The following is a 144,179-nucleotide window of genomic DNA, read 5'->3' on the forward strand; positions in this document are numbered from 1 at the left end:
CACTCTGCTACCCCAGTGGGCTTAAGCTGACGTACTTAGTGTCTGAACTGCTGGCTGCAGACATTAACTGTGCTAATTGTTAATTGCCCTGATTGAGCATTTACCCTAATTTAGTTGTCTAAGAGAGGATCTCTTTTAATCTCGTAGACCTGCAGGCAGGCGGTCTTTCGGTATAAAATGTAATAGCGCTTCAATTGGCCTCACCTGTGCCTATGTTCAGTACTCTGTGTAAGTTTAACATTCACTCCTCCCACTTATTACATACATTTGATAGGCCGTGGTCCAGTAATTTAAAGGTGTTAAAAGTATTCTATTGAACAGTTCTATAAAAACGGCCTGGCTGTAGGTGGCTAAGTTAGTTGTTCGACATTATTATTATTATTATTATTACTGTTATTGCTTGACCTGAAGATTGGTCGCAAATTGATAACTTCATCTTGACGTGTTTCGTATTTCATTTTCGGCGCTGCCGTACTTGTACAAATTTTCCATAACTTTAAAATTTTTTAAATTGTACTCAATTGTTTTATAGTTAAATTTTTCCTTAAAGATCACGGACTCTTACACCTTAACTGTTATTCTTTTCCTGTTAAATGATTAAGAGTTAATGAATTGTTATTGATGGGTATACATCTTAATTTGCCTGGCACCTTGTCACTTACCTTACAGCTACTTAGCTCATCAACATCCTTGGGCAACAACAGCTATTGCTTCTAGTTCACTAGATGACTTTCTGTCAGTTGCTACGAACAGTGATATTTCTGATAGGAAATCATGAATTCAGTAGTGCAACTGAGACAATACTCTGTAGGCTCACTATTCGATTAGACGTCACTAGCAAGGATCTGTGTCAAAACCTTCTGGAACTTAATTGGGCATCCCCAGCCGACAGCGCTCGTTGCTCTAGGTCAATAAAAAGACGACATTTTCTGAATATGTACTTGCTATTTAGGAACGCATGGTTTTCTTCCAAGTAATTAATAATGTTCAGACACAGTAAATGTTCCGAAATCCTATTACTAATCGCCATTAGCGACAATGGTCTCTAAATCAGCGAATTACTCATGTTTCCTTTGGTGAGTATTAGTGTGACCTGTGCAATTTTGCAGTCCTATGTATGGATATTTCGACGAGTGATTGGTTTAATATGATTGCTAAGTATAGAACTTGCATCGGCATAGTCTTGCTACCGCTCTGCCATGAAATTTCGACTAGCGTCCTTGCTTTATTAAGTGATTAAAGCTATTTCTCTACAGTGACTATAATTAAATGAAACTTACTCGTTGCTGTTGTTCACAATTTCAAATTTGGAACATTTATTTTGTGTTATCTAGAGAAGGAATTTCGAGCAACGATGTTTAGTACCTCTACCAACGTTACACTTTCATCAGTAACATCAACAGTGCTGCTGGTGAACTTTGGATTTTCTGTCTGATTTCGAGACCGAGTTTCGTTGTGGAAACTATTAGGAACAGGCCACACTAAAATCCACACTATGGTTGGGGCTTTGATAAAACATCGCCAGTCTTAGAGATTTTGTGTCCTCTGAAACTCGGCAGGCATGTTTCGTTGTTGGTAGTAGGTCCCTCTCTCAGTTGTTGCCAAATTTATTCAAAATAGCGGGAACAAGATGGCGGCAATAGATATGGCAAAGTCGCAATGATGTCATAGTGGGAAATTCCAATTTTAGTGGGAAAATTGGTCGATTGGGCTACCTCCACAAACCTAACCACCTTCCATCCCCCTCCCACCCAGGCCCCTCCCAACCCACCCTAAGAAAATGGTGGAAAGTTGAAATTGAGGGGGCCAGCTGGTGTGGTCGAGCGGCTCTAGGCACTTCAGTCTGGAACGGCGCGACTGCTATGGTAGCAGGTTCGAATCCTGCCTTGGGTATGGATGTGTGTGATGTCCTTAGGTTAATTTTGTTTAAGTAGCTCTAAGTTGTAGGGCACTGATGACCTCAGATGTTAATTCCCATGGTGCTAAGATCCATTTGAACCATTTTTCAAATTGTGGTGGGGGAAATAGGGCACTAGGGGTAACTCCACCAGCCTAAGAAAATGGCGGGAAAGAGTATTACTTGGGCTACCTCCACTAACCTAAGTCATCCAGCTGCACCTCTTCCGTGGAATTAGCAGGAAAAGGACTCACCCTGTGCTGGGCTGCTGGATAGGGTGGATGTAACTCTTTGTTTTGCATGTAGAGTTTACTCAAACAATTTGAGTTTTCAGGAGGCAGTAGCTCCATCTAATGTCTTCACCAGTGAGGTCGTGATTCCAACTGACCTAGTATACATTACTGTTACCAGATGGCGCTGTCGTCCCATGGTGGTCTGGGGAAAAATGGTAGGAAAAGGACTCAGTCTGTTTCCAGCTGCTGATGAGAGGAAGTAGTGTACTTTACTTATTTTGAGCAATATATTTAGGGATGGATTTCACGCAGTTTATTTTTCACCATGATACTAAACACTCACTCTGACGCGCTTGAAGTCACAATATACAGCCTACAGAGCTGCAACCTACTCGTAAATTATCGAAGTAATGCAGTACACTGACGCACAGACACACGAACAACTCATAAATTATTGAAATAATGTATTCTACACCCTACAGACCTGCAAACTATTCGTAGATCACCGAAATAGTGCAGTACACTGATCCATAGACATGCTCACTACTTGTAAACTGTTGAAATAATGTATTGTACAGCATACGGACCTGCAAACTACTCGTAAATTACTGAAATAATGCAGTACACTGATACACATATACACAAAACCTCATAAATTACCAAAATATCGCATATCCCATGAGCTGCGGCTGTTCTTTGGCATTGTGTCACAATCGAGTGGCGTCTTATTTCTCCCAGAGTTACTACCATAACGAGTTGCTGACTTGCCTCTGTCAGTGGCAGCAGCAGCCCTTACCGATAGTAGTACTGCTGTACCATCTCCGGCATGTATGTGCGGTCGGATTGTGAGGCGCTAGCTGCGAGAGCTACAAAGATCGTAGCCCACTGAACCAGAAAACTTAAGTTGAGTGATCAGTTAACCTGTTATGAAACCTCAACTGCTGTGACACCTCTTCGTTCATTGCCGGTTGTTGCTTCCTGTGCTGTTCCAGCTAGCAGCAACGTATGGTATGTTGGAGTTGGCGATATTATGCAGACATCTTCCTGTTTCGTCTTCAACTATTAAATTGGTTGTTACTTATCAGTGGAGTGCACCTGCGGTATTTTTGCCTTGTGGCAATTAACTCCCAGTTACCTACCCTGGTCGTTAGCTTAGTTTTCTGGCAGTGTGTTTATCCTCACAGTGCTGATGCTGTCCGCCATGGCGCGTCGTTCGACAGCCTTTTAGTTGTTTGCTCATATTATTTTCTTAAGAGTGGTTATTGTGCTTTGGCTGTTTTAGACGCCGATTTTGAGGACATAGTGCTTCTGGTATCTTCGTCCTTGGCTGACATTTTCCGTTATCGTACCACTGGTTGGGCGGAAGGGAATTGATTAGAGTGTTGGTCGGTCCTTCAGCCATCTCTGGGTCGGGTTGCCATCCGATTATTTAACCTTACTCTTGGCTGCCTGTCTCACCTCACCTTACGTTTGAGCTACCTTCTCTGGCCGACCCTTGGAACACTTCTGAGCACCACTGTTCTGTTGGTTTTAGAGTGTGATATTCATATTACAGTGATGTACTGTGTGAGGCCTTCAGCCGTCTGTTAATTTAGTTTGTTTCAATTTTACAATAAGACCTTCAGCCAACATAAATTGAAATTTGAAGATGGATTTGTTTAAAAACTAAATTTTGAAAGTTCATTCTATCTGAAATTCTTGTTATTCAGGCCTTAAGCCCTGAGTTGTTCAATGTCTAGTGAGTGGCTTTCAGCCGAGTATTAAGGTGAAGGCCTTCAGCGGCATGTAGTGTTAAAGCAATTTGTACAGCTTGTGTTCAGGTCTTCAGCCATTCTTGTTTTTGGTGCGGTTTTGGGCCTTCAGCCCAGGAGGTTTCTCAAGTTTTTTTAACTAGGCCTTCAGTCATATTGTTTTAATTTGAACCTTTAAGGCAATGTGTAATTAAGTGGTTCTTAGGAAAATAAAAGTCTGTGTGTTTTGTGCAACTAACAGTAACTGATTACGACCACCCTCCACAACCATCCGTTCTATACCGCGAAACCCAGTTTTTGCACAGCCTATGAAGCAGTTCACAAAATAATGCAAGAGACACGAAAACAGCTTGTAAATTGTCAAAAATTAATGCATGTGTAACACTATGCAAACACGCTAAAATGCTTAACCAGCCGAAATAGTGCAGTGCACATACACTCATTGCACGTAAGAAAAGCTTTTGAACTATTGTCAACCGCAAAGTATCAGTGAACGCATCTCTACAAAGGTCCCAAGGCATGCATGCGTGACGCCTGTGGGCTGTGCGCTCGTGTTTTCTGTTGCTGGCGCGATGCCTCTCTATCTGCAATTCAGCGAAGTCCTAATTGCTGAGCATCTCACCAATCATAGGTGCATACGAAAGGTTCTCATTGTTGTACTGACATCAGATGTGTATGTGAATAACCGCCAAATCTCTCTCTGAACACGCTGTGGAAATCTGTTGCAATGCTTCTCAGAATAGCACAGGGTACTTTGTTCGAGCATGTGTGACACTTCCTGGATATCGTTAAGTCCTGCTTTCAACAAATATTTCACAAACACAAACGTTCTCATTGCTACATAGCAGCTCCTATGTCCCAGCACAAAGGATGACTAGGGAATGAATGGAGCATTCTGATCACCTCTTACTGAATTTACCCGCCAAATTACTGATGCTCCAGGTGTGAAAGCAATGTCCGCCGATTCTTCCTGCAGACAAGACTTTCAGCGTCAGAACTATTTGGTACAGATCGCCATATTGCACTGAGAGTCACACCCTGCAAAAGTGGTCTCCAGATTGAGACATAAGAAAAGACTTTTACTCAATTGCACTGCTCTGCCACTGAGTATAGAAGCTTGATTATTTCAGCAGGAAACTGACCTCCATGTCTCATATCGATGTAGTAAACACACAATTCATATCCTGGGCCATACATATTCACCCCTTTTGCATCATGCATATAGCTATCGACTACCAGACACTCATACATATGCTGCAAAGACAGACAGCATAAGCACATGCACCGTACATATTCCTCGCTGCACTAGATATTTCCTGCTAGGTAAGGTGATCATCCACCACAGGTGATGGTCACAAGTCAATTGTCCCCGACACATGAACAGAGCACCCTAAGTGGACTGAAGTTACTCTCCGAACTGTTGTACAAAGTCAGGCTCGTTTCTCCTCGGTACAAAGGTATTAGTGTTTCTGGCCTTCACTTGCCTGCTTGCTTGCTTTCTACACTCATCTCCAAACTCTGAGGTTACAAGAGCACATGATTTTTTACACTGTTTGACAGTATATTATACCATTTTCGCGATACTTCTCGATATCAAGCACATGCAAATATCGCTTGCATAGCACTATCACTCGCACACTATAATTCTGAAGATATACATTCGAAATTATATCACTAGGAACTCGAATCTTTAGTGAGGTGGAGGGTGCTGTAAACCACTGAGCAACTAGAAACTTATCCCATCTGTGGCTAGCTTTATGTGAAAACTAAAAAAACAAAAAAAAAAAAACAAGAAAATGAATAAATAAAAAAAAAATACCGTAGAGGATAGTGATATTTCCATTGTCGAATACCGATGTCAGTGATGTAACACATTAGAAATCATTCTTACAATTTACAAAGTCAACTGAGGAGTTTCTCTTGTCTACAGAACAACCAAATGTGTCTTCCGCCTGTTTTTCACCTGCTGATGGCACACACTGCAATCGATGTTCCCTCAACTAAATATAGGCATGAAATACGCACAAGCAGTCAACCGGACAGTTTACATGGGAGGGAATAATGACCAAGCGCAGAGACACATCCATACTGAACCTCTTGAAATTTCCACGTGATGATGAATGCATCCAACACATACTAAGTAATGGTTCGCTATTCGGTCATCTAGAGGGCGACATGGCTAAGTCAGCTTCATTCCTGCATCCCAACAAGCCTCTCCGTTCGGATGGCTCCTGCTGTTAGTGGGAAACGAGAATCATTCCCACCACAGGCCACCGCCGCCGTCACAGGCCACACACCCCTAGACAGAAATGTCCAAGGAAACTGGCCACATACATATTTGATCGCTATACTTACCATTCAATATTACGTTCTTGGTGTCAACTGGACGACATTAGATAGTGAAAGAAGTTTTGGAAATACACCGTGCTTACAGCTGTGGCTCTGGAAATAGAAATATCTGTACCGTTCTTATGACTTGACATACTTTTCCCTTTGCTATCACATTATTCCACATCAAACCCATACCTTCCTTACGACTGGACGTAGTCATTTCCTTTGCACACACACATACCTCATAAGACTGATGCTCATGGCGAAGCTATCACGCACCCCGTACTATTAAGCATAATACTTTGCCAGTAACTGATTGCCAGTAGTACAAAATAATACTGACCAAAATTCAGTGATGGGTGGACATGTCTCGTAAGGTTATCCTGCTAGTCGTATTACTGTGTCTTAGAAAGAAATGCCTAATCGTATTACAAACAGCTTAGATGATAAAAAACATGACCATATTACTATCACAACCGGTCCTGGTTCTACAAGTGCACACAAGTACACATGTTAGAAGTTATACTGGCTTTATAAATCAGGGTATGGGATTACCTCCGAATGAACTGGTTTTTCCAGACAAATACCGCTGCACTAAATATAGACGGTGATCGCTAGAGTGTGTATAATCATATGAACAGAACGGTTACACATCGCTGATGATGCAGCCTCGTGGGTGGTATGAAATTGGTACTTGCAACTCCCTCATGCCGACACTAGATGTATCTCCAGTATATACAATGCATTCTGTCTCAATTCCATGTAAGAGGTTCTGCAATATATCTGCTGGGTTATATGCAAAGGCTGAACGATGAAGATCATAAACAGTAGATCGTGTGCTGATTGATGTTATAAGAAATGTACACAGGCTTTTCAGATCTCTAGTGTTATGCTCTGTAGTAGAAATGATAACTATGATTTGGAATCAAGTGTTTCCATTCAACTACATACCTGTATTGTATCCAACTGAGAAGTCCTTCATTCATTACAGCCGCTAGAGAATCATATTTCTGGCACTCTATTATCTCGAAACGAGACATCTTTTTCGAGTCTGTTTCCTATAGTAAAATTTTAGATACAACCTATGTCTGTTGCAACTGCTGCCATTTCTGCGGCTTATAAAAGATCCACGAACTTCATCTGATAGAGGTCCCCATAAGATTGTTACCACATTTCTCTCCACTGTTTTGTCAGGATGCATCAATCGCTTGACATAGTCTGTGCTTGACTTCTATACAATCACGTGTTTTGGATGTGAGTTAGAGCCATATCTGCTTGCGATGGAAACTGCATACCTCTCGGTCATCAGACGACTTCCATATCATGTGTGATGAAATGGGAGCATCTTGTTTCGACACATTCCCCTAAACGAACAAAAATTTATGGGATATACCCCATTCACCCATCACATCTTGGGTATAGAATCGAGACTTCAGTTTCATAACTAAGATGATTCTAAGTTATTTATAGTTGTTTGTGAGACACTGCAATTCTTGTGTATACATCTGCTCGACAGGTGTGCTGTTTACAGACTTAGTGGTGGCAAGACGTGAAATTTCACATGTCTGACATGGATGTTGTGCGTTTACTTGTTTCCTTGTAAGATGTACACTCTGTTACTAACGATCATTTTATATAGGACTCATGCGGGCGTAGTATAACTTCTGATCTGTGAAAGGATCTGAAAAATGGACGCTATCGACTTCTAGAAAGCTATATTGAGCATGTATCACAGGGAGCCGATGCTTTAATTAACTAGTTTATTCATTATACAGTTTGTTACCATAGTTTATCATAGAGAAACCTGCAAGAAGCATGTATGTCATGCTCTAGAAATATATTTCTCACGTTGGGATATCAATAGCGCTGTATTCCACATGACTGGTAGGTCGGAAAATGAAGTGATCGAACATTATAGCCTGTTTTAAGTGCATAATCATGCAGCCTTAGGAGTGCGTGATTTTATTTTCTCTCTTAGCAAAACCCTCCTGGTACTAATCACAAACACTAGAATAATACTTTAAAATTGATAGCATTGTTGCCTTACGTAAAATGTTTCGAACTCCATATGTCTGGAGCTTCATCATGCATAAAAACCACCCATTTCTTGTTCTTCTTAACCATCTGCTATTACAACACTTCTACATCAGTTACTAAACACCGATAATGGGTGTTAACTTCCTCGACATGGGCGCATGTGGAGAATTGTTGTGCACTTGGATGGGTGAGGACTCGGCAAGCTCCATTCATTCACGAGAGGCGGAATGTAACGGTCTACTTCTGGTCAGCTGCAGACTAAATCGGTAATGGTGCTGCACGGCGGGTTGGTCAACGACAGTGTGAAGAGGTCTTTCAGTCTAATTTTATCCTATGATTGCGAGAATGTTCTGTGACTCCCGTGCTCATAGAGATCCATCGTAAATTATGCACTATGCTCGATGTGCTATAAATATGTAGAGCACTGTCTGGTATATTTTGATGATGTATATGTTCGAGAATTAGCAATGAATGGACATACTGCACAGTCATCTATCTACATTCGCAAAGTAGAGAAGAGGTGGTTTAGCGATGGTACTGAAATTGGGAGACATGCTGTCGCATAGCTGATCGGTTTTTAAATTACTGTAAAATTGCTAAAATTGTTCGCACTATCAATTCTGATGCTTCTTATTACAGTACATTGATGGTGTGTTTTCCATCTGAGCCATCCACTGGTATGCTGTTGGTTACCACATAATGATTGACTGACATCTCTTGTTTTTGGTGGAGAAAGAGTTTTGGTGGTGGGCCAACACCTTCTAGGCCTGGCTAGCCCTGAAGCAATGTCACCTACATGACAGGAATATGAGGAATCATTCAAGACAGAATGCAGAGCCATCACCTATTCCGTCACTATGACAGATGAGTTTAAATGTAGAGGCCATCAGTCAACTTCGGACAGTGGTCTGGAATCGCTCCACAACGCCACCAAACTCTTCCAATTTCCTTACGTTTTAACTGCCTTTGATTTAAATTAATCTAGTGTGTATGGTGTGTTATGGTAGCAGCAGTAGCAACACGATTTACACCACGTGACGTGTAGTTGTCTATGAGACACAATGGATCAGAATGTGTTACTGTCAGTTTAGAACATGACACAGACTTCGAGGTAGTGGCGGAGAAAACAAAATGTATGGCAGTGTATTGACCATGTTACAGCAGAAACAAACAATGTTTCAAACAACGCTGCAGGATCGTAGGCAGCGTCTCTTGCGACTTACAGTATAGTTTGTGGGATATGGTCATTATCCTACAATACAGGGGATGCAACTTTACACTGGTCTCTGCAATGGATCAACACCAGTATATTTAATAAAGTCGTAACATTTGCTCGATGCCGGCACACAGCTGGTATTTGTTTTCCATATATGGGAGGAGAGAGATGCAGTAAAAGTCTTATCGGATGAAGTTATTGGAGTTTTTATATTTTGTAATTTTTCTCTGTTGGATGATACAGAAAAACGATGATGGCATGTTGGGGTGATATACATGAGCGGGCCTGAGGGACACTGATTTGCCGGTCGTGGAGGCCGTGTGGTTCTAGGCGCTTCAGTCTGCAACCGAGTGGCCGCTACGGTCGCAGGTTCCAATCCTGCCTCGGGCATGGATGGGTGTGATGTCCTTAGCTTCGTTAGGTTTAAGTAGTTCTAAGTTCTAGGGGACTGATGACCGCAGCAGTTAAGTCCCATAGTGCTCAGAGCCATTTTGGACACTGATTTGCTTTTGACTGAAGTACCTGTATGCAGTTTGGGGGACGCACTACAGTGCAGTAGCAAAATCCCCATCCTTCTCTCAGTTACCATACAGTCTTTTATACTATCTCATGTTGCAGGAGGAGGCTTCGTTTGGTGCTGACCTTACACTGTTGGTGGAGCTGTGACAACTTATTCCTATTTCCACCGATTGGTCAAATACGGTCGTGTCTCAATAACTCACTTCGCTCTGTTTCTACAGTTGTTGCAGAAGGTGGTAGATAGAGCTCTCTCTGACTTCTGCTCAGTTCTGATTTAAATTGGACCAATGACACGTGCAAAGCTACAGAATTGACAGCAATTGCTAGGGGAATGGGGACTATCTAAAATGTTACTATAGCAGACAGGTTCGAAACTCGTTTCAAGATATGAGAGTGCCGTAAACATGATTCACTAGTGGCTGCAATAATTGAAGGACTTCTCCATTAGATACAACAGAGATATGTGGCTGAATGGAAAGATTTTATTCCAAATCATAGACATCATTTCTACTAGACAGTGTGACACTAGAGATCTTAAAAGCCTGTGCACATTTCTAACAACCTCTGTCAGGAGACAATTTACTGTTTGTTTTACTTCTCAATCAACCTTTGCCTATAATCCAGCAGATATATCATAGAATCTCTGACATGGTATTTAGGCAGAATGCATTGCCAATACTGAAGAAATATCTAGTGGTGGCATGAGGAACCTGCAATTACTGGTTTCATATCACTTTCCTTAGCTGAATCATTTTCTAAATTCGGCAATTTTATAACGAGGTTGGATCGTCGGCGACGTGTAACCGCACTGTTGGCGTGATAATATACACTCTGGCGATCACCGTCTATATTCAGTGTAGTGGTATTTGTCTGGAAAAATCGGTTCATTCAGAGGTAATGTTATACCTCTCTTTGTAAAGCCGGTATACCTTCTAACACGGATACTTGTGTGCATCTGTAGAACCAGAACCGATTGTGATAGTAATATGGTCGTGTTTTTTAACATCTGGCGGTTTTGTAATACGATTATGTACCTCTTTCTAAGACACAATGGTACGACTAGTAGGAAAGCCTTAAGAGACATCCTCTTTGTTGGAACGTAAGAGCTTCTACATAGCAGTGAGAGTGTTTGTGTTTCGATGATGTTTGTTTGAAGCAGGACTTAACGATTTTCAGGAAGTGTAACAAGTGATGGAACGGGGGGGGGGGGGGGGGGGCACCTTAGGACCAGTAGGAGAAATTCATTCAGCGTTATTCTGGACTACTTTAGTAAACAGGTTCTGTTAGGACTAGAATTTCATAGAGACAAGCTGAGACATCATAAAAGCTCCTACAAAAGCGACCGTTAACTATATCTGCAGAATTTTACGATTTATTTACAGGACGTCAGCATAACATTGAGAACCTTGTATCTGCAACTGCAATGGTGAGTTGCTACACGAAAATTTCGCTGTGTTGCGTCAGTCACACTGGGCAGGTAAACACGTGCATGGCTATAAACATCTCGCGTGTCCTGTTATGATTGCTATTAACAGTGCTCTCTATGCTGTTCTGTAAAGCATTGCAACACATTTCTATAGTGCGTTCACAAAAAGAGTTGGCTGTTATTTACATAGACAGGTCAGTATAACATTGAGAACCTTTTATCTGCGCCTATGATGGTCAGTCATTCAGCAATTAGTTGTTTGCTGCAGGTAGAGAGGCATTGTGCCAGCCACGGAAAACGCATGTGCACGGCCCACAAGTGTCTCGCATATGGGACAGGCGTTAGCGCACCATTTGCAGGGAAGAGTTCAGTGATATGTTGTGGTTGATGATAGTTCGAAAGTGTTTATTTATGTACAATGAGTGTTTGTGTACTGGATTATTTTCGGCTATTTAAGCGTTGTGAGTGTTTGCATAGCAGTACACATGCATTATTTTGTGACAATTTACGAGTTGTTTTCGTGTCTGTTGCATTATTTTGTGAACTGATATATAGGCTATGCTATGCATTATTTTGGTAATTTATGAGCTTTTGCGTGTCTGTGTATCAGTGTACTGCATTATTTCAGTAATTTACAAGTAGTTTCCAGGCCTGTATACTGTGAAATGCACTATTTCGACAGTTTACGAGTAGTGAGTGTGTCTACAGATGATTTCACATGCATTATTTTGACAATTTACGAGTTGTCTTCGTGTCTGTAGACTGTGCAATGCATCATTTCAGTGATATACGAGTAGCTTGCAGTTCTGTAGGGTGTGAAGTGCGATGTTTCGGTAATTTACGAGCTGTTTGGGGTTTGTACATCAGTGTACTGCTGTGCAATGTCGTTTGCAGGTTTGTAGGCTGTATTGTGACCCCAAGCACATCAGAGCGATTGTTTTTCATCATAGTAATAAATAAACTAGCTGAAATCAATCCCTAAATAAATAGTTCCAAATTAAATGAAGTACACTCCTTCCCCTCTCATTTTTCGCCAGAACACCACGGGATGACAGTGTGTCTCTGGTGGCAGTAATGTGTACTATGTCAGTTCGACATAGTACACATTACTGTACACTAGATGGAGCTTCTGCCTATGACAACTAAAGTTGTTTGAGTAAACACTACATGCAAAATAAAGACTTATGTCCATTCTATCCAGCAGCCAAGGACAGGCTGAGTCCTTTTCCTGCCAATTCCCAGGAAGAGGTGGCAGTCAGATGATTTAGGTTAGTGGACATAGCCCAAGTGACCCTCTTTCTGCCATTTTCTTAGGTCAGTGGCGGTAGCCCAAGCGCCCTTTTTTCCTCATCAAAATTGAACTTCCACAATTTCCTTGTGGTTAGGGATGGAATTGGGGAATGGATGGGGTTATGTTAGTGGAGGTAGCCCAATTAACCTTTTTTCCCAACAAAATTTTAACTTCCCACCATGATTTCCTTCTGAAATTGCCATATCTATCGCCACCATCTTGGATCCATCATCTTCAATGCATTTGGCCACAATGGAGAGTGGGACCATGTCAGCTTTGTCCTACTACTGTTGTTTCCATAATAGTGTTCTGATCTGTTTGTGTGCCATGGGGGATCAATGCTACCTCTTATTATTTTATTTGGTATCTATCTCTCAGTTGTCGTTGACAGTTTTTCCTTAAATGTAGAACCAATGTGGGAGGAGTGGAGACTGTCTATTAGGAAGGCATCAAAGGAATTTTATATGCTATTGAAAGAGAAACTTTTTGCATTGACTTTTGTTGGATTTGGATGTTATTGCATCGAGATATCTACAACGATCTTGTGTTCAATAATCCATCTATGTGTTATGATGCTCAGTATTGCTCAGGATTGTTTGTTGATAAGAGGTCAAATATACTTTTGCAACAATTTACACTCCAGATGGGCTCCTGAGCTAATTATTTAAAATAATTTTCCGAGAACTTGTTCAGCACGATTTCGGACGGTGTTTTATGCCTCCCAAATAAGTTGAACACGTAATATAGCCAACTGGTTTTCCTCGAATTATTCTGCAATCGTATCATCGCAGTCGGGGAGATCGGTAAAAGGAACCAACTATTACTGTATTCCGATTGTCAAGTATAGCCCCTACTTACACTAACGTACAAGAACACTCTCACTACAAGATAAACTGCTTCTGACAGCAATTAACGCTCCACCACCAACTGCATTTAATCTATCCTCTCTGAACTTAGTTAAATCACTTATAGAGTTTCCACTGAACTTCTCTCTTGCTGTAGCCAGCTTCCAGGACCTATAACGATTTGAGGTTGAGGAAATTGACAGGAAATTCAAAATAAGTCGCTTCTTAGTAGAAGCCGTGTCAACTCGGAAATGAAACGGTGTGCCTTGTTGCACTGCTTTAGGACCGGTAGCTGCAAGTGAACTGAAGGATCTAACAACTATAATTGATTCTTCAAACAGAAACAAATGCCTATCAAGATACAAACTATACAGTTACTAAAACGCAGAACTGTGCCTCCTAAATACACAAGCATGCAATTAATTAATAAATTTAAATGGTTAAACTAGTGAGCACAGAGCAAATTCAAATTTAGTCGCTTCTTATTAGAATCAGTGTCTTCTCACTTCATTAAAGTAAATGAAGTGATTGATTAGCATTCTCCCATACGATACAACGCCTCCTTATATTCTATTGTTCTTCTAAAGAAACTTGGCAAGCTCATTGTTGCTGGAACGATCCATCTTGCCGTAATTTTCTGTCAAATCAATATTAATTTTATTCTGATTAGTATAACACATGTTGCAAAACTTTCCCACGGACAGTCTTCAAGCTTCCATATCATTACAATTTGCTGCATCATACACTGATTGCCTCAATGTTCCTGAACGATTGACGATCTATCAGATCGGAAACCAGCCGTCAACTGTAAGGAGTAGTAAAAACCACGCTGAACACATTAGAGGTTTGCATGTCGCTTTGGTAGGTCGTGTCACCATTTTCGATGCTCAAGGAATGTTTCCTCAAGGAAAATCAGCACTTTACACACGTGTGTCTTTCACACATTGCTCGGTAGAAGCCGCACACCTCATGAAACATTATTTTCAATCATTGGTTCCCCGCCTCACAATGCTTTACCGTCTGCACACATTTGATCCTAAAACTCTGAGACACGCAATCTGTTGTTGGTGAAATGGTCTCTTCCTGTGACGAAGATTGGAAACTGTTTTGTTCTTTCAGTATAAATTCGTTGTATACATGACAGAGATTTATGTTAGTGAATTATAAACATTTGGTTAAGACTGTATACAACATGTTTTGCCATTCCTTCAGAAAGAATGCATATTTTAAATTTGTTGCAATAAAACACACCTAACATTTCATTTAATTTCGGTGCAAGGTATACCGACTGTGATATAAATAATTAGCTGTACCTATTACGTTGCATTTTGATGCACAACACAATTTCTACATATTTAACTATGTAGCCTTAATTCTCATATATTCTCACATACCAAAGCCAGATTTTTTTTACTTACAGTATAATCATACTCATATTTCACTGTAAGATTTCCAAAGGTTCTCTTACAAAAATTTAATGTCATTCTTCCTAATCTTAAAGCTGTGTGTCTGATGTTTACTGATTATCCCGCTGTGTCTACTAGTGTTATGAGTAATACACTCCTGGAAATTGAAATAAGAACACCGTGAATTCATTGTCCCAGGAAGGGGAAACTTTATTGACACATTCCTGTGGTCAGATACATCACATGATCACACTCACAGAACCACAGGCACATAGACACAGGCAACAGAGCATGCACAATGTCGGCACTAGTACAGTGTATATCCACCTTTCGCAGCAATGCAGGCTCCTATTCTCCCATGGAGACGATCGTAGAGATGGTCCTGTTGAACGGCTTGCCATGCCATTTCCACCTGGCGCCTCAGTTGGACCAGCGTTCGTGCTGGACGTGCAGACCGCGTGAGACGACGCTTCATCCAGTCCCAAACATGCTCAATGGGGGCCAGATCCGGAGATCTTGCTGGCCAGGGTAGTTGACTTACACCTTCTAGAGCACGTCGGGTGGCACGGGATACATGCGGACGTGCATTGTCCTGTTGGAACAGCAAGTTCCCTTGCCGGTCTAGAAATAGTAGAACGATGGGTTCGTTGACGGTTTGGATGTACCGTGCACTATTCAGTGTCCCCTCGACGATCACCAGTGGTGTACGGCCAGTGTAGGAGATCGCTCCCCACACCATGATGCCGGGTGTTGGCCCTATGTGCCTCGGTCGTATGCAGACCTGATTGTGGCGCTCACCTGCACGGCGCCAAACACGTATACGACCATCATTGGCACCAAGGCAGAAGCGACTCTCATCGCTGAAGACGACACGTCTCCATTCGTCCCTCCATTCACGCCTGTCGCGACACCACTGGAGGCGGGCTGCACGATGTTGGGGCGTGAGCGGAAGACGGCCTAACGGTGTGCGGGACCGTAGCCCAGCTTCATGGAGACGGTTGCGAATGGTCCTCGCCGATACCCCAGGAGCAACAGTGCCCTAATTTGCTGGGAAGTGACGGTGCGGTCCCCTACGGCACTGCGTAGGATCCTACGGTCTTAGCATGCATCCGTGCGTCGCTGCGGTCCGGTCCCAGGTCGACGGGCACGTGCACCCTCCGCCGACCACTGGCGACAACATCGATGTACTGTGGAGACCTCACGCCCCACGTGTTGAGCAATTCGGCGGTACGTCCACCCGGCCTCCCGCATGCCCACTATACGCCCTCGCTCAAAGTCCGTCAACTGCACATACGGTTCACGTCCACGCTGTCGCGGCATGCTACCAGTGTTAAAGACTGCGATGGAGCTCCGTATGCCACGGCAAACTGGCTGACACTGACGGCGGCGGTGCACAAATGCTGCGCAGCTAGCGCCATTCGACGGCCAAAACCGCGGCTCCTGGTGTGTCCGCGGTGCCGTGCGTGTGATCATTGCTTGTACAGCCCTCTCGCAGTGTCCGGAGCAAGTATGGTGGGTCTGACACACCGGTGTCAATGTGTTCTTTTTTCCATTTCCAGGAGTGTATATGTACAGATATGTAGATCGGATGTCATCCTCAGTCAAACTGTCACTGAGAAACCGATAGTTCGAATATCTCAGCGTATGGTAATTTCGCTGATTATGTATTCTGGTCTGCTGTGCGTAAATAGCTTCAGTTAGTAGCTTTAGTACAAAGTGAACACTTTCTGCTTAATATATCTTGCTGGAACGGTATATGAGAGCCTCTGTTAGTGACTTTAGGTTTTATTTGCCCCTCTTATCCTCTATGGAATCATATATGTGGATTACATCTATTTTTACCTTTTTACTATTATCAATGTACGAAGTGTAGGAGACGTAGAATTTTGTGATTCTTTTTTATACTTATAAACCTGTGACTTCACATTATTAGTGAATACATTCTGTACATCAGCTTACACAGTACCATAGGATCCTCCATTTAATCTATGTAGGTTTCTGTGTATATTAAAAAACACTTTTAGTGACGGTACTGCTTTCTTTGTTTCCTGTAACCAGTTCTATTGGATGTTGTCTCTAGACTGAAGCTGGTAGACTTTTCATGTTAATCAGCTCAGCAATTGTATTTCTTAAAGTACGACTGGGCGGTGTAGCGCACTGAGTAGCACACTGGACTCTCTTTCTGGAGGACGAGGTTTCAAATTCACGCCGGCCATCCTGATTTAGGTTTTCCATGGTTGCTTTGATAGGGTACGGCCGATTGGACTCTCCATCCTTCCCAAGTCCGAGCATGTGTTCGGTCTCTAATGACCTCGATGTCGACGGTGCGTTAAACACCCATCTCCTCTTCCTTTCTCCTACTCGATAGTACGTCATCCACCAAATAAAAACAGGTAAAGACTACACTCTGTTTGCGGTAAAGTGTTGGTCTACGTAAGTGGTGGGTGTTATATTAGGTTAGGTTAGGCAAGACTTCACAGACTGAAGAACGAGTCACCTTCTCTGGATGCAATTATTTACCAGGTAAAGGCTCAATGCTTCCGATCGGTAATAGCAAGAGAAACTGCTGCGGAATATAAAAGAATAACAAACTGTTCTTTACTCCTTGAAACAGACGCAGTGGGAGCCAATAGTCATCCTCCAAAGCACCTTCCTTTGTGAAAGTACAACCGCAAGTTTAAACATTACAACGTGAAACGACAGTGGTAGGAATGTTGTGTGGAAACCAATATTTCTGTAGAGGGGGCGATGGATAGGCTAATGATATATGGTCTTATGATAACTGACTTAAAATAGAAACTGGAGATGAGTTGCATCAGGAGAATATAGTGCTATGCCCGGGTGAATACTGCTTAACAGTGCTTCACGGCATATTCTGAGGCGAATCTCTTATTTTAATCAAATCGTTTTTACTGCTCTCTGCCACGTCAATTCCACTTTGCAGTGGCTCGAGAACTATCCTACTAAGATTACAACTGATTACCGAGGTTTCACATACGTACTTTTCCATTATCTGCGTCAATGAACATGAGACCAGGGACCACTATTTATTTTAGTCTGACTTCGCAGGAAACAATAGATACAGTATATAAACTTTCATGGTTGTATGATTGATTTGCGGGATGGGACAAAATAGCGAGGTCGTCAGTCCCATCGGATTAGGATAGGACGAGAATGGAAATCGGCCATGACCTTTCAAAGGAGCCATTCCGGCATTTTCCTGAAGTGATTTAGGGAAATCACAGAAAACCTATATCAGGATGTCCTGACGTGGGCTTGAATCGTCGTCATCCCGAATGCGAGTACAGTGTGTTAACCACTGCGCCACCCTGCTCGGTAGACTTTTATGCGGCACCCGGTTATGGTGTTGTATGTGCATAATATGTTATTTGTGATTTCCTGTAGCAGAACCAGACTCCAGAAATGTTCGAAAGCAGCACATGTTATTGAGTTAATAATACCTCTTCCGGTTGTCCCCAGCGTGAAATGACAAACTAAAGTGTTGCTCTCCTGTCCGTCAGAGTTTACGTCGCTTGAAATCTTATTCCCATTGATTTCCGAAAACTTAGTTTTCTAGTAATACGAGTTCCTTGCAAAACTCGTTTTCTTTCAGGTTTAATTGATTTATGCGTTTGGTAAGTCCTGTCATATCCAATAAATATCTACCCGAGTTATCGTTATTCTTGAGAATTTTCCTTCGTTTTAGTTAAATATTGTACTTCTGACAACTTAAGGCTAGAAAGAGCAATAGTAGAAATTCTCAGAGATTGAACAAACACCCAGGATCACTAAAGTACATCTGTAGTTTCTCCGTATCTTACCAGACATTCTCTGACAGTGATAATTAATAGGCTCATTACAACAAAAATGCTTACTACGACTTTCTCATAACAAAATGTAATGTACCTATACCATTGGGAAATCCAGGACACCAAAAAAATTACTATGTACTGAATTTAATTTTGTTTCGCAAATTAGACATTGTGGATAAACAAATGCTTAGGATTACACAACTGTACCTGACGTGATTTTGAACTTTCAGCATGGTGTGGAATTCCACATGAAGCAACTGCAGCCTCTACTAATCGTGTCACGGAATCAAAGGAACTTGTATATATGCAGAAAAACTTCCTTAACAAGTCTTGAAACCGCAGAGGAGACTACTGGATAGACTAAACGATATGTTGCCGTCTAAGAAATGACAAACACGTCTAATGGATGACGTATTTCGAAAACGTGCATGTCGCAGGAGATAATTACCCCACTACTTGGCTGACTACAACAAGACGATCACCATAGCATCGTCCAAAGCTCAAGCCTCCATCACTGTAGGTACAGATTGAATCAGAGCGTACCAGAAAGCATTACATTTAGACTTTCAGCAATCCGGCGCCTATATTTCTCGTAGCTTCTAGGATCCTGGTAAATGCCTGCTGATACCAGTAGTTTAGCTCGCAGAAGACGAAACATCGTTGGGGACGGGGACAGGTCCACACTTGTTGCAATACAGCAACGTTGAGGCCACAAAGTGCATACGAATCGGTATGGTCCCTGACGGTCATGTGGAGATAACCGTCGGCATGGTGTGTTATAATGTCTGATCTACTTCACCACTCTTCACAGAAAAGTTAATAATTTTAGTCTAGTGATTCTACTCACGATGGGTGCGGATCCATTAAGGGACGGGGCCGGACGTCATGGATAGTGAAACCGCCTGCTAAAGAAGAATTTACTAAAATAATTTATAGTTGAACATATATTAACACCCAAATCTCCAAAAAATATACTAGCAACAAAACAAAGAGTGTCAGAAATGGCAGGAATCCTAGAAAATTACAGCCCATTTTTAAAGCAGGATACGTTCCAGTTCTTTATCTGAGAGCTAGTTCATCTCGATGGGCTTGTAGCCTTACTGGCAGCAGAAAGAATCCCAAAGTTGCCTTCTATGGAACTCCGTAGAATAGAGCTTTACAGCACCACTTAACTGGAACAGGGAATAAGTTGACTCCCGAAGCATAAGGCATAATGATGTTTCCTTCGTCGGGGACAAGGGTCACGTAAAAGTTTTTGAAAAAATTTGACATAATTAAGACATTTGACTAAATTACTGATAAATTATTTCACAGAAATAAACGATTAGTAATTCACAAGCCAATACCGAGCAAGGCGGCGTAGTGGCGAGCACACTGGTCTCGCATATGGGAGGAATAAAGTTAAAACCCACGTCCGGCCATCCTGATTTAGGTTTTCCGTAATTTCACTAATTCTCTTTAGGCAAATTCCGGGATGCTTCCTTTGAAAGGGCAGGGCAGATTTCCTTCCACATCCTTCCCTAATCCGATGGGACCGGTGAGCTCTCAAATGGTGGAAGTTTCTTTCAAAAAATCAATTAACAGTTAATATGGTAATGGGCGGATGTGTGGTGACTATAAACTGTGCAGGATATCAAACCTTTATTATAGTAAGCAGGTTCAAGTTGACGAGTAATCGACAGTCAAATGAAAACGAGTGAGAAGGGAAAAAAGTGAGTAAACTTTATTTTTTCAATAGTAATCACCATAACTGTTAATACATTTAGCCCTCTGCGGAACAAAACGGTCAATACCTTAATGGAAAAATGTTTGCCAAGGAACCATGATTGATCCAGGCGTGGTGCGGCCCACGTATTGCCAAGTTTGTTTCAACCACTGTGCAGAAGTTTCGCTGAGAAACCCAAACAAGTCGTCCGTAGAGTCCAGATCCTTCCCCACGCGATTTCTACGTCTTTGGAGCCCTGAAGAAAGACATTCGAAGCCGGCCATTTGTTTCGGACGAACGAAAAGCTGCTCGCCTGAGTACGATCATGATTCAGTAGGCAACCGCAAACATTTCACCGAGAAGACATTGACTGATTTGCCTCTCAGACGGATAAATGTATTTATGGTAATGGCGATTATGTTTCAAATAGTAAACAATCTACTTCCTTTTCTCTCGTTTTCATTTGACCCCTACATATAAATGGCATTAACAACCAGGAGATGAAGAGCTTTGTACTGAACGCAATAGCGTGGACAGCTATATATCCGGCTAATCTTCTGGGTAAAATAAACAACGAATTTGGTGTCCATTTACATTCTGACACTTCATGCTTCCAACAACTAGTAAGTAACCCGACACGGTTCCCCACAGGTAGATCCCGCAAACCACAGGATGTTGAGTAAACTGAGAAAAAAGGAAAGGGATGCACTCTGTTTACAAAAGAAAGGTAAAAAAGGGTTTCCAAAGGTGAGTGGAAACGGTATTCCTTTACATTTACACACTCAGCTAATCTACTCAGTTAATCTGCAGACCTTCCTGAAAGATCGTGGCATCAAGTGAAATATAGTGACAAAGTTAAGTGACTAATTTTATAGGGTAAATTACGTCATAAAAAGAGTTATGAGAGTTTGTTGTTATTATAGTTCTTAAATTAGCTCCATGACACACATACTGTATTTGTCAAAGTTTCCGGCGAGTAAAGCATAAGTGATGTATTTCACTGAATCGCAATTTCTTCGACGTTGTGTCACAGCGATTTCAGGCGACGATGTACACATATTATTTCTATTGTTATTCTATTAACCCTTTCTTGCTTATTGGTGCTTCTAAGCACTCTTCTTTAGGTTCTTGTTTATCCTGCTTTCTCACATTATGGGCTGATATTATGTTTAAGTGCAATTTTATGTTGAGTTGTAAACGCATCACTGCCTTGAGGATCTAGTTTACTAGTCAACACCTTGTAGATCTCGCCCACTAGTCAAAGAGTATGTTTGTATAACATTTGGTAACAGCTGAAGGTTTGCTTTGGAGGTTGGGTATTTCTTTTGTTTACTATCATAGAGTTGCTAGCAATTTTTGTGTTTACTGACAGAGAGACGATGAAGGTTGGGTCATATTATCATTTCGTGCAGATCTTTTGTTAATCCTATATTTTTTATTTACGAAATAAACCGAAAACCCTGTGCGACTTTAGAGAACCGTCTGATCGCATGTGCACTGTTCGTGTACGTGTACGCAAGCGTGGCTTGTCGCCTTCTTTGATGTTGCAGATGGCAATGATATTACGAAAATAGGGGATGATGAAAATATTTATACTGATGCATATAATACTAATAATAATGCAGGACTAGGTTTTGGTAAGATTTTTCAAAAGCTTCAGATTGTGAGGCAATTTTTGAAAGAATTTAATTGAAAGTGCACCAGTGGAGCTCTAAATCGGTTTCACTGATAGTATAGGGAAATGTGATAAATGATGGATAAATGATTGCTCATATGAAAACCATCTAAACGCTAAATGATGTCTCAGACTGGATGACAAGAGGAAGAGAAAACTTAGATAACTCTATCATTCCTTCAAAGGTGGAAACTCAGTAATAAAACAATGAAATGAAGCCTGTACAACGTGGTTACAAATTGTGGGTTACTGCTGACCTGGAATGCTACATTCATGCCTATAATTTTTATAATGGGAGAAATGAAGCTTCCGAGACGAAATTTAAAAAATGTGTAAGGGTAGTTTTGGGTTTTTCAAAACTACTTTGCAGCAATTGCAGGAGAGAAGACTTTGACAACGTTTTCACTTACTTATTCCCTCCTGGAGGGCAGAAGCAGAGAAAATCATGGTTTGTGGCATAATTAGGATGAATAAGACAAATTTTCCAACAGGCCTTTCACTTCCTAGGGGTGTAAAAGAATGGTCGCTTTCATTGTAGGACTTCATCCAGTGGAACTGTGGTGTTTTGTCGAAAGACAGTTACCATGGAACTGAATTAACTCTTGCCTCCATATAGCTGGAAGATGGCAGTAAAATCAACGTTCAGCGCTTTTCTTTAGTAAAGACTGCAGTTTTGAAATGGGATTTGTGGAACATGTTTACAGACAGGTCTGCTTATTGGCTGGGTAGAAGATCGAAAGGGTATTTGTAACTGCATATGAACTGTACTGTGAGCTCTCTGGGAAGATTCTACTTCTGGAGTTTAGAAGAAATGCTGCTCAAGGACTGATGGGACAAATGAATGCAAAGAATATCAATCCAAGAGCTACAAGTCAAAGTCTGACAAAGCAATACATGCAACAAAAGGAAGAGATTACTCCCAAATGAGGTAAAATTACAAAGGAAACTTGTTGATTTTGTCACTTTTGCAATAAACAGAGCAAGATACGATCTATGTAGTAGAAGAATGTTCAGTCTGGACCACACTCAGAATGTTTGTTTTACGGAGTATTTCTCTGCTGCAATGAAAATAAGAATATTTTGAACTAAATTTCGAAACTGTGTAATTGCCATCCTAATTTTCACTGATTTGTAGCATTGGTGCATTGTAACATTTGTTTTCGTTACATAAATTGCTAAGCTGAGAACTGTTAGTAGGCAAGACGCTGGAGACCCTAATGGTACCCAGAAGTACCACCTTCGTAAAATGGTAAAAACAGTTAAAATTATGAAACATATTCGCTCTTGTTTTATTACTTTTACTGCTATTACCCAATTAAAAAACCTGGAAAATTTAAGCGTTTTTGATAGCTCTGGCAACAAATGTTCACAAAATATTTTTAATGTTACTGTTATTAAAATTAAAATTCTAGCATAGATGCGCTTTGACTTTCCCATTCCATCTGACAGCTTTTCGTATTCTGAGCTTAGCATAACACTGTCATATCTCGTCACATGAAAGAAATTATTCATGTTCATACCTTTACACACTTCTCTGCACTGTTAAGTAATTATTTCTCGATATTGTTCCATAATATTGCATTGTATACAAGCGTTAGTGTTGAAATAGGAAAGAAACGTACGGAGATGTTACTAATGGACTAATAAGTTGCATTTTTTTGCTCGTGAAATAAATAGAGTTTATTTATTTTTAACGTTCTCCGCGTCACTACTAAAAGTTACCTTATGTTAGAGAGCAATTAAAAATTGCAGTACAGAAGTTCTTATTCATGGCTGTAAGTAGAATGTCCCACAGAAAAACGGAAATTAAGTTTCCCTCTCAGTGCTGCTAAAGATCAAAGAAAGGTTATAAAAGGCCTGCAATCTAATTGAACAAACCGAAACCGGAAACAGGTACTCTGTTACACGAGCGCAATTCGATTACAATCAATTAAGCTTAAATCTCGAAGGGGAAATTGATTACCCTAAAACAAGGCTTTGAACACAGAAGAGACGAAACCAATGCTTAATCACGTATGTCGCGTAATCACTTGGGACAATTTTCTGATTACTTTCTGCGTTCATCTGAGTTTAATTTCAGAAAATACAGCGCCAGCCTACACCACCGAACAGAATTTGCTTATCGTGCTAAAACGAACGTAAGTACCGTAAGTACGTGTGCCGAGAACGAGTTTTTAATTTGTAGGAGAATATTCACTACAGTGTAACTTCCTAACACGTAAATAAGGGTTTGTTTTCCATTCGGGTCTATAATTGGTATGAGCACTGGTTAATACAGGACGTAATATTTCTTCGTCAGAAGAAACAAATGTGTCATATAATTCAGAGTGTATGTAATTAAGCACCGTTTTAAGTTAACAAATCTTTACAAGTAACCCGTAATTTCCAGTGAAGGCATCAGAAGCGCGCACATGCATTCCACACATATCAAGAGCCACTCTATATCACGAAGCTGCCTGTGGTGATTGAGAAATTACAGAATAAAGGATGGACCACCTCTCTCGATTGCAGTCAGTTGCCAGATAAAGGCTCAAGGCGTCTCCTCGGTAATAGTGGGAAAAACTGCTGTAGAACAGGCGGCCGGTGTGACCGAGTGGTTCTAGGCGCTTCAGTCTGGAATCGCGCGACCGCTACGGTCGCAGGTTCAAATCCTGCCTCGAGCATGGATGTGTGTGATGTCCTTAGGTTAGTTAGGTTCACTTAGTTCTAAGTTCTCGGGGACTGATGACCTCAGATGTTAAGTCCTATAGTGCTCAGAGCCATTTTTTGCTGTAGAACAAAAAAGAACAATAGGTAGTTATTTACTATTTGATGCGGACGCCGGTGGAACCATTTCTCTCCGTCCCATGCACTTCCTTTGTGGAAGTACAACCACAATTTTAAGCATCAAAGCGAGAAACCATATTTATAGAGAGAATGATGGATAAGCTATTGTTCTGTGTTCTGATGATAGTTTACGTAAAACAGGAAGTGATGATCATTTGCTTCAGGAAAGCATAATGCAATGCATAGGAGAAATAAATTAACAAATAAATACACTTTTTTGTCGTCTAATGGCGTAAAATAAACTGAATTTTTGAAGAACGAGGAGGTTGCGGGGAGCGAAGTGCTACAGAATAAATCCTGTAAATGCATGGGATTCCGCGACCGGACCCAGTTACATGGTTAGAAGACCCAGACAAAGATCACTGCAACCGTAACCGAAATATCGGTTTTATCCACTTAGTGGATGTTCACAACGCGACCTGCCTGCACAGGTAGAAAACGTACTGTTCCGTTTGACAAGAATCGGTTTATCTCAGTTTAATGAGATTTTACAATATAACTCGAATCTACATACAGAAAATCTTTGTGTTATTGAATAACTCGTTTCATATAGAAAATGAAACCAGCTCTAGACCCCACAGTAATTTATTCATGGTGCACGTTACCGGGTATATAAAGTAAGAAAATCGAAGGGAGACCTAGAAAATGGTAAAATGTGTTAAATCCAGTGAATCACCACCCTTCATGGGGAAACAGCACAGGACGTAATGGCAAAGTTGTAGGACTGTATGGAATAGCAGAAATTGCTGTGATACGAGCAATTTTGATGTTCTTTGATACACATTCCCGTGTTATAAGAAAACAATGTTTCAAAAACGGATTACAGTTTTCAAGGGCCCCTGCATTTTTGTAGTTCCCTACCGGTAACGAAAATACACGACCCATTTGCTTCACTCGTTCTTCCTGTTTGAAAGGGTCGGTCGTGCACAGTGGTTTTAAAGCCGAAATATGTAATATAGAAATATTCATGAAACACCTAACTAGCAAGCAGACACATTAGCGAAAAGACAAGATACAGTATCTAAATAAGTATCTGGCAAACATGTGAAATGACAGGATAAAATCCTGTGGGATAATCACTTAGTCTAAATCTGATATTAAACGTCAAACCAAATGATGTTTATAAATTAAGTTTTGCACATATATGAGAATGATGGCCTCAAATAGGTTTTCTAATCCAAGTGAAAGCGATTAAACAATAATGAGTTATGCAATGTGAACAGATCATGAAATGTGCAAGTAAAGATCGTTCAACTGCAAAGTAATTCACAAACACATCAGTAAATGTTCAAAGTTCACACTTCCGTTCATGACGTCAACTAAAGTCCGTTATTCTTAGTAATCACTATGATAAAAATTAGATAATTTCATTACACATAAACATAAATAAGAAGTGCAGTAAATAGTCGCACTTCACAGTTGCCTCAGATACCATAAACCTAAATAAAGTTTAGGAAGTTGTAACAAGAAAGGACAAAAAAGAAAAAAAGTCAATCACTAAGTAACACTGGTAATTTTTCTAAGTGCCATAGAAAGCTGGAATCTTTAATTTGCAGACAGACAATTATATTAAGGCCACACAAATTTTAATTCGTGCACTCACAAGATATCTTCGAAGTACTACAAACAATAATCCAACACATGCTGACCGTCTGCCACACAATTCACTCAGCAATACAAACCTGCAGAAAGATTTCGCACACCATTTCGCTCTTTTATGCTCTTCAAGCCGTCACAACAACTGAATACAAGTTAGTTACTGAAATAGTGACCACCATACAGTTTTAAAATAATTGGATTTACATACAACATACTGCAACACAGAGAATATTATTACTGGCCCTTTGCAACTCCTTAAAGTATCGACACGGGAATAAACAAGTTATTAATAAAGTTTATGACTTCATACCTGCATCTGGTGTTCCAACGTGTTCAGACTTCGAAATATTGCAAATAATTTTCCAACAACAAATTGTGAATAATTTTTGATAACATTTCTCTTGGACAACAGCGGTTTTATTTATTGCTTTGAAATATACGTTAACGGTCTCTAACACAAGAGCTTTTTAATCTTTTTTTTTAGGTTACAGGTTTCGGTCTGTTTTAGACCATCCACGAAGCCTGTTAGGCTTTCGGAGTCGTAACGCCTGCTCCGTTCACGGACATCGCCTATCACCATGGTAAGAGGCCTGAAAATGTTTGCAAGCAGACCAACACCGGAAACCTGTACGAAAAAAATTGTTGCTTTCGCGAATGTTAATGTTCATTTTAACAAATTTAGGATTCTCATCCACTATGAATATTGTATTTATCTGGAAAAATCATACTAACTTCGTATTAAGTGCAACTCTTAAGAATTTGTAATAACGGCACAATTTTCATATCAGATCTTATGCAATTGATTCCATACATGCCTAGAATTATATGTAACTTTCTGTGGTGATTACTTACGTTATCAGCTTTCATACGACAAATCATACGAGCATCTTGCTTAAATGGTTCACTTTTTTTTAATTTTGTGAGCTGCTGTTCTTAAGAACTATAACTTTCATAATATTAGGTCGATAATTATTCTTGAATTTGCAGTGACCCCGTCTAATCGCGAGGAATTTTCATGTTTATTCTTTTCTGTAGCATCTTCGTAGGGCGTCTTATATATTTCCGCAAAACGTATATTATCCATATTTTCATTTCAACCAGCTTTAGATGCCAATTTGCCGCCTCCCCTTGCAGACGAGCGAGCACTGTCGGACCGCCTCGAAACAAACTCATAATCCCGTGGTGAGGCACAGACAGCTTGCTTTGCCCGGCCTCCCTTCTTACATAACTTCGCACAGCCTGCTAGCTCCCATTCAATCGGCAAGCCTTCCACGAGCCTTCAGAATACTACACAGCCCGTTGCTCAACGTGCGAGCCTCATGTAATGTCACAAGTACACACATCAACATTTTGCTACACCCTTTATTTCGAAATTCATGAGTACTGAAATCCGAAGTCCCATCGTCCGATGGAATCACTACCAGATTCTTTGCCTAGTTCACAACTGAGTTAGCGCTTGTGTTAAAAATAATCTTTCATGGATCCCGAATAAAAATTGTGCCCAGTAGTTTAAAGAAAGCACAGGTCACACCTGTGGGTAGCGGAAGTACCGCCCAAAAGTCTTGACATCCGTTTGTAGTAGAAGCTTAGAACATATTCTGAGCTGGTACATAATAAAGTATCTCGAACAGAATGACCTTGTCCATGCAAAGCAGCATGGATTTCGAAAACATAAGACATATGAAATCCAAGTCACATGTTACCCATACAACATCCAGGAAGCCATGGAAGAAGGCAGTCAATTGGAGGCAGTGTTCCTCATTTTCCGAGAAGCCTTTGACTCAGTTACACACCTACGTTTGTTATCAAAAGTTTAATCATATCGGGTACCAGACGAAAAATGTGTCTTATTGAGGATTTCTTGGTAGGGAGGACTCAGAAAATTAACTTGGATGGAGAGTCATCTATAGATCTAGAATTAACTCCCGGTGTACCCAGGGATATGCGTTGAGTCCCTTTTTTTTCGTGTTGTACATTACTGATCTTGCGGATAGTATTAATAGTAACTTCATGCTTTTCGCTGATGACGCCGTTATCTACGATGAAGTATAGTGTGAAAGAAGGCGTCAGAGCTTGATAAGATTTCAAAGTGGTATCATGACTGGCAAATTCCTTTAAATGTCAAAATATTTAAAAGTCTGCACGTCGCAAAACAGAAAGTAAAACTTAGTATCCGACGAACTTAATATTAGTGAGTCACAGTTGCAATCTGTTATCTCATACAAATACTTGGTTGTAGCACTTTGTAGGGACATGAAATGGAACGAGCCCATAGGTTAAGCTATGCGTAAAGCAGGTAGCAGACTTCGGTCTGTTGTTAGAATAATACGGAAATGCAATCAGTCTATAACGGGCATTAGTTACAAATCACGCGTGGGAGCCATCCTGGAATATTACTAAAATGTGTATTAAAGAGTTGACTGTCATGATGAAAGACCTGAACTCTCAAACTCTTGGAGATAGACGGAAACTATTCCAAGAAAGCCTACTAGCAAAGTTCCGATAACCGACTTTAAACGATGACTCTAGAAATGTACTACAACTACCTCCATACCGTGAAGATAAAATGAGGTTAGTTTCCGCACGCACATAGGTATTTAAGCGATGAGTTTCCGCGCTCCATACGTGAATGAAACAGGAAAAAGCATTAACTAGCACAGTTGGACATACCCTCTACCATGCACTTCACATTGGTTCGCGAAGTATAGAAGTAGATTTAGTTGTGGATCTAGATGTGTGTATTCGTTTGAAATGTGTCCAGGCCACCAAAAAAAAAAAAAACTAATAATTGTCTTACGACAAAATCACCTCAATCGACATCCAAAGCAGCTCGTTTCATTAGATCCCACAAATGTTAGATTGAGTTCATGTCCGGGGAAGAGGGAGACAAAATGGTTCAAATGGCTCTAAGCACTATGGGACTTAACATTTGAGGTCATCAGTACCCAAGACTTACAACTACTTAAACCTAACTAACCTAAGGATATCACACACATCCGTTCCCGAGGCAGGATTCGAACCAGCGACCGTAGCAGCAGCGAAATTCCGGACTGAGGCGCCTAGAAACGCTCGGCCGCAGTGGCCAGTGAAGAGGGAAACCTCTAGGTTCTGGTAATCCCAGCTTGCTGAAGGAACCTGTTCACCATAGCAGCACGATAAGCACGCAAGCTATCATCCATCGAGATGAAATTATCACGAAAATAATGGTGCTACGATTCCGCTGTTGGGTGCAGAATCTCGTCTCTTTACCGTAGGACAGTGAGATTGCTCTCAAAAACTACAAGCCGCGTACTGTGGCCGCATATAATGCCAGTCCAGAACATCACTCCGCCTACACCATGTTGCAGATGTGGGATACCGTATTGGATGCATTCGATATGAACGGGTTGTCTCCAAAGAGGTTGCCTGTGATTATGGATACAAAAAGATCCCAGATTCGCCCATAAACAAAACCCGACGCCAATCCTAGAACGGCAGTTCTGCATCATTTCTTGCCCATCTGTAACGGAGTCTATGGTATTGGTGATGTACCACGTGGGGCTTGCCATATTAGTTAGTAAAGGAGATTCGCATCGTGCAATTGTCTCCTAACTCTGTGAATTATGACCTCCTGTAGCCTCTTCAACGGCCGAAAGCAGTTACGGAACTCTCAGCGTAGGTTCCTGTAACATAAAAGTCGTCAATAATGATTTTCTTGTGCACCTGTCGAACGCGGACGGCCTATTCGGCGTACGTCCTCAACACCCTCTGTCACCTGGAACAGATTCGATGTCGTAACCACACCACTTTGATGCCAGTGCACGCGTCGAGCAACTTACGTGTTGCATAACATTTTAGGGCCTAACTTCATCGTTCGCAATCGATCATTGGTGAGACATGATGACGCTCACTCTACTTTTCCACGGACGTTTCAAATGCATCCCTATTGATCCCTTACTTTCAACTGAATTTCTGCAGTCCATCCGAGTGCGTCGTTCTACCCGTAGGTAATGCTCTTAGTAACTGTGTAAATGTTTACAAACAATGTCGGAGGGTGACCTGCCTGATACAGGAACAGTCACAACTGCACGATACGTTGGGGTGATGTAACACATCCGTTGGTACTAGGATCCGACTCACCCATGCTACACAACTGGCCTTCGAAAATACGAGTACTGGGTGTGTTTTAGTCTTTAGCATGGAACATGGTTCACAAATATGGAAGATTCACTAACGATAATATATTATTAAGCAAACAGGAGCGCTAACTGCTTCTATAGATACGGCAAGATGTTCGTTTCCCTATTTGACGTTAAGGCTTAACCTGTGAATGGACATGAAGTATAGGCCAACATTGGAAATATTAATGGGTGCTGATCACAAAATTGTAGGAAGATTTGTTTTTAAGATAACTCACATTAGCGCGTACCTCTAAGGACAGGACAGTGACTATATCAACAACAAGGTCACTCCTTCCACTATGGACAGCCCAGAGATGCCCCCACTGGTTTGCCACGGTGATGCTTATGAAAGTATTAGATATGTTCTAACAAACTCATATAAAGTCTGCAATACCTCCAGTGGATTTAGGTCGCGGGGGTTCGGGACGGGGGCTCGTAGATAGCAGCATGACCAGCCTGAATCCTTCAGTGTCCTGAGCCACGCAATTGTAAGTATGTTTGAGAGAAAAAAAAAACAGAAACCAAGTTGGTACCAAGCACGGTTCTTCAGAATATATCGTGGGACACTCGCTTCCAGAAGGCATGAATTAAATATATTCTTAGCTATGGCATTAAGGTTGAATCCAATTTATTTCGGATAGTATTCATCCTGATTTCAATAACTTGTTCAGCTATTTAGCTATAATGTCATTGTCGTTTCCTTAAATCACTTATGGCTAATGTGAGAATCGTCAATACGGAAAGGCCCCACTGGTTTCCTGTAATCCCCTTGTCCAGTTCGAGATTATGCTGCGTTTCTAATGTCCATTTCCCCGACAGGATTTTAAATGATCAGCTCCCTTCTTATGAAGTGGGCATGAACATGATTACTCCACGTTTCTTAATGATCTAGCTGATTTACGAGGGAATTTAGTAGGAATCGTTATCGACATGGGTAAATTGTTTCTCAGATTTCGGTTTCCAACAGAGGATAGTGTGTTGTAACTTCCCAGTTGAGGTCAATACTATTTTTATGGCGCTAAGGCATACTGTATAATATACTGCACGTATGGATTAATTTGCCCCCATAAAGATAGATTATTTTTAATAGTTTTAATTTTCAGTCAAAATGGGAAAAGTAGGTGTAAGAAAAAATAAGGCAAACATGCAATGCTGAATTTCGAGAATACATCTAGAATCTGAGGGCATATTACCTTAACTCATGATCTATGACAGAGATATTGTCAATATTCATCAATCTTAAGGAATTAAAAATTTACAAAATTTCATAAGCAAATAACTTCTTAGGCGTGCATGAATTATTTTCAAATGGATGCAAAGTGTTTTACAAGAAGTGAGATAACGTTTTACGACACAGCTGGCGAAAATTTATTGAAGTGTAGACATTTCATCCTCCTACACTTTTAAACATAGCGATGAAACCTTAACTATAGGCCAACTTCTCCCTAATTTTGACGTTACAGATTACTCAAAAGTTGGAACCCTCCATGGAAAAAGTGATCGATTTATTCAGTAATCGTCACAAATAATCAGTCAGCCATAATTTCTTTCCAGCGGTGGAATACTGAGGTTCAATTAAGTACCTTCCATTTGATTTCAGTGAAATAAAATTTTATTACACTTGTAAGTAGGCTGTTTAGTTTTATATGTTGGTAACGCCATTTAGCGCTCTCTATGAAAATCACTGACTGTGCTGTGTGCAGCCTGTGGCTGGTTTGCGTTGTTGGAATTTGCTATTGTAGTGTTGGGCAGTTGGCTGTTAACAGCACGTAACGTTACGCAGTTGAAGGTGAGCCTACAGCAGTGGTGGATGTGGGGAGAGAAATGGCGGAGTTTTCAGAGCGGATGATCTGGACGTGTGTCCATCAGAGACAGTAAATTTGTACGACTGGACGTCATGAACAGCTATATATATATATATATATATATATATATATATATATATATATATATATATATATATGACTTCTGAACTCTATTAAGGTAAATACATTGTTTGTTCTCTATCAAAATCTTTCATTTGCTAACTATGCCTATCAGTAGTTAGTGCCGTCAGTAGTTTGAATCTTCTATTTAGCTGGCAGTAGTGGCGCCCGCTGTATTGCAGTAGTTCGAGTAACGAAGATTTTTGTGAGGTAAGTGATTTGTGAAATGTATAGGTTAATGTTAGTCATTGCCATTCTTTTGTAGGGATTATTGAAAGTCAGATTGCGTTGCGCTAAAAATATTGTGTGTCAGTTTAAGCACAGTCATTTATAATTTTTCTAAGGGGACGTTTCATATGTCGACCCTTAGCTGAGGATACCTCACTCGAATCTTCTGATTTTTTCTTGTAGTTTGTGTAATTAGTGTAGCTATTGTTTATTGCTAGCGCGTAATTAGAGAGAGAATTTCCTTTGTAGTTGTAGTTTTTCATTGTTGTACAGTAAAACAGTTGTGGCATGCATGTAGATTTGCACCAAGTATTTCGCAGCTGCGCTTGCAACTAACGAAATATTACTTTCAATGCTATGTTAATGTGTTTCTTATTTTGCTCTTCAAATTGTGCTTTTCTGTGTTATCTTGTGAAATATTGGGACAATAATGGCGTGTGAAAAACGTAATACTAGGCTTCAAAGTAAGCTGACAAATGCCAGTGAAGACGAAAGCAGTGCCTTAGCGCCACCGTGTAATGAATTAATTAATGTTCAAAGTAGTAATTTGGTAATTGTGCATAGGGAAATGGATCGGGCTGCAAATAATTAGTTAACAGGGAAACATTATCGATCCATCAAGACACATTTTCTGCTTGTCAAAATGTGAATGTTACTGGTGCAAATTCACTGCCGAATATCACTGAGGAACATGTTTGAGACACCAGTGCATTGTTATTATAATTAATACAACAAATGGGACAAAATCTTCAAAAGTTAGACATAATGGAACAAAATCTTCGAAAGTTAGACACAATGGAACAAAATCTTCAAAATTTAGACACCACGCTTGAACAAACACGTGAAGATTTAACTACTGTGTTAAAAATCGAATCGAAACGTCAGAAAGTCTGTAATGACGTAAAAACACAAATTTGTGAGCATTTTCAACCTATTTTTTCGCGATATGAAAATGAATTACAGAATCACGAAGCAGCCAAAAAAGAACTGCAGATTATTGTTCATGAAATCACGAGACATTGCGGGCTAAAATTGGCTCAGTTGCATCTACCGATTCGGTTACGCTGCTTGCAAAAACTCAGGAAAACTTTCAGGATACAGTAGATACTCTGAAAATCTGTTCAGAAGGACACATGGAGGAAATTAGTTCACTATCAGAGAAAGTAGTCCAACTTTCGGATCAGCTAAATGATTTATCTACGAAGGTAGATGATAATCTGAATGACACAAGACTGGTAGTCTTTAGTGACACAGAAGAGTACGACCAAATTACGAAATTCAAACAAAATCAGAATCAAATTAATACGCAACACGAAAGAGAAATCCGGGAAGTACAAGATCAGCTGACACCGGTAATACAAGAATTAGATATTTCACAGGACACTCGCGCTCCAATACGGGAAGAGGGGCATTGAAATACGGAACAGCCACAAAATAATAACACAGGGCACTTCGGAAATTATGAAAGAAATTGGCAAGGTACACCGAATTATGAGATGGAACCGCCGAAACGATGTAACAATGACCGACATGCGACTCGCCGAAATGATGATTTTGAGTATAAGGTGTTTATTACTACATGTAAATTAAAACATTGAAGAATTCCGGCAACGACATTCATCCAAAAGCGTTTCTTCATCAATTCTCTCATTGTTTTCCTCCCAACCGGTCATCAAAGCACAGATTAGAATTTGTGTGTGGCTATTTAGAGAATGAACCTGCTGTAAGAATGCGATCGGTCATTCACGATTGTCACAGTGAAGGAGAATTTTATCATGCCTTCCTCTCAGCACATTGGTCTCAAGCTACACAAGACCGAGTAAATCATAGCATCATAATGATGAAACATTTCGAACAATCTGAATATTCCAGTCTTGTGAAATATTTTGAAGATATGTTGCATAAGAATCAGTACCTCTCAAACCCATACAGCCCCTCAGAACTCATCCGCATTTGCTTAATCAAATTGCCTGAACATTTACGTCATATTATTTTCGCAGGACGTTGCCAAGACGAGATTGAAGCTTTTCAGGGACTTTTATAGGAATCGGAAATTGACACTGACAATCGCGGGACGCGAAAACAGGAGCACAACAATTACAGGTCACATGCGTCACGATGTCAGAAATAATAACTGGACACGACAAGGCTATTCTTTCAACGTAAATAGTGACCAAGACAGACACCACCCGGATGACAACCGTTGGCAGAGTAGTAATAATTACAGGGAAAGATCACCTCTCCGTGGTAATGACTATCACAGAGATAACCATAGAAACAGAAAATATGGGAAGCAAAATAATTATTATCAAGGGAGACAGAATAACGTCAGACGCAACTGTCCACCGTGCAGTTACGATTCCTGGAGAATTTCTCCACCACGTGACCGACAAGAAATTAATTACATAAATTACCGACATGACGACAGACGATACAGTCATAACGACAGACCTCAATTTCATCAGAACTGGTGAGATCCTAACAGGGCTGGGCCTTCTCGTCAAGGTGAATTTTTAGGTCTCCTAATCCTAATAACGACGCGTGCCAACAAAGAGACAGACAATGACTTGCACCACAGGCAGTCATGTGCGCCGGCTGGCTCAGAGAAAAATAATATAGACGTTAACCTTGAGAAAAATTTTAGCATTCTCTACCGAACTATACAACATGATAATTACTTTGAAGTTGAAACGCTGCGCACTAGAAAGGGTAAAGGATTGCACCACATTTCACATGTAAAACCGTTTCTTGAGAGATAATCTGCTTTTTAATAGAGTCTTTGCCACAAAATCTTTCACTTCCCGTTACTAGTACTCTTTGTGACACTTAGAAGCTGTTAACATGCAACAATGTTTTGAAGTTAATTATCTAGAGCCTAGGGAACATATTTAGACAGTACTTACCACTGAATTGTGAGAGTCAACAGAGGACACTGTTACTGTGTGTGAACAGTCTTGCTTGTTAGTTGCACGATTACGTAACGACTATAAGGCTTACATACTTAGAGCATATACTGCTAATGAGATTTTAATGCAGCATTTTGGGTTACTTGAAAAGCCATTCTTTATTTCAAGTACTTTATGTGAGATTAAAAATGACTTAGCACCTGGTTTCTTTGACAGATACACGGTTATATCACGACGCTACTAATGTGTGATACAATTTACATTGTTGCTTTTGTGGTGTATCTGTTTTATATCTGCACAGTTCTTTTGTATTATTCTGGAAAGTAAAACATGTTTTAGTAGTAACTTTTGTGGTATAGCTACAATGAGACATCCTTTTTATGTAGCACAACAATACGTTACAGTGTAGTACTTTCTCGATCACGGTACTGTACGTAATAGCTACGATATCTATACGCATAGCATTTCGCTTTCGTTTATTACGAGGTAAGTACATTTACTTCCACAGAACTTTGCTTATGGACAACGATAATTACGACACTTGGCACAATTTTTACCCTTAAGTGATGACAGATTACGTTACAAGACGCACAATTTAGCTCGGCAGTACACGTATTTGAGTGATTAATTTTGTACTTAAAACACTTATTTTCAAAGATTATTGAATTACAAAGAAAGTTTCCCGTGATACATTTCATTCCATTGCTGTAATCTGTAACACCTGAGGGTATAATTAAATTAATCCTCGGGGGGGTACACGCCTACTTTGTGTACCATGTGTTTGGCAAGCACAAGGAGCCCTAGCTAATATGGTATTTATTTATACAACTTTACAAATCGGTACCATATTTCTCTAACACATAATTACACAGCTATCTGATCATTTAACTGAATGGCTAACATTTATTTTACTAAGTCAGTCACACATGTTTACGCAGTTACACAATTGGATGACTTCACTCTGACGAAATTGTGTTTTGTCTGTACTTTGTGAACTGTTCATATTTTTTCGGAACCATTGTGATACTATGAGAGCTTTGAATGATGTATTTCGTATGGGATCATGATTTTGAAGATACATTTGAGGTAGATGACAATATTGAAATGAGCAGAGAATTTTTTTAGGTTTTGAAATTATTGCAGAAAGCTACGACGTTTTTGAGATTTGACTGAGGTGTTATGATGTTATTAGTATGAGGACGATGGGTATTATGCTGTTGAGGTATGTTTATGATCATTAAGCTGATGCTATATGAAGAATTTGATTATGCTACGTATTTATTATGATGAAATATTGAAGAAGTGTCGACGAATGTGTACATGTGTAACAAGGTAAGGACTAATGAGTAGGGGTTAAGGACTCTGATTTGTGGAAAAGGATGTTGGAAACCAGGATCGTGCTTTAAGAATTGATAGTTCTTTGTAGAAAGCATCGCAAATACGACACGCTCAAACTTGAAAACATGATTACATTGTAGAGCTCTTAATTTATCATATTTACTAAAATACCTAATGAAATGATGAGAAATATTTTACTTCTATTGCCTTTCTAGTTGAGAGGTTTCTTTTTTCTGCCTTTGGAGACGCCATTTGCCTAGTGAATGACGTTTCATATGTTGCTTTATATATATATATATATATATATATATATATATATATATATATATATATATATTTGCCTATTTTGTTTAATATCTAGTTTCTAGCTGCACTGCAGTATTGGTCAAAATAAAGTATAGTAGATGTACTAATACAGATACTTTATGCCTACAGATCCAGTAAATAATAATTTTATGATCTACTTCCACAAAAACGGGGGAGCACAAAAAGACATATCCCTTCACAGGAATTGCATACATAATTTTTGTCAATGACTGGATAACTTGTTTCGTAGAGTAAGTCAAGATGATGCATCACTCTAGTGTTAAGATGTGACATAGTTATTAGACATTTCCTATTTTTACTGTAATATTTTTTTCTGCTTGACCTTTGTCATGTTTAGGTATAAGTTACAGCATTTGCTGCTGTTGTTTGCCAGGCATAGTTCTACTGAATTTTACATAGTATCAAGCCAGTTTTACTACTGATTCATTTTTCTTTTAGATGCACATTGGCTCATATTAGTGATAACGTTGCATTTGCTTTGCTAATTTATATTTATTGCTGCTTGCTTTGCCAATTTGCACTTTTTTTTGTCATTGCTGTTTGTGTTAATTGTTTTGGACTACTGCATTGCCTTGTCCCTCAATATATATATCTGAGCTCAGTAGATTTAAATTAGCTTAAGAGGGGGTAGACTATATAAGAGAATGAGTCGCGATGAATTGGAAGAAATGCATTGAGAAGTTATACGAAAAAAGTACAGAAAGCAGGTATAGATAGGACTTTTTGGAAATAATGAAGAACGAAGGGAGATCTCCAAGAAGTAAAGAAAGTTTTGTTTGCAAAATACTGCAGTAAAACCATCCCTGTCTTTCCTTTTGTGTTATTCTGCTATGTGTTTGTGTACCCTTGTGTATTTGTGTTCTTCCTGTCTTTATGTGTTTATCTGATGAGAGTTATGTTGTAGAATTTTTCTAATACTATTTTATTTACTTTGTAGAGATGTTTAGACGTTGTTAATTCTGTTCTGTTTCAATGCTCATGTGTGAAATTAATGTTTCGAAAACTTTTCTCATTATTTTATGTATTTACTTCTGTCATAATTCCTGTAACACTGGTGTATATGTTTAATTCTATTCTTTTGTAAAGACTCTATTACTACAAATGTTATATGTATTGTTATGTTCTCTACTGATGTATTTTCTACCTCTGTAATTGTATTCTTATGTTGTAAATTTATAATTCTATAGACACCAGTTCTTCAAATTAAATTACATTTCACTGCACACGTTTCTGTTGGTCTTAGTATACGCATAATATATGAAAAAAGGGACTTTTTGTGTTCGCACATGTGTTAATAATTCAGCCATGGACTGGTTAAGAGCATTGCTGGTTCTAAGGACAATTCCAAAAACAGTGTGTGCACAGGCGTTGGCTTATGGACGTGGCATATTATCTGCGAGACTCTTCAATGGTGATTGTGCACCCACACAGTCACAACAGATGGCTGCTAGACATCTCTACAAGAACTACAGTGGGTGTGCACCTTTGATGGCCCACCAATACCATTATTTCTACAAGGACTGCAGTGGGTCTGCACCTCTGGTGGCCCACCAACACCATAATCTCTAACAGGACTACAGTGGTCTACTCTGTGATGACCTACCTATCAATATTCTTCAAAACTTCGACTGACTCTGCTGTGGGTTTGCTCTGTTGTGGCCCATTACCTGTTTGCACGTCAAGAGTCAGCACAGTCTTTCCTTTGGAAGAACAACACTACTTCTTCAAGACTGCATGGAAATCCACTACCTCCTTAAGCATTTTCTTTAACTAATAAGACTTCCTGAAAAATAATTGTAATTACTATTGTGATATATAATCAGGACTGTCTCTATGGACTGTGAGAAAATTTTAGCTTTTGACCAACATTATATCAATAAGTGTGTGAATTTAATATCTTTGTTATTGTGATTACGAAATTTTTTTTTCAAATCGGTATTGGCTACTGCCCAAACAATTTGTAACATTTTTTGTGGGGAGCATGGGGGCTATGGAAGTAGGCTGTTTAGGTTTTTTTGTTGGTAACGCCATGTAGTGCTTTATATGAAAATCACTGACTGTGCTGTGTGCAGCCTGTGGCTGGTTTGCATTGTTGGAATTTGCTATTGTAATGTTGGGCAGTTGGCGGTTAACACCGCGTAGCGTTGCGCAGTTGAAGGTGAGCCGCCTGCAGTGGTGGATGTGGGGAGAGAAATGGAGTTTTCAGAGCGGATGACCTGGACATGTGTCCATCAGAGACATTAAATTTGTAAGACTGGATGTCATGAACTGCTATATATATTTTGACTTTTGAGCACTATTAAGGTAAATACATTGTTTGTTCTCTATCAAAATCTTTCATTTGCTAACTATGCCTATCAGTAATTAGTGCCTTCAGTAATTTGAATTTTTTATTTAGCTGGCAGTAGTGGCGCTCGCTGTATTGCAGTAGTTCGAATAACGAGGATTTTTGTGAGGTAAGTGATTTGTGAAAGGTATAGGTTAATGTTAGTCATTGCCATTCTTTTGTAGGGATTATTGAAAGTCAGATTGCGTTGCGCTAAAAATATTGTGTGTCAGTTTAGTGTTGATCAGAATAGGCAACGAGCGAAATGTGAGTACGTTCAGTTCTGCTCAGCTGTTTGAAAATCAAATATTGTAAGAGGTTTATCAGCACAGTAATTTATTAAATTTCCTAAGGGGACGTTTCACACTGACTACGTTTATAACTATATCTTGACGTCTACACTTGAGTATACCTATGTGCGTCTACCTAGTTCCAGTTTTTCGCCCTCAACAGGTTTCTGAAACGCTATAAGTACCTTGTGATGAGTGTGTATTTTGTATAATGATCCGCGCTCGGTGACGTTTGTATCATTTTGCAATTCTCTACCCGTTTAGATGACATGTAGACTCGTTTGACTAGTAGGAAAGTTTTTATCCGAGACTGCTTCTTGACCCTTTCGTTCGCAGCTAACCATTCCAATTTAAATTGTAACGATCCGATATATCGGTTTTTACACTTTTTTTGTACTTCATGACCTGATTTTTTTCTTATGTGTTACCTGATATACTTCCAAAAGTCCATTTTTACTTGTAAATATACGCTCCGAATCACGATAGCTGTTCCTTGTAGCTATTATGATTCAAATATTCCGAATAAGTTGTTGTATTTGCTATTGTGTCCTTATGTTTTCTACTAGAATGAAAATTGTTAACCATATGCATTGCATTTCTATAGTGATATTTATTTCCTCGCCATTCCTACATTGTGCAATTTACGTCTCTCCGTTTCTCCATGTCTCTCCGTCTGTCACACACAACACGTTGCGTTATGTATTTTTGATGGAAATGTCGCTTCACCATTACTCCGCGGAATGTCAGCGGTCAAATCATTTTATGTGTATTGAATTTGAACAGCGTCCGGAGCATGTGACATTTGCGACAAGTATTCGTGGTACGTTGAAACACATCGATAGAGTGAGTACCTCCTGTCGATGATAATGATCGCCTTACACCTATCAATTTACATGAATGTATTCATGTGAAATCTCCAGATCTGTTAATTCCGTCCCACATATAAGTTACCATATGTTAGTGAAGGACGTATTGTAAATTTTAAAAATAATGTCCTGCATATACGAATCTCTAAATGCAATGCCTGCTCTATGTATAAATACACGTTAACGATCCTATGTGTTGACAAGGACAGTTGCGAGTAACAACTACACAGTGTAAAAAATTGTTTGCCGTTCGTGATTTGCGGTTTAATACTGGACCATAAACCGTTGTTTTGGTGTGTTGCAGTACCTGCATTAATAAAGTCACTTGGAGTTGTAATAAATGAGACATCGCTGCTATTTTTGTTAACGGTTATCTCAGTTTAATAGTGCCCAGAAAAAATGAGGTTATTGTGAGCTTCTGTGAAGTTGCATGTGATAACTCAAATTTAACCTTTTCGTGAGATCCTCACAGCCTCATACAGATTGCCACTATCAACACTATTCATCCCAGCTTAACCTGGCTGAGATGTACCCTAAACAGCTTGAGCGACGCGATCTCCCTTACCTCCAACTTTACCAGGCTCAAGATTTAGCAGATGCGACAAGGGCCCCTATATCTCTGTTTTAATTTTCACTTAGTATCTTGGCTAGACGGAACCGCCAAGTTACGGATAAAAACCGTGTCCCCAATCTCTCCCGGAAATGTTCTACTACCCTTGTTATAACGAAGCTGTTGTCGCCGCTGGGCAGCATGGATGTACTGTCTGGCCCTTTGCCAGTTCTCATGGAGGATGGACGTTGGTAGGAGGTCGTTTATCTTCCTCAAGTTTGCTAAAGGAGAATTGATGGTATAGGGAAACATTACCGCCGCGGGTGTCATCCAGGTTGCCTCATGTTTGGCCGTATTAAATGCCTGTTTGAGCCAGGCAAGGTGGTATCCCGTCTACCAGGTGTCCGGGCATGGTAGATGGTTAAGGCGGTTTTTAATTTCCGATTAACTCTTTCGCTAAATGACGCCTTACGATAATAAGGCGTTGTGGTAATATGTCTAATACCCTGATTGAAGCAGAAGGCCTTAAACACACGAGAAAGAAAGGCGGGTGCATTGTCGCTTACCAGTGACTTTGGCGGTCCGAACCAGGATATAAACTTCGACAGTTGCTGGCTGGTGATTTCCGCAGTAATCCCCAGAATAAAAAGCAGCCATGTAAACCGAAAGAAAGTATCCACGACAATCAAGATGTAACGGTGGCCTTTCTTTAACGGGGGCAACGGTCCAATATAGACGATAAAATCTTTATCGGGTGGATACTGTTCCCGCTTCGCATATGGAATCCCACGGGACGCCCCGGAATCAGGCTTCGCCCTTTTTGCAGAGATCACACTGCCCAACCTGTCGCCTTATGTCATGATAAAGAGAGGGCCACACAAAATGTTCGCGGATCCTGGCCAAGGTCTTATACAGGTCCAGATGGCCTCCAAGAACAGAATCGTGGTAATACCGAAAAACCATCGGTACTAAATCAAATGGCAAACACACCCTCCATTGTCAATCGAAACTACCCTGCTTACATTGCCTCGTCGGAGGCAATAACCCGGCACCAAAACCCCAGCCCAGATGCTTTCTCGAATCAGACCACAACACGGGTCCTGTGCCTGCTTGTCCTTAAGCCCGCCAAACACGTCAGGAGGTCGGATAAAATCGCTCCAACACTAATGTCGCGTTCGCCTTGATCCTGACATTCCTGGAAGTCATGTGTAAACATACGACTCAGAGCATCGGCAATTGCATTATCCGAGCGTTTAATCTGTCTCACTTGAAAACGGAAGGCAGAAATAGGGACTGTCCAACGTGCTACTCGGCCAGTCTTCCTCGGCCAACTTAAAACTTGGTTGTCCATGATTAATACAAATTCTTTATGCTACAAATAGAAATAAAACTTTTCCAAGGCAAAAACAGCGGATAGTACCTCTAATTCATATACAGAGTTGTTGGACTAAGGAGCAGTCAGTCTCCGTGAGATATAAGCTATAGGTCGCCTCTCCCTTTCATGTTCTTGAAGTAAAGCTGCCGCTACCGTGGTGTGACAAGCGTCTGTCTCTACAACAAACGTACTATTAAAGTCCGGCACAGCCAACAACGTGGGATTAGTAATTGCAATCTTAATCTGTGCGAAGGCTCGATGCTGATTTTCTCCCCATACGAAATCGCTATTCTTCTTCTGAAGATAATTAAGGGGGGCTGCGAGATTTGATAAATTGGCAATGAATTTACGGAAGAAATTCGCCATACCAATAAAGCGAGCAACATCTTTATTAATCTGGGGAGAGGGAAAATCCCGTAAGGCCTTTGTTCAATCCTGGTCGATGCTTACGCCTTTTTCAGATACCACATGGCCTATGATAGAAATCTGTGGTTTACACAAGGTGATCTTTTTGACGGTTTGACGGTGAGGCCAGCCGAATGCTACATTAGGAAATTCTGCTCCTGGTGAACAAGGTGTTTCAAAGATGCGACTGTAGATAACTACGTCATCTAAATATACTCCTGGAAATGGAAAAAAGAACACATTGACACCGGTGTGTCAGACCCACCATACTTGCTCCGGGCACTGCGAGAGGGCTGTACAAGCAATGATCACACGCACGGCACAGCGGACACACCAGGAACCGCGGTGTTGGCCGTCGAATGGCGCTAGCTGCGCAGCATTTGTGCACCGCCGCCGTCAGTGTCAGCCAGTTTGCCGTGGCATACGGAGCCCCATCGCAGTCTTTAACACTGGTAGCATGCCGCGACAGCGTGGACGTGAACCGTATGTGCAGTTGACGGACTTTGAGCGAGGGCGTATAGTGGGCATGCGGGAGGCCGGGTGGACGTACCGCCGAATTGCTCAACACGTGGGGCGTGAGGTCTCCACAGTACATCGATGTTGTCACCAGTGGTCGGCGGAAGGTGCACGTGCCCGTCGACCTGGGACCGGACCGCAGCGACGCACGGATACACGCCAAGACCGTAGGATCCTACGCAGTGCCGTAGGGGACCGCACCGCCACTTCCCAGCAAATTAGGGACACTGTTGCTCCTGGGGTATCGGCGAGGACCATTCGCAACCGTCTCTATGAAGCTGGGCTACGGTCCCGCACACCGTTAGGCCGTCTTCCGCTCACGTCCCAACATCGTGCAGCCCGCCTCCAGTGGTGTCGCGACAGGCGTGAATGGATGGACGAATGGAGACGTGTCGTCTTCAGCGATGAGAGTCGCTTCTGCCTTGGTGCCAATGATGGTCGTATGCGTGTTTGGCGCCGTGCAGGTGAGCGCCACAATCAGGACTGCATACGACCGAGGCACACAGGGCCAACACCCGGCATCATGGTGTGGGGAGCGATCTCCTACACTGGCCGTACACCACTGGTGATCGTCGAGGGGACACTGAATAGTGCACGGTACATCCAAACCGTCATCGAACCCATCGTTCTACCATTCCTAGACCGGCAAGGGAACTTGCTGTTCCAACAGGACAATGCACGTCCGCATGTATCCCGTGCCACCCAACGTGCTCTAGAAGGTGTAAGTCAACTACCCTGGCCAGCAAGATCTCCGGATCTGTCCCCCATTGAGCATGTTTGGTACTGGATGAAGCGTCGTCTCACGCGGTCTGCACGTCCAGCACGAACGCTGGTACAACTGAGGCGCCAGGTGGAAATGGCATGGCAAGCCGTTCCACAGGACTACATCCAGCATCTCTATGATCGTCTCCATGGGAGAATAGCAGCCTGCATTGCTGCGAAAGGTGGACATACACTGTACTAGTGCCGACATTGTGCATGGTCTGTTGCTTGTGTCTATGTGCCTGTGGTTCTGTCAGTGTGATCATGTGATGTATCTGACCCCAGGAATGTGTCAATAAAGTTTCCCCTTCCTGGGACAATGAATTCACGGTGTTCTTATTTCAATTTCCAGGAGTGTATTTGAAGACACAGACAATCTTCAAATGCTCTAAGACCACATCCAACAAACGGGGCAACACAGCCGCACCAGTGGCCAACCCAAAAGCGACCCTATTGAACTCAAATTCCAATCTGTATAAAACGCTGTCACAGGCTTGGATGACTGAGCAAGGGGGATCTGGTAATATGTCTGATTGAGACCTAGATGGTGAGCACATTAGCACCAGCAAACCAGGTAAATCAATTGAGCAATTGTGCAAATCGGGCAAGGGAACCGACTCGAACACCACCGTTTTGTTAAGCCCTCGGTAATAAACTACCCTGGTCTTTTGGCACTAGAAATGCAGGTGAAGCATAGGGCGAAGTTGATGTTCTAATCACACCCTCTTGTAGCATCCTATCTAATCTAGCTCTCAAAATCTTTATCTTCAGTGGAGACAGCCTATAATGGGCCTGACGGATGGGCACACTATCAGTTAATTGGATGTCATACTTAAGAATCTCTCTCTTCTCCAACTTATCCGATAAGACCTGAGGGTAGCGCTCCAAGAGCTGCTTGAGAGCCTCCACTTGATGCGCCGTTAGAAACCGGCGTCAACTTGTAAATTGCACACATGGGCCACATTCCCAGGACCAGACCGCTTGCACGAACACAAAGAGAGACGGCGGTGAGGCGCAAACTTAAAATACAAGACACTCCCAGCATAATCGAATACCAAACCGGTATGCTGGAGAAAATCACACCCGAGCAACAGAGGGACCCTCAAATTCTTAGCTATGAAAAATCTATGGGGCCACGAGAATTTATCGATGTGCAACCACCCCCACACCTCCCCTACTAGAGGTAACTCTCGCCCACCGGCGGCCCGAAGTCTCTGAACGGGAGACTGCGGAGACGAAAACCTGCACCAATATCAGTATTATGTACCAGTCATAATCAACTAAAGATACGGAACTACGCGAATTCAACAGTGCATACACTGGTTCCTGTCCTACCCTAGCACAGGCAAAAGGGAGCGCCGGAACTTGCGTCGCCTGAATGGCTTTACAATTCACTGGCCAGTTAGTAAACTCACTCCCTTTTCCCATCCTCTGGGGTCAGCTATTTGAACGATGACTTGTAAGTACAGGACAGTCCTGTACTAAATGGTCTAGCGCTTGGCAACGTTAGCCGCGCCGAACTACTGAATTAACAGAGTTATACACGTTGGTGCCTCATATTACTATCCCTTGTGCGGCGGAACGCTGTTCATCCGCCCAAGAAATAGACTGAATAGAATCAACCAAATGTTGAAATTGTTCCATGGAGCAAGGGCGCTGTACAAGGTGCAACCTGACGCGATCCTATACACGCATGCCGTCCAACATATGTTCGATACAATCATGATCGGACACACGCATATCCAACGCCACTACGGGCATGCGAACACACTCAAAATACTGCGCTAAGGTTTAGCTACACCCTTTGACCTTCCAATAACATTCCCGCTCTAATTCGACACGCATGCGCGCCGAGAACCTTCTATTAATAATACGCTGATAGAGCTGAACTAAGGTACCTTGTTCCAATTCCTCGGCTATCATGCTACTAAGCACACCCTTAGCCATCGGATATAACAATAATGCTAATAGGACAGACTGTGGAGGATGCAACGCATGAGCGTGAATCTGGAGACGGACTAATAAGCACAGGAAGGAGTTAATCTGGCTCAAGTTTTCGATATACAAGACATATCTTTCTAGACGTTCTTAATTGGATTAGGTAACTTGTAAAATAAACTCAAATGTTCTTCGTTACACTTAACGCGTGTGATCTCACGTTTTCAGGCTCAGAATCCGTACTTAAATTTCTCCCTCTCAAAGCAAGCGCCACGGTACGTGGCTGCAAACCTCCGGAAACACCAAGCAACTTGTGACGGAGAGCACCCATTACATCACTGAGATCGATTCAACCAGTATCCGACAAACAATTACAGTAATTTGCTAAATGCGCCAGCTCGTGACGAATTTGTTTATGGGTCATCTGAGTAGACGCCAGAATTCTATTGTCCGACCTACAACACTTAAAGCTGCTTCGATATTCGATAACAAATCACCTACCTCCCTAATTATGTCTGTCGGTAGGGGACGGGGGTATGTCAATCGCTGCACGAAGCCTGGCCACCAAATCAGACACATTTCCGTCTGCGGGCAGCTCGCGCACACGGTGTTCATATACCAACTGCTCTTTCTGTAAATAAGTTATGCCGGGGATATTTCGGAGAATCATGTTACGTAACTTCCTGAAACACGCAGACAGGTCTCAAAACACAATAACGACAATTTTACAACTTACTAAGCATCGACTACCAACCACAGGAGAGGATAGGAAGAGCAAACTCCTCCTCTCCCCCCCCCCCCCACTTCCTGATGCTGCTACCAAGTGGGACATCGTTCCCTATTCGTACCACATTTACCCACCATATCTTAGACACCATAAGAGAGGAAGAGGGATGAAATCATGGTTAGTAGTCACACATCATAATTAAGATATTTCTTTGGCATTACGACATAAATAATAATTTGAGAATTACAAATTGTGGACGAGACACTAGATAAAACTTTGCAAATACGATTACAAACCCAACATCTCAGTACTCTACCAAACAATTCCAAATTAAGAAAAGAAGGTTACTGGGAATGTGACAACATCAAACACTCATATAGGACCTCCCTCAAAATAGATATTGTGGTGTCACCGCCAGACACCACACTTGCTAGGTGGTAGCTTTAAATCGGCCGCGGTCCATTAGTACATGTCGGACCCGCGTGTCGCCACTGTGTGATCGCAGACCGAGCGCCACCACAAGGCAGGTCTCGAGATACGTACTAGCACTCGCCCCAGTTGTACGGACGACTTTGCTAGCGACTACATGGACGAAGCCTCGCTCATTTGCAGAGCAGATAGAATAGCCTTCAGCTAAGTCAATGGCTACGACCTAGCAAGGCGCCATTAGTAACGTTGCCTGTATCTAAAGAGTCTCACTTGTATCGCCACAATCTCCAGATGTACCAAAAGGATGGATTGAAGTTAAGTATTCCAGAAGCTACGTACTTTTCTTTATAGCATTCATCACGAATCCTGTTTCAGACCTCACGCACCCTGCTTTGGCTTAGCGCGTGCCTTTCGGCTTCCTTTCATTGTGTCTAGGCTGTCTTGTGTAGACACAACAGATATAATGAAACAATTGCAGGTAAAGGGTGACTTAATAACACTTTAACACTAGTGCCATACTAAAATGCCATTACATAGCATGATAGAATCACTTAATTAAAAAAACTACACAGACACTGATCTTAACACAATAAACGTTTACATGCTCATACGTGTTAATAAAAAATTACTAGAAAACGCTGCACAAGGAACGCAGCAGATTCTATGAAGTTTACTGTTTAGCCAGTTGCCAGTCCCTAATATTTAAGAAAAAAAGCATACAAACCGGTTACTTACAAAATATATGTCTTCCTGCTTAACCAGCCTTGACGGAAAGAAGATAAATACTAAACTTTGGAAGGGGATATGTGACCAACTCCGGTAGTGGCCAGTTTCTTAAACCCTGATAGGCCTAGACGTCGGAGGACATTTCACTCCATGCCAAGGCGCTAGCACAATTTAAAAGTTTCTGCCCGAATCACAAAGACATTCCAATAACTCTAAAAGACAGAAACACTGGGCAGAAGCTTCCACTGGCTTACACATGGACATCTGTGTTAACAGAAGAGACGGAAAGCACTAGTAAAACTTCTGAGAAAATTTTCAGATAAAGGCCACCATTTAACTAGGCCAAGAAAGTCTCACCACAATAATAAAGTTTAGAATCTCTGAGTGCGCCGGTGAGCACACAATTACGACGACTTACTCCATATCGGGTGCACAATACGAAGGAGCTGGTTCCACAGCTTCACCGTTTCCCTTAAAATTTTGTTCCCAGCGAAATCACAGAACATGTATTTCCAAGCTGCCCACGTCGGCAAAACGCCCAACCATTTTCACACCACAACGTGTATCGGTCATCACACTCGTTCGGCAACATTGACACTCGTTTCCTCCGCGATTGTCACGAGATCTCAAGGGTTACCCGTCGAAGGCTAACAACCCACTCGCTACGCCTGCGAAGCCGCAAGATACGACACGCGAAAAGCAATGATAGCTTACCTCAACCACAATCTATCTCAGCAATATATGACCAAATTAAGACTGGCGCCAGCTCGCCACGGCACAGCCTTGACTTTCACTCAGTCTGAATATAGATTGTTTTACCACCTCTGATTTTAAATTGTTTGATTGTCCTTCACATTATGTGATTGCTCGACCTATAAGGTTATTTGTAGTACAATGAAAGAAATTTTCTGACGGATTAAAACTGTGTGCCAGGGCGGTACACGAAACTAGGACCTATGTCTTTAATAGGCAAATTACCTATCGAATGGTTTTTTTGCTCGTTTTATAAATTTATTGTCGGGCCTGCATCCACCCTTACAGCCGGTCCTTGCACTCGCCAGAAAATGCCTTCATGGAATTAATTAAGCACATTCTTTTCTAAATTACCTAAAACAGTTATCTCTTAATATCAATTAAAAAATTAACTAAATACTACTGTTTCTTAAAACCAAAACTTCTTCTTAGGGGTGTTCTCATTTGATTTAAGAGATTTTGCACTTTATTTATATACAGCGGCATCTCCTTAGAATCTGTCATCCATCGTGTCAAATAAGCTAATTGTACTGTTGCAATTCTATCACTCAATTACAAAACTGATGAGAATGAATCCACTCTTCTTGAGCTGAGTAATACTAAAACCATATTCTCCTTAATGTGATAGCACAACAACTAAAAATCTCCGAAACCATTCATGGTATTTGTGATGTATTGCTATACGTTGGTGCTCTCCCAGGTATAAGAGGCCGGCCGTTGTGGCCTAGCGGTTCTAAGTGCTTCAGTCTCGAACCGCGCAACCACTACGGTCGCAGGTTCGAATCCTACCTTGGGCACGGATGTGTGTGATGTCCTTAGGTTTGTTAGGTTTAAGTAGTTTTTTAAGTTCTAGGTGACTGATCATCTCAGATGTTAAGTTCCATAGTGCTCAGTGCCATATGAACCATTTTTGAGGTATAGGATACATTCCTTTACTGTTGCCTTTTCTTCAGTCATTGAAATATTGTAGCAAGTGAGGAGCTGGAAATGGGAACAGTCCAGGTCACAAAAACAAATTTTAAGCACAAATAAAATTTCAGTTTGGAAAGGCTGCTGCAAATAGTTACTATGTACATGGGTGTGCTGAAAACTAATGCCTCAGAGATTTTTATACGAAAACTCTTAAAGATTTTTAAACTTTTCTAACAAACCTTGTTAACCTTCTACATCTTTATTTTTCATGTCTACATATTAGCAGCTCTGTACCGCTAGAGAGCTTCTGATTGTAGCGAGTGAGATGTCGGTGTGTAATGTAACTACACTCGTGAGTGAGAAACAACATGCTGTAACAGGGTTTCGAATACGAAGGATACATCCACACGTGGAATACACTTTACTTCAGTGCGAGAATGCCAGACAGCACACCAGTGCCACGACATCGACAAGAATCTAACGCTTTGTGTTTACTGCCGTCGATCATCCTCCATACAGTAACGACTTGTCCACATCCGCTTTTCATTTGTTTCCAAAACCTAAAGAACACCTGTGAGGACATTACTTTGAAAGTGATGAAGTGCAACCAGAGATAAGGCTGTGGCTTATAATCCCTATTCCCCTCTAAATAAAATAATAAATATTAATTATTTTTTTACTATCGAGAAGAGAGGGGGATTATCTTAGTGACTTGAGCTGAGGAAGAAATCGGCGTAATCACTGATCGCTGATTCATTGTTAACTGAGTGGTGCGTAACCTTGGATCTGTATTTCAAAACATGTATTGGCTTTTCGATACAATGATCCTGTAAAAGACATCGTGTAATAAATTAAATGTTTCAAATGGCTCTGAGCACTATGGGACTTAACATCTGAGGTCATCAGTCCCATAGAACTTAGAACTACTTAAACCTAACCAACCTAAGGACATCACAAACATCCATGCCCGCGGCAGGATTCGAACCTGCGACCGTAGCGGCTACGCGGTTCCAGACTGAAGCATCTAGGACCATTCGGCCACACCGGCCGGCTAATAAATTAAAAATAAGTGTATGTTCTATTAAGCTAGCTAACAATATTTTACTTTTTTCTATAACTGGCATGAAAACAGCTAACCTGTACGTTTTCGGGTGTGCTGACAACGAAACTGTTAAGCAAAAAGTAAGATTCGCTCTCGTTTAGCGGTTTGAAAACTTTACGTTACTACTAATAAACTTATGCATGTTGAACCGTGTCGGGGTTGCTGGCGTCGCCTTGCGAATTCCTTGTGCCACTAGCTCGATCTGTCGGGCTCGAGGTTATTAACGGTGACGGTGCGTGTTGTGGTGTGGAATTGCGGACTGGTAATTGAGCGAGAAAGGCGGTGTGAGAGGTCGATCCGGCGAGCAAGTCGAGACAGCTTCGCGCATTGCTGACGTCATCGCTCTGTTAATAATATTGGCTAAGAGGTCCTGGATCTCAAATTTGCCGCTGCTGAGGCTATGTGGTAGGGTTAGGCAGCCTAGTTTCCTTTCCGGCGTTTCGCCGTCGTTGTAGAGACTGTATCGTGCAGTGACGTATATGTACCTTTTGGATAGTTACTCTTGCTTTCGCCTAGTTAACGTTAGTGTATTAATATTTCTTTGCCTGTCTGTACCCAACCAAAAAACGTTCAAATGTGTCTGAAATCTTATGGGACTTAACTGCTAATGTCATCAGTCCCATAAGCTTACAAACTACTTAACCTAAATTATCCTAAGGACAAACACACACACCCATGCCCGAGGGAGGACTCGAACCTCCACCAGGACCAGCCACACAGTCCATGACTGCAGCACCTAGACCGCTCGGCTAATGCCGCGCGGCTGTACTCAACAGAAAAGGGCGTTGGAAGGCCGGTCCTCTCGTTGTAACATTTCTTGGCTTCCCTATTTTGGGTTGTCTTGTGGTTCTTGCGCATAAGCTTTCTGATGCACGCCTTGTGAGGAGGCAGTTCAAACTCTTGGTTATTCTAATGATGCAGGTATTCGGTAAGACCTACCTCATCTATATTTTCATAGTCTCAAGCAACTGAAACTCTTATTAAATAAGGCCTGCTGGTTCTCTAATTGGCAATTTATCTTAACCGAAACTGTTATTATTGAAGGCCTGCGTCTTTTCCAATTGGCAAATTTACTTAACTAAAGGATTGATTAAAGAAGGTATGTCTGCTTTGTATTTGGTAATTTTACTTAACTGAAGCTGTTACTGTTGATCTCCTGCCTGTTTGCTGTTTGGTAATTTTATTTAACTGAAGCTGCTATTACTGAAGTCCTGTCTGTTCTCTTTTAATGAAATTAGGAGCTCTTTCATAATTTGGGTTATCTGAAATTGTTATTAATCAAGGGCCACCAGTTTTTATTGCCTTGTTATTGAGATTTGATGTCTTACTCAATCTTTGTTGTGTTTAACTGAAATTGTGATTGCCAAAGGCCTTCCTGTTTCAGAGGCACTTACCTGAATAAGGTTGCAACAGGAAATGACACATGATTTGCATGTGCCCTAACATTTCGTCTCACATCCCTTTATCCATAATTGTAGGTTTCACATGTACTTACCTTGGTTCTATCCCTAGGACGAAGATCGCCCTAGGGGCAACCGTTTTCCGTGGCTTTTGTGGTTTTCTGCTGGTGATTCACTGATTAGTGTACATCAGTGATCGGTGAACACTGATACACTCCATTATCCCTTATATCCCGTTCCCGTGTCCGAAATTTGCTGGCAGAAGCGTTCTCCGTGCTCTTCGGTGACACAACCACAACTGTGTCCAAGTGGGCATCTAGGTAACGTAACTTTGAGGACAAGTTGCACCCAAGTCTGTTATAACAATGCAGATGACTTGCCACAAGATCTTTATAGTTTTCTGCCCTCTTATTTCCAAGAAAGTTTGTTGACACTTGAACAAAGGCATCCAAGCGAACTTTTCTTCACTGTCAGAATGGTACTGAAATGCTCATCTTTGTACACTCCACACAGTGTGTAAATTTTATGTTGACAAACCAGAACAACTCGAAAAATAAGCTTCACACAAAAAAATATGTAGAGCCCAAAGTTGACTATTTTCGTTGGAAACATCTGCTGGTGCTAAAATTAGCCAGCCATCCCAGCCCCTTCGGTGGGGTGGGAGGCTACTTTAAAATTTCAAATGGTAACTCCCATTTTTTATTGCAGAATCAGGTTCTACATAAAAACTACGTACATTTTGTCTTAAACATTTGTTTTGATACTTGGTAGTTGGCGCTGCAATTCAAGAAAATCCATGTTCTCATTTTGGCGTGGAAAATGGTTACGGATAAATAAAAGATACTTATTTACTTCTTAAATTTTGATTCGCTAAAACTAAAACTCTCCCTCTCTCCCCATAGTGTGGGGTTTGAGAGAGAGGAATTACAGTGTTAAGAATGTTGACCCAAATATTAATTTTTTCCACAGATTCGGATAAGTTTTGAGTCAACATTTGTAAAACTGCCAGGTGAGAGAATCACGATAAATGCAAGGTAGGTAAGGGGCCAGTGTCGTAGAGTACTCTTTGTAAAACCGAAGGTATTCCATCCGGAACTGGTGATTTGTTTTAAAATCTTTCGTTTGTTCCTCTACGCCAGGTACGCTTATTTCGGTGTCGCCCATATCGGAGTCTGTGCGATGTTTAAATGACGGTGCGTTTGTACGGTTCTCATCTGTGAACGATTTCTTGAACGTGAATTTTAGAACTTCGGCTTTCGTGTTTCTATACTCAACTGCCACACCAGACTGGTCAACAAGGGATAGAATGGAAACCTTAGACCCGCTTAGCGTCTTTACAAGCGACCATATTTTTCTCGGGTTCTCTGCCAGATATTTTCCTACTGTGTGACAGTGCTCGTAGTTGTATGCTTCGTGAATAGATCTTTTTACAGAGGCACGAATCTCTTCTAACCTTCGCTTATTGTCATCTGTGCGTCCCCTTTTGGACCTAGAGTGCAACAGACTCTGCTTCCACAGTATCCACCGTATTTCGTTATTAAAACATGGTGGGTCTTTTCCATCCTTCATACACTTACTAGGTATGTAACTCTGCAGACCACGATTCCTTTTCATGCATTTTACTGGAAGTTAGTGATGCCAATTCACTGTCTAAGTGAGATGTTAACAACTGATTATCTACTCTATCTAGCCGAAACACTCTTCTAGTATTCTTGACTGCTTTATTCATTTTCGTAATCATAGTTGCTGTAATGATATCGTGATCGCTAATCCCCGTTTCTATATTGACACTGTCGATAAGATCCACCCTATTTGTAGCTTCACGGTGTAAGATATTTCCATTTCCTGTGGGGTGCCGAGATAGCTGCTCAAGATAATTTTCAGGATACGTGTTCGGAAGCTTATCGGATGAATGTCTGTCGGTCCCCCGCAGTGAATTCATGCTATCCCAGTCTATACACAGCAGATTAAAGTTGCCTTCAACTAGTATTGCATGATATGGGTATTTACGCACTATTGATGCTTTGGTGTGTGGCTAATCGGAATCGGCGGTATAACGTTGACATTATGCAGCATCACACACCTGAGACTTTGCAGGAGTCGATAAAGAACCTCCACTGATCACATTTATTGTCAATGCCCATAGGTGCCATTAGTCCCTGTACACAATAACAAAATACCAAGGTCTTTTTATTTTCGAAAAATGGAGGAAATGGGCTGTGACGGTTACGGAACGCAGTGGACATTACATTTTCATCTAGACAGTTCCAATGTCCCGGTCTTGACGCCTTACCTTTCAATAGTTGCATATCTCTCAAGGTCATTAAGTTCACTATGTTATTTTGTGAATCTCTGTACACTCATTGTTACATACAAAATCAATATCCTTAGAAGAACTGGGTTTTGCAGGTGCTGCTACAGCACTAGTTACACTACCGCGCTCGTCATTATCACACTAGCGTGTGACAGGAACAGGCAGTTCGTCTCCGCGAGGCACTGGTCACATGGCCGAGGGTATGTTTGGAGTATGTCAAGGTTCAATTGTTGTCGCCATATCATGGGTATAGCGAAGCCTATGGAAGATCTCTTTCAAGCACGAATGAAGACTGGAGACACAAGACGTACAACAGACATGAGGAGTCCAGGGCTTGTCCTGGTCCTGATTTCACAGCCAAAGTACAAACTGTACACTTTCCTAATACACTGCTTAATTGACCACTTCTGCGATTCCAATGTAGGCTGTTCGTAAACGTACCAAAAATTGTCAGCTCTCTCTACGCATTCTCGGGGCATACTGATTCACAGGGATTACAATGACCACACGAACTAACTACACTTGAGTGACTCGTTCTTCGACCACACGAAGAGTACACAACTTGTAACAGACTGAAACTACTCTTAAGTTACATACAATGTTCCTTCCTTCCTCTTCCCATCTGCGTTGTTGTTAAAAGTCCGGGATAAAAATAAAAACAAGATACACACAGATATTGTTCACTGAAACGTTATCACTCTGTCTACCATCACCGGGGTTTAGAAGACTATATGGGAAGGGGGTGACAATGAATGCTAATAAAATATAAGTATGATTAAGATCATCTATTTTAAATTGGAAACGACAACTATTTCGAATTTTTTGTTGTCCTTTTCGTTATCAGCGTGGTTGATAGTGTTAACAAACGTTTATTTCATCATAGTTACATCTTCACTGTTGTGCAAGTGATACGCATTTAAGGCTGCTGTAATCGCGGCCGATCAAGGGATCCCCGTATCAGTATCGCCCAGCTTAAATCGATGCTTACCCTCACAAAAACTCACACAATATTTAAAAACCATATTAGGACTGAGGTCATGAGAACTTTAAATTAAAAAAAATTACCAAGACTGTGTTATTACTCTAAGAAGAGCAACAACTAAAGAGTCACGATTATGCCATATTGTAACGGAGACGTGCGCAAAAGAGAGTGCTGCTGGAAGCTAAGTTTATCCATCACTTGCCTTTTAAACCAAATTTCAAAATTTATCCAGAGTTTATTCACTTGACAGGAATTAATAATGTTTTCTCGGTGTGCATGTAGCTCTGTAGGCTTATATATTGCCGTGTCTTCGTCTGTCGCCTCCGCCACGGTCAGTATTTAAGCGCTGAGATGGCTTGCCATCTCCCTGCGAAGGGAAGAGAAGTTATGCATATAGCGGGCGCCTGAGAACGCAGAACGGAAGCCACACGGCAGAGCCCTTCAGTTGGCTGCCCTTCCAGACGCCTGCAGCTGACGCAGTTCAAAATTATTGCGACATCCGCTGCAGTAACGAGGGCGCGTCGATCACCGGATTCAACCGCCAATATTTCGCAGCCTCGAAGTCAAGTGACGCCGACCACTTCCAGGTGGACACAGGCTGGGAGGTCTCTATTCGAGCACCGCCTGCTACTCTCTGACAGTCTGGCACTGTGTCTAAAGCCGAGTCTGGTACCAACCGTGAATCCCAGTACCATCGACAGTGTTTCGTCTGCTTTTTTAGAGAAATAAACTTCTGCTCTTCGTATATATACACTGATCAGCCAGAATATTATGACCACACACCTAATAGTCACTATGTCAGCCTTTGGCACCGATAATAGTGACGACGTGTCGTGACTTGGAAGCAGTGAGTCTTGCTAGGTCTCTGGAGGGTGTTGGCACCACCTATGCCCACAGAAGTCACCTAATTCCCATAAATGTATGGGAGGGGGCCCGATTTCAGAGTACCTGACGGCTCAACACAAAAGTTTTGTCTCAAGTACAGATAGTGTTGAGGATCAGTGGACAAAGTTCAAAACCATCGTACAATATGCGTTAGATGAGTATGTGCCAAGCAAGATCGTAAGAGATGGAAAAGAGCCACCGTGGTACAACAACCGAGTTAGAAAACTGCTGCGGAAACAAAGGGATCTTCACAGCAAACATAAATATAGCCAAAGTCTTGAAGACAAACAAAAATTACGCGAAGCGAAATGTAGTGTGAGGAGGGCTAAGCGAGAGGCGTTCAATGAATTCGAAAGCAAAGTTCTACGTACTGACTTGGCAGAAAATCCTAAGAAATTTTTGTCTTACGTCAAAGCGGTAGGTGGATCAAAACAAACTGTACAGACACTCTGTGACCTAAATGGTACTGAAACAGAAGATGACAGACTAAAGGCCGAAATACTAAATGGCCTTTTTCAAAACTCTTTCACAGATGAAGACTGCACTGTAGTTCCTTCTCTAGATTGTCGCAGAGATGACAAAAGTTAGATATCGAAATAGACGACAGAGGGATAGAGAGAAAAATTAAAATCGCTCAAAAGAGGAAAGGCCGCTGGATCTGATGGGATACCAGTTCTATTTTACACAGAGTATGCGAAGGAACTTGCCCCCCCCCCCCCCCCCCCTTCTAGCAGCGGTGTACCGTAGGTCTCTAGAAGAGCGTAGCGTTCCAAAGGATTGGAATAGGGCACAGGTCATCCCCGTTTTCAAGAAGGGACGTGGATGAGATGTGCAGAACTATAGACCTATATCCCTACCGTCGATCAGTTGTAGAATTTTGGAACACGTATTATGGTTGAGTATAATGACTTTTCTGGAGACTGGAAATCTACTCATTAGGAATCAGCATGGGTTTCGAAAAAGACGGTCGTGTGAAACCCAGATCGCGCTATTCGTCCACGAGACTCAGAGAGCCATAGCCACGAGTTAACAGGTAGATGCCGTATTTCTTGACTTTCACAAGGCGTTTGATACAGTTCCCCACAATCATTTAATGAACAAATTAAGAGCGTATGGACTATCAAACCAACTGTGTGATTGGATTGAAGAGTTCCTAGATAACAGAACGCAGCATGTCATTCTCAATGGAGAGAAGTCTTCAGAAGTAAGAGTGATTTCAGGTGTGCCGCAGGGGAGTGTCGTAGGACCGTTGCTACTCACAATATACATAAATGACCTTGTGGATGACATCGGATGTTCACTGAGGCTTTTTGCGGATGATGCTGTGGTACATCGAGAGGTTGTAACAATGGAAAATTGTAATGAAACGCAGGAGGATCTGCAGCGAATTGACGCATGGTGCAGGAAATGGCAGTTGAATCTCAATGTAGACAAGTGTAATGTGCCGCGAATACATAGAAAGAAAGATTCCTTATCCTTTAGCTACAGCATAGCAGGTCAGCAACTGGAAGCAGTTAATGCCATAAATTATCTGGGAGTACGCATTAGGAGTGATTTAAAATGTAATGATCATATAAAGTTGATCGTCGGTAAAGCAGATGTCAGACTGAGATTCATGGGAAGAATCCTAAGGAAGTGCAATCCGAAAACTAAGGAAGTAGGTTACAGTATGCTTGTTCGCCCGCCGCTTGAATACTGCTCAGTAGTGTGGGATCCGTACCAGATAGGGTTTATAGAAAAGATAAAGAAGATCCAACGGAGAGCAGCGCGCTTCGTTACAGGATCATTTAGCAATCGCGAAAGCGTTACGTATATGATAGATAAACTCCAGTGGAAGACTCTGCAGGAGAGACGCTCAGTAGCTCGGTACGGGCATTTGTTCAAGTTTCGAGAACATATCTTCACCGAAGAGTCAAGCAGCATATTGCTCCCTCCTACGTATATCTTGCGAAGAGACGATGAGGATAAAATCAGAGAAATTAGAGCCTACACAGAAGCATACTGACAATCGTTCTTTCAACGAGCAATACGAGACTGGAATAGAAGGGAGAACCGATAGAGGTACTCAAGGTACCATTCGCCTCACATTGTCAGGTGGCTTGTTGAGTATGGATGTAGATGTAGATGTAGATGAGCTCTGACACCATATTCAATCGCATCCCAGATGTGTTGGATCGAGTTCAGGCGTGGGGAGCTGGGGTGGGTGGGCTAGCACATCACTCGCCCTATTGAGGCCTGAACCACTCTATCACACTCCTGGCCTTGCGGCATGAAACACTATCTTGTTGAAGAATGCCACTGCCATCGAGAAACATCGTCGTCATGAAGTGGTGTACGTGGTCTGGAACTAGTATACGATACTCCTTGGCTCTTGTGGTGCCTCGAAAGAGCTCCATTGGACCAATGGATTAGACCAATGAATACCCATGTGAACATAACCGAGACGTCTCCAGCTTATCTCCATCCTGCAGTACAGGTGTCAAGGAGCTGTTCTGTAGGAAAACGATGGATTCGCATCCTCCTGTCGCTAGATGAAGGAAGTATCTGGGCCGGCCGAAGTGGCCGTGTGGTTAAAGGCGCTGCAGTCTGGAACCGCAAGACCGCTACGGTCGCAGGTTCGAATCCTGCCTCGGGCATGGATGTTTGTGATGTCCTTAGGTTAGTTAGGTTTAACTAGTTCTAAGTTCTAGGGGACTAATGATCTCAGCAGTTGAGTCCCATAGTGCTCAGAGCCATTTGAACCATTTTGAAGTATCTGGATTAGTAAGACCATGCAACGCTCTGCCACTGCGCCAACGTCCAGTGCCAATGGTCACTTATAGAGTTTAGTCTTAGTAACATTGGCACATGTATGAGTCATCGGCAGCATCGCCCGATCGTTAGGAGCGTTCGGCACATTATTTTCTCGGACCCACATGTACTCTGGTCAGGATTAAAGTCTGATGTTGGTTCCGCCACAGTCAGCCGCCTGTCCTGTTTTTCCAGTCTGCCCAGCCATCTGTAATGAGGGGTGGCCGCTAAACCCCACGACGTCTGGACATAGTTTCACCTTCGTTTCGCCAAGTGTTCAAGACAGTCACTACAACACTCCTCGAGCAGCTGACAAGTCGTCCAGTTTCCGAAATGTTCGAGCCGAGTCTCCGGGCCATCGCGATCTACCCTCGGTCAAACTCAGACAGGCCATGCATGCGTCTTCCCCATTCTTCACACGGGCAGCACGCTCATGATACAACATGTACCGTGCGTGTGTCTGACTAGCAGCCGTTGCTCACAAGGTTACGTTGCTAGCACCTCGACCGGTTTATATCGATAGTAGGTCGGTGGTCATGATGTTGTGGCTGATCACCATATACATAGTTCGAGTACACAGTCCCCTTGAGTGACTTTGGCACAATTCGTAAAGCAACTTTACAATGCCATTCAAGAAATCGTCACTTGTTACAGACAACCACTGACTTTCACTCACTTTTTTTCACTGGCAGTCATTACCACAATTCATTTGACCTTGCATATAATGTCATTTTTGCGCTTCTTGTTGTAATCTGTCAGTGATCGTTAATACATATAAGTACATTGAACAGAGTCGTTTCGTAGATACAAGTAAAATATATACAGGGTGGTTCAAAAAGGTACGGCCAAACTTTCAGGAAACATACCTCACACACAAAGAAAGAAAATATGTTATGTGGACATGTGTCCGGAAACGCTTACTTTCCGTGTTAGAGCTCATTTTATTATTTCTCTTCAAATCACATTAATCACGGAATGGAAACACACAGCAACGGAACGTACCAGCGTGACTTCAAACACTTTGTTACAGGAAATGTTCATAATGTCCTCCGTTAGGGAGGATACATGCATCCACCCTCCGTCGCACGGAATCCCTGATCTGCTGATGCAGCCCTGGAGAATGGCGTATTGTATCACAGCCGTCCACAATACGACCACGAAGAGCCTCTACATTTGGTACCGGGGTTGCCTAGACAAGAGCTTTGAAATGCCCCCATAAATGAAAGTGAAGAGGGTTGAGGCCAGGAGAGCGTGGAGACCATGGAATTGGTCCGCCTCTACCAATCCATCGGTCACCGAATCTGTTGTTGAGAAGCGTACGAACACTTCGACTGAAATGTGCAGGAGCTCTATCGTACATGAACCACATGTTGTGTCGTACTTGTAAAGGCACATGTTATAGCAGCGCAGGTAGAGTATCCCGTATGAAATCATGATAACGTCCTCCATTGAGCGTAGGTGGAAGAAACTAAAATGAGCTCTAACATGGAAACTAAGCGTTTCCGGACATATGTCCACATAACGTCATTCCTTTATTTGTGTGTGAGGAATGATTCCTGAAAGTTTGGCTGTACCTTTTTGTAACACCCTATATATTTTTAGTCCGTAAACCTCGTTACTACCATATCTGTTACTATTATTTACTGTTCATTAGTGAGTTGTACACACACATAGTTTTTTTTCACAAAGAGTCTTGATATTGTTCTCATTGGTCTGTTACAAAAATAATGGAACAGTTTTGCTAGCACATTTTCGACTTCTTCTTTCAAGAACGCTCAGTGGACCCATGGATAGGTCACAGGTGAGGTTAGTGGTTGTCAAATGGTACCAAGTTGTGGGATTCGACACAGGCTACGATTCACATTACTGGACTGGTACAAGCGATATCAAACAAAACTGCTTGCCACTCATGCAGGCATCATGTGTTCATCACGGACCTGGCTTCGTGGAACAGTAGTACAGTGGGATCGGAAACTTTGCATAACTCATAAAGGTTGTGCTGAAATGAAAGTTCTTATTATTAAAAATACATTTTTTCTTTCTTATATAGGTTAAACATAGAACATATGAGAAATACTCGTAGAATTAGGAGATCCTTGCGCTATTATTATAAGACAACGTTTTACAGTTTATATTTCGCGGTGACTTATGTTTGATTTCGTAGAGGATTTTATTAGGAATTTTTAAATTTTTCTATTCTGCACCTCAGCGTCCGTTTAATCAGTCTCACAGATCACTGATGTTCGTAACAGGCAAAATTACCGTCCGGGTTAAATACAGCTTCATATCTGTATAGGTCGTGGAATTTGAATAATTTTTAGCCTCACTGCGGCTGTGCTATTCACCGTCGACAATCAAGTCAGTCTTGCGTCATAGTGATTGTCGTCGGGTCCACGTGCAGGTAGTGTTACCATTCAGCGAAGCTGCTTAGTGGCTACGATGTTCGCGTGCCTATGTTTATGGTATACCTCACTGATCTGCTTTTAAACATGTCTCTTCTGCAATCGAACCATAAACAATCATTAGCCTACGGGACTGAACCCCAGTAATTTAAATTTTCACCCTTGTGCTAAACGTCAGTGACGGAGAAATTGTGTGGCAGCATTACGGTACACACAGCAGAAACAAGATTTGACTCGCACGTTTCTCTCTCTGCAATGTTTAATTGATACTTGGAGCACACGCAGATTTCACAATAACATGAACACAGGTTTTCATTTTAGAGTTCCGTCATTTCTATTGCTTGAACGTATCCCAAGTTTGTCACAATGAATCTCATTATTTGCCAATCAAACGCAAAACTCTTTACACCTCATATACACAAAGAATGTTACTTTAATATTTCTCTTTACATTCTTTTCTTGTCCCTTTCACAACTATTTATATTGCATGATAGTTCCATTTTATCGGTCAACTACAGGTTGCATAATGGTTTTGCCGTTTCTGTTTCAAGAATTTGCTACAGTACGGACTCACCAATATTCAATGCATGGACAACAGATTTTTGTCTATCCGGCGAACAATTTCCATCTGCTCATAGCAGAATAATGACCACGCAAACAAGCATAATACACACAAATCAAACTGAAAAATCCAAAGATAGGCTCATTCAAAGGAGCATAATCTCTTATTTTACACACAGCTTTCACGTTAAATATTCATTCATCACTTAACAGCATCTTCTTATCCATTTAATGTTGACCGATTGCAAGTTTGCTTCATCCAGGTTCAAGAATTTCGTTTCATAAGCATACGATGTAAAAAATAAATATTTAATAAATGTAAACAGCTGCCGGCCGCGGTGGTCTAGCGGTTCTAGGCGCTCAGTCCGGAACCACGCGACTGCTACGGTCGCAGGTTCGAAGTCTGCCTCGGACATGGATGTGTGTGATGTCCTTAGGTTAGTTAGGTTTAAGTAGTTCTAAGTTCTAGGGGGCTGATGACCATAGATGTTAAGTTCCATTGTGCTCAGAGCCATTTTTATAAACAGCTATACCTAAACCATTAAATTCATCACAAATATTCACATATTGCTCTTAGTTCTCTACTTAAGAGCTCATATACGCTTCAGCTATATTTCAGTGTCATGGTCAAATAATCATTCACTATACACAATACAACTTAAAGACAAATATATACATACAAAGATGCTATCTTTTTCTATAAGATACCGAGTTATTACCCTGATATTTCTTTCACTACCATCAAAGAAAAGTATGGGTCTCTTTGTAGACCAAATTTCAGTTTTTTACCACGGCATTTTTTTATCTTAAGTGTACCTTAGCATCACTTATTGATGTACTATGCAGACGATGTATGTTCTTGCAATATTTATTTTCCTCTGTCAACCTCAAACTATCTCACAGCAACATGTTTTATAGATAATTATGATTAAAAAATGTTGGTACACAAGAATAAAACTATGTAGATAATGGTTTACTTTCTAGTGTTTCTTTACAGGTCTTTCATTCCGCAGAATTTACGTAGCAAATTGCTTATAGCACATTTCCGCGTGAATGATTAATCGAGGGATTTATAAGTTTTACGCATTTATAATTCAAGGAATGCTGTCAACACTGCTTCCCATGTAGATAATTTTACAAATATTGGTGACTGTAAGGCCCTAGGTGTGGGATCCAGATACCTTAAAGGGTCTCGCAAACAGTAGCTGCCATATAGGGCAGACGGTTCTGGTGACATTTAAGCAGTATTGTTTTCAAGAACTAAATATTCCCGCACACGTCCTGTCTTTTTGACATAAGTGTCTTTAGTAACACTAGCGGGTTCAATGAGTACAGTTAGTGTTTCCTTTTGTTCCAGCGTAGATTCTGCCTCAAGCTGGTATGGCAGTCTACTTAACCAATCGTTAACTTCTTTGTTGTTAAGAGATTTGATGGAGTACAAGGGGTTGTGTAAAAGTGGCAAATGTGTAAGTGAGTTCCAAAGATTCTATAAATTACATCAAACGTGTATGTTGCGTATGCATTTCCCACTTAAGCATTTTTTTTTTTTTTTTTGGGCAATAGTCTCTCTACTACCAAGAAGACTTGAAGAATTAGTTTTTGGTGCATCTATCTTTTTTTTACTAATTTTATTTTAATATCCTAGTAGTCCACTCCCCGCCCCCCCTCCCAATGAAACATGGACCTTGCTGTTGGTGGGGAGGCTTGCGTGCCCCAACGGTACAGATAGCCTTAATATCGTCCCCCCCCCCCCCCTCCATAAACCATGGACCATGCCGTTGGTGGGGATGCTTGCATGCCTCAACGATACAGAAAGCCGTACCGTAGGTGCAACCACGTTGGAGGGGTATCTGTTCGGAGGCCAGACAAACGTGTGGTTCCTGAAGAGGGACAGCAGCCTTTTCAGTAGTTGCAGTGGCAACAGTCAGGATGATTGACTGATCTGGCCTTGTAACACTAACCAAAACGGCCTTACTGTGCTGGCACTGTGAATGGCTGAAAGCAAGGGGGAATTATAGCCGTAATTTTTCCCGAGGGCATGCAGCTTTACTGTATGGTTAAATGATGATGGCGTCCTCTTGGGTAAAATATTCCGGAGGTAAAATAGTCCCCCATTCGGATCTCCGGGTGGGGACTACTCAAGAGATCGTCGTTATCAGGAGAAACAAAATTGGCGTTCTAAGAATCGGAGCGTGGAATGACAGATCCCTTAATCGGGCAGTTAGGTTAGAAAATTGAAATAGGGAAATGGATAGGTTAAAGTTAGATGTAGTGGGAATTAGTGAAGTTCGGTGGCAGGGGGAACAAGACTTCTGGTCAGGTGAATACGGGGTTATAAATACAAAATCAAATAGGGATAATGAAGGAGAAGTTTAATAATGAATTAAACAATAGGAGTGCGGGTAAGCTACTACAAAAAGCATAGTGAACGTATTATAGTGGCCAAGATAGACACGAAGCCCACGCCGACTACAGTAGTACAAGTCTATATGCCAACTAGCTCTGCAGATGATGAAGAAGTTGATGAAATGTATTATGAGATAAAAGAAATTATTTAGGTAGTGAACGGAGATGAAAATTTAATAGTCATAGGTGACTGGAATTCGAGAGTAGGAAAAGGGAGAGATGGAAACATCGTAGGTGAATATGGATTGGGGGTAAGAAATGAAAGAGGAAGCCGCGTGGTAGAATTGTGCACAGAGCAAAACATAATCCCCGACCTCAGGGAAGATCAGTTTGGATTCCGTAGAAATGTTGGAACACATGAGGCAATACTGACCTTACGACTTATCTTAGAAGAAAGATTAAGGAACGGCAAACCTACGTTTCTAGCATTTGTAGACTTAAAGAAAGCTATTAACAATGTTGACGGGAATTTTCTTTCAAATTATAAAGGCGGTAGGGGTAAAATACAGGGAGCGAAAGGCTATTTACAATTTGTACAGAAACAAAGTGGCAGTTATAAGAGTCGAGGGGCATGAAAGGGAAGCAGTGGTTGGGAAGGGAGTGAGACAGGGTTATAGCCTCTCCCCGATGTTGTTCAATATGTATATTGAGCAAGCAGTAAAGGAAACAATAGAAAAATTTGGAGCAGCTATTAAAATCCAAGGAGAAGAAATAAAAACTTTGAGGTTCGCCGATGACATTGTAATTCTGTCAGAGACAGCAAAGGACTTGGAAGAGCAGTTGAACGGAATGGACAGTGTCTTGAAAGGAGGATATAAGATGAACATCAACAAAAGCAAAACGAGGATAATGGAATGTAGTCGAATTAAGTCGGCTGATGCTGAGGGAGTTAGGTTTACTTAAAGTAGTAAAAAGTTTTGCTATTTGGGGAGCAAAATAACTGATGATGGTCGAAGTAGTGAGGATATAAAATGTAGACTGGCAATGGCAAGGGAAGCGTTTCTGAAGAAGAGAAATTTGTTAACATAGAGTATAGATTTAAGTGTCAGGAAGTCGTTTCTGAAATTATTTGTATGGAGTGTAGCCATGTATGGAAATGAAACATGGACAATAAATAGTTTGGACAAGAAGAGAATAGAAGCTTTCGAAATGTGGTGCTACAGAAGAATGTTGAAAATTAGGTGGGTAGATCACGTAACTAATGAGGAGGCATTCAGTAGGATTGGGGAGAAGAGAAGTTTGTGGCACAACTTGACTAAGAGAAGGGATCGGTTGGTAGGACATGTCCTCAGACATCAAGGGATCACAAATTTAGCATTGGAGGGCAGCGTGGAGGGTAAAAATCGTAGACGGAGAGCAGATTCAGAAGGATGTGAGTTGCAGTAGGTACTGGGAGATGAAGGAGCTTGCACAGGATAGAGTAGCATGGAGAGCGGCATCAAACCAGTCTCAGGACTGAAGACCACAACACCAACAACAACAATATCCTAGTAGTATTTACCATGTATTAAAAAATGGTTCACATGGATCTGAGCACTATGGGACTTAACATCTGAAGTTATAAGTCCCCTAGAACTTAGAACAACCTAAACCTTACTAACCTAAGGATATCACACACATCCATACCCGAGGCAGGATTCGAACCTGCGCCCTTAGCGGTCGCGTGGTTCCAGACTGATGCGCCTAGAACCGCTCGGCCACACCGGCCGGCTTACCATGTTCTACTGGAGTTCGTATTGAATCAACTACGATATATTTGCCTTCGATTCACAAATAGCATTCCCCCAAATAAAAGCCTAATTTTACGTCCTTTTCTCGGAAAAACTCCGTAACAAGTGAACATTTGACTACGAGACCCCTCAAAATTAGAGTGAGTATGAGATAACACCATACTCTTATAACAGCCGCCTGCGTCTGCCACTTGGCAGTTTGCGATGTTGCACTTAGAGCTCCAATTACATAAGAGCTCTGCATCAGGTAAGTTGGCGCTTGGCATATTTCTTTAAACCAATTTCTGTGATATAATAGTAACAGAGGCACCTGTTTTTAGACTAAATGAAGTAGAAATTTTCCCAACTATTGCTGAAACTGTAGCTCGGTATTTATAAGACATGTTGTTGATCTAGAGTCAGTTCATATCTTATATAAATTCCGTAACTATATCTTAAAAGGATAACGTTGTTGCCCTGATAGCGCCCACACTGTGAAACGACCTTAATTGGAGAGTTTAATGAAGCCAGAATCAGTATGACGAAGATTCATTGTTTAGTGGTCAGCCGTGGCTCGTTGGTCACTTGAACAATTTCTACCGACGGACCTTGATTCTGCCAGCTGGCATCAGGCAGATTATTTTTGAGTTGTTTATATTCCCTTTGCTCTGGTTTACATTACACGAATTCCTGTAACAATTATTATTATTGCTATTCAACTGTCCTGATGACTAGGTGATACCGACTCTGTACCTTCCTTAATTGTTATTACTCAGGTTTCTAAAACAACGGTCAGTATGTCATGTATCATACCCTGATGACGAAGGAGGTGACGTAGGAGGTGACGTCACATGAGCAGTCCGATAGCAAATCGGATGGTCTGCATAATGATCCGGTAATGTAGTTTGGCCATACCAATCCGACATCAATATCCGGTTCTGTTCGTGCTTATTTCAGCTTTCTTCTAGTAGAGAATTAGTTAATGAAGATACAAGCCCTAACTCATATCATACACATTTTTGTTGTAAATCACTGGAATTTATTTCGTCATCATATACTGTGTGATATGCTACAAGACTATTGTAACTATCAAATGTTCTATTAGCAGTTCGTGGGTTGCCTTGAAATTTTCCTCTGGAAACAGAAAAAGCCTGTTGCACGGTTGCGATTTGCGTTGTAAATTGGATACACTATTCCGGCAAATCTTTGCTTAAAATATATTTTGCTTATGTTAATTCATAATTTACTGATTCACCGAAATTTTCCCGGTCGGCGATTGCAGCTGCAACGGGTTCATTTGCCACACATACTGAATGTGAGTCCAGTTTTTTATTAAGTTCTAAATCCTAGTGTGAAAGTCACTGCGGAAATGCATCAACAATGTTGAAAGGGTCCTGTAGCCACCTTTCATTAGTCCGGCAGCCCATTTTCATTACCATTTCTCTTTCTTTTCCTTGTTTCTCTATTCACTTTACTCTCATAGTAGTGTGATTGAATGAATGTGGTTGTGTATCACGTTGCTAGACGGTGGCGTAGTCTGCTGCAGCAAGTCTGCGATAGTCGTACAGATTCAGCAGCAGTTGCACAGAATAGCCAACTCTCGTAGTGGTCAAGTCGGCAAAGAGGTTTCCGCTACTTGAGAGAAATCCACCTGCGTTAGGTTGGTGGCGGAAATGGAATGTTGGGGTTTTCCGGTCCACGCGGAGCGTGGAAGAGGCTGGAGAAGCGGGAGGCAGTCTGCCGCCGGTACGGGAAGCGTCCACAGCTGTGCTCCAGTCGAAGAAGGGTGAGTTGGACTGACCGCGTGGCGCGTTGTTACTTGGCGAGGGGAGAGCTGTTAGCCTTTGGTCTCGCTTTTCAAATCTGGAAGATAACTTGGCCTTGTCGCAGCAAGGAATGCAAAACTTTGGCAGATTTTTCTTTTAGCAAATTTCTGTAGCAGACTTGGATCCGCCGGAAGAGCGCCACACAAAGGTGTCGATAAGAAGTGAGCACTCGCTTCTGAATGAATGTCTGTTTGCGGTGGTGGTGGTGGTGGTGGTTAGAGTTTAACGTCCCGTCGACAACGACGTCATTAGAGACGGAGCGCAAGCTCGGGTTAGGGAAGGATTGGGAAGGAAATCGGCCGTGCCCTTTCAAAGGAACCATCCTGGCATTTGCCTGAAACGATTTAGGGAAATCACGGAAAACCTAAATCAGGATGACCGGAGACGGGATTGAACCGTCGTCCTCCCGAATGCGAGTCCAGTGTGCTAACCACTGCGCCACCTCGGCCGGTGTCTGTTTGCCTTCAGCTGTGCCTGTATAAGCTTTCACCTTTCTAAATATTTAGAGCCTTGCCTTCTCGTAAATTTTCCTTACTTTCCGTGTCTTTCGTCGGTGGGGAGCCAACCACGTGGTAGAACATTATAGTTGTTGGGCTACCGGCATCACTAAGTGTCCGATCGCATGTTTGTTTTAGAAAATGTTAACATGATTGGATGATGTGATATTGTAGGAATTTGGCACTATACCTAGAAATTGTGCCTCCACAAACCACGTGTTATCAGGAGTCTTTTACATGCCTCACATCCTTAGTTTATGAACAAATGATTTTATCTACAATTTTCTCTTGTGTTCCGAGATTACGTTTTTGCGCTTAAGCCACTCACCTCGTAGCTTTCCCATTAGCACATCCAATGTGTTTCCTTATGCACAGGTCCAGTGATTAGTCTCCTCTTGTATTTTATAACAAATGCTTTAGATTAAGTCATATTTTCAGGTGTGTTGCTGGGAGCTGATCTTATGCAGTGTTCATGCATTTTCTATTTTATTTTAAATGTTTGATTGTCGTGAACAGCGCACGGGCAATACTATTAATTACATCGTATCCGCTGTGAGCGACCTCACAACGTATGCATTTTTTGTGAGTTTCTGGTCTGTGAACAAATTAATTTATTTTCCGACTCGACCAAATCTTTGGTTAGTTGTATGGTTTGAGTCGGTGGCGACCCTATTATTCTCACGTTGATTTCATAAGCAATAAGTATTTCCATTCCCAATAATAAGGAATAACCCGTAGTAACCGGTTAGTTACACATGGCTTACCGTGCTCACGGATTTCGGTAAACCAAAGATCTTCTGATGCGCACTGAGGATTAGTTATTTTCAGTTGGATGTGCTAATTGGTATATTGTTTTTCTGTACAGAATTTACGTGAATTTATGATATAGGCGTGCATTTTCTTACATGTTTTATCTTGTATATGTATTACTGTATAGACATTGTGATTTAGTATTCAATTGTGTTACAAGTTTGGGTTTATTCTTGTCCTGTGGCGTGTACCGGTGTCACATAGTAAATCTTGGGTGCCTTGTGAGGACTGTGAGTCCATTAGGAGACTTAGGCATTATTCTTGTTGTATTTTGGAGCACGGAGTATTTATCCTTATAATGGAGACGCGTAGCTGTTCAGGTAGCCGCGATCGGAAAAACCTGCCAGACAATAACCCTGAACAAGGACGAGGTCAAAAGGTCGAGTCCGACCAGGAATAAAACGCGGAAACGCAAGTACAAGTGTTGCCCATCCTGAGCCCGCTGTAGTGATTTCGAATCATTCGACAGATGCAAATTCATTACAGGCTATGCTACGACAATTACTAGACAGTAATAGGTGACATATCGAGGAAGTGAATAAAAAACAAGGAGAAGAAAATAGGAGGCATATCGAGGAAGAGAATAAAAGATTGACTAGTGAAATAGTACAGGGTGTTGGGGAGAAACTGGCGATCATTGACCAACGCATCTCCGCCTTAGAAGAGGGGCAGCAAGTCATTAGCAAGCAGGTGATGGAGCAAGAAGAAAGGTTCGCTGGGAATATAGTATACTAGCAGAACAATGCCAGAGTGAACAAGCGGCTCTTGAGTCCCGAGTAGGACAAAATTCCGCCAGGGATCTCCGCGCATTAGCAGAACAATGCCAGAGTGACCACGCGGCTCTTGTGTCCCGAATAGAGGACACTGCGGCTAAGTGCCCGGTCTACCTTAGTGCGCAGGTAGATACCCTCAGCCAGGCGATAATAGCTCTCGAGCGAGAGTAAGGGCTTACACAAACAAAACAAGACACGGCCCACCGAGAGATGCGAGAAGAAATAGCCAGGATCTCAGACGCAGTGGCGCGTAAGTCTGACAATAATAGGGAAACGATTACGTCGTCATCAGCGGATGCAGACGAAATACGGTCGATAACGAAATGTCCGCGTGGACAGTGTGAAATAAAAATACAACAAAGAGGGGTTACCGAGGGAATATGTGAGCGCATTGCCCGTTTAGAACTTCACCTAAAAGGGTTAAAGGCTCATGAAGTTGAAAGAAATGAACGAAAGGGCCATTATTCCGACGATGATTCCGGGAACGATGGCGTATTTGATCATCGTCATGATCACGGATCTCGTACCAGGGGGGAACGGCGCGGATCCCCTCAGGAACGTTCGCCAAGGGAAACTCACGAATTTGACTTTAAACATTTTCTGACAGTGAGGAAGTTTGAAGTCTTCCGTAACTCGGCTACGGGGATTCACCCGCGGGCCTGGTTACAGCAGTTCGAGTTCTCCCTTCCTCCTACGTGGCCCAGTGCGCACAAGATGGAGTATATGTGCGGCTACCTCGAAGGTGAGGTCAATTGCACGCAATTGCTACACTGTTGGGGAGTTTCGACAACACTTCCTGTCGATCTATTGGTCAGTGGCAGCGCAAAGTCGTGTAAAACACGGACTCATTATGCTACCAGAATTAAACAGGTCAAAATTCTCCAGCCCTGTGCAGATGTTCGAGCACATACTGCAGGCGAATGAACATCTTGACAGTCCTTATGGACCTGCGGAAATTATTCGTATTTGCCTGGGAGGGATTCCAATGCAGTTGCGGCATGTTATCCTTGCAGGGCGATGTAAGGATGACGTAGAGGAGTTTCGCAATTTCCTTTTAGAGCTTGAGTGCGATGCGAATGGCACCACGCAGAATTACGGTCAGAGCGCCTACGAGCAGCGGCCGCGCGAGCGAAGCCGCAGCCGTAGATACAGGTGGCAATCCAGACGTAACGGGTCGCCTGAGAGTTACAGAGCGCGCGAGCGTTGGCAGCGTCGCGACTCCTCACGGAACGCGGACAGAACAAAATATGCCAATGGTCATCATTCTCCGAGAGGAAATCAAAGACACCCCAAGGAGTTTACCAGATTTGGTAATGAGCAGAGATATAGGCGCAATTATAGCGGACCTAGGAACGGTAGTGGTAACCGACCACAAAATATTTATCGAACAAGCAACAACAGGGGTGCCGTAAACAGTACGGGTGGTCCGCCAGAGAGTGTTGAAATTCTTCCCGCGAACCCACGGCACAATCCACCAAATGGTCCTTATAAAAGGGATCAATGACTGTTGGCTGGCTCGGGTGGCGTCAACTTAATGAGGACCAGTGCTATTGATGATACTGATGTGCATTTGATAAAGGAAGACGTTATTATGGAAGATTTGTTGAGGAAGGGCCACAGTATTGGTGTGCCTGCGGTAAACCCAGTCGTGTCTGTTTAGTACATTTACAGTGTATATTTTCCAATGTTTTGATTCACTCTGGTGTGATTAAAATTAAAGTGTATATTTTCTGTGAATTGTAAAGGGTCCCCCAATATGTGTGTAGTTATTTCTTCTTGTCAGCAGAAAGGAGTAGTGTTGTAAAGCTTCAAAACATCTGAATGTGAATAATTATGAGGCTCATATGAAGCGTTTCCTATTACAGTAAGATGGCTTTCGTTCTTTGATAAATAAAAAGGTATCGGGTGTGTTAGCGTGGCGAGTCAATGGTCGTAAGGTAATTCTTGATGATAAATTACAGTTTTAGTGTTCTTATTCCCCTTAGGTGAGCATGATTCAGTGAGATTTTTCAAATGTACTGCGATGTTAATGAAGCAACTTGGTGACTTGCAGGTGAAGGACTTGTGCATGAAGGGAGATTAATAGTGTTTGATTTTCAGAGTTGCCATCTTATAAGATATTTGGAAAGTGTAACTTGCCGTCACATACTACTAGGTACGGTTGAGGACACCAGGATGTGAAACCCCAGAAGATGTATATGGAAACAGCTTATAAACTCAAGCAGCTTGATATTTAATAGATAATCAATGCGACTACCTCCAAGCTAAAATAACATTACGGTAGGTGAGGACCCCTGGGGACATGTGGTGAGTAAGTGTGTAATCATTATGAGTATCTTATGATAGCAGTAAGTTGGGTACTCATGGCCCTGGACAATGGATTTCTTTTGAAAGTATTTTTTTATGTACTTATAGGACGAAGTGTTTATGTGTTTGCTAATAGGATAGGATGATTTTTATTTCCATTTTTATGCCCACTGACCTTTTGCACTAGTCTGATGAATAGATGTTGAAACATTTACCATTCCAGATGTGACTTGAATGAACCTTCTGTATCTCATTAATCATAACTTTTATTATGCAATGTCCATAGAAAAGAAGTCTCAGAAATTTTTCACAGATCAGCAAACATGTTCTGCAAACCTTGGAGGAGCAGTCAATGAACAACGATATGGGTATTGGTGTTGAAAGGAATATTTTGTTTATATGTGGGAATTGTAGTCGGGCTATATGGTGATGGTGACTGGTACGATCTCTGTAGATTGTGTGTAAGGGCGTAGTTAGTAGGTATAGCTTTGTGTCTGTAGTTAGCAGCGGCGCCAAATCCTATCCAAACCCTGACCAAATCTTGTACAAGATCTACCCTAAATGATAGACAGCAGATGTAATGCTGGAACTATATTTTATAAAAGGTATTTTTTGTTTGTTTGAATATTGGTTATATAATTTTCCTTATTGTTTTTTTTTATGAGTAATGTTAAGAAGGCCCTTTTTGTCAAGTTAATTTTTGGCACTATTCCATGTATTGATCAGGAGTAAGAAACTCCGATGATTTTGTGGTAATCTGTACACATGATATTTTGTAACGATCTCTGTGAGCGCAGTTCTTAAGTGGGTGCAAGGCCGCCTAGGGAGCCTCCGCATCAGAAAGCACAGGGCTTAGTCCACCGGCAGGCGTTGCAGAACCCTGGTATCAACGGCGAAGCAGTGGTGCGGCAAGCGGTCACAGCTGTTTCCCCATCAGAGGGGAGGGGATGCTGGTCTTCCCCCAGGCGCAGGCTCACACCGGAGCCCGCAGGCGTGTCACCACGGCAGCGCCAGCTGATGGCCGGCGTTCCACCCCATGCGCTACTCATCTGACAAGCGAAAGGGAAAGTATGACGCACACCAGGCGAGGCCGCCGATCCCTGAGCGCCGCTAGTCCAGACGGCTGCTGCGGTGAGGTAACGCCCACTGCCCGGAGGGACACGGGTCCCACCACTGACGCATCAGCTGAGACGGTGCAAAGAGGTGATAAGCGGGTCTCATGCCCGACACCCGCACGAGTTTACGTCGACCTCGATGCGACGCAGAAGAGCGCGTGTCTCCCCATTGAAACGACAGGAGACGGGGGCGTGTGTCGGTAAAACACATTCCTCCACAACACACGGACGACGACCGCCAAGCCGCCTTCTCGATTATGAGGCAGGGCCCACAAGTGGCGATGTCCTGCAAATCTGCAACGCCGAACCATCCCACAGTATGGACGCAGAGGGTGGAAACGGGCACGAGGCAATGTCGCGGGGCGCTGTCTAGGATGAACAACCTGGGTTACAACGGACGTTACAATCAACGCCGCTGCGAACTCCCCAGTTCAGTGTTGTGGTCCCCTAGTAGTTTATTCTCCAAGTCGCCTTTAGAAGAGACGCCCACCCCAGCACCTAAAGAGAATACCCAGTGAAAATACCATGTGACGAAACTGCAAAATGACAGCGTGTCAACGAGCTGGTTTCTGGGTGTGTTTTTGTACTTATGTCTTATTTTCCATAGGTGGTTATTTACCAGCTGTCATTCCATTGGGTTCATTAATGACTTTGTATCACTGTATTTGTTGTGAAAATTGTATTTTGCACCTTCACTTACATGTTTTTATTTATGTCAGCACCAGTTGATACTGCTTTGGTTCGTGATAATGATTTTTCAACATTGAATTTGTTTATATATGTATATATTTTGTGTACCTGTTCATCTATGTCTCTATGTTAACTTTTGATAACAGGTTTAAGCAATTTTAAGATAATATCTCATATTTGTTGTCGTTGTAGGTCAGATGACATGATGTTAGCGTACAGTATCACACTTAATTTAATTTGTTTTGTTAGCCTTGCTGACCGCATGAGGTCATAATTATTGACTAAGGTCAGATAAAACTCATTTGGATCTAAGAGATCAATCAATTCTTTTGTGCTGCTGTTTGCCTGTTGAAATTGTTGCTCTTTAGGGTATGTTTGTTTTGAAGACTGTTGGCGAATCTCCTAGCATGGCGAGAAAATTCGCGGCACAGTCTTCTCCGGGACGTTTGGGGTGATGAAAGTGTCCTGTAGCCACCTTTCATTAGTCCGGTAGCCCATTTTCATTACCATTTCTCTTTCTTTTCCTTGCTTCTCTATTCTCTTTACTCTCATAGTAGTGTGATTGAATGAATGTGGTTGTGTGTCACGTTGCTAGACGGTGGCGTAGTCTGCTGCAGCAAGTCTGCGATAGTCGTACAGATTCAGCAGCAGTTGCACAGAATAGCCAACTCTCGTAGTGGTCAAGTCGGCAAAGAGTTTTCCGCTACTTGTGAGAAATCCACCTGCCCTTGGTTGGTGGCGGAAATGGCATGTTGGGGTTTTCCGGTCCACGCGGAGCGTGGAAGAGGCTGGAGAAGCGGGAGGCAGTCTGCCGCCGGTACGGGAAGCGTCCACAGCTGTGCTCCAGTCGAAGAAGGGTGAGTTAGACTGACCGCGTGGCGCGTTGTTACTTGGCGAGGGGAGAGCTATTAGCCTTTGGTCTCGCTTTTCAAATCTGGAAGATTGCTTTGCCTTGTCGCAGCAAGGAATGCAAAACTTTGGCAGATTTATCATTTAGTAAATTTCTGTAGCAGACTTGGATCCGCCGGAAGAGCGCCACACAAAGGTGTCGATAAGAAGTGAGCACTCGCTTCTGAATGAATGTCTGTTTGCCTTCAGCTGTGCCTGTATAAGCTTTCACGTTTCTAAATATTTAGAGCCTTGCCTTCTCGTAAATTTTCCTTACTTTCCGTGTGTTTCGTCGGTGGGGAGCCAACCACGTGGTAGAACATTATAGTTGTTGTGCTACCGGCATCACTAACTGTCCGATCGCATGTTTGTTTTAGAAAATGTTAACATGATTGTATGATGTGATATTGTAGGAATTTGGCACTACACCTAGAAATTGTGCCTCCACAAACCACGTGTTATCAGGAATCGTTTACATGCCTCACATCCTTAGTTTAGGAACAAATGATTTTATCTACAATTTTCTCTTGTGTTCCGAGATTACGTTTTCGCGCTTAAGCCACTCACCTCGTAGCTTTCCCATTAGCACATCCAATGCGTTTCCTTATGCACAGGACCAGTGATTAGTCTCCTCTTGTATTTTATAACAAATGCTTTAGATTAAGTCATATTTTCAGGTGTGTTGCTGGGAGCTGATCTTATGCAGTGTTCATGCATTTTCTATTTTATTTTAAATGTTTGATTGTCGTGAACAGCTCACGGGCAATACTATTAATTACATCGTATCCGCTGTGAGCGACCTCACAACGTATGCATTTTTTGTGAGTTTCTGGTCTGTGATCAAATTAATTTATTTTCCGACTCGACCAAATCTTTGGTTAGTTGTATGGTTTGAGTCGGTGGCGACCCTATTATTCTCACGTTGATTTCATAAGCAATAAATATTTCCATTCCCAATAATAAGGAATAACCCGTAGTAACCGGTTTGTTACAATGTGCTTGCATTGATCATCATGTAATACCAGTACTGCCCCGTGCTCTTGCACAAAAGTATCAAAAATGGTTTATAATTTCGTACCATATCTTTTGTTTTTGTTTCTTAGACAAAGAATGTATAGCTTGCGAAAGAGCGTGATAAGCTGTCTTTACTTGTGAAATTACATCTGTGAAAGTGTCGTACTGCAGTGATAAACTATTAAAGTCGGTAATCAGTTTTCTTAGGTCATGAGATTGTGTCTGTAGTTCTTGTAACATGATTAGCTGTTGTGCGATTGCGTCTGTATGTTGATTTCCATTACTTTAAAAATTCATAACTGTAGTGCAACTGGTTTCGCAATCAATTACTTATTTGAACGTTCGATTCACGCGAAGTATCGTCCATTGGAACATTTACTTTACGTGAAACCGCTCTGGGCTGAAAACTTATACTTCTTGAATGGTTGTCTAAGCCTCTAAGTGAACACCAGCTACCCATAAATAATAATCAGTTAAAATATTGGGATTGCTTTCAGAGCCCGGTACTAGGTCGCGTTCTGAAAACTGTTAACTCTCAATTTCTGTTCTAGTGAATTTACTTTGTGTCGAGCTCAAGTTACGATTTTCGTCCGTAGCCATTTTACTAATACCATTTTTTTACCATAATACACAGTGCAAGTAACAATGTTTAAAACAATTTTGAATAAAGTATTATCCGAAAAACCACCAACTCGGTAATATTGCTCAACATTCACATACCTGAGTTGATAATTATTAACGGTCGTGTGCACAAAACAGTGACGCGATTACATTTTTATATGCTACTGAAGCAGCCATTATGTATCTAAAATCACTGTATGGTAAAACAAAATTATATTTGTGAAGTTCAGATTTTCATTAGTAATTGATGAAAATCTTGAAAATAATGGCTTGACACGCATAAAATTTATGGGAATAAATGCTGACGTTGTGATACAGGTTCTGGATATCTCTTCCCTTCTTTTCCTTTTTGTAAATTAAATTCTTCTATTGACACTCTTCCATTTGATTATTATTTAATATTTATTCCGTACTGTTTTGTCTCTATGAATGGGTCGGACAGGAAATATAAAAAAAGGACAATGCAAAATATCTGCAAGTCGTGTCGTGTTTTAGGGGTGCGATATGCATTTACGACTGCTGTAATGGCTGCTAATGAATGGCAACACCATTTTAGCATTGTCAAGCTTAAATAGATGTTCACTGTCAAAACAGCAGCAGATGAACTAAAAAATCGATATTTCTACATTAGGACATGGAATCACCTCCCTCAAAATTATGTTATTAATAAAAGAAATACAAAATTGTAATATCACCATTACGTCTTGTTAGCCGTTGAGCACACAGAAAAGGGTGATATAGGAAGCCGTGTCTAAAATCTTGATACAGGAAGCTAAATTTTATATCACATGTCTTTTAACCAAAATCACAAACGGACAGCTGGAGTTTCTTCACTTCTCAAATGTTTATCATTGTATCTGAATATTATATTTCAAATCTTAAAGATTTCTCATATAAAAAATTCGGAGTCATTACTTTCCAGCATGCCCTCGTATTTCTTTAATAAGCAATGTCCGAGAAACGTGTATGCCAGAAAATGAACAACATAGTTTTAGAATTAGATATTAAACAGTTTAACCTGAGATCAAACCTCTCAGTTCCATCCTTCTGCAGTTGTTCTGTCACTATAAATTAAGCACAGTGTAAATTAAACACAGAGGAAAACATTTCAGTTGACAAGTGTTCCATAAAAATAAATATAACGTGCATAAACATTTAGTTGTTATGTTAGAGCAGGCAATGATCCACTTTATACACATAAAACACTTTGGAGAAAAAAGCAACGATAAGTATGTATAAATGAAATTTAAAGGACAACGCCGGGTTCTCCTGAACAACAAGTAATAAAATTAACCCTGAGCAAAAGGCGATCAGAAATAATAATGATAAATTACAAGTGGCCTCGATCACAGTAGAAAGGAATACCTGTAATATGGACAGAAACTCCTAGAAACGTAAATAGCTTGACTTTAACTTGAGAGTACTGATACTAGTTCGATAAAAGAGTTTATATGGACTCAAATGAGACAGGAAAATTGAACTTGTACTTATGCTTAGTACACGACAGATTACAGAAGTTGCTCATTTAATATTATCGACAGTGCTGAGAATTAATAGAAATGCCAGTATAAAAAGAAAGTTAGTGTAAGGTAAACTCTTTCTGAAGAACACCGGGGTTAACTCAGTCCTAAAACACGCAGTATAAACAACCGTACACCATATCGGATATCTCTGTATAGCAGCTAGTTCGGTCAACACATTGAATTTCTCACTAAACATATCCGTGCAGCACAGCCAATTCACATATGCCCGAGTTTCTGCAGCTAACAAACAGCAGAGGCAACATTAAGGTCGTCTTACATCAGATTCGAGCGACGTGTTTTTCAGAAACCTAAATTGAGAAATTGGTACCACACACTCCTTCTCAAAATGATATTAAGTTCCGGCAATGCTTACAGCGTCCATGCGCCTCATAACTGTCAGCAATTACTGTTGGATGACCATCCTCCACTTATCGGTGGTCGACGACTGCCTGCGAGTTCATCCTGGCAGCAACTAAGTGGGCGAGACTGAGAAAGCGCTTACCCCTTGGTGGTGCATGAAATAGACGGTTGCTTTCCATTTTATATCGAAACAGCACACGGGTCAATCATTAAATAATAAAGATAGTGAGGGACAATCAAGGTTTAATTGTTACCTTTTTGTATGAAAGCGTGATGTCTGTTCTTTCAGCCATGTACTAATGGTCAGGATCCAAGCGGAATCCGCAGCTGTGATATATATTACATAAATCGAGGGTGGAGGGAGAATGAAGGAAAGGAATGGAAAGTAACTAGCGATATCATCTGCATCGAAGTTTATGCGGAATCAGCGGCGACGAGTGAAAATATGTGTCGGACGAAGACTCAAACCCGGGGTCTCATGCTCACTGTGCACGCGCATTAACCACTGCACCACCCGGACACAGCGTTTATCGCACACCTCTCGGCCGACTCACAAACCCCTTATCACCACCTAAGCGCAATCCCCCTCCATGTTCTCCGTGCTCGCTAATTTTAGATTAATGTCAGAGATCGAAAGTTAACATTAATCCGCAGTGAAGGTTGTGGGTTCTTTGCCCAGTTCTATGAATGCGTGATGTCTGTTCTTACAGAAATGTCTCGGTTCGGTACACATTTTCACTCGACGTCACTGATTCTGCACAATGTTCCTATGCTGCAGGTAACATTAATTCCTTCTCATTCCTATCTTTCCGGCCCTTCCACCATCAGTTTATTTAATTCGTAACGGTTCTGTACTAGGGTATAATTTCTGGTAGGGCTTTACAATATCTTCAACGATTATGGATGTCTCGAAGGCTAGCCAAAGCGCCACAGAAAAGCTGTCTGTCATCCTCCTCTAACGTGATCATGTGGAAGTTTTCCACGAACTGTTTCCAGCGAGACAAAGACACGGAACAAGATAGATGGTGCGTGTTTTCGCTACCCACTTCCTCGCGGCAGCTTGTTGCGGAATTTGCTTCCTATTAGAATATTTACTTGCAGCAGAACTACAAAGAGTGCTTCTCTTTCCTCTGTATACCCCAAGACGCCTTTGAGCATCCACGAAGAAGACGCATCCGTTCATCCCCGCCTCTCCTGGCACCACAAGGCCAGCCCATTCAAAATGACCCTTTACATGACAAGTGAAAGGAGCGTTCGTATGTTTTCTCAACTCGCCGTCACCATACGCCTCGGCGCTGGGAAGTCGCCCGACACCACCGGAGGAACACGTAAAGACGTGGTTTCGAACGTCAACGTTGAGCTTGCGGAGTGTACTGTGCTGCTGAATGCTCAGAAACGAAGCGGCTTGTTGATGCCGCACGTGGGCCTCACAGTGGTATACGCGATCGCAGCGCGTCCCAGTGGCAGTCGTCGAATGGATTTGACTCCAAATTCCAATTGTTTACTGAAATGGACCGACGTAAAACTCCAACGTTAACGCTATCAAGACTTACATTTCCTCTCTTGCCCGTATGCTAGTCATGTTGCTCTGTTCTGTTCAGTATCGATGAACATGGTATAAGGGAAAAAGAAAAGTCACCATGTACATTCAGTAGGGACACAGGCTTCTATAATTCCATTAAAAGTAATGCGATAAAAATTTAGAATAGTTCTCCATAACACGAAAATTATTTCATCTTTCTCGCCTTTTAGTAAAAACTTACCGTCTCACTTGATCACTGTTCCCATTCAGTAACAGAATTTTTACAAAATGTGAAATACAAAACTTGAATCAATAACGTGCGAAATACCTTAGGCAAAGTAGTTCAGGGTCTGGCTCAAATGGCTCTGAGCACTATGGAACTTAACATCTGAGGTCATCAGTCCCCTAGAACTTAGAACTACTTAAACCTAACTAACCTATAGACATCACATACATCCATGCCCGAGGCAGGATTCGATCCGGCGACCGTAGCAGTCGCACGGTTCCGGACTGAAGCGCCTAGAACCTCTCGTCCACCGCGGCCGGCAGTTCAGGTTCTTTTGTACATGAATCCAATTGAGTAAAGTTACTCCTCAGAAGGAGATCACTTATACGTAACATTGAATATTATACATTATTCTTCCACTGAACTAGGAAGGATTTATCCGAACCTATCAGAAAAAACGGAGATTAGTATGAAACCGTTTATATTCAGTGGGACATTAACCAACAATACATCGTGTCTTACATAACTAACCTGCACGTCTACTCATTGTAGTACACCAAATATAGATGCTTTATGACCATACTTTACCAACGGCCTTGCCTCAGTGGTAACATCGGTTCCCGTCAGATCACCAGAGTTAAGCACTGTCGGACTGGGGTAGCACTTGGATGGGTGACCATCCGGTCAAACCACCGCTATTGGCAAGCGGGGTGCACTCAGCCCTTGTGAGGTAAACTGAGTAGCTACCTAATTGAGAAGCAGCGGCTCAGGTCTCGTAAACTGACATACGGGCGGGAGAGGGGTGTGCTGATCACGTCCCCCTCTATATCCGCATCCAGTGACGGCTGTGGGCTGAGGAAGACACGGGGGCCGGTCGGTACCGATGGCCCATCATGGCATATTCGGACGGAGTTTTTTTTTTTTATGACCACACTTTCACTCTTACCGTCTCCTGAAACAACTAATCGTAGATACGCTAAATGGCATTTAATTATAAGGAGTTTAGCGAGGGAAATGCATTTTTGATGGATCTTCGATATTCCTTTGTCTTTAAACATCATGCTTCCATAAAGCACAAGTAACAAAAAATCTTTAGCACTTAATGTGAAGTTTCCCGTCATTTTCTTACACCAAATCGTACGATTAACGACGGATTTTCGAGAGATTCGCAGTTTGCTGGTGCTTAGAAGCCGCGCAAATACGTATAGGCTTTAATTGAAAGCCAAAATATTGTCTCGCGATGGCATTATTTGGCGTAGGTGGAGTTCTTCCATCTCACTGATCTATACTGAAACGCATGTTGAGAATATCTGACATGGTAGAAAGTCCTGGACGTTCGGAAAGCCCCCCCCCCCCCCCCCAGACCAACGTGCTATATCCGTTCGACACGCTCAACGTTCGAATGCACGATTCGTGTGCCGACTTCTCAGCTGTTTCCTACTGTCAGGAATAGACTCCAGTCTCCCCCCCCCCCCCCCCCCCCCGCCACCGCCAACGTCGTAACTATAGCGCTGGCCACCGCCCGAGCGGCGTCCCTGCCTACACAAGGCACCCTTCTCGATGACTCGTCTCAGCTATGGGCTAACTCACAGCTGAAGTTCTAGATCAATTTTAAGAATTGCTTCAGATGAATTTCATTGTCTTACCCACTCTTTTTCACTTAGAGAGGATGAAATTAAACTGACAGCATACGTAGAGCCTACCCTCATTGTAACAACCCAGCTGGCAGTTAGCATGACCCTTTCACGACGTTCGATTAATAGTTGCTCATTATTTTTTTTTTTTTCGCAGTCAATTTCTATATACGGTTGAGTTCATTACATATGAAATTGTGTGCTAACGTCGCGTGCAGGTGACACTTTCCACAGTACAAAATTAGAATTATATATCAATGCTTTTAGCTGCTAACGGGAGTTGATATATATCAACGGGGAAAAGTGAAAATGTGTGCCTCGACCAGGACTCGAACACGGGATCTCCAGCTTTTATGGCAGACGCTCTATCCATCAGAGCCACCGAGGGCACAGAGGATACAGTGACTGCAGGGACTATCACACACACGCCTCCCGCGAGACCAACAGTCTCACCTTATATGTCCACAGACTACATTCGTAGTGCCCCTACCCAACATTCTCATTCTCGTGGAAGACATTATTACCAAGTCCCGTAAGATCTGGGGTAATATGGGTGCATCCGCACAGAAGAAGGTTGTGGCTGATATAGCCAGAATTATATAGTTATATGGATTTGGTGTCTGTTCTTTCCGACATGTTCGAAAGAACAGACACCATATCAGTATAAGTGTATATTTCACAATACAGGTTGGCTTGAGCTTTATATTATACAGTTTTACACCTGTGGAAAAATTCTCGTTTACTACGTCGTGTCACAGTGCAAAACAATGGTTCAAATGGCTCTGAACACTATGGGACTTAACATCTGAGGTCATCAGTTCCCTAGAACGCAGAACTACTTAAACCTAACTAACCTAAGGACATCATACACATCCATGCCCGAGGCGGGATTCGAACCTGCGACCGTAGCAGTCGCGCGGTTCCAGACGGAAGCGCCTAGAACCGCTCGGCCACTGCGGCCGGCGTCACTGTGCAGTCACGCTAAAACTTTGCGTCGGATTTTTAACACTGCCCCATACGAATTGTCAGTTCCTATCAGGGCACCTCTCTTTCAAGTTGTAAACTGTTCGTGAATTTGTGATGCAACTTTAAATCTGCCTCGTACTTTTGTGGGCTGTTTATTATAACGTTATTTCCATAAAATAGCGACAAATGAGTTCGAATCCCGTGTTCATGCGGCTTACGTTCGTTGCTGGAGATCAAATGTTCAAATGTGTTTGAATTCCTAAGGGCCCAAACTGCTGAGGTCATCGGTCCCTAGACTTACACACTACTTAAACTAGCTTATGCTATGAACAACACACACACACACACACACACACACACACACACACACACACACACACACACACACACGCCCGAGGGAGGACTCGAACCTCCGGCGGGAGTTGTAGCGCAATCGGTGACATGGCGCCTCTAACCGCGCGGCCACTCCGTGCGGCCCTGGAGTTCCGTAGTTGGATTGTGAAATAGCAAATAAGCGTTTTGTAATGCCTGGTCGGTTGTCTTGTAGTATTCCAGCTGCGCTCTTAATAGAAAACGCTGTGCACTGCGATTGTATGTCTCCGAGACCTAGTTCGCCTAACAGTCGCCCTAAGGGATATAGCGCTATGATTTTTGTCACTGTGACTGTTCCGTCATTCTTGTCCAGTTTGTCGATATATATACGTAGATGCGTGCACGCTACGAAGTGACAGCCGGTGGATACTTTTGCCTCCTGACCCGCAAGCAAGCCCGCGACAACGGCGTGACTGTGTCGCTAGGTTTTGATAAACGCGACGGCACGGGTAACAAAATTGTCACTCTCCGTGTATTCTGCGCTCCCCATTTGCTTCCCTATTATTGACGCAGTGATTCGCTGGCATCAACGTGCACGAAGACGACATCGACAATGACATTCATATAGCATAAGAAGGAAGACCACCGCTTTGCAAAAATTTGAAGGAATAACTGGAAATGAATACAAAAATTAGAAAATTGGAAGTAAATCAGTGGAATGATCCTGAATGAGATTTTCATCTGCAGCGGTGTGTGCGCTGATATGAAACTTCCTGGCAGATTAAAACTGTGTGCCGGATCGAGACTCGAACTCGGGACCTTTGCCTTTCGCGGGCAATTGCTCTACCAAGTTTTCAAGTGTTTGGGATAACTTGTATTTGGCTGGAACCGACAGTCCCATGCTTCTATTTTTATACGTATTGCATGTAAAATGAGAAGTAACTCATCAAAATTTTCAACACGCATTCGAAAACATCCAAAGAAATTCCTTAGGTGATGTCCAAGCTCATGGAACATTATTTAAAACATTCCACTTATTAGCTTGTAGCCCCAAATTTCGTGTACCCTCTGTTCTTTGTTTCGTTATTTAACTACCGTGCCGCCGAACTGAATTTCATGGTCTCTGTAACTGTTTTCAGGAAAGATTTCGCGGACAGGTTTCTATCAGTTTCTTCATTTTCAGCGTTATCTGCATTTCTGGTTGTCTCATACTCATGGGTGGGAATTATCCTTTCATTAAAGTAAGGGATTGGTCAGTGGCTTCGATGAGAGTATTGTCGGTGTTGAAACGCTGCGTTACGTGAAGAGATCACTTCCTGCACCTCTAACCTTGTCCGCCGTTGCAGATTGTTTCGTAGAATGAACACCCACCATTGACAGTTTTATCGAAGATATTCTGGCCCACTGCACACGTGAAATGTGGGAGTTTGGCTGACATATTACGTGTTCCTTGAAACCACCTACAAGTATGTGGGACAGCACATCGCACGCAGAAAACATTCGTGTGGATCTAATCCAATTCTAGCACTGATTCTTGTATCTATTAGACCACTTTTCGAATTCTATAGTTTTTTACCTGTCAATATTTTGGAACTGCCGAGTCGTCGTTGTCTAGTATCTGGAGGAGATTTCAGCACCCTGAGTGTTTTAAGTTCGCTATAGGCGTTACTTATATCAGTGACATTGGCGGTGTCATCACGATGATAGAATTAAAATTTAATCTGGGTTTTCAACATTTTACGCCTAAAACAATAGAACTTTGCAATGTTCCAAAAACACAGTATTCTTCATTATCCACTTGAGTAAATTCAGCACTATCACCTGAAATTCCGAAATCATTTTGCAGCCAGTCATGAGTTAGCAACGCTGCAGCTTGCACATGTCTTGTCTTCATGTCAAAGAAGAATCTCAAAGTATTTTCCCTGGTCGAATCTATGGACTTGACTGGCGGTACGAACCGGAAACTCGGCTTCACGAACGATACACAAAAGGGGATGAAGGGAAAGAGTTAACTGCATAAAAATTCGGTGGCTTCGCATGGAATACGATATACACGTACAATATCACCTGTCAACCTAACCAGTCAGTTACATCATGGAGCGCCACACAGCACATCCGCACAGGCTGAGCACCAGACCGCGGTTTTGGGTCCCAGGGTCGAGTGCCGGTCCGGTGCGCAATTTTAATCTGACATGTCAGGAAATTGCTGATGGTCGGAAACTCCACTGAAGAATGAAAATTGATATTAGGAACAACAATAGGAGTCCGTGAAACAATCATGGAGAAGACTTTTCCTTCGTTTGTCGCAAATTATGTAAGGTGCCAACAGTGCCAGCAAGCGCTTTGGCTTCACAATTGATATGCAACGGTTGAATTGACCGAGAGACGCATAGCTCCCCACGAAGTCAGGAATGTAAATGATTCTGATGGGCAACGGTTGAACAATAACGATAGAATAACCCTCGTAAATTAGTCCTGAATGTCAGCTCTTACGACAACCATTGAAAGTCTAAATACTGAAAGATGGTGTCACACAACTACAATATTAAAAGACTAGGCATAGTTTAACCCAATTTCTTAAAAACATTGCTTGTAAACCCATATATATTAAGAACTCTAATAATTACACATTAACGTCAACAGTGAATTAGAGTGAGAGGAAGTACGGATTCTGAACACTCTGAACACACTTGAATTGGAGGTAGATTGGTTTTGGCAAAGGGTACAAGGAAAAATTAGGTAGGAAGTGACAATCATCTCAACAGGTCATTTTAAAAAAATAGTTAACCACGGTCGGGTGTGCAGTGATATGCCCAATAGGTCCAGAAAATCAAATGAAATTCTCCTGCAAAAGATAGTCTTCACAGTCACGAATGAACTCTCGAATCTCTGATGTTAAATCGCGGAACCTGATCAAGTTTTGAAACAAAGAACGCTTAACTACTTTCCTTCCTGGTTAACCTAAACTGCCAGATAGTCTCACTATAGTTGATGAATCGGAGCCTCTAGTTCTTCACACGGCGGAGTCTTTTTCCCTATACAAAATTGCTGTCACCTCTCTTTAAGAGTATCTATTGCTAGCTGCTAACCATGTACTCGACTTGTGAGACGTGCGGAGTGGCCGCGCGGTTTTAGGCGCCACGTCGCGGATTGCGCAGGCACTCCCGCCAGAGGTTCGAGTCCTCCCTCGGGCATGTGGGTGTGTGTAGTTCTTAGCATAGGTCAGTTTTACTTAGTTTGCTATAGTGTGTAAGTCTATGGGCCGATGACCTCAGCAGTTTGGTCCCTTTGGAATTCACACACATTTGAACATCTGAACTCGACACGATTACGGCTGATCCTCAATGATACAAGTGCGACCTTCGCCACACCCCTGCAGTCAGAACATTAGCTTCTCAACTGCCCAAAGGCCCGAGCATCCGCTTGTACGTCTCCATCCAGAGTGTGCGCTTTGTATTTTTCTCCAGAGTGTCCAAATGTCCTGTTTGTCCTATCTTCTCCGCACAAAACGCACAATAGAATATTCCACCTATCAGAAGGATTCATGAAACATTTATAATGAGATATTATTTTTCTTAACCGCGATCCAGTGCCATAGCTGGCAAGAGTTTTATTATACCAAGTCGGCTTCCTTCCAAAGCCTACAATTCTGAGAATACCGAGCTCCAAACTCCCTCCTTTTACATATCTTTTTACAACACGCAGTGTGCTGTTTTTTCCTCTTCTGTGCTTTCTATGAAACGACAGCCTGAAATTCCATTTACAGATATTTTTTAGAATGCCCTACAGGCATACGGGATGTCGAAGAAATTACTCAAAACGAAATATATACAAGACATGTTAGTGTTCGACATGACTGATGGATTTCAATTATTTCCCGGCAAGCCATAACTTCAAGTTAGAATTGGCGATTAAGTCCACGGCACAAAATCAAATAACTAAGGTCTATGTTGAATGAATTCCTTAACAGGTCTCCAAATGAAATGACTCTGAGCACTATGGGACTTAACATCGGAGGTCATCAGTCCCCTAGAACTTAGAACTACTTCAATCTAACTAACCTAAAGACACCACACACTTCCATGCCCGCGGCAGGATTCGAACCTGCGATCGTAGCAGTCGCGCGGTTCCGGACTGATGCGCCTAGAACAGCACGTCCACCGCGGCCGGCCTTAACAGATCTAGCTGTTGCTATGTGAGTCTGCGTGCTATCCTGATGAACGCATCATTTTGTGAAAAAAAACTTTATCTCTTTCAAAATAAATATTAATTGTGACCATTTAAAAGACTGCGAAGTCCTTCCAGGCGTAGTAGTTGGTGATCTATTGATCAATATTGTTGTGAGCTCCTAAACTCTACTAATTTAAAATCTCTATGGCTCTATTGACCAGAATTTTCAGATGAGACACTTATACTAAATCTCAATGGGAAATAGGAACCGGTGCTCCCTACACAGTATGTCCCAAAATTTTGGATCAAAGTAATGTTGGCTATTCTAAATAATTTATTTGTAAGGAACCAATAGTTGCAAATAAATATGTACGCACTGCGAGTACGCGAATCGATAACGAAGTGATATATATCTTAGTAATCTGCATACCGTTCCATACATCGACATCACTTATACTATCGTAACAAACAAAACACAATTATCTGTGATGTGTACATGTTGCAGTTAATAAATATTTACAGTGTATAACTGGTTGTCGAAGAAGAAGCAATACCTCTTTCTCGAAACTGCATAGAATCTTTCACAGCTTGGTGCAGTATGAAGTGCGGTCTGAAAGCGGAGTGAATGTACAGAGTAACGTATGGCAAAAGAGTAGTGGTATTTGGAAGAAATGTGGTTCCATGGACAAAAACTTACTACAAATACAGACCTTTGGCGGAAGAAGGTTACCGATTCTTGTGACAAGTTTCGGCCATAGCCATCATATCAGGATAAAAGAAAGATAAATATATTGTATCTAGTAAACAAACAGCAGTTGTTAGCGAGATATATTTTCTTTAATCTTTTTGCCCATCTTCTTTCTGATGGCAGCTATGGCCCCAACACAAAAAAAAACACAAGCTAGAAAGATTCTGTGTGTAAATGCTAAGAATGTTCGTAGACCAATATGACTGACAATTGGTACAAAAGATGTACAGATGGGACTGGGCAGTTTTATTTGTCCGAGAACTCTTATGGTATTGATGTTATTTCGAATATACACTCCTGGAAATGGAAAAAGGAACACATTGACACCGGTGTGTCAGACCCACCATACTTGCTCCGGACACTGCGAGAGGGCTGTACAAGCAATGATCACACGCACGGCACAGCGGACACACCAGGAACCGCGGTGTTGGCCGTCGAATGGCGCTAGCTGCGCAGCATTTGTGCACCGCCGCCGTCAGTGTCAGCCAGTTTGCCGTGGCATACGGAGCTCCATCGCAGTCTTTAACACTGGTAGCATGCCGCGACAGCGTGGACGTGAACCGTATGTGCAGTTGACGGACTTTGAGCGAGGGCGTATAGTGGGCATGCGGGAGGCCGGGTGGACGTATCGCCGAATTGCTCAACACGTGGGGCCTGAGGTCTCCACAGTACATGGATGTTGTCGCCAGTGGTCGGCGGAAGGTGCACGTGCCCGTCGACCTGGGACCGGACCGCAGCGACGCACGGATGCACGCCAAGACCGTAGGATCCTACGCAGTGCCGTAGGGGACCGTACCGCCACTTCCCAGCAAATTAGGGACACTGTTGCTCCTGGGGTATCGGCGAGGACCATTCGCAACCGTCTCCATGAAGCTGGGCTACGGTCCCGCACACCGTTAGGCCGTCTTCCGCTCACGCCCCAACATCGTGCAGCCCGCCTCCAGTGGTGTCGCGACAGGCGTGAATGGAGGGACGAATGGAGACGTGTCGTTTTCAGCGATGAGAGTCGCTTCTGCCTTGGTGCCAATGATGGTCGTATGCGTGTTTGGCGCCGTGCATGTGAGCGCCACAATCAGGACTGCATACGACCGAGGCACACAGGGCCAACACCCGGCATCATGGTGTGGGGAGCGATCTCCTACACTGGCCGTACACCACTGGTGATCGTCGAGGGGACACTGAATAGTGCACGGTACATCCAAACCGTCATCGAACCCATCGTTCTACCATTCCTAGACCGGCAAGGGAACTTGCTGTTCTAACAGGACAATGCACGTCCGCATGTATCCCGTGCCACCCAACGTGCTCTAGAAGGTGTAAGTCAACTACCCTGGCCAGCAAGATCTCCGGATCTGTCCCCCATTGAGCATGTTTGGGACTGGATGAAGCGTCGTCTCACGCGGTCTGCACGTCCAGCACGAACGCTGGTCCAACTGAGGCGCAAGGTGGAAATGGCATGGCAAGCCGTTCCACAGGACTACATCCAGCATCTCTACGATCGTCTCCATGGGAGAATAGCAGCCTGCATTGCTGCGAAAGGTGGATATACACTGTACTAGTGCCGACATTGTGCATGCTCTGTTGCCTGTGTCTATGTGCCTGTGGTTCTGTCAGTGTGATCATGTGATGTATCTGACCCCAGGAATATGTCAATAAAGTTTCCCCTTCCTGGGACAATGAATTCACGGTGTTCTTATTTCAATTTCCAGGAGTGTATATGAAGAGTGCTACAAAATATGCCAATGAAGCGGTTGTCTGTTGGAGTACTTACGGAGTCTGCATGATGAATCCCATGTCCACCGAATCATTATACTTGTTTGCTAGCTGAACCGCAGTTGACAGCTATACTTGAGCCACCAACTGCTGGGACATGTCTTTCTCTTTATTATAAGGGGCCCCATCTCCTGGTTCAGTTTGGCCAGACTCGGCAACAGGTAATCATATTATGATGGCACTTAGATTGCCGGTCAGAATTATTTTATGATATGACGGCAAAAGTGTAAAAAGTACCCTACATCATTTGCTCCAAGTCATTTCCAGATAAAACTGTCATTTCATTTATAAAAAAAATTTCTCCTCCCTTGGTAACCTACTAGAACTTACACAATGGATTTTTGGCCGAATTTTCGTGAAAAAATGAATAGTGGGAAATAGAGAAATGGGGTATAAGTTGACCTCCTTGAGTTCTAGTTCTGTTAAAAAAGGTACTAATTTCTTGAAATTAATCAGGCTAATTATACAACTTACTTAGCTATTTCCAGTTAAACTGAAATATTTCTTGAGCAGCTGCTGAAGTGTCACTGAGCTCTCTTCAAAGCCCAGCTATTTTACACGTAAGAGGTTACGCTTCAGTGATGTCAACAGTGAAAAACTTTTTAAAAAATTCGAAAAAAAGAAGTCAAAAGTTTTTCGAAATGGTTTGTGATAAAGTAAGAAATGAAATAATTTTATTTAAGATACTTTTAATGATTGAAAATGGAATACGTTTTGAGTGCCATATCTTTTTTCACAAAATGCGTTTTCTGTGCTATTGTGTTCATAGTACTCTTCATTTTTCCGTAGCCTCGTTCCAAGCGTTACGTCATGGAAAAGGTGTTTGGAACATTCATTGCTACGTGGCGCAGGGTCTTTGCCACAAGCAGTTCTTCCCTCTGTGCCAAGCGTTGAGGTCTCCTCCATCTAGCCTGGGATGGCTTAAAGAGATAATACACAGGCTTTGGTGAGTGGCCACAGCTTTTTGAACTACGACAGAGATTTTGCAGTTACAGTGAAACAGAAAAGGTAATCAAGGCTTTTGTTCCGCTTTTGAGTCTGCTGAAGCTGCGACCCCATTCCACGCAATTCCAAGACATAAAATTGAGTATTTTGGTTCTAACAATTCTGCTGATATATTATTGTCAATGCAGACGTGTAAGATCCCCAAAGACAGTATGATCGAAGTGCCTCATACTAATCCATCTCAAATAGCTATTAAAGATCTTTCTATGAAACTGAAGAATGGGAATTTGCCAGTGTGTTGCTAAGAGGAAGGATTATGGCCGATTATGCTATACCATGCTTCGTCTGAAAGAACAACCATGTTTAACAGTTGAAAAACAGAATAGCTTGTTGCGATCTTGTTGCTTCTTCCTCAACATTAAAGGAAGTTTTACCGTAATTTTTGCAACATCCGATCCCAAGAATGCAGTTGCGTAAAAAAAAAAGAGAAGTCAACACAGAGATACATTTCCTGAAATCAATTTTCTAATTCTCTTGTAAAAATGAAGAAAAGAAGTGAGAAATGGTTTTTTTTTATTTTATTTTTGCTGGAACTCCACAAGCTAAAATGTTACTGCTGTATTTCTGTACTTTTATTACGTAGTGGCTCTGTATTAATGGCACGTTCAATTAAAACTTTTTTGTTTTCACTTAGAATCAGTTTCGTGGTCTGTTTATTAATAAAGTATTTATTTTCTCATCTCAGTATTTGTTGCAGTATTGTGTGCGGCATAATTCTTTGGCCTGTGGGTATCTTCTCAAGTATTTGAGTGCAAATGAGTTATGTCGGAAAAGAGATATCTTGTATTTGAGTTTGCGATTTGGCATTTAGAAGGTCTTTCGTTTCTACACTTCATTTCAAACTCCTTTGAAGATGCCAAACAGCAGCACACTGCACAGTCCACATGATCCATCAGACAAATATTCCTTAGCACGCTTTAAAATTCGAAGATACTAAGTTAAACATTAAACTTTAAATTCTGCTGTACACGATTTCGAGATCATTCAAAGACGTGTCAAAAGTTTCTCTAATCTGTTTTATCTTACTTTCAGACAAATTATTTTGTATGTCCATTAGCCAGTTAGGCACTCTTAGAAATAATCTGTTTTTCGTCGCCATCTCCAGATGCTACTCTCGCAATCAGATGTGTCCCCGACGATTTGTGATGGTGTATAATTGGGTTCACACGAAATGGCGGTAGCACTATTCCGTGGGGCACGCTGTCCTCGAACAGACGTTACATCTTAACTTCCTCTCTCCTTCTTACATATTCCCATATTTTCAACAGTCTGATGTATTTTAAGACATCTTCGTAGATGTTTCATAGTTCACTGTTTTACTTCTCAGTGGTAGACATTTGATTCCACATCTGTGTGTAATATATATGTATTCCTTCACATATTTCTATTTGAATTTCAACAGTCTATTTACAAACTGAGTTAAGAGTATCCTTAGCATTCTTCACCTCGCTCAATTTGCATAGCAAGTTTCTACTGTCATCGCTATTGTGATAGTCACATTCTGCTCCCTTTACATATCATAGGTAATCCTGTTTGCCATCTTCAGTTACCTGTCTTCAATTGACTTCTTTGTTTAGTTGTAAATTACACCATAAGAGGGGCTCCGTAAATGTTTTACATATGTTCCTTTCTTTTAGATATGATCCTTTTCCTTTATGGCAGTTGTTAACACTTTACCCCATAATTTCATTTCCGCTCTCGCACAGTTGTACTGAGACTTGAGACTAAAACCTGCTATAATAGGTGAGACACATAACTGAGAAATAGAAAGGTTGAAATTTTATGGGCTAATGTCAGTATTGCTGACATATAAACATGGTAAATAAAAATGTTTTATTGCACTGATGTACTCCAAGATAAAATTTTGGTGCGCATCCGTTTTGGTTTATAAAAAGAGTAAATCTTAAAATGCAGAAAAAAGTTACTCATTATTTGCTACGATATTTCACGTCAGGGTGTCCTGAGTGACGTACACTTAAAGCACTGCACCGCGCATCTGAGATCTCAGGGAGAGCTTCTCTTGTGCCTGGAATGCTTGCTTACCTCTTCTAACGGTTATTTGCAGCTCTCTTCTGACAAATATATAGCCGTGCTGGACAACTCAGCAATATTGTTGAGCTTAGGAATCGTGCTAGGACACAACAAAACAGACTCATAGTTAAATACCTTTTTGCTATTTCAGTATTCATAGCACACTGAAAGTAGCAAACAATGCTCACTTAATGAATTGTTTGTCGCCACTGAGCAGCACCTTGCCTCCTGCAATTATCTCTGCCAGCGAATTTACTTCCCCTTATACATTCAGCCGAGGCACTAGTAGTTAATTATATGCAAGAATCTTCACTGTTTACAAAAAAAGTAAAGTCATTTAAAAACGTTGACGACTTCAGTACACTTCACGGAATATCGTAACAGTGCCTGCCATATATTACCTCTTCGTAGGTGGACAGAACAATGTTAGTTACAACCACTTACGGCAAATGGTCCACATTAAATCTCTTTCATACAATTTCCACTAGTCCATATTCATCCTTGGACACAAACTTCTATTCTTTTCTTACGCCGAATATTGAGTTTTGGAAAATCAGTTACAGACAGAATTTGTCTACCTATTATTTCCAGTGATATATTTCGGCCATCGCAGCCCTCATGTCAAATAAAAATAAGGTTTGATACAATGGGTGTTGTAAACTGTAGTTGCTGACGAAATACGTTTCATCTATAGCTAGTTTTTTGTTTAGGTTCCACATTTTCATGAAAGGAGCCACGATAATTTTAACGTTTCATCTTACAGATTCATAATTTAATCCTTATATAATGAATGTCTTATCCACTAATATTTACCTGTATCAATTATATACCCACGGCATGTACCAATGCGTTATACGAAACGGGAAACATATTTCGAATTAGAAAAATTCTATGTGTAAGTGCTGAAAATGATGGACGACCCATATGAGGAGTTCCTATACTACGTAGTAAACTCTGAAACCCCCGGCCTCCATTAACAACGCACTTACGTGAAGTGGGTCACAGCATCACATGCTTCACGAAATTAAAAATATATCTTTTCAACAAAATTACAGGAAGTTGAAATTTTTAATTACATAAACAGAAGATCACAATTCACTTTGACTGAACAGTTATAATTAAAGAAGAACCATAGCTTTCTGTCTCCTTTCGATTGTTTTTCCGATTAAGTATACCCATGTAATAAATTCAGTAACGTTCTGGTTTATGAAGGGAGTGACCAGCGCTCCTAATAATGAGCACTGATCACGTTAGTAGTTTTACATTGCCAATCTGACTTTTTGTTTTCATTTTATCGTCCTAATTACATCAAATATTTCTTCTTCATTTAGAGTCTGGCAGATTTTGAAATATGCGTCTATAACTACATGATCCATCCATGCATCAGTCTTTGTGACTCTTCGTTCGCCAGTGTAAAGCAGACTGTATACAGTGAATAGTATACCTCGACTAGGGGCTTTGGGTACACATTTAACATTGTAAATACAGATGTCAGTTTCATTAATTTTGACATTCCCAAAGCTGAGACACTGTATATTACTCTTCATCCTGTAGACAGTACCTGATGACACGGCTTTAGGCCTCGAAACCGGATGTGCATCAATAAATTCCTCTTAACGTCAGAAAATGAGTGTTTACGGATGAGATAGGACTGTTTCAAATATCACAGGATGATGTGATGGTTCTGATCTTACCTGTTACACATACACTATGTGATCAAAAGTAGCCGGACACCTGGCTGAAAATGACTTACAAGTTCGTGGCGCCCTCCATCGGTAACGCTGGATTCAGTATGGTATTGGCCCACCCTCAGCATTGATGACAGCTTCCACTCTCGCTGGCATACGTACAATCACCTGCTGGAAGGTGTCTTGGGGAATGGTAGCCCATTCATCACGGAGTGCTGCCCTGAGGAGCGGTATCGATGTCGGTCGGTGAGGCATGGCACAAAGTGACAAAACATCGCAAAGGTGTTCTATAGGATTCAGGTCATGACTCTGTGCAGGCCAGTCCTTTACAGGGACGTTATTCTCGTGTAACCACTCCGCCACAGGCCGTGCATTATGAACAGATGCTCGATCTTGTTGAAAGATGCAATCGCCATCTCCCAATTGCTCTTCAACAGTGGGAAGCATTAAAGTGTTTAAAACATCAATGTAGGCCTCAGCTGGGATAGTGCCATGCAAAACAATAAGGAGTGCAAGCACCCTGCTGAAAAACACCACCACCTCCGAATTTTACTGTTGATACTACACACGCTGGCAGATGACGTTCACCGGGCATTCACCATACCCACACCCTGCATCGGAAAGCCACATTATATACAGTGATTCGTCACTACACACAACGTTTTTCTAATATTCAATCGTCCAATGTTTACGCTCCTTATACCGAGCGAGGCGTCGTTGCCATTTACCAGTTTGATGTGCTGCTCACGAGCAGCCACTCGAACAAGAAATCCAAGTTTTCTAACCTCCCGCCTGTCATAGTAACTGCAGTGGATTCTGATGTAGTTCGGAATTCCTGTGTACTGGTCAGGATAGATGTCTGCCAATTAAACATTACGACCCACTTGAACTGTCGGCGGTCTCTGTCAGTCAACAGACGAGGTCGGCCTATACGCTTTTGTTCAGTACGTTTCCCTTCATTCTTCCGCTTCACTGTCACATAGAAAACAGTGGACTTAGCGATATCTGTTGTTGTTTTTGTTGTTGTAGTCTTCAGTCCTGAGACTGGTTTGATGCAGCTCTCCATGCTACTCTATCCTGTCCAAGCTTCTTTATCTCCCAGTACTTACTGCAACCTACATCCTTCTGAATCTGCTTAGTGTTTCCATCTCTTGGTCAACCTCTACGATTTTTATCCTTCACGCTGCGCTCCAATGCTAAATTTGTGATCCCTTGATGCCTCAGAACATGTCCTACCAACCGGTCCCTTCTTCTTGTCATGTCGTGCCACAAACTCCTCTTCTCCCCAGTTGTATTCAATACCTCCTCATTAGTTATGTGATCTACCCATCTAATCTTCAGCATTCTTCTGTAGCACCACATTTCGAAAGCTTCTATTCTCTTCTTGTCCAAACAATTTATGTTTCACTTCCATACATGGCTACACTCCATACAAATACATTCAGAAACGGCTTCCTGACACTTAAATCTATACTCGATGTTAACAAATTTCTCTTCTTCAGAAAGTTCAGGAGTGTGTAAATCTGCCGTACAGACGTATGACAGAAGACACCAAATCACCTGATCACGTTCTAAGTCCGTGTGTTCCACGGAGCGCCCCATTCTGTTCTCTCACGATGTATCACTGAGGTCACTGATGTGGAGTAGCTGGCGGTAGGTGGCAGCGCAATGCACCTCATACGAAAAACGTATGTTTATGTGGGTGCCTGTATACTTTTAATCACATAGTGTATAAAGGAGACTATAAAGCCTCCCTAATTGTACATTTGTTTTTTCGCATACTAGCTGAATCTTCCACCGAATAATTATACCTGTTTCTTGTCTGTGCTGTGATTGACACACTGAAACTGTGAGGTGAACGAAGCATAGTTATTTCTAGAAATAATAACGTATTCGATCCATTTGAGAAAAAATTAATTGCTGTCGAGGAATGACAACTGGAAATTAGATGCGACGATCGTGAACGTAGCGATTCTACGCTATGACGTCATCTAGGCATGTTGAGTTGTGGTAGCAACCTCGCGGAACAAGGCCTAGACGGAAATGGTGGGGCGTCGTCAGATCTCCTACGATGAAAGGGTAACGAGTGAATCCAACCGTAAACAGTCCCGCGTGTTGTCGCCTCAGATAGTGGCGGGCTTTGCCCCAGTTCGTTAGCCCTCTCTCCGCTCGCCTCAGCGTGGGAGTAGCGCGTTGGGCGGTGGGGCGGTGGTCACTTGTAATCCTTCCCCTCCTACCAACCGACCACCCCCCTCCGCCCCCGCCCCACAACTCGCAGTGCACAGTGCACAGCCCGGCTGTCTGGCGGATAATCCACCCTGGGGAAAGCGAACCACTGTGCGACAAAGAGCGCTGTCGGCGGCGTAGTCATTATAGCCGTAATCGGCTCTGCCGGCAGCCGGCTGGCATCTGCGTCCTAACAGGCCCCGAAATAGGACATGCGGCGAGCCGACATCTGCTGACCAATTTCCGCAGCGTCTATCTTCTGCGTCGACTCGGTATCAGACAATAGTAGTGTAGTGCTAGTGCCAGTTTAATTTCATTCCCGTGTATTGGCTGAAACTAACCAAAATATTACTTTCCTTATAAAAAATGGTTTAATTAAAAACAGTAAAGTTCTGTGTCGTCTAGAGAGAAAATTCTGCTTCTGTTTCGGTGGAAAAACTTCTACTAAGACGGCTGGGCGTTAAAAATGTTACACCAGAAAGGACAAAAACTGACGACATTTTGCTTAATATGCGTATCAGTTTAATAAGAAAAATATATGATTAAATTTGATGGTAATTTGGGGACTGCATTACACAGACCTGCCACCTTGACAACAAGAGCACAAACCTGGTTGGCAATGAATCAAACTGACCTTGAATGGGAAACACGGTACGTCATTTCAAGTTGCTTCAACTTCATGCCGAAGTTCATCAGTTGAAATGGATGGCGACCGGTACGTGGCAGTCTTATGGCAACAGACTTTTCGAACTGAGAGGTCTGGAGCAAGTGATGGAAGGTGCAACAGTCAAAGATCTTCATCCGTATCCTGGTTGGTCAGGACAACATCGATGACATACGGCCTTGCGTTATCTTCTTGAAGCAAAACGTCCCAGGCCCAAAAGACACGGATAAGATAAAGCTTTAAATTATCACAAATGTATAACCTAATGTCCCAATTACAGGCTGGCATAGCCGGAGGTAATCCAGTTGTGTACCAGGTTCTTGATCAATATGATGACGAGGAATCTAGTCTGGTAACGTTCATTCACCTCGGAGCCTCCACTCATGGGCGTCCTACTTGATGCTGTACTTACAAAGGGGACTCGTCTGGAAGCACAACGAGGTTCCAGTCTGGTATTCATTGTTGTCGTTGTCCGCCACTGTAGCTGAGTGGACAGCGCGCCGGTTTGTCTTAGCGGGGGGCCCAGGTTCAATTACTTACTGTGTTGGAAATTTTCTCCCATCAGGGGATGGGTGTTTTGTCGTCTTCATCATCATCATTTCGTCCTCATCGACGGGCAAGTCGCTGAAGCGGAGTCGCCTCAAAAGATTGTCACCAAGCTGTGAGGTCTACGCGCCGAGAGGCCCTCTCCACACGACATTTCAGTGTTGTCGTCAAGCACACCACACTTGGAATGCCTTTCTACGGCCGCACATAAGAGATCCTCAACAATCGTCACCGTCAAGGCAGTCCATAGTTGTCCACAGGTCGACATATTGTATTGATAATGGATACCTGATGCAAACGAGCTCATGTCTTGAATCAAACTATGTGACGTGACCGTACGATCTTGCAGGACTGTGGGTCAATAATGTATGACTCTCAAATGCTGTTTGGAGGCTGCATAGGTTAGGTATGGCCTTCCTCAGCCCATCGACTCCAGTGCGATTCATTTCAACAGAAGTAGCAATATTGTGAAAGTCGGTAAGCCGGAATCTCGATAGGTCACGATCAGGTTACTGTCGAATTCCGACAAGTGCCGGTAGCTGTTTCTGCTTCTGATTCATAACACGATCTTCGTAGAAATAAATGACGCTGAAATGCTATTAGCGAGTGAGAATACGCTGTGACGGCAATCAGTCTTATAGAGGGTAGTCAGGGTAAGTTCTGCTGAGAAATAATTGTTACTTTTCCGGAGTCTTTCGCGGTGGTATGCCTCAATGAAATCATTTCGGTTTACAAACAGCGTCGCTTCGAAAAACACAAGAGTTTCTTGTAGCTGTCTCCCCCCCCCCCCTCCCCCCTCGTTATCAGTAGTAAAAGTAACTCACTGCCAGGGCTAGCGCAGTGTTTTGCTTGTATTCACTGATCGACCAGAACATGATGATTTCTGGCGTAGTATCCACATAAACCCGTCCATGCGATAGCAGCGTCACCTGGCAAGGAACGACTGGCAATCAGACACGGGCATGATGCTTCTAGTATCAGTGAGTGGTTGTCTGTGTGTAGAATGGGGAAGGTTGTGCGATCTTTCTGAGTTTGACCCAGATACTAATAGCCCAGAGGCTTGAGCATTTCGAAAACTGCACGAGTTATCAGGTGTTGGAAGGGTGCCGTGGTGAATATCTTCAACAAGTGGTAGAACCAAGTTGAAAAGCCATCGGACCTCGTAGGCTGGGCAGACTGGTAGAACAAGACAGGTGGTGAACTGTGGTGGAACTAACATCAGACTTTAATGCCGGACCGAGTATAAGTGTGTCTGAACACACAGTGCACTGAAAATCCCTAACAATGGGCCTCTGCAGCCGATGACTCATGCATGTGCCAGTGTTAACTCCACGACAATGGCAACTACGACTGAAATGGGCACGTGAATATTGGCACTGGACGTTCGCGTAGTGGTAGCGCTTTCCATGTCCTGATGAATCCCGATACCTTCTTCATCATGCCGATGGGAGAACACGAATCCATCGCCTTCCAGGGCATCAGCTCCTTGATACCTGTACTGTGGGATACCTGGTTGTGGATCCATTATGCCTTGGGGTATATCCACGTGGGCACCAATGGTTCCAGTGGAGCTCGTGCATGGCATCATGACTACCAAGGAGCATTATGCACTGGTGGCATACCAAGTGCACCCCTGCATAACGATCATGTTTTCTGATTGCTGTGACACTTTTAAACAAGGCAATGCGCCATGTCACAAGGCCAGAAGTTTGATGGAGTGGTACGAGGAACACTGTGGTGTGTTCCAATTGATTTTCTGGCGCCCCAACTCACCACTGAACCCGATCGAAAACATCTAGGATGTGATTGAAAGACCATTCAGATCTCATCGCCCCCTACCTCCTCACGGTCCGGAATTTTGCAAAAATTAGGTGACTTGCTTGCGCAGGTATGGTAACTCCCTACAGTAAACTACCAAGGCCTCACCGCATCCATGCCACGACGCGTCGGCGCTATTATCCAAGCCAAAGGTGGACATACCGGCTATTATATATGTGGTCATTAAGTTCTGGTTGTTCAGTCTAGATGCAATGGCACCGTCTAGAATATGCAGAGGGGGCAGGAGTGAAGTATGCGCGAAAAGCACGGGCGGCAGCTACTAGCAGCTCTGAACTGCTGTGAGATCAAGTGACGTGAGATGGCATGAGGCGCCGGCGCCATGTTTGGTACTATCGCTCCCGCGTCCCTACAAGCGTCAAGCCTCTGTATTTTCTTTTGCTCAAATTCCAGACCCCAACTAAATGAATACGCCTGGTCTCCAGAACCGGCGGAAGAGGCCAAGTATTCCTTCCATACTATGTAACAAGGTAGGACGCGTGACGAAGAGATATGGACCGAAACCAGTGTTCCGATCCACCTCCATGATAAGAGTCGTGTTAGGCCCCGTTAAGGAAAGCCAGAAAATCTGAAAAGGGGAATACAGAGGCTCAGTCTAGTAGTACGGGTCAGTGAAGTGAAATGGGAAGAAGACAAGGATTTCTAGTCAGTTGGGTATAGGGTGATATCAACAACAGCAGAAAATGGTATAACGGGAATAGGACTAGTTATGGATAGACAGAGAGGGCAAAGAGTGAGTTGCAGTGAACAGTTCGGTGATAGGATAGTTGTTGGCAGAATCGACAGTAAACCAACACCGACAATGATAGTTCTGGTGTACGTGCCGGCGTCGCAAGCTGAATGTGAACTGCTAAAGAAAGTACGTGAGGTCATTGAAAGGGTAATACAGCACATAAAGGAAAATGAAAATATCTCATAGGTGATTGGAATGCAGTTGTAGTGCAAGGCGTAGAAGAAAAGGTTACAAAAGAATATGGGCTTGGGACAAGGAATGATAGAGAAGAAGAAAAGAGAGAGAAAGACTAATTGAGTTCTGTAATAAACTGCAGTTAGTAATAGTGGATACTCTGTTCTAGAATCGCAGGAAGAAGAGGTGTACTTAGAAAAGACCGGGTGATATGAGAAGATTTTCGTCAGATTACGTCATGGACAGGCACAGATTCCGAAATCAGATAGTGGACTGTAAGGCGTACCCAGGAGCAAATATAGAATCGGAGTAGGCTAAATTTGAAGAGATTAGTCATAAAGACTCTATACGCAAACAAGTGGGCTACAGAAGTACCACGGGATGACTAATCAAACACGAAGTTCTCTAGGGATATAGACAGAGTAATAAGGGATGGCTCAGTAGGCAGTACAATTGAAGAGGAATGGACATCTCTTAGAAGACCAATCGCGGAAGTTGGAAACAAAACCATAGGTACAAAGAAGCTAATTGCGACGAAACCATGGGTAACAGGAGAAATATTTCAATTGATCGACGAAAGAATGAACTACAAAAATGTTCAGGGAAATTCTGGAATACAGAAATACAAGTAGCTGAGGAATGAGATAAAGAAGTAGTGCAGAGAAGCTAAGACGAAATGGTAGCATGAAAAATGTGAAGATATCGAAAAATAAATCATTGTCGAAAGGAATGACTCAGCATACAGCATACATAAATAGGGGTGGTAACATTAAGAGTGCAACGGGAATTCCACTGTTAAATGCAGAGGAGAGAGCGTATAGGTGGAAAGTATACATTGAAGGCCTCTGTAGGGGGTGGGGGGTGGAGACTTGTCCCATGGAAAAATCGAGATTCGAGAAGTGATTAAGTACTTCGTAAAGAAGGGTATAGAAGCCAAGGACACTCATGTCGATTTCCAGAATGCACTGGGTGACTCTGCTCCTTCATATTCAACTGTTGCCAGGTGGACAAATGAAATGAAATGTGGTCGGGCCAGCTTAGATAATGATCCGCGCAGTGGTCGGCCAAGATGTGTCACAACTCTAGAAATCTTTGGAAGAGTGCACAAAATGGACATGGAGGATTGCCGTTTGAAAGTGTGTGAAAGTGATTACGTTTTTCAGATGTCATCTGGAAGGGTATATCACTTTCTAACTGAAGAATTAGAAATGAAAAAATTGTCTGCAAGATGGGTGCCGCGACTGTTCACGCTGAATAAAAAACGCAAGAGAATGGACATATCGGAACAATGTTTGGCTCGTTTTAGGAGAAACGAACTTCAGTTTTTGGGCCGGTTTGTGACCACAACTGAAATGTGGATGCATTACTGTACCCCATAGACTAAACAACAGTCAAAGCACTGGAAACATGCTGATCCTCCGCCACCAAAGAAAGCAAAGACAATTCCTTCGGCGGGAAAGATCATGGCATCAGTGGTCTGGAATGCGAAGGGCATTGTGCTTGTAGATTATCTCCCCACCTGGCTAGCAATTACTGGAGAATACTATGTTAACCTCCTAGACAAATTGCAACAAACTATACGCGGAAAAAGGCCACGTTTAGCAAGGAAGAATGTCATTTTCCATCAAGACAATGGGTACCCGCACACATGTGCCGCAGCCGTGGCAAAATTACGCGAACTAAGTTAAGAATTATTGCTACACCCACCTTCTTCACCAGATATGGTTCCATCAGACTTCCATCTCTTCCCAAAACTGAAAATTTTTCATGGTGGACGAAGGATCACTTCAAAATAAAACATTATAGCCGGAGTTGACAACTATGCTGCAGGCCTGGAGGAAACTCATTTTCGAGATGGGATGAAAGCACTGGAACATCGTAGGACAAAGTGCATTGATCTACAAGGAGACTACACTGAAAAATGAACAATGTTTCAGTTTGTAAGTAGTCTTTCCTATTCCATTCAGAGAAATTTTTAAACCACCCTCGTAGAATCAATATTTAATACAGCTATGGAAGACTTAAGATCAAGCAAGGCAGAATAGATAGATAAAATTGCATCAGAAGTTCCAAAATCATTCGGGGAAGTGGTAACAAAACGATTATTCACGTTGGTGTGTAGAATGTACGAGACTGACGACATACCATCTGACTTTCGGAGATCCACACGAATCCGAAGACTGCGAGAACTGACGAGTGCGAGAATTACCGCATAATCAGCTAAACAGCTCATTCATCCAAGTTGCTGACTAGAATAATATAGAAAAGGATGGAAAAGAAAACTAAGGATGTGTTAGATGATGATCAGTTTCGCTTCAGGAAAGGTAAGGGCACCAGAAAGGCAATTCTGACGTTTCGGTTGGTAATGGAAGGAAGACTAAAGAAAAATTGAAACAGGAACATAGGATTTGGCGACATGGGACAAGCCTTTGACAATGTAGAACGATGCAAGATGTTCGAAATTCTGTGAAAATTAGGGGTAAGCTGCAGGGAGGGACGGGTAACATACAACATGTACAAGAGCGAATAAGGATTAATAAGAGTGGACGACCAAGAACGACGTGCTCGCATTAAATATGGTTTAAGACAGGGATGTAGCCCCTACTGTTCAGTATGTACATCGAAGAAGCAATGACGTAAATAAAATGTTCAGAAATGGAATTAAAATTCAAGGTGAAAGGATATTAATGATACAGTTCGCTGATGACATTGCTATCTTGAGTGAAAAAGAGGAAGTAATAAATGATTTGCTGAATGAAATGAAAATCTAATGAGTATAGAATATGGACTGGAGTAAATCGAAGAAAGACGAAAATAATGACAAGTAGGAAAAATGAGAACGGCGAGATGATATCAAGACTGATGTTCACGAAGTACATGAAGTTAAGGGATTCTGCTATCTAGGCAGCAAAATAATCAATGATGGACGGAGCAAGGAGGACAGAAAAGGTGACTAGTACTGGCAAAGAGGGCTTTCCTGGCCAAGAGAAGTCTACTAGTATCAAACGTAGGCCTTAATTTGAGGAAGAAATTTCTGAGAATGTACGACTGGAGCATAGCATTGTATGACAGGGAAACATGGACTGGGGTAAAGAGGAGTAGAAGAGAATCGAAGGATTAGAGGCTTGGTGCTACAGATGACTGTTGAAAATTAAGAGGACTGAAAAGGTAAGGAACGAAGAGGTTCTGAACAGAATCGGAGAGGAAAGGAATATGTGGAAACCACTGGCAAGGAGAAGGGAGAGGATGAAAGGACATTTATTAAGATATCAGGGAATGACTTCCATGTACTAGAGGGAGCTGTAGAGGGCAAAACTTTAGAGAAAGACAGAGACTGTAATACATCCATCAAGTAATTGAGGACATAGGTTACAGGTGCTACTCTGAGATGAACAAGCTGGCACATTAGAAGTAGTCGTGGCGAACAGACACAAACCAGTCAGAAGACTGACGACTCATGCTCAAAATTATCCGAACGACCTGAATTGCATTTCGCCTGATTCGAATGCAACCCACATAACGCAGCTGTCTAGCAGGTCCTCTAATCGTTCCTCGGTACAGTGTTTTGACTATTGAAAATGGTTCCAACAAGTCACCATTAGAAAACACTGCTTTGTATCGCAATAACTCAAGATGTAAAGTAATACCAAGGTACTACAAATATCAGGGATCACCTTATCACAGATAAGACTGTCCTTAAGGCTTGTAAGCTCACATTCATTACAATAAATGACATACCTGAAATTTTACCACTTTCATTATTATGTCAGACAGGTAATTCACGTAGTAAGTTCGTCGTATTCATGATTTCCTCTTCAAAGTAACATACTGTACTTATTATTTAACACAAAGTGACATTAAAAATTTAAGTTATTCACGAGCAGCTAGTTGAGAAATGTATGGACTTCAAATGACACGACAAACCGTCTCGTTCTGCATATGGTTTCAAACCCATGTCATGCAGACTAAGCAAAGACTTCGTGACTGACGGAAACTACCAGTCATTCCTGACTAGACATACAGAGAGTAATGTACCTCAATTTTAGACAGTGTCAGTTAGAAAATATCAATTTTAAATAATATAACGTAAACATTTATAACGGACGCGAATTCCTACCCAGCATCTATTGTCCTTATTAACGAACTACGAGAAATATTAAATATTGTTTCTTCACAAGTAACTTACTTGAAATGGCGTGAGGTAAGGCTTTGTGTTGGACAGGGATTCGAACCCAGACCCTAAATGGATTGTTATCGAAGCACAATCAACTGTGACATATAGGATTTTCTCGGCAGTAGCTAGATGCTTTAACTGAAATGACGAGACGAAACATAATTTTTTTTCTTCCCAGGACTACAACTTGGCGTCTATCGCTGTTATATTCTAGGTAAAACGAACGTTAAATATGGGTTTGTTACACCAGCAGCGATATGTGAGTATGTTTGAACTAGAAATAATATGACGAAGAGTTCAGTGCTGACTGGGAATCGAACCCCACACATATCGTTGTTGACTGCACACAAAGAGACGTCAGCTACCGAATTTTTCCCCAGCAGCAGCTCGGTATGACATCCTTGAACTTACAGTGATCTCGCAAACAGTTCTGTTTCTCACTGAGAGTCTAAAACGTCAGATATCGTTAGTGTTGACAACGAATGAAAATACATTAAAAATCAAAATTATTGTCCACCAGCAGATCTCATGCTAGAGCTTGATACTACATAATGAAAACTTTAGTGCCTGGCCAGGATTCGAACCCATTCACGCGCAGTTTGTGCAGACGTTGAGGAATCTGCAGTTTTGAACAAACAACAAATTGTAGTCGAGCTGTATTGTCACGAAGGGATCAAATTCCTCATTAAGGACGGTTTGAGTTGCATTCCCAGTTCATAACCAATTTTATCGACATACAGAAGCTCAAATAAAAGATGGAATAAGTGTATTGTGACCCTACATAGCGTTTGTTTCGTCACTAGATATTAATAACTAGTATAAGAAAGGTTACTGCTGATAGAGTTCCTACGTATCGCGACTCCTGACTTTATTGTGGTTCAACCTAAAGTCTACTTGGTAGAAAAGGAGTATCATGTTTAACGTGAATTTCAGACCACAATGCCATTATACCTTCTTCACTTGGCGTAGCCAGAAGAGAACAGAATCTGTCTCTCCTTATCAAAAATCGTCAGCAGAAGTTGGAATCGAACCCAGACCAAAAGTAAATCAATCTCTCTTCAACCCAACAGACTAAATCCTTATCTTTGTGATTCAATTTGCAACAGTAAGCGTCGTGCACTGTAGGTAAGACGTAGCGAGTTCGGGAACATTCACTGCTACATTTTTTAAATCGCAGTTCTACTGTCTGCTGAAGTTATCTATCTAATGCAACTTAGAACATAACCCAAAATAGTCGCATGTGGAAAAAGGGCTAACTTTTGCGACGTTTTGTTCTTTTCAGGTTTAATAGATGGCCAGGCAGCAGATGCATCTCGAAACTTTTGTATTAAGTATGGGGAGAGCGCATCGTGCAAAAATACGTCAGAAAAGTATTTTCTACATTAGCTGTCGTGTGGCAGTGGCATGTTATTCTTCATCAAACATTGTTTGACAGCTTTAGCTCAGAACAAGTTTTCTACATGCATGCAATCAAAAAACTGCATGTACATTGCCAGACTGTTATAGATAACTTCAGAGAAATCGCATATATCGTTGATGATTAATTTCTCTCTAATGTTAACTATTGTTTTAACAACACTGAAAGAAACCTTACGAAAATTGTGCACTGTATTATAAGAAATGAAATACAACTACCCTTGATAATCTTACGACGAAAGTCTGTTTCAATAAAACTGAGTATCTGTACCCTAGCGTGCCTCTATCGGCACGAATTAGTAAAATACTACTTATTTAGATTTCGATTGGGTCTGTGTTTGGTGGTATGCTGTGTCATACTCAAGTGGTATGCAAATTTGGCATAATTAAAGTTATGTATTCCTAGAAACCCAAAATTTGCTTCTCAGCCGCGGAAAGTGTCGTTACCTGTTGTGCAGCATTGTAAGTTTTTTACCATTGCACTATGTGCCGAAAGCATTTTCTTGCGATTTCCTTATCGATGTTTGATCTAAAAGCTTGTAGCTCTTTCACAGAAGGGATAAAAACGTTATAGTCAGCCGCAATGGAACCGCAAACCTTTATAGACGCAGTCGCACAGTTTAGCACGTTACCACACAGCTAGGGAAGAAGCATGTGTTTAGGTTTCGTCTTACTAGATCAGTAGTGAATAGAACTCGTAAACCGCTGTTTAAAGGACGAGATTAGTTACGATTTACACGTGCAACGACTCTCCTGGGCTGAAAACAGTAAATTTACAATATTTTGTTACACTTCAAGTGATAATAACTCAGATTATTCAATGGAAATGACAGGAAAAATCAAGTGATCTTTGAGGCTCAATTCCATGCACACCAGGAAGTAACTCGTTGATCACAGAGTTGCCAAACATATCTTGCATTGTTGCCAAATCTCAGTTACATTACCAGCAGGAAGAAGACGAACCGATGTGACCCTGCAGTGGGCTGGGAAGTGACCATAGCTGGCGACTCAAAGACGCGGCTGCGACGGCTTGGACTACATAATCCGTCTGATTCACAGTTCTGTAACTGGGCTTAGGGACTGGAGTGTAGTTACTAGTAATACTCAGAACTGACTGCAAACTAAGCTTCATTTATCAGTAACCATCATAGTTGTTTTCATATTTCTTTCGTAATGTGTACTCAAAACTAAGAAACTCATTGACGGACGTTTTCATGCCTCGTCGATAGTCGAGCACAACAAACAAACAGAAATAAAAAAAAAGAATATTTGTGTTTGTGTGTGTGTGTGTGTGTGTGTGAGAGAGAGAGAGAGAGAGAGAGAGAGAGAGAGAGAGAGAAAGTGAGAAGAGAGAGAGAGAAAGTGAGAAGAGAGAGAGAGAGATAAAAATAAAAAAGAATGAGGGATGAGTAAAAAATTCTTCTAAAGAAACTGAATCATGGTATGTAAAGAAATCTTTCATTAAAATGACACATTCCACATCATTAAGAAGTGTCGTATTCATGATCTATGGAACAAGTATTAATCTAATATCATATTGATGACTAGTCATGAAGAGGCATGAATTACCGAAATTTTCGCCAATATCAGTAACCAAATCTAAACTTGAAAACAAAAGACAGTTTTTGTAATAAACTGGGACTCCTATAAAGACCCTTTCGTCCCTGTTAACTAACCATGAAAGATGTTTGATATACCTCCATTCATGATTTAAAGTTGAAGCGCATGATGTGACGTTCTGTGACGGAGATACGAACCCAACACGTAATCGGTATGTTAACTAAGTAAAATCGAATGTTGGGTATCGGTTTTTCTTACCAGCCGCTAAGTGTTTCAATTTAAAATAAGGATACAAATTGTTGTGCCTGAGCGACAATCGAACCGCACACCTAGCGTCTTTCTTCATCATCCACGAATATGACTTAAGTATCAATTGCTTAGTCACCGACCGTAAGATGTGTGCGTGTTTGACCAGAAATAACGACACCTATTGCGATTGTTGGCAACACATGAACAGGCATTAAAAATGCACCTTAATTTTCACTAGCAGACTGGTGTGCACGTGATAGGGCTTGAAATGAAATTATGAATATTTTTGTATTGGATCAGAATTCGGACTCACATACTTGCCTTTGGAGGAGACCTAAAGAAGATTGGAGTCCTGCGAAAAGGAACGAAATGATTGAACTATACTGTTCCGAGAGATTCATTTCCTCGAAAGAGGAGTTACGAATTCGAATCATAGTCCAGCACCAAATTTTTCATCGTCTCTAGTTCAATCAAGTACAAGAAAAATATGAGCCCTGTTCCTTTAAATGGCTATCGGTTAATCAAATAAAATAAAATTTTCTAATGTAAGTAACTTTACTGGAGACAGTATTTCTGTTTACCATATCTTCCGCCTATGTCATTTCCCAACGTAAACCGGTTCTGCTCTGGTAGTAATGAAGGAACGTGATGTTAAATGCGGATTCTGGATTATAACGTCTTTCTCTTGAGGTTAACAGAAGTAAAGTATATCTGTTTGTGCCTCTTAAAAGTAAATTCCTGAACCCACGCATTGCACCTGTGATAGTTCGTTCCACCACACCATTGTGGCCACATTTCCCAGACACAGGTGTGTGCTGCACCGGATGATGTGCGTAGCTTACAAAATTAGTCACGGTGGAAAAAATGCGAGTTTATTAAATGGTTAAATAGTAGTAAGCTTCTGACGCGGATATTATGCTATTCTCATGCCAGCAGGATGTAAAGACTCTTCAATGCATCATAGCCTCGATGTGAAACCATTTTGAAATTTTCACTAATTCAGCAAATCTCTTAGTTCGAGAACATCCACTGTGATGTTTGAAGTTACCGGATTATCCGATTATTACCGTCATTATTACTATCATTTTCTTCATACCACTGATGGAACACATCTGCTTGAAGATGATTTAATGCCTTTTGCTCATTATAGAAGCAGTTGCCCAGGAAGAGGTTCTTTCCCTGTCTACGGAGTCCTTTTCATGTTAATATCGAACATCAGCAATTACTCGCAGATCACATTCACACTAAAGTAATTGATGAAGACGTTACTTGATAATAAAAACGCGCTATCCTTCTGTAATTAACTTGCGTCCTGAGACGGCTGTCGAATACTGCCAAACCGAAAGCCAAGATATCTTACTGCCTTCCGATGTACGTCGCTGTCATTTCTTTCATATGACGTGGTTGACGTGACCTGTTTCAAGTTGTGTATGGTAGAGAATGTTTTAGAAAATTAATTGTTTTCCTTTCCAATAAATAGAAAGATTTTCATTCTAAGGTATCCAAGTTCAAAATTTTCTCAATATTACTTCAAATTTAATATTTCCTTCAGTAATGTAGCAAAGTGTTTCACAGTTCTTTTGTTTTCAAGTTTAGATTTGGTTACTGATATTGGCGAAAATTTCGGTAATTCATGCCTTTCAATGACTAGTCATCAATATGATATTAGATTAATACTTTTTCCATAGATCATGAATACGACACTTTGTAATGATGTGGAATGTGTCATTTTAATGAAAGATTTCTTTACATACCATGATTCAGTTTCTTTACAAGAATTTTTTACTCTCTCTCTCATTCTTTTTTATTTTTATCTCTCTCCCTCTCTTCTCTCTTTCTCTCTCCCTCTCTCTGTCACACACACACACACACACACACACACACACACACACACACACATATCCTCTTTTTTTTTAGGTTTGTTTGTTGTGCTCGACTATCGACGAGGCACGAAAACGTCCGTCAATGAGTTTCTTAATTTTGATTACACTTACGAAAGAAATATGAAAACAACTATGAGAGTTACTGATTGATGAAGCTTAGTTAGCAGTCAGTTCTGAGTATTACTAGTAACTACGCTCCAGTCCCTAAGCCCAGTTACAGAAATGTGAATCAGACGGATTATGTATTCCAAACCGTCGCAGCCGCGTCTTTGAGACGCCAGCTATGGTCACTTCCCAGCCCACTGCAGGATCACATCGGTTCGTCTTCTTCCTGCTGGTAATGCAACTGAGATTTGGCAACAATGCAAGATATGTTTGGCAACTCTGTGATCGACGAGTTACTTCCTGGTGTGCACGGAATTAAGCCTCAAAGATCACTTGATTTTTCCTGTCATTTCCATTGAATGATCTGAATTATTATCACTTGAGCTGTAACAAAATATTGTAAATATACTGTTTTCAGCCCAGGAGAGTCTTTGCACGTGTAAATCATAACTAATCTCGTCCTTTAAAGAGCGGTTTACGGGTTATAGTCCCTACTGATCAAGTAACACGAAACCTACACACATGCCTCTTCCATAGCTCTGTGGTACCGTGCTGAACTGTGCGACTGCGTTAATAATGGTTTGCGGTTCCAGTCCGGCTGACTATAATGTTTTTATCCCTTCTGTGAAAGAGCTACAAGCTGTTAGATCAAACGTCGATAAGGAAATCGCAAGAAACTGCTTTCGGCTCTTAGTGCAATGGTGAAAAACTTACAATGCTGCACAACAGGTAACGCCTCTTTCCGCTGCTGAGAAGCAAATTTTGGGTTTCTAGGAATACATAATTTAATTATGCCACATTTGCATACCACATGAGTATGACACAGCATAACACCAAACACAGACCCAATCGAAGTCTAAGTAAGTAGTATTTTACTAATTCGTGCCGATAGAGCCACGCTTGGGTACAGATACTCAGTTTTATTGAAACAGACTTTCGTCGTAAGATTATCATGGGTAGTTGTATTTCGTTTCTTATAATACAGTGCACAATTTTCGTAAAGTTTCTTTTAGTGTTGCTAAAACAATAGTTGACATTAGAGAGAAATTAATCATCAACGATATATGCAAATTCTCTTATGTTATCTATAACAGTCTGGCAATGCACATGAAGTTTATTGATTACATGCATGTAGAAAACTTGTTCTGGGCTAAATCTGCTGCCTGGCCATCTATTAAACCTGAAAAGAACAAAACGTCTCAGAAGTTAGCCCTTTTTCCACATGCGACTATCTTGGGTTGACAAGTGAAGGGAATAATGTTCAAAGTTTCATTAGATAGATAACTTCAGCAGATAGCAGAATTGAGTTTTCAAAAATGTAGCAGTGAATGTCCCCGAACTCGCTACGTCTTATCTACAGTGCGCGACGCTTACTGTTGCAAATTGAATTACAAAGATGAGGATTTGGTGGTCAGTTGGGTTGAAGAGAGATTGATTTACTTTTGGTCTGGGTTCGATTCCAACTTCTGCTGATAATTTTTGATAAGGAGTGACAGATTCTGTTCTCTTCTGGCTCCGCCAAGTGAAGAAGGTATAATGGCATTGTGGTCTGAAATTCACGTTAAACATGATACTCCTTTCCTACCAAGTAGACGTTAGGTTGAACCACAATAAAGTCAGGAGTCGCGACACGTAGCAACTCTATCAGCAGTAACCTTTCCTATACTAGTTATTAATTTCTAGTGACGAAACAAACGCTATGTAGGGTCACAGAACACTTATTTCATCTTTTATATGAGCTTCTGTATGTCGATAAAATTGGTTCTCAACCGGAATTTCAAGTAAGTTACTTGTGAAGAAGCAATATTCAACATTTCTCGTATTTCGTTAACAAGGACAATAGATGCTGGGTAGGAATTCACGTCCGTTTATAAATGTTTAAGTTATATTATTTAAAATTGAGATTTGCTAACTGACACTTTCAAAAATCGAGGTATATTATTCTCTGTATGCCTTGTCAGGAATGACTGTTAGTTTCCGTCAGTCACGAAATCTTTGCTTAGTCTGCGTGACCTGGGTTTGAATCCATATGCTGAACGAGAGGGTTCGTCGTGTCATTTGAAGTTCTTACATTTCTCAACTAGCTATTCGAGAATAACTTAAATTTTTACTGTCACTTTGTGTTAAGTAATAAGTACAGTATGTTACTTTGAAGAGGAAATCATGAATACGACGAACTTACTACGTGAATTACCTACCTGACGTAATAATGAGAGTGGTAACATTTCAGGTACGTCATTTATTGTAATGAATGTGAGCTTACAAGGCTTAAGGACAGTCATATCTGTGATAAGGTGTTCCCTGATATTGTAGTACCTTGGTATTACTTTACATCTTGAGTTATTGCGATACAGAGCAGTGTTTTCTAGTGGCGACTTGTTGGAACCATTTTCAATAGTCAAACGACTGTACCGAGTAGCGTTTAGAGGAGCTGCTAGACAGCTGCGTTATGTGGGTTGCATTCGAATCGGGCGAAATGCAATTCAGGTCGTTTGAGTACTTTTGAGCATGACTGTACCATGTGGAAGCACTTACATACCTTAAAAGTATATGAACTGTTGCTTACCGGTTTGCAGAGCAGCCATGACATATTAAGAGAAATGAAGTTCAGAATTCGGCAATAGATGAACATTGTACTAAGCGAAAGTTGAGAATTCGGCCAAGGGTGAAAACTGCCTAGAAAACTCATAAAATAAATTTGGAAAGTCGAGTGTTTTGTCTAAAACGTTATCATTCTGGGGTTCTGTTACAAAAGAGGAGATCGAAATTAGAATAAATATCAGCTATTTTAACAGAGACAGTGAGTACACATTTAACAGGTCTCGCGGGTGAGTTTTGGACATCGAGCGAAAGCAAAGACAGAGATTTGAGGTTTTTAGGGTCACGGGAGCGAAGCTTCCAAACATTGCTAGTTCCTTCGAGCCATCGTACGTCACTCATTCCCACACCGAGGCTCACGAGAAATAGGGGACCCACAACGAACACCACATTAGTCGTCTGTCACACTCTGTGAACGCCTAGCTCCGTTGAGAGGACACAGGAAATCTATGTTTAATGGGAAACGTACTCACTAAAAACCTTTGTCGTGTGATCTTGAGACTTGCATGCATTTAAACCCGCGATTAAGAGTTATTAGACTCGTCTGAAATAGTTACTCTCATCACACCAGAGATGGCTGCTGGCATACGTAAGACGTGCAGTTCAACGTGCTGTGACGTACTGCCGCGGCCAGTCCGTCTCGTAGGCCTTGATACCGCAATGGGACGTATCTGCAAAGGGTTCTAAGAGTTGCCCAACGCACCTCCCCCACATGCGTCACTCCAGCCGTCTCTGGACGATTCCAGAACCTTTCCTTGAATTTTTTTCTTTTTCTTAGAGCGATCAGTCTTCTGACGTGTTTGATGCGGCCCGAAACGAATTCCTCTCCTGTGCCAACTTCTTCATCTCGAAGTAACAAGTGTAACCTACGTCCTCAATTATTTACTGGTTGTATTTCGATCTCTGTCTTCCTCTACAGTTTCACCCTCTGCCTCTCCCTCTAGTACCATGCAAAGTATTCCCTGATGTCTTAACAGATGTCCTAACATCCTGTCTTTTCTCCTTGTGTTTTACGCATATTCCTTCCCTCGGCGATTCTGTAGAGTCCACCTAATTTTTAAAATTCTTCTTTAGCGCGACATCTCATATGTTTCGATTTTCATCTTTCACGGTTTTCCCACAGTCTATGTTTTACTACCAAATAAAGCTGAGCTCCAAACTTACATTCTCGGAAACATCTTCCTCAACTTAATCTCTATATTTGATATTAGTAGACTCCTTTTGGCCAGGTATACCATTTCTGTGAGCAATAGTTTGCTTTTCATGTCCTCCTTGATCTGCCTGTCAATGGATGTTTTGCTGCCTAGGTAACAGACTTCATCTGCTTCAGCCCTGATGTTTCTCATTTCCGCTACTTCTCATTACTCTCGTCTTTCTTCAATTTATGATTAATCCATATTTTCTACTCGTTAGATTGTTCATTCCATTCAGCAGATCCCGTAATTATTCTTCACTTTCTCTGAGGTTTGCACGTCATACGCAAATGTTATCACTGATATCGTTTCACCGTGAAGGGAAAATTACATTGGGAGTACATCATGGTCAGGCAGAGATTTCGAAATCAGGTACTGCATTGTAAGACGTACCCAGAATCAACTATAGGTTTAGTTCGCAATTTATTAGTGATCAAGAGTATGCTGAAGTTTAACAGCCTAATCAGGAAGAATCAATGCGCAAGAAGTATTAAGGGCCAGCCGCTGTGGCCGAGCGTTTCTAGGAGCTTCAGTCCAGAACCACGCGACTACTACGGTCGCAGGTCCGAATCCTGCCTCGGGCATGGATGTGTGTGATGTTCTTAGGTTAGTTAGGCTTAAGTAGTTCTAAGTTCTAGGGGACTGATGACCTCAGATGTTAAGTCACATATTGCTTATAGCCATTTGAACCATTTGAAGAACTATTAAGGAAAGCAGAGATACGCTTGAAGTTCTCGAAATGTATAGAAACTGCGATAAGGAATAGCTCAATAGGCAGATCGAGATACAAAGAATGTAATTATGAAGAAACCACGGATAACAGAAGAAATCCTTCAGTTAATAGATTAAAGAAGGAAATGCAAAAACGTTAAGCCTAATTCAGGAATATAGAAGTATAAGCCTCTTAAGAATGAAATAAATCTGAAGTGTAGGGAAGCTAACGCGAAATGGCAGCATAAAAAATGCAAAACAATCGAAAGAGAAATGTTTGTCGGAAGGATTGACTCATCGTATCAAAACGTAAAGACAGTTAAAGACAATATGTTGAGAGCAAGGTCGGTAACTTAAAGATCTCATTGGGGATTCCACTGTGAAATGCAGAGGAGAGAACGGTTAGGTGAGTACTATGAAAGCTTTTATGAAGGGAAAGATTTGCACAGCAACGTGATAGAACAAGAAATAGGAATCGATGTATAAGACAATGGAGATCTAGTACATGAATCAGAATTTAAAAGAGTTTTTAGAAGACCTAACATCGATTAAGGCACAACGGATAGATAACATAATTCCTAAAATCATTGGGGTAAGTGGCAACAAAACGACTATTCATTCTGGTGTGTAGAATGTATTATTCTGACGACATACAGACATATAGACATACAGACGAAGACTGCACTGTAGTTCCTTCTGAAGATTGTCGCACAGATGACAAAATGGTGGATATCGAAATAGACGACAGGGGGATAGAGAAACAATTAAAATCGCTCAAAAGAGGAAAGGCCGCTGGACCTGATGGGATACCAGTTCCATTTTACACAGAGTATGCGAAGGAACTTGCCCCCCTTCTTGCAGCGGTGTACCGTAGGTCTCTAGAAGAGCGTAGCGTTTTCAAGAAGGGACGTCGAACAGATGCGCAGAACTATAGACCTATATCTCTAACGTCTATCAGTTTTAGAATTTTGGAACACGTATTATGTTCGAGTATAATGACTTTTCTGGAGACTGGAAATCTACTCTCTAAGAATCAGCATGGGTTTCGAAAAAGACGATCGTGTGAAACCCAGCTGGTGATATTCGTCCACGGGACTCAGAGGGCCATAGACAAGGGTTCCCAGGTAGATGCCGTGTTTCTTGACTTCCGCAAGGCGTTCGATACAGTTCCCCACAGTCGTTTAATGAACAAAGTAAGAGCATATGGACTATCAGACCGATTGTGTGATTAGATTGAAGAGTTCATAGATAACAGAACGCAGCATGTCATTCTCAACGGAGATAAGTCTTCCGAAGTAAGAGTGATATCAGGTGTGCCGCAGGGGAGTGTCGAAGGACCGTTGCTATTCACAATATACATAAATGACCTGATGGATGACATCGGAAGTTCACTGGGGTTTTCTGCAGATGATGCTGTGGTATATCGAGAGGTTGTAACAATGGAAAATTGTACTGAAATGCAGGAGGTTCTGCAGCGAATTGACGCATGGTGCAGGGAATGGCAATTGAATCTCAATGTAGACAAGTGTAATGTGCTACGAATACATAGAAAGGAGGATCCCTTATCATTTGGCTACAATGTAGCAGGTCAGCAAGTGGAAGCAATTAATTCCACAAATTATCTGGGAGTAGGCATTAGGAGTGATTTAAAATGGAATGATCATATAAAGTTGATCGTCGTTAAAGCAGATGTCAGACTGAGATTCAATGGAAGAATCCTAAGGAAATACAATCCGAAAACAAACGAAGTAGGTTACAGTATGCTTGTTCGCCCACTGCTTGAATACTGCCCACCAGTTTGGGATCCGTAACAGAGAGGGTTGATAGAAAAGATAGAGAGGATCCAACGGAGAGCAGCGCGCTTCGTTACAGGATTATTTAGTAATCGCGAAAGCGTTACGGTGATGATAGATAAACTCCAGTGTAAGATTTTGCAGGAGAGACGCTCAGTAGCTCGGTACGGGCTTCTGTTGAAATTTCGAGATCATCCCTTCACCGAGGAGTCAAGCAGTATATTGCTCCTACTTGTATCTCGCGAAGAGACCATGAGGATAAAATCAGAGAGATTAGAGCGAACACAGAGGCATACCGACAATCCTTCTTTCCACGAACAATACGAGACTGGAATAGAAGGAAGAACCGATAGAGGTACTCAAGGTACTCTCCGCCACACACCGTCAGGTGGCTTGCGGCGTATGGATGTAGATGTAGAAGGAGATACCCTCCGACTTTCGAAAAAATAACAACCACACAATTTCGAAGACTTCAAGAGGTGACAAATGCGAGAATTACCGCTCAATCAGCTTAACAGCTGATGCACCCACATTTCTGACAAGAAAATATACAGAAGAATGGAAAAGAAAACTGAGGATGTGTTTCATGACGGTTAGTTTGACTTTAGGAAACATAAAAGCACTACAGAGATAGTTTGGCCGTTGCTGTTGATATTGAAAGCAAGACTAAGGAAACAGCAAAATACTTTCATAGGTTTTCAGCGTGGAAAAAGCGTTCGACAATATAAAACGCCGCAAGAAGTTAGACAGTTAGAGAAAAGTAGGTCTAATACACAAAGAAACACGGGTAATGTACCATATGTGGAAGTGCCAGGAGGAAAAATTAGAAGTGGAAGAGCAAAAACGAAGGGTTCGGATTAAAAAGGGTGTAAGACTGTTCAATCTATGCATCGCAGTACCAGTGATAGAAATAAAAGAAAGGTACTGTAGTGGAATGAGAATTCAGTGTGAATGGATATCAGTGGAAAAAGTTTATGATAATGTCCGTTTGGACCACATCATAGTATGGCAGTGAAAGACTGACTGTGGTAAAACCGTAATGGAAGAGGACAGAAGCATTCTAGATGTGGTGCAACAGAAGATTGTTGAAAATTAGAGACGTGAATAATTTTCCACAGAATCAGGGAGGAAAGAAATTAATGCAAAACACTGAGGAGAAGAAGAAGGGTTAGGTTGGTAGGATGTCTGTTAAGATATCTTGGAGTAACTTTTACGATACTGCAGTGAGCTGTAGTAGATAGAACTGTGGAGGTAGACATAGATTGCAAAGCACCAAGAAAAGGATGGAGGACATAGGTTGTAAGATGTATCCGTGGTGGGCTCCATGAAACCAGTCAGAAGACTGATGGATAAAGAAAAAAAAAGAAAAAAAAATGTCATGACACAACTTACCAACTGTTGCATGGTTTCTTTGTCTTCATTTTCATCATATTTGGTCTTAAAATTCTTCTTAAAACGATAGAGAAAAAGGGTGAGTGCTTGAAGAAATACGAAATTCGAAGAAATAAGAATCGCCCTAGTGTAGATGCACCTTGTTGGGACAGTTTGTGTCTCTTTTTCCTTCTCTAGGCAACTTCTCTATTTGTAGTAATTGTGAAACGTGCCTATTCGTTTCCAGTTACTAATGGTTGTGGATGCTCAATACATTTTGCTCATTCGAGTTATGAAAGGGATTAGGAAAACCAACCTTCGCGTCTTCCATCGAATCGTATGCTGTTCCATATCTGTCGTCCACATTGACTTACGGAGTAATTATGAGCCTAACAATGAGGGAAAGCTTTGGGCACAGGATCGAAGTTATCGTAGACAAGTGGATGAGATTACACATGTAAGTTTTTCCGTCTAATGAACAAACCAGTTGCAAAGAAAACATTAATATGAAAACAGTGCTGTAAATGCAACAATGCATATTTGTACCAAAAGAAATTATTGGAAAGGAACCTAGGTAAAACAATGCCGTCTTAAAGGCTGGTTTCTCAGTGTAATGCTGGGTTACTTACAATACAGAATTCTCAGAAAGTGACAGTGAGTTCTCTATGTGTCAACAACCTTCTTTCATTATTATTAAACTAAATGTTTCATCCTCTACCCCCCTCCCCTCCCAACAGGTACGACACCACATATACTAGGCCATGAATTAATGGTTAATTTGGTAATTGAAGGAAGTGGGTCATAATTACTCACTGGACATATGATTCTCTTCAGAGTATTACATGGAGTCACACAAACAATGGTCGAACGAACAATGGTATTTCAAGATCCAATGAAATATTTCCCTCTCAGTAAATCGAGACGCTAACTGAAATTAACGGTATACTTCACAATGCATAAATGGCAGCGAAATTACCACATTTCATCTACGTCTACGTGCATACTGTGACGCTGCGTGGTGACACGGAGTGACGGTGTCTGAACTTCCCGCCCCCGCTGGCAGCTGAGAAGAGCGAGCCGCCTGAGAGCCGCGGTTTCCCGCCAGCAGCGAAAGAGGGTGATGTGGTGGATGACGAGAGGCAATTGGGCGCTCGGCGAGGAGGACCTGATGGGGATTCTGGTCGTTGTCCTGGAAGGAACAAACAAACGGGCTCTGCACACTGACGAGAGACGAACGGGAGACTTGCGCGTACATGGCTGTGGTCGTCCAGGTTGTGCACATGCGATGGCAAATGTTCGGTACAGAGGATAGGGCACAATGACGTTGGACTGAAAAGTATCATCTGCTGCAGACAGTGTTCTGCTCGTTTGGGATGAAGTATTGTGTCTGCTGTAAGCAATCTCCCTTGGGTACAACTTTGTAAATGTGTCTGAACATTTTATATTAGGCACTGAGGGTTTCGTGAATACGGTGTATACTGGTGAAACGGTCTGTTGCGGTAATTAAAGTGTTCTGAGCTTGTAAGGCTTTCCTGTCTCTGGTCCTGCGCGGTGCTTCTGTATTTACAAGCGTGAAAAAAAGGAAACTTGCACTGCATTGAAAATAAAAGCGAAGCCTTTACGATACTTGTCGGTAGTGCCGAGGCTGTCATTTGACTGTCGGAAACTGTCAACAACTGTGTTAACTGGTTAGGTTGTTATTCTAATTGAGCTTTCTAGTTAAGTTATCGAGCTTTTGTGGTCTAGTCATGTGTCAGTTACTGACTACTTGTAGTAGTTTGTCCTTTGGCGTATGGTAAGTAAGAAGTTATGTTTGTACAAGTGTTTGTGTCCTTGATGGTTGGGTGGAGTTAAACACGATAACCTGTGTTACTACTATTGTATAATTCCCCCATGGAGAGGTATGATCAAGGAAATTGTGTTTTTTCGTGCTCCTGACACATGACTTGTCTTGGTCTTACATGATGCGTTTGTTGTTGGGCCGACCAGCAGTTAGGGTGTAATTAGAAACATTTGCTCAGGTCCCTGTGCTGGTGACGAATGAAATTCAGATAAATTCATTTGTGCCTTAGTCCTTTGTAACCTTTTTTTCCCTGCTAGTTTTGGTAACATCGCAGCAGTTCTAAATCTGAAATGTCGAGTGCGTATTTGTGTTAAATTTTTTAGTATTTGGAGCCACTTGTTACAGGATTCCGAAAAATGTGTGATGTTTAGTTGTCAAGATACGTTGAAATTTTTCTAAGGAAAGCTGTTGGGTATCAGGTAGTATGCAACAGGCACTAAGCTGCGACTTTGTGACGTATCTTGTAATATTCTAGCAAATGATGCCTGATGTTGCTGAGTTCTAGAGCCTGTTGGTTACTGAGAAGGAAAAGGAATGAATGATATTACGTTGGTATTCTTGATATTCATTAATATTAGAAATTTTATCTTTATTTTTAAATTGTTGCGACTTTTGTAATTTGATGTACTAAGAAGGAAAACAAGTGATTGATATTTAAGTGCTATCCTCGATTCTCATTGACATCATGTATTTTATTTCTTATTTTTAAATTATTGCAACTACTTCTAATTTGGTGTTAGTAACAGTACAGCCGGGCAGTGTGGCCGAGCGGTACTGGGCCCTTCAGTCTGGAACCGCGCGACTGCTACTTACCCAGGTTCGAATCCTGCCTCGGGCATGGATGTGTGTGATGTCCTGAGGTTAGTTAGGTTTAAGTAGTTCTAAGTTCTAGGGGACTAATGACTTCAGATGTTAAGTCCCAACGTGCTCAGAGCCATTTGAACCATTTTGTAATAGCGTATTCTATCTGAGTAGCACGCCTTCCTGGAAGGCAATGTTGTCAAAAGAAAATCAATGAAAACTGTGTGAGCATGTGTTCTCTCAACTCAGCATCACTCACTCCCAATGCAACCCTGTCCTACGTATACGTACTCCCAAACTACTATACGGCACTCGCTGGCGGTTACCTTGTACCGCTAATACTCATTCCCTTTCCTGTTCCACTCGAAAGTTGGGAAAAACAGTTTTCTGTATGCGTCGATATGAGACCTCATTTCCCTTGTTTTCACGGTCACTAAGCGAGATTTACGTTGACGGCTGCAGAATCGATCTATAGGCTGTCTCCATTGGCGGTTGTCTGATCTTCAACACAAATATTTCTCTAAAAGATGTTGTCTTCCATCAAGACGTCCTAATTTGAATTAACGTAGAGATTCCGGAGTACTCGAGCATAGATCGAACCTGCCAATAACAAATCTAGCAGCATGCTTCTGAATTGCTTTGATGAGTTCCTTTAATTAGAACTGATGGGGATTCTGAACAATAGACCACTACTTAAGAATGAGTCTCTCTTAGACAGAGTGTTACAAAATGGTACGGCCAAACTTTCAGGAAACATTCCTCATACACAAATAAAGAAAAGATGTTAAGTGGACATGTGTCCGGAAACGCTTACTTTCCATCTTAGAGCTCATTTTAGTTTCGTTAGTATGTACTGTACGTCCTCGATTCATCGCCAGTTGGCCCAATTGAAGGAAGGCAATGTTGACTTCGGTGCTTGTGTTGACATGCGACTCATTGCTCTACAGTACTAGCATCAAGAACATCAGTACGTAGCATCAAGGTTAGTGTTAATCACGAACGTGGTTTTGCAGTCAGTGCAATGTTTACAAATGCGGAGTTGGCAGATGCCCATTTGATGTATGGATTAGCACGGGGCAATAGCCGTGGCGCGGTACATTTGCATCGAGACAGATTTCCAGAACGAAGGTATCCTGACAGGAAGACGTTCGAAGCAATTGATCGGCGTCTTAGAGAGCACGGAACATTCCAGCCAATGACTCGCGACTGGGGAAGACCTAGAACGACGAGGACACCTGCAATGGACGAGGCAATTCTTCGTGCAGTTGACGATAACCCTAATGTCAGCGTCAGAGAAGCTGCTGCTGTACAAGGTAACGTTGACCACGTCACTGTATGTAGAGTGCTATGGGAGAACCTGTTGTTTCCGTACCATGTACAGCGTCTGCAGGCACTATCAGCAGCTGACTGGCCTCCACGGGTACACTTCTGCGAATGGTTCATCCAATAATGTGTCAATCCTCATTTCAGTGCAAATGTTCTCTTTACAGATGAGGCTTCATTCCAACGTGATCGAATTGTAAATTTTCACAATCAACATGTGTGGGCTGACGAGAATCCACACGAAATTGTGCAATCACGTCATCAACACAGATTTTCTGTGAATGTTTGGCCAGGCATTGTTGGTGATGTCTTGATTTAGCCCCATGTCCTTCCACCTACGCACAATGAAGCACGTTATCATGATATCATGCGGGATACTCTACCTATTCTGCTAGAACATGTGCCTTTAGAAGTACGACACAACATGTGGTTCATGTACGATGGAGCTCCTGTACATTTCAGTCGAAGTGTTCGTACGCTTGTCAACAACAGATTCGGTGACCGATGGATTGGTAGAGGCGGACCAACTCCATGGCCTCCACGCTCTCCTGACCTCAACCCTCTTGACTTTCATTTAGGGGGGCCATTTGAAAGCTCTTGTCTACACAGCCCCGGTACCAAGTGAAGAGACTCTTCGTGCTCGTATTGTGACGGCTGTGATACAATACGCCGTTCTCCATTGCTGCATCAGCGCATCAGGGATCCCATGCGAAGGAGGGTGGATGCATCTATCCTCGCTAACGGAGGACATTTTGATCATTTCCCGTAACAAAGTGTTTGAAGTCAAGCTGGTACGTTCTCTTGCTGTGTGCTTCCATTCCATGATTAATGTGATTTGAAGAGAAGTAATAAAATGAGCTCTAACATGGAAAGTAAGCATTTCCGGACACATGTCTACATAGCATATTTTCTTTCTTTGTGTGTGAGGAATGTTTCCTGAAAGTTTGGCCATACCTTTTGTAACACCCTGTATATGTGAATCCACTTACTTTGTGCTCTTTTCTCCTCTACCTGAAAAAGCAGAAGGAGAAGAAGAAACTAAGTGAACCTTCTCGAGTTGATAAGGCATTTTATTTCAGTGACTGCAAAATCACCTCAGATTTACAAAGAAATTGGCAGTACGATCCTGCTTGTCAGTATGACGTGGCACTTCCTCAGGTCTGGATGTACGCACTTACGCTTTTGGGCATGGTTCAAAAGGGCGTTGTATCTTCTCCCGAGATAAGCTGGATCATAACTGTTGTTCTTAATATACGGATACTGGAAGCGGGACGGAGTTGACATCTGAGCCGGTATGACGTATGTTCAACCAGTGACAGGTCTAGCGATCTTGTTCGTCACGGGAGTATCTCGGTATATCGCAGAGAGGTCATAGTCTCCTGCCATTTATCGACGAGTATTGTCCTGTTGAAAAATGGCACCACAATTCTGTCACTTGAGTCGTAAGAGCTCGTCACGTACCGTTATTCCATCAGAGTCGTCTCCGCCACAATTAGCTGTGACCTGAAGTCATAATCGATGACACTCTACACCATAACGCCAGAAGTAACACCGCCGTATCTCTCCAGAGCACTAGAATAATGGGGTCTCTCAGCACGGGGCTTTTAACGGCAGCCTATGCATGAGATATTGATTCTCTAGTCCAGCTTGGGCTCCGACCAGTAGTTTGCGTTAACATGAAACTGTTGTGGAACTGTGGAAGATCATTACTTCTTCTGGAAGGGAAGGCACAAATGGGAAGGGATTAAAATTTTCTTGGTGGACAATATGACAATTCTCTCTCGTGGTGGAACCTTGACGACCAGTATGCATAGCATTACGTTCCCATTCAGTCCAACATTTAACCGGGATCACATCTGAATGTCCTAAAAATACGGATATTTGGTGATTTGAGCAGCCACGACGAGCCATGTGGCGCAGTGGTTAACCCGCTGGACTCGCAGTCGGAAAGACGACGGGTCAAATCCTCCTCCAGGCATCTACTTTTAGTTGTTACGTGATTTCCCTAGAACACTCCCGGCAAATGGCGGGATGGTTCATTTGGAAAAGGCATGGCGAATTTCCTTCCCCATGCTTAAAAGAACAACTCGTCTTTAATAACTGCACTGTCGACAGGATGTTAAACTCTGGTCTCCCTTCCTTCTTTTCTTCGACCAGCTGGTTAAATGGCGACCCGCAGAGGGGTCCCTTTCCTACTCTGTCAGGTGCTGATAACGATGTCGTAGACGTCTATGCGCTATCTCCGCGTACATCACAGTGTCCGCATTATCTGACGCAGTAACCCCGTTGTGTATTCTACCAGACCTGGTAACGGCACTAAACATGAACAAATCTAATGCACTTGTAACACCGAAAAGCAGATAACATCCATTCGGCACCATTCAAACATTTTCGGCGTTTAATATCCATTCATAACTTGTACCGTATTTCTCATTCTGAAGGTATATTACAGAAACTATACTTAATAAGTAATCGTGGTAACAGTGTATTTATCTCTGACTGTATACAATTGATTGTCATTATAATGAAAATATTATAAATTGGTGGGTAATGGAGAAGGGAACTTCATTTGAAAGTATAGATAGCAACAACGAAATGACAGTAGCTGTGCAGTTGTTTATTTTCGCGTATGGAGAGTCTCTGTCGCGTTGCGAACAAAGAGGAAGCAGAGCAGCTTGAGTCATAAAAGAATGCGGAAGTGTTTGTTGGACGCTCCCGCAGAAACGGTGTGCAGCTATGCTCACAGACGCGAGTGAGTCATTAACCCTCGAGTATCGAGTTCATGGTAGGAGTGGACAGCTGGAGGAATCTGCAATTTCAGCTATCGCCTGTCCCATAATTATCCGTGGCCCTAGAGACGAGTCGGCGTTCTCATCGAACAGCAGCAGCAGCAACAAAGGCAGGTCAGCATTGTCGTCGGCTACATTCTTCGTCGTCCACACAGGTACAACATCGTAAGACTCTGAAAAATTAAACTTGCATAGGTATTAATTGCAACATTTCACTCAGTATGGCTAACCTGAATAATAACCTGCAATAGTTAAAACTTGTAGAGCACCTGTGTTGTCATTGTCCTCGGACATTATTACCAAGCAGGGAACATTTCCCTTTCCATGCAATCGCTGAGTGTCGTAACAATAAAAAAAATGTTGAATTATTTACTGCCAGTTTTGTGTCTTTGCTAATAACCAGTTTCATTATAAGTTTTGTGCCTCAATAACTGTTCATTCATGTATTGCATGACACAAGCTACTTAAAGTAAAGTAAAATTTCACTGGCAAGACTGGTAACTAAAGATACTAAACATACAAATAAATAGGGCGCAACTTCATTTATTCTGTGTTTAGCCTTCTGCTGGCTTTGTATTAATTTTATTTTAAAAGTAAAATCAGTTGCTCATTTGCTTACCTTCAGTTGAATCTTTGAATAAACTAAACTGGTTGCCTTTTTCTAAATTTTCAATTACGTTACACCGATGTTACTGAAAGTAAATATTTTTTGCATAACGGAGTTTAAATTAAGCCAGTCACTCATTTAACCAGTAACTCTATTTAATTTTATTTCCAAAATTTGGTATTTCAGAATAGGTAACTGCATACTCAGTGCTTACTGATACATTTATTTTCTCGTGAATTGTTGTGCTGTGGAGAATTGTGACAACCCTATATTACTTAAATTTCTTCGACATTACCTTTCTTAAGATTTTGCAGATTCATTGCCCTAGTGGGCTTGTTACCTTTTCATTATCCCCTTTTTGCTAATTAGTGTTTTCTTTGTATTATCAGTGTATTTTGTAGTAAATATTACTTGAGAGATGGCACTATATTCCACCCTTTGGAAAATTAACATCAGTATTTAGCTTAAGTTTAGAACAGGTTATTCCTTCAGAAGAGTCTGTTGTGAATTTTCCTCCAACTAATTGGTCTTATGTTTTTCGGCAACAATAGCCTTACTCACTGCAAAATTTCATTAGGCATATGCGATCGTGGTCAGTTGTCTCGCAATCTGGTAGGCCAACTTGGAAGGGGCGATTACACATTATGATTCCAGAATGAGATTTTCACTCTGCAGCGGAGTGTGCGCTGATATGAAATATGAAACTTCCTGGCAGATTAAAAATGTGTGCCCGACCGAGACTCGAACTCGAGACCTTTGCTTTTCGCGGGCAAGGGCTCCACCATCGGAGCTACCGAAGCACGACTCACGCCCGGTACTCACAGCTTTACTTCTGCCAGTATCTCATCTCCTACCGCCCAAACTTTACAGAAGCTCTCCTTGCCCGCGAAAGGCAAAGGTCCCGAGTTCGAGTCTCGGTCGGGCACACAGTTTTAATCTGCCAGGAAGTTTCTTACACATTATGACGGTTATCCTACCTCTCACAGACAATTGCAGCTCATCGTTTACATACCCATTGTTCAAGTGTACGTCTGCAAATTTACATTGACCTCCGACCATGTCTTCTGGATGCTACGCTTGTTTTGTCAGGCAATGTGCTGTTTTTGTCCGGGGGCAGTGGCGAATATAATAGACACAATTATATTGATATCGCAAGTATGTCCTCTGAAGTGGAAAATCCTCAGCAATAATGTTGTGTTTACGAAGGACGTAACAGAGTTTATGTTAGTGTATTTGGTGCAGAGAAAGGCCCTTAGCCGGCGGAGAGCTGCCTGTGAACGTCCGCATTATGTAGCTGAGAGCGTTACTCGCGAACTGTTTAACCAGACGGCCACACAGTACACAGCTCGCACGTTCAACGCGCCTGGCGTATCTCGCTCTGGCAGGTGGTGGTGAGTCTCCCCCGTTGTTGTCCGCTGTTCTCCCTCCACGCACAGCCCCGCCAGTGGTCCATGCTCCCAGAACAGCGCTTGTTATCGTATGCACAACACGGCGTGCGCTGAAGCAGATCCCGGCACTCTGCGTTTGCCGCTGACCACATAATTAGTGCTGTTATAAACCAATGAATCGCTGGCCGCATGCTGGCAATTTCGTCTTGATTATCCTATTTATGTAGCCTCAGTTCCATCTGTTCACAGGCTTTTAGGCACAAAATACTCCATGCACGATTCTACGACCCTGCAAAACATTAGTGGAATACTCATCTGACAGTTCCCCAAGGACGGTGTAAAAGATGGTAATAGATGTTTATTTTTCATTCAAATTACACTGCGTAAAACATCTTCAGAACTGGTCACTGTGAAGGTTGACTGCAGAGGAGGGGGCAGGAGAGCGGGAAGAGTTAATTTTATACCCCTACGTAATCTTGGACATTTTAAGCCATCTCAAGGGCGTAAACCTATAGTGATTTCACAAATCTTAATCATTCAGATATGACTATAGGATAAACTGGCACCGGCACCCGAAACTTTATACAACGTCCTACAAGTATTACAACTGGAAGAATATCTTTGTTGTTTAGTTGCCCTAGTTTTTCTTGTACGCAAAAACTCTCCATGGTAAGGATCACGATAAAACTTGGTCGGAGCACGTTACATCAGTCATATACTTCCTCCTCTTCATTAATCATTTCATTATCTGTGTTTTCCACAGCAAATTAGCGAATAGCGTCTCTGACTTTAATATCATGTTTACAAAATTCCTATCAAAATTAAAATCATTACCACTGTTTTCACAAGACGCACTATTATGAGGTCATTTAAATGATACTTATCTCCGAGCTATTACATGTAATACCAGCAACAGTTCTCTAGTGACTGATCGCAATATGTCGTTTGTATCCAAATCCAGCACTAAAATTTTGCTCTCCTAGTTCATCAAACCAGGGATTTTCCCGTTACTTTGGCGTTCTTGCAACGGTCGTCATTTTCACTCTCACTTCGTCGTTTGACCATCCTCGACCGCTATAGTACTTTTAGTAGCTTCGTCTGTCAGGTCACTTGCCCTGCAACATCCCTTCGTCAGCTGCCCCATCTGTTAAGCGCTTCTACTGACGTTACCACATCTTTTGTCCTCCCACGACGTAATATCGTCCAACATCGTATTATGTGCTTTTTCCTCTCTAACCACAACAATAGCACGGAGTTCCTTCCACTTCCAGCATGGAGACTCTCCACTCTGCTGGCTTGTCACCTTCTCCATCACCATACGCGTCAACATAAACTGCACTAAGAGCTCGTGCAACGAAAATAAGATCTACTTGACCAGCAGAAACATCGAGATCAGCATCGGACATTGAACCAACATAATTTGTCCCAACATCAACTGCAGCAGCCATAGCATCTTGTGACTTACCGAATAATGGACACTGTAAGACGGTAACATCTTCATGACGTTCTGCTCCATTACAAAACATACTCAGCACTGTCTCTCAATATTATCACTCTCTAAGCACTAAAAAATCAGACGTGTTACAGTTAGAAAATGTCTACTCCTGTCCCTTAGACAAATAAATCATGAAATACAGCGACTGTTCGATTCCCCTTAAGCTTACACCTTGGCATGAGAGCAGTACGGAATAAATTTCTTTAGTACATGATTGCCTAAAGAAGAATAGTCCTCTAATTGGTTTGATATGGCTGGGCACGAATTTCTTTCTTGTGCCTGCTACTTCTTTTCAGAGTAACACTCGTAACCTACGTCCTTAATTACTCGTATTTACTGGATGTGTTTCAATCTTTGTCTTCATCTACATCTCTCTCTAGTGCCATGGAAATTATTCCCTGATGAATTAAGAAATGGCCTGGCAAGTGTTTTCAGTGTTTCTTTCTTCGCCGACTGTGCAGAGAAACTCCTCATCCCTTACCATATCACTCCACCTAATTCTCAACATCTTTCCAAAAAGCCACTTTCCAAACGCTTTGATTATCTTCTTTTCCGGTTTTCTCATTGTCCATGATTCATTACATACAATGCTGTGCTCCAAACGTACATTCTCAGAAATTTCTTCCTCAAATTAAGGCCTGTGTTTTACAGGCCTGTGTTTTACAGGTCTGTGTTTTACAGGAATGCCAACTCCGCCTCTGCCAATCTCCTTTTCAGATCTTGAATTTTTGTCGGTCGTGTGTTACTTTGCTTCCAAGGTGGCAGAAATACGCCTCTTCCTCTTCTTTGTTGTCATCAACTTCGATGCTAAGTTCATATCTAAACTCATTTACCAGCACCTCATTACTTTCATCTGTCTTCAGTTTACTTTCAATCTATGGTGTGCTCATTACACTGTTCATTCAGTTCTGTAATTATTCTCCGCTTTTACCCAGAATAGCAATATTATCATCGAAAAAATTACCATTAGTATAGTTTAACCTCGGATTTCAAACTCATTTTTAACCCTTTGTTTTATATCCGTCTTAGCTTATCCGATGTGTAGATTGAACAGTGGTGTTGAAAGACTGCATCACCGTCTTACAACGTTTATAATTCGAGCACTTCTTCCATTCGTATTGTTCCCTGTTTGTTCTGTTTCATACTGTATATTATCCGTCTTTTTTACAGCCTATTCCTCTCTCTCTCAGACTTTCAAACATCTTACATCGTTTTCCATTGTCTGTTTCTTTGTTATGGTTGACAAATCTTACGAGGAAGTAAAGCCCGACATCAACAGTTGACAGTTGATGGTAGGAGAGGCATCACAGTTACCGGTGGTCTGTGTACAGCAGTTGTTGAGCACTGATGCAACGTATATATGGCTCGTGATAACCCCTTCAACATCAACTAATGTCTGAAGATGGTGCACTGAAGAACCGAAACTGGTAGCTACACAATAAATGGTATCATAAGGACTGCTGTAAGTATTTCATTTTCTTACAATAGCCAATTGCCGTAGTCCCCCAGACCTCCAGGCCCAAGTATGGACATACAAAAACTAAAATTAGGATCTTCGCCGTAGATAACATGCTACTGGTATGTACGTCAAGAAATTGCATCTTACAGATACAGCTTGTACAATGTAAATGTTTTTTTCGCGTGTGCCCTACATCACCTAATAATCTTAAAATCATGAGTTAGTATGCTGCCACAAATAAAGTAAAATGTCTCCGTGTCTTCCTGCTCGTGTCTGGAAGCTGAACAGGGACACGCACTTTTCATCATAGCTTAAATATCTATATGCCGTAGGACGGCGATAATCCGGCTCTCGATGAACTGGCAGACCCGATAGGCCGGTACGCCGCAGTAGTCCATAAGGAAAGCCAAATAAATCGACAACCGATCGCTCTGAAATTGTTCTACCGATAAATTCTTCATCCAGTACTGAACTGATTGCGTTTTCAAGAGACGAGGTCAACAAGTGGATTGACATTGACAAAAATTTAAGCTATCGAAGACATGCTGACCAATCACGGCGTATTACAAATTTTTTTCAACCTACAGGAGGCATCAAAAACTGAGAGTGACGAACAAGAAACATATACACATCACATTTACCGGTCTGAGGCTTCGTAAGCCTTAGTGACTTCTGTGAAATTCGCTTAAAGTAGCTAACAACACTTGTGTAGTTCCGAATCTGTACATCATACAAAATAATTTTAGTGAAAAAATACTTCAACCCAAGAAACAAGTTATCATTTCTGCAATGTTCCATAGGACTCAGAAGACAATCTGAGTCAAACCATCAGTTATCTGAACTATGTCAGATGAGTGTGCTATCAGTAAAGATAGTGACTTCAATTAAACTGTACCAAGTTATTGATAACAATTATTATCAATTAACTTGTACCTGGTCGTTTCAAATCAATGGTACTTATTTTATACCTTAACTGGCGTACAAAAAGTTATTATTATATGTTGAAATTTTCTAAAACGTTGAGAGTTAAACTGATTTAATAGAACAGTACAGTATTCGACGCCTAATTATACTTTCTTTTAACAGAAACGTAATACATATTTACTTCAAATGCGGTAATCTCTTCTGGAGGGTTTAATGGTTTCAATAAATAAAAGCAAATTTTTTTTGTACGTTGAAACTATAGGTTTTACAAACATCACGTTTTCAAAGGAAGTTTTTAAAAATGGTAATGGTAATTCGGAATTGCGAAATCCCTAAGCATGCTGGGTTATCAACGTCCAACTGTAAAAATCTGCGATCTGTTTTTAAGCCAAGTTGATTCATCTCTGTTGTAAGCACAAATAAAATGAATGTGATACGGTTTGAGAAAGTAGTTCTATAGTAAAAACAAAAGAAAACGTATGGAACACATCTAATAATTAAGGCAGGGTTAGGGAGAGGGGATAAAAAGTTCGTAAAAACCTAGCCGTACTAATACGCAATAAAATGATCAATATTTGAATATTGATGCTACACAAACCAAAAATAAAGTGACATCATAGCATTTTCTTATTAATTACTCTAAAATGGCTTTCCCTGTGGGCGAGTACTGAGACAATTCCCTTGAAACTTCCAATGACAAAATATGTACATGGTACACCACGTGCTCTGCATAAGTTGAAAACGGAAACGAAGACAAAACATTCTGACGTTAAATACGGTTCTAAAATGTATCTTGGTGAGAAATCTAAGTCTCAAAGGTATGGAAAGGCACGTAGTATACAGTGCAAATATGCAAAGCCAACAGAAACCTCCGTATTCACTGCAGTGGTTTCCATTGACTTCTGAATCCTCATGCCGTTGGCCATAATTGATTCTTCCTCCTCTTAGAGGCACCTCACGGGCAAGAGGACCCCTGAGCCTCGTCTCGACCCTATGTCCTCTTTTACAACGCCTTTTACCGAACGACGGATAATCTTTATGCTGCAAGTCTTCGGTCGACATCACTGACTATTTTTATTAAAACTTCAAGCGTTGGCTTGGACTTAACTTTTGGATAATCCGATTACCCCTCACTGAAAGAAAGATGACAGAGTGCAGGACTGTTGAGGTGGAAGCATGGGAGCACCGAGTCCTATTTTAGAATACACACGAACAATGGACGGCCGGTGTGGCTAGTGTGGCCGTGCGGTTCAAGGCGCTTCAGCCTGGAACCGCGTGACCGCTACGGTCGCGTGTTCGAATCCTGCATCGGGCATGGATGTGTGTGATGTCCTTAGGTTAGTTAGGTTTAAGTAGTTCTAAGTTCTAGGTGACTGATGAGCACAGATGTTAAGTCCCATAGTGCTCAGAGCCATTTTTGAACAGAAACAATATTTACCTATTTATTAAAAGAAAGACATACTCCACTAATGGCAACAGACGAAGAATGGCAATAAATAGCTTTACAACGAAATCAGCAACGTTAATTGAAATTTGGTTACCAAAACCTGTTAAAAATTGACAGAAATTAAATTTCAGTTGCATGAAAATTTAACTTAAATATATTTCATAAGTTAGCTGAAAACACTTAAATCTTCTAACAATTTATTCGACACTACAATAGGGAAGCTATAGTCACTACAAATAAAAAAAATATCTTTAAAAAGAGAGAGTTACATTACCGGTTTCTACGGACTACATCGCCATATACTCGTATAATGGGAATCATAACCATACATCTGACAAAAATTACAAGAAATGATAACACTAGGCAACTGGGGCAATAGTGACACAACCAAGTCACTAAAAGTGAAACTCCGCTGCAGAGTGAAAATCTCATTCTGGAAACATCACTAAAAGTAGTGTCTATGCTTGCTCAAACGTTCATTCCATGTCCTAATGTAGAATAGATAAAAACTACACCGTGGTGAAATTTGCCAAGAATTGCTACAATTTGTCCTGTGCTACAACGATCATATAAATTCACAGTTCGTAAGTGTATCAAGCACAGTAGGCTTCCATACAGAATGTAGCACACAATTTTACTACGTTTCGAAAAAAAATCTCAAAGCGCAATGTACTTTCATGTATGACTGACACAGTCCTGCACTGGTGTGTCCTGCAGTCCTACAGTAGTGTGTCAGTCCACAGAGTCCTAAGAGTAGCGTGTTCTACTGTCCAAAAGTAGTATATAAATGTTTGGTAATTAGACTTTTGGAATTATGTGTGTGTGTTTAGTATTTTATTCTCACAGCAGCGCTTTCCTTATCATTTCGAAGAACAATCACGAGCAATACTTATACTCAAAAACCACTCTGACCCTTGATTTAATATCAAAACCCGTTTCATTTAAAGTATTAAACTCAGATACGTTTTCTATAACTGCTTGTATGGGATCAATGTATCAAACTTCATGGAGATCTCAAAATCTAAAGAGTATGTCCCTTTAACACATTATTAACGTCCCTTAATAAGACTGACGTTTTTCTACCAAATCTTCGACGTCCTCACAAATCGTAACACAGTCAAAAATCTTAAATCACACAAACACAACGGTCAAATAACAACCAGGGCAGCGCCAAAGAATTTCAACGAGCCCAAACGATGCACTAAGCCAGCAACGCAATTTGTACCGGACAAAATGATTCAACGCCGTAAATGCCCGGAGCACGAATCCTCTTGAAAGTCAGATCGGTACATTAGCAAGGCGGCTCAACATTTAACACAATCTGTAGTCGGCAACCACGGAGCCACAGGAAGGTAGCAAGTACTGCACCATACCCAAGACAGGCTACGGTGGGCGCAGGTAGGCAGAAACAGCCCAAGAACTGCGACTGCGTCTGTTTCATGACCGCGGCCAAACTCCAGTTCCGCTACACCGAAGACGCTGCGCACCGCTGTCCACTACAACCACGCCACCACTGCTCTTCCGCTATGCCTGTCAACGCAGCAACGCTCTGTACCAACCCACCCCCTCACGACCTCTCACAACTCTTCAAATTGCGGCCAACCGATCCCAGATCTCCTCGGCAAACCTCAGCACTTGGGCAGATAAACCCAAGACGAGATACGATCATAGGGTGTTATCTATCAATGGAAGTCACTAGTATTACATCACGTAGCTTTATTTTTGTGAGTCATCAGCCTTCTGACTCAAGCGGCCCGCCACAAATTCATCTCCTGTGCCAACTTCTTCATCTCAGTGTAACGCTTGCAACATACCTCTTTCTCCATAGATTTTGCCCTCTACAGTTTACTCTAGTAGCACGGAAGTCATTCCTCGACGTCGTAACACATGTCCTATCATCCTGTCCTTCCTCCTTGTCAGTGTTTTCCACATATTATTTTTCTCTCCGATTCTGCACAGAGCCTCCTCATTCCTCACCTTAATCATCCCCTAGCTTTAAACATTCGTCCATAGTATCACATCTCAAATGCTTCTATTCTCTGCTGTTCCGGCTTTCTCACAGTCCATTTTTCTCTGCTACACAATGCTGTACTCCAAACGAACGTTTTCAGAAATTTCTTCCTCAAAGTAAGGCAATTTTTTTAATACTAGTAGGCTTCTCTTGGCCAAGAATGAGTTTTTGCCAGTGCTAGTCTGTTTTTCATGTCCTTGCTCCGTTCGCCATTGATTACTTTTCTACCTAGATAGCAGAATTTCTTAACTTCATTTACTTCGTGACCATCGAACCTAACGTTAATTTTCTCGTTGTTCTCATTTCTGGTACTTCTCATTATTTTCGCATTTCTTCGATTTAGTCTCAGTACATATCCTCTACTCATAAGATTGTTCATTCCATTCAGCACATTATATAATTCTGCTTCACTTTCGCCCAGGATAGCAATGACATCAGCAAATCGTATCACTGATATACTTTTACCTTGAAATTTAATTCCACTCATGAACCTTTCTTTGATTTCCATAATTGCTTCTTCGATGTACAGAGTGAACAGTAGGGGCGAAAGACCACGTCCCTGTCTTCCATCCCTTTCAATCACAGCACTTCGTTCTTGATCGTCCACTTTTATTATTCCCTCTTGGCTCTTGCACATATTGTATAGTACCCATCTCTCCCTGTAGCTTGCCCCAAATTTCCTACAATTTCGAACAAGTTGCTCCATTTCACACGGTCGAGCACTTTTTGCAGATCGACAAATCATATGAAAGCGTCTTCATTTTTCTTTATTCTTCCATCTATTATCAACCACTACCTCAGAATTGCCTCTCGGGTGCCTTTACCTCTCCTAAAGCCTACTGATCGTCATCCAACACCTCCTCAATTTTCTTTTCCGTTCTTCTGTATACCATTCTTGTCAGCAAATTGGATACATGAGCTGTTGATTGTGCGATAATGCTTTCAGCTCTTAAAGTCTTCGGAATTGTGTGAATGATATTTTTCCGAAAGTCTGATGGTATGTCACCAGACTCATTCATTCTGAACACCAACGTGGACAGTCGCTTTGTCGCCACTTCCCCCTATGATTTAGGATTCCTGATGGAGTATTATCTACCCCTTCTGCCTTATTTGATGCTCTTTTAAATTATGATTCCAATACTGTATCCCCCATCACTTCTAAATCGGCTCCTGTTTCTTCTATCACATCAGACAAATCTTTCCTCTCATAGAGGCCTTCAGTGTACTCTATCCACCCATCCGCTCACTTCTCTGTATTCAACAGCGGAATTCTCATTATACTCTTGATGTTACCACTCTCGCATTTAATTTCACCGTATATGCTGAGCCAGTCCTTTCGACGACCTTTTGTTTTTTGATTTCTTCACACTTTTCACGCAGCCATTTCGTCTTTGGTTCTCAGCACTTCCTGTTTATCTTATTCCCCATGACATGTATTTCTGTATTCCTGAATTTCCCTGATCATTTTTATACTTCCTTCTTTCATCAATAAACTGAAGTATTTCTTTGTTGTACCTACGTTTTGGTTTCCAACTTATGTGATGACTTTTTTTAGAGATGTCCATACCTCCTCATGTGTACTGCATACCGAGCTATTGCTTATTGCAGTATCTGTAACCTTAGATAACTTTAAGGATATCCCGTGATTCCTTAGTACTTCCGTATCAAACTTCTTTGCATACAGAGTCACCCGACTATTCTCTTAAACTTCAACCTACTGTTCATCACTACTAGATTGTGATCAGATTCTGTATCTACTCCTAGATATGCCTTACAATCCTGTATCTTATTTCGCAATCTCTGCCTGATCATGATGTAATCTAACTGAAATCTTCCCATATCACCCGGTCTTTTTCAAGTGTACTTCATTCTCTTGCTATTCTTCAGCGAAGTATTCACTATTACTGGCAGAAACTTATAACAGAGCTCAATTAGTCTTCCACCTCTAGCATACCTTGCCGCAAGTCCGTACTTTCCCGTAAACTTTGCTTCTATTCTTTTCTCTACAATTGCAGTCACCCATGACTATAAGATTTTCATCTGCCTTTACATATTGCATTACCCTTTCGGTGTCCTCATACACTTTCAATATCTCTTCATCTTCAACCTGCGACGTCGGCATGTATACCTGAACTATCGCTGTCGGTGTTGTTTCGCTGTCGATTCTGATAAGAAGAACCCTAACACTGAACTGTTCACAGTGACACACTCTCTGCCCTACCTTCCGATTCATAACCAATCCTACTCCTGTACGTGTCCTTTGCTGCTGTTGATATAACCCAATACTCATCTGACCAGATGCCTCTGTCTTCATTCCATTTCACTTCACTGATCCCAACTATATCTAGATTGTGTCTTGGCATTTCCGTTTTCGGATTTCCTAGCTACCCTACCACCTTTAAGCTTCTGACGTTCCACGGCCCGACTCGTTAAAATCATCCTTTCTTTGGTTATTCAATCTTTTTCTCGGGGTCACCTCCTCTTTGGCAGTCCCCTCCCGGAAATCCGAATGCGGGACTGTTCCGGAATCTTTTCCCAACGGAGAGATCATCACGACACTCTACCAGTTACAGGCCACATGTCATAGGGATACACGTTATGTGTCTTTAATGCAGTGGTTTCCATTGCTCTCTGCATCCTCAAGCCGTTGATCTTTGCAGATTCTTCCACCTTTAGGGACAATTACCGACCCCAAGGACAAGAGAGTGCCCTGAACCTCTGTCTGTTCCACCGCCCTCTTTGATAAGGCCGTTGGCAGCGTGACAGAAACTTCTTGTATCGGAAGTCCTCGGCTGTCCGTGTTGATTATGAATCATAAATTTCAACGGTGGCAGGTTTCGAACCTGGGACCGATTTTGCATTTGTTATTAACCAAAGACGCTATCCCTAGACTACGGGTTGTTCTTAATGTGCCAAAAACAGTAGTCTCTTTTCGACACTCTGCCCTCCTTGATACGGCCGGTTGTCGAAGGGGAAGAATATGCTGGAGGACTGCGGCCGACACTGACAATGACTGCCATTTAAAATTTTAACACTGGTTTGCACTGAACTGAGGACGTTTCGATTACTCGTCGAAGTCAGCAGTACTATAACTCGCGGTTCTTAATCTATAAAAAACAGCAGATGTAAAGGTATATTCAGGCGTACCGCAAGAAGGCATGGAATGGACGTTAATTTCTTCAATATACATCAATGATCAAGTGAAAATTTTCGGAAGCTCTGTGAGGATGTTCGCCGATTATGAACTTTTCTGTAAGAAATTAGTAACACCGGGAGACTGTTGAACATTGCAGAGAGACCTGCAGAGGACTGATTATTTAAACAGGAACTGTCAGTTGCGCCTCTGCGGTAATAAAAGTAACGTGTTGTGCACAAATGGATGGGGAAACTCACTTCTGTTCTGTTACACACTTGGTGACATATCACTGGAAATAGTACCTACCATAAGAACTTAGGAGCAACCATCCGGAACAGGCTAAAATGGAATAACCATGTAAAAATTTGCATGAAAATCACATCTGAGGTCGAGATTAACCAGGTTGATTCAATAAAAGATATTACGAAACAAGGTGCACTTCATCACAGGATAGTTTACTCGTCGTTAGATCTTCGCGGAGGTACCGAGCAACTACAGTAGCACAAGCTACAAGAGAGTCGTTGAATCTCATGGAGTGGCTTACTATAGAATTTACGAGAGCGTATGATCCGAGAAGTGTTGGACAACAAGTTACTTATTCACATACGTATCCCGCGAATTTATTCCGAAGAGAATATCAGAGCTCGTACGGAGGTCCACCGACAATCGTCAGTGCTGTTCATTATTCGCTAAAGGACAGCGACGGCAGTGGAGTGTAGTGCTAGATGTGACGAGTTATTATCGGCGAGGAGACAACTGTACTTGGCAGCTTAGTGTGGACTAAGTACGACTTAAAAGTCTGTAGTCTGTCCCTCTGAAGTCAGTAGAGGGTGGTCATGTACGGTCGTTTTTAAGCCCAAATCTTAACACAATTTAATATTCCTAAAACCATTTAGTAGCTGAAACAAAATCAATTTATTTAAAGTTCGTACGAAATAATTGCTCCAGAAGTATACACAAACCTATGCTAATGGTCGCCTTACACAGATATAATTGACAAATCAATTGACCAGTAGCTAAACCTGCAGTGTAAAATCTAACTGCCTGCTGGCATGCATTAACTCATGAAAAACAGTAGCAAATTACTGAAGTTCTTCAAGGCGAAATTGCACAAGCGGTCACAGTGAATAAACGAAAAGCAATCAATGAAACCCAATAAAATGTAATTCAATCTCCAGAACTCACCCTCACTAGTCTAGGTGCTAAACTCGGGATTACGAACGTTATTTTAAGCCTTGCGGCACTCTCCATTTACAAACTTCTAACCCAGAATGCTTTGAAACGAAAAACGGGCTATCCTGCTGAGCATGCTGCTCTAAGTATTTAACCGCGTGGTCACTCCTCAATTCAGTACCTTGATTTAGTGAATGACCACCGCTGACTTATAAGTAGTAATATCATACACTGCGCAAAAGAATTAAAGAATTACTTCTTCGGACTTGCTTATAATTCATTAAAATGTTTGTAATTGTTTATATGTAACTATAAAATTCGCATGTTGCTGTTATTGCTGACCTTGTCAACTTTCATATTGAATGCACATACTATGTTTGACTCAGTTGTTACGGTTTTCGTAAACTGTAATAATTAAAACACCAGTAATAAGTTCGACACATTGCCGTAATTCATTTGGTGTACCTGGTTTTCCCGTAGCACGTGTGTGAAATAAATTGTGTATTTTTCATTGATTACAGTTCATCATATTTATTTGAAGCCACTAGAGCCTTCATATAGTGCCGCATGCCCCAACAGTAACGAGACGCATTCAGACCGGCTCAGACTATACACCCAATCCGCCACTAGTAGCCACTGGGCGTCTGCCTTCTCCCACCTCTTGCGTCCTCACCTCTTCTGCCAGCTTACTTCAGTGGCCTGTCCGCCCCACGAAAATATTTATCACGCCCTTACGCTCCACGACCCAGCCGCTCCTAACGTTACAAGTAGTAACAAAAAGCCCTCCGTCACACGCCATAAGGGGCGTCACAGAGTATAGGTTAGATGTAGGTGTATACTGACATTTACTTCAAAACTATTACAGATGTCAATTTCGTTTTTTAGAAGTTTTTAGAACGACCAAGTCTGCGGGGCTTTGCTGCTTCGCCAGTGATCTATATGAATTTAATAGTCTCATCGGTAAGGGGAGTTTCTCTACGTTCTATATTGATGCAGGCACCATTATCTGTACTGGATGGAGAGTGGCGTAATCTAACAAACCCACATACGGTCAGCTTCCTGGGTAGCAGCCTTGTGGCGGAGTTGGACGTAGTGTTAGTCTTCATATTGCAGCTTTGGTTTGCGTTTAAGGCTTTCCTTTCCCAGCTATGTGTCTTCACAGCGCCTGGGTACGCAATGCACCCAGGAACATTGTCGAAGGTCGTATTTTCGGCGATCCAGATATTAAAGTATGGGCAGGCGCAATCTTCCACGGGCGTACCGACCTCCAAAGTTTCGAACACGTTACACCCACAATTCTATGTTATTATGACACTGTACGCCATCCTCATATGCATCTTTTCAGGAGTCCATTCGGCCATAACTTCATTTCTGCAGGCGAAGATAAGATACAGCATCAAATTGCGGAGATGGAGGAGGAGGAAATTTTCGAAGACTCGACTGGTCTGCTCGTTCCCCCAACTTAAATCCTATCTAGCAAGTATTGGTTGCGTTGACAAGGCGTACTGCAGAACGTCCACATGCACGAATGACCACTGCGTAGCAGTCAAAGACGCTGGTGGAGGAAGGCACCACCCTAACAAAGAAATTCCTTACCAAAATTAGGGCCAGTGTGGGAGATGGATTGTTGTCCTTCGTGATCACACAACTTATTAAGAACCATGTCACGACTTTTGTAATGTCAATGGAATTACTCGTATTATAAATCGCAGCGACTGCAGTGAAATTATTGTATCCGTATAAAAGCGTCCTTTCTGTTCGCCTCATTGCGTATTTCTTTCAGTTCCCTTTTGTACCATACTGTAGCATTTTTTTCCACATATGGTCCAAGTGTCATCAATCGATGATATTTGTCAGTGAAACATACTAGGAAAGTTACTTCCGTCCTTTACTTTTGCACAGCAGTATATGTTCGCTGCGATGCTACCTTTCTTGTATGATCGCAAGAATATTCATAAGGACATGGACGAAATTTTCACGTGACGTAATCAATGAAAAGTCTCTGTGCTTCTTTTCTGATCGAGGCATTAGCCTTCATCCTGCCCTCCATCTCTTCGTTCATTGTATTAATTTCTTCATTTCTACGTAACTATTACACACAACATCTACCATATAAAACAATATTTGTTTGTTCATTTCCCTTGCATTCCTCTACCATTCATCCGATGATGATGATGTGTTGTTGTTGTGCACGCCCGTGAATATTTCTCCAACAGCGATATAGCATGATAACTCTACGGCGTCTGGGGCAATTTAAACCAGATCTTGTATGTACACGGCTCTTTGACTCTACACTAAAACTTCGTCATAACAGATCTCGGTACTGACCGACCGCCGTGTCATCCTCAGTCTATTGGCGTCACTGAATGTGGAGATGGAAGGGCGTGTGGTCAGAACACTACTCTCCCGGCCGTTGTCAATTTTCGTGACAGGAGCCTCTACTTCTCAATCAAGTAGTTCCTCAATTTGCCTCACAAGGGTTGAGTACACCCCGCTTGTGAACAGCGCTCGGCAGACCGGACAGTGACACATTCATGTGCTTATGAAGCCCGACAGTGCTAGACTTCGATGATCTGACGGGAACCGGTGTTACCACTCTGTAGAGGCCGTTGGAATACATGGCTCATTAGTTGCATAGAAGTACAGAGGCTCGGTATCCCCCTAGGACTCCTAAGGAGTGGGTGTAGGGTGAGAAGCGGTGACATTTAAATGCTTTCGATAACGACCGATATTAGTATCGTATCTGAGTCACTATCCTTATTGGGTTAATTCCGAAATATGCACTCCCACGAGTGGGGAAGTACATAGAGTGGAGGATGCAAAGACAGTGACGTATCACCTTATTTCTGTAATGACTCAACGAATTTGTATACGTATCACTAGAAGAAATTACTGAGATAGTAACACACTCTTAGCATCCCTACCCCTGAAGGTAGGGATGACAAAAAAGCGTAACTCATGAACGCATGGAGCAATTTCAACCATATTTAGTATGTTTATAACTTATTATTTGCATAAAAGTATTGTCGGAGAAATATATCCTTGTAATCCCCAATGATGGAATTAGGGTGGGAAGAGGTTACATGTAAAAATGTACTTTCGAAAACAACCTGTTAGTAGTTCTTTTATACCCTTAGTTGACTTGGAATAGTTTAAAAGTATGAAGTGCTACCTGTCTGTTATTGATAATGTTCAATGCTTCCCCCAGGTCGCACTAATCTGCACTGCAGTGAGAGAATTACTTTGAAGTGTTAGAGAATCCATGGGCAAAAGACTGATGACAAACGTACTCGAAGGAACAATTCTGAATGACAGAGAAAGGGAGAAGAAGTGCAGATTCCACGTTTTCCCATCATTCTGATTCACACGCCATTTTATTTCATACCACTAAAGTTCCTCGTTCGCCATGAATTCTTAATAACCGTCAACAAGGCACAAGGCGAACCGCATCAAGTGTGTGGACTATATCCGGAAAATTCATTTTTCACACGGTCAGTTATATGTTGCAGGCACACGAGTGGGATATCCGAAATATTGAACTGTTTTACAGAAGACGGAAGAGCCGAAAGTATTGTGTATTCCCATGCACTTGAATGTACTTTCTCAGATTGACTTTAGTGCACACTAAATTACTTTCTTTCACATTTCTTCCTATCGGTAACTGTCACTGCTTTCTATATGTGTAGCTGGTCAGCAAAGAAAAAAAACTAAAGGATGCCTTGTGAGGATAGTTTTCTCTAATACAACGTATATCCGTCTAACCTGACCCATCTACTGGTAAGTGTTTTCCTTACACATTTCACCCATTTTATTTAGTACGTCTTTATTTTGTACTTTATCCACTCAGTTACTTTTTTGACGTTCTTCGAGAGAACCCCATCTGACACGCATCTAGGTCATTCTTCTCACTGTTTTCTGTCTCCATGTTTCACGTCAATAAAATGTTGTGCTACAAATATACACTATAAAGAATTATTTCCTTACTTCCATATCAGTATCCGATAACAGCAGAGTTCTTTTAATGAAAAAAGAGTTCTTCAGCTGCCCTACTAAAACTTACTTCCTAGACAGGATAATTACTTTACTGCTCTCTTTACTGTTCGTACTACACAACGACGCTAAGACAGTCGTTAATCTTCCTTTTACTGAGATTCGGTTTGGTCTACACTCGGCTTATATTGAGGAAACAATCCATGCTACGTATATTGTCCATTCATTTCAGCAGATTAAGTCTTCCATAGACACAGCTGGAGGGATTGTGCCGACAGTGACCCTAAGCAAAAACGTCTGTTTCGCTTCAACTTCCATCTCTCTCTCGAAATTTTCTTTCACTAACTTAACGGCTTCTTCGAAGTACAGCTCTCTTTATATGTGGATAATTGCCAAGACTAAAATATGGGCAAGATGGAGGAAACAAAAAAAAATGTGAAGAAAACTGAAAGCCAAAACCGAAATTTAAATTTCATCTCCTACAGGAAGAAATCATAAGGAGCTTACGTCGACAAAGACGTGCATGCGAAATGCAATTGGTTGAAACTAAAGACAATGTCAAAATAGAATTTGAAAGATTTAAATAAGCAGTGCTAAAAATAGCTAATGACAAACTACAGAAAAATAAAGAATCACACTAGAATAGCTCTCAAAATAAGGAATAGAGAAATACCCAACAATATTAAAGAAAAACGATTGTTTGTATTGCCTATTTACAAACACAAACGAAGTTAGGATATATACAAAGAGAAAAGAACGAAAAGAAAAAATAGAACAAAAACCGGCCATAATGAATCTTGGGATTAATTCATAGTTAATGTTGAACATGAAGCACAAAGAAGACAGAATAAGGCGTTTAACGATTTGTCAGACATATGAATAAAACAGGGAAGGATGCGGCAAACATAACATAAGAAAAGAAAACCAGTGGATGTAAAATTCCAGAAGTTTCTGGTGTGATGAAGATAGGGAAGAAAATTATTGTATGAAGACAGATAATAAATTCATAGACCAAATGGACAAAAAAAATCACAAGTAGCCTCAAATATAACAGCTAGGCTAGTTTCAATAGGTGCTTAATTAATCAAAACAGAGGGATCATTGTAGAAACTGGATTTCTCCATTTTCAAAAATACGTGATTGAAGAACTGTTGCATACCTGAACAATGAAACACACCTAAAGTTATTTCTGCACTATAAGAAAGGGAATAGGAATGATCTAGAAACCTAAAGAAGGATATGTTTACTAAATGTAGAATGTAGAACACATGGGAAAATTCTTAATCAAAGATGGCAAACTACAGCTGAGGCAATGTTTTCAGAAGTACACAACTGTCGATGGTACAATGATAAAATATTTGTGAGACAAATTGTTGAAAATTATTGGGGATTCGTGTTGGAAACAGATTTAGGGATTTACTGTCTCCAGGAAAGCCTTTGATAAGGTAAAAAGACCTCTTTCTTGAAAAATATTAAAGGTTAA

The 144,179-nt window shown here is 41.7% G+C and overlaps 1 non-coding gene across 1 annotated transcript; it reads right to left on the reverse strand.

Annotated features, from left to right (window-relative positions):
* Positions 1-68,780: 68,780 nt before the first annotated feature.
* Positions 68,781-68,854, reverse strand: Trnaa-cgc (transfer RNA alanine (anticodon CGC)). Its single transcript has one exon. It is a non-coding gene; the product is annotated as a tRNA-Ala (tRNA).
* Positions 68,855-144,179: the final 75,325 nt, after the last annotated feature.

This window comes from Schistocerca serialis, chromosome 8 (genome assembly GCF_023864345.2).
Source record: "Schistocerca serialis cubense isolate TAMUIC-IGC-003099 chromosome 8, iqSchSeri2.2, whole genome shotgun sequence".
NCBI lineage: Eukaryota > Metazoa > Arthropoda > Insecta > Orthoptera > Acrididae > Schistocerca > Schistocerca serialis.